The sequence below is a fragment of the Aquarana catesbeiana genome, unplaced genomic scaffold (assembly GCF_042186555.1).
Source record: "Aquarana catesbeiana isolate 2022-GZ unplaced genomic scaffold, ASM4218655v1 unanchor224, whole genome shotgun sequence".
Taxonomy (NCBI): Eukaryota; Metazoa; Chordata; class Amphibia; order Anura; family Ranidae; genus Aquarana; species Aquarana catesbeiana.
Genome location: NW_027362651.1, coordinates 1,946,687 through 2,090,865, shown reverse-complemented (window position 1 = coordinate 2,090,865; position 144,179 = coordinate 1,946,687). Strand labels below are relative to the sequence as shown.

The window sequence follows — 144,179 nt, the reverse complement described above, 5'->3', positions numbered from 1 at the left end:
TCTTTCAACAGAAGGTCCAGATACCTACCAATTCGTTCAAAAGGGCCCTGACAGGCCGAAACGATCGGTCTTCCTGGTGGATCCCTTAAATTCTTGTGCAATTTTGGAATTATGTAAAAGGTAGGTGTATTGAACTCTTGAACTGAAAGATATTGAAATTCACGCATGGTCAGTAGTCCCTCATCTCTGGCAAGGGTGAGTTTCCTGTTTAATTCCTGGGTCACTGCAGGGAAGGGATTATAGTCAAGTTTACGATAGGTGGTCATGTCAGAAAGTAGTTTTTTGGCTATTTTCTCATAGTGTGTGTCATCTAGGACTACGACATTGCTCCCCTTGTCACTATTTTTTATTACAATATTTTTTCTTTTTTTGAGATCCTCAAGGGCATTTCTCTCACCTTCAGTTAGATTATCAGTGTCTCGTTTATACCATTTCACCTTCTCGAGATCGGACTGTACCATCTCAAGAAAGAGACATAGCCATCTGTTTTTGGACAAGGGGGGCATTTTTTGTGATCTAATTTTTAGGTCGACTGGTCGTTTGATTGATGTGTAAGGTTCTTCACTATGTCCTAGGTTCTCATCCAATAATGAATTCAATATGTCCAAAGCATTTTGGTCATCTGGGTCAATAATGGTATTAGCTGTTGATACCTCGTCTTTCCCGTTATATAGAGATTGCAAGAAAACTTTTCTCAAAAATAACGTAATGTCTTTATACACAGTGAATTCATCCATAACAGATGCCGGTGAAAAGGACATACCTTTGGCGAGGAGACTAATATGATCTGGACTCAGGCATTGGCTGGATAAATTCACTACTTTCAAGTCATTGGACCCATATTGATCATTTTGGGGAGGTAAACTGGTCAGTGTCTTTTTTGGCTTCTCGTGAATGTTCGATCGCCTGATGTTTTTGTCTGCTTCTGTTTTTGAGATCCTGTTTTCATTTTTGTGAAGGGGCGGGACTTAGTTACATAGTTACATAGTAGGTGAGGTTGAAAAAAGACACAAGTCCATCAAGTCCAACCTATGTGTGTGATTATGTGTCAGTATTACATTACATATCCCTGTATATTGCGGTCATTCAGGTGATTATCTAATAGTTTCTTGAAGCTATCAATGCTCCCCGCTGAGACCACCGCTTGTGGAAGGGAATTCCACATCCTTGCCGCTCTTACAGTAAAGAACCCTCTACGTAGTTTAAGGTTAAACCTCTTTTCTTCTAATTGTAATGAGTGGCCACGAGTCTTATTAAACTCTCTTCTGCGAAAAAGTTTTATCCCTATTGTGAGGTCACCAGTACAGTATTTGTAAATTGAAATCATATCCCCTCTCAAGCGTCTCTTCTCCAGAGAGAATAAGTTCAGTGCTCGCAACCTTTCCTCATAACTAAGATCCTCCAGACCCTTTATTAGCTTTGTTGCCCTTCTTTGTACTCGCTCCATTTCCAGTACGTCCCTCCTGAGGACTGGTGCCCAGAACTGGACAGCATACTCCAGGTGCGGGCGGACCAGAGTCTTGTAGAGCGGGAGAATTATCGTTTTATCTCTGCAGTTGATCCCCCTTTTAATGCATGCCAATATTCTGTTTGCTTTATTAGCAGCAGCTTGGCATTGCATGCCATTGCTGAGCCTATCATCCACTAGGACCCCCAAGTCCTTTTCCATCCTAGATTCCCCCAGAGGTTCTCCCCCCAGTGTATAGATTGCATTCATATTTTTGACACCCAAGTGCATTATTTTACATTTTTCTACATTGAACCTCATTTGCCATGTAGTCGCCCACCCCATTAATTTGTTCAGGTCTTTTTGCAAGATTTCCGCATCCTGCGGAGAAGTTATTGCCCTGCTTAGCTTAGTATCGTCTGCAAATACAGAGATGGAACTGTTTATCCCATCCTCCAGGTCGTTTATGAACAAATTAAATAGGATTGGTCCCAGCACAGAACCCTGGGGGACCCCACTACCCACCCCTGACCATTCTGAGTACTCCCCATTTATCACCACCCTCTGAACACGCCCTTGTAGCCAGTTTTCAATCCATGTACTCACCCTATGGTCCATGCCAACGCACCTTATTTTGTACAGTAAACGTTTATGGGGAACTGTGTCAAATGCTTTCGCAAAATCCAGATACACCACGTCTACGGGCCTTCCTTTATCTAGATGGCAACTCACCTCCTCATAGAAGGTTAATAGATTGGTTTGGCAAGAACGATTCTTCATGAATCCATGCTGATTACTGCTAATGATATCATTCTTATTACTAAAATCTTGTATATAGTCCCTTATCATCCCCTCCAAGAGTTTACATACTATTGATGTTAGGCTAACTGGTCTGTAATTCCCAGGGATGTTTTTTGGGCCCTTTTTAAATATTGGTGCTACATTGGCTTTTCTCCAATCAGCTGGTACCATTCCAGTCAATAGACTGTCTGTAAAAATTAGGAACAACGGTCTGGCAATCACCTGACTGAGTTCCCTAAGTACCCTCGGATGCAAGCCATCTGGTCCCGGTGATTTATTAATGTTAAGTTTCTCAAGTCTAATTTTAATTCCGTCCTCTGTTAACCATGTAGGTGCTTCCTGTGTTGTGTCATGAGGATAAACACTGCAGTTTTGGTTACTGAAGCCCCCCGATTCACTCGTGAAGACTGAGGAGAAGAATAAATTCAATACCTCTGCCATCTCCCCATTCTTTGTAACCAGATGTCCTTCCTCATTCTTTATGGGGCCAATATGGTCTGTCCTCCCTTTTTTACTGTTTACACACTTAAAGAATTTCTTGGGATTTTTTTTGCTGTCCTCCGCTATGTGAAGTCTTTTGCTCCGCTCCCTTGTTCTAAAAAAGTGACTGTCCTTACTATTTCATCGTCAGAATCGCTATGCGATTTCTCTCGACGTTGTTTGAATTGTTGATGTTGACCCCTCCCTCGTGATCGACTTCAGCCACGCCGGACGGTTAAATCAAATACCTCATCCTTTTCAAAATCTGCAATGTCCCGTTTGAATTTACTCTGTTTAGTTATTTTGAGGTTTAATTGCATCTTTTCTATTTCTTTTTTAAGCATGTCCTTCTGTTTACTAAGTTCCTCTAAGTGTTTGAATGCCTCCAAGCCACGAGCACTTTCCTCTATTTGAGTCTGTATATCAATCAATTGAGCCTTTTCCTCCTCAACAATAAGTCCCATCATGGCTAAGCCGTGATTTATACATAGTTCCTTCCATTTGGGTAAAAAACTTTCAGTATGTAAGTGTTTCGCTGGTATTGTCACATCACGTAGTCCTCTAGGGACGATTTTGTGTGCTATATATATTTCTAATGAAGTCACATCCCATTTTCTGTTAAGGTGCCTAATTAATAGTTTTTTGTGTTCTTTAAATGTATTTCTAATCTCATCCTCTTGTTTGGTAACTTGGGGGGTGTCACTCTGAAATGCTGTTTTAATCTCGAGGTCTATGTCTTCTCCTAACATGAATGCCATTTCCTCTAAAGGTTGTTGAGTTTGCAAAATATTCTTGATTTGGTATACTTATGTCAATAGCAAGAATAGAAAAAATGGTGTTTCTTTCTGGAAGTGACCATAAGAGGGGTCACAATTCTAATAAAATAAACGAAACCTCCATGCTGACACAATCCTCCTCCTTCTCCTCGTCCTCTTCCTGTGTGATCGGCGGGCACGCAGGAACACTGTCTGGATAAAGGGGGCCTTGAGAGCTAAGGAAGTCCTCCTCTTCCTGCCTCTGTTCTGCCTCAAGTGCCCTGTCCATTATTCCACGCAGCGTGTGCTCCAACAGGTGGACAAGGGGGACAGTGTCACTGGTGCATGAACTGTCACTTCTCACCATCCTCGTGGCCTCCTCAAATGGTGACAGGACAGTGCATGCATCCCTGATCATGGCCCACTGGAGTGGGAAAAAAAACAAGCTCCCCTGACCCTGTCCTGGTGTCATAGTCACACAGGTACTCATTGATGGCCCTCTGCTGCGTGTGCAGCCGCTTCAGCATGGCCAACATTGAGTTCCACCTGGTGGGCATGTCACAGATTAGGCGGTTCTTGGGCAGGTTAAATTCCTTTTGGAGGTCAGTCAGCCGAGCACTGGCATTATATGACCGGCGGAAATGCACACAGACTTTCCTGGCCTGCCTCAGGACATCCTGTAAGCCCAGGTACCTGCCCAAGAACCACTGCACCACCAAGTTAAGGACATGAGCCAAACAGGGCACATGGGTCAGTTGTCCCTGTCGGAGGGCAGAGAGAAGGTTGGTGCCATTGTCGCAAACCACCATTCCTGGCTTTAGCTGGTGTGGCGTCAACCACCTCTGAACCTGCCCCTGCAGAGCTGACAGAATCTCTGCCCCAGTGTGGCTCCTGTCCCCCAAGCACACCAGCTCAAGCACCGCATGGCATCTTTTGGCCTGCGTACTTGCGTAGCCCCTTGAACACCTACGGATCACCACTGGTTCCAAAGACAAAGCACAGGAAGAGGCCATGAAGTAAGAAGAGGAGGGGGTGGAGGAGAGAGGTGTGTCAGAATCACCAGCAGTAGTATTTTGGAGGCGTGGTGGCAGAACAACCTCCAACACTACTGCGCCTTGTCCTGCATCCTTCCCAGCTGCCAGCAGAGTCACCCAATGCGCCGTGAAACTTAGGTAACATCCCTGTCCATGCCTGCTGGACCATGAGTCAGTGGTAATATGTACCTTACCGCTGACTGCCCTGTCCAGCGAGGCCAAGACATTGCCTTCCACATGCCGATAGAGAGCCAGAATCGCCTTCCATGAGAAAAAGTGGCATTTGGGAACCTGCCACTGAGGAACAGCACATTCCACAAACTCACGGAAGGGGGCAGAGTCTACCAACTGAAAAGGCAGCAGTTGAAGTGCTAGCAATTTAGCCAAGCTAGCATTCAACCGCTGGGCATGTGGATGGCTGGGAGCGAACTTCTTTTGGCGGTGCAGCAGCTGGGGCAGGGAAATTTGCCTGGTAAAATCTGACGTTGGTGTACCGATAGCAGATTGCCCACAAGTACTTGGCTGTGACACACCTAATTCTACACCTTCATTCCTCTCAGTGCAGGTCTCAGAGAGGACTGAAGGTATAGTGGGGTTGAAGATCCCAGCTGATGAGGAGCAAGTAGAGGTCCTTTTTGTTCTTTGGTGTGGGTCTTTAGGTACGCTTGCCAAGGAACTGCATGGCAGGTCAACATAAGTCTGGTCAAGCATGTGGTGCCCAAGTGGGTGATGTTTTGGCCACGTGAGATACGCTTGAGACATATGTTGCAAATAGCAGTGGTGCGATCTGATGCACTCGTCTTAAAAAAGGCCCACACCAAAGAACTTTTGAAATAACGCGCAGAGACAGCAGTGCCCTGCACATGCGGAGCTCTGCGGTGTGATGTAGTCAGTGTGCTGCCCTTAGGCTGGCCCCTGGAGGGCATCCTGCCTCGTTGGTGATGTGCCTCCTCCTCCTCCTCCCCTCTCCTATCAGGCACCCACGTAGAGTCAGTGACCTCATCATCCCCTCCCTCCTCATCACTGGAGCAAACCTGGCAGTATGCTGCAGCATGGGGAACATGACTGCCAGATTGCTGTCCTTCTTGGGCACCCCCTCTGTCTGGGCTCAGGTTATTGCCTTCCTCTAGCTGAGTACCATCATCGGAGCCTTCAAAACGCTGGGCATCCTCCTGGAGCATGTACCCAACACTGTGGTCGAACAGTTTGGGGGACTCCTCAGGAGGACATGGTGGGGCTAGGGAAGGAGTGATTGATGCCACTGAGCCGAGGGAAGAGGCCGCGTCGGCAGCTGCTTTGCCAGACAAAGTACCCTGAGCCTGGGTGAGAGAGGATGAGGAGGATGAGGACGGCTTGGTCATCCACTCAACCAAGTCTTTCGCATGTTGTGGCTCAACAATGCCAGCTGCCGAGAAAAAGGCCAAGCATGTCCCAGGGCCATGTGCTGATGAGGATGCACCGTGTCCATGACCAGCACTGTTGCCTCTAGACACAGAGCCTGCTTGCCCTCTTTTATTGGCTTGTGACTGTCTGCCTCTCCTTGTTGGCCTTCCAGACATACTAATGGCCTGCACGGAGATGTAGCTGCACAAAACTGAGATGTATGTATATACTGATTATACTGCAGCTAGCAGAATGCCTGGCTGTGATATTAATAGGATCAGAAGAAGAACACCAGCACTTGTCTTCAGGTAGCTATAGGTGCAATTGTGCAGGGGTACACAGTACACTAACTGTAAATACTTCAAGCTGCCTGCCTGTGCTATTAATAGGATCAGAAGAACAACAACAACAGCACTTGTCTTCAGGTAGCTATAGGTGCAACTGTTCAGGGTACACAGTATACTAACTGTAAATACTTCAACCTGCCTGGCTGTGATATTAATAGGATCAGAAGAAGAACACCAGCACTTGTCTTCAGGTAGCTATAGGTGCAATTGTGCAGGGGTACACAGTACACTAACTGTAAATACTTCAAGCTGCCTGCCTGTGCTATTAATAGGATCAGAAGAACAACAACAACAGCACTTGTCTTCAGGTAGCTATGGGTGCAACTGAGCAGGGTACACAGTACACTAACTGTAAATACTTCAAGCTGCGTGGCTGTGGTATTAATAGGATCAGAAGAAGAACAACAGCACTTGTCTTCAGGTAGCTATAGGTGCAACTGTGCAGGGTCCACAGTACACTAACTGAAAATACTGTAAAAACACCTGCCTGCCTGTCAGTATATTAGAAAGAGAAAAACAGGAACGGATTTAGCTAAACTGAATACAGTATATATATATATATATATATATATATATATATACACACATACACACACACACACATACATACACACACACACAACACCTGGGATGCATATATATATATATATATATATATATATATATACACACACACACACACAATACACTGTAAGTGCAGCTAACGGACTCGCCTGCCTACTCTATCTAACTTAAATCAAATGACACTGTCTCTCTCTCTGTCTAATTCTCTCCGCCGCCGCAACACACTACACAAGGCCGCTACGCAGGTGGCCTTATATAGTGTGAGGCGTGTACTAAACCCCCTGAGCCATAATTGGCCAAAGCCACCCTGTGATGTGATTGGCTAAGCATGCGGGTCATAGTGCATGCTTGGCCAATAATTAGCCAGCAATGCACTGCGATGCCGCAGTGAATTATCCCCCCATGACCAGGAATGCGGACTATCCATAACCTGTCTACAGACTTCCTTTTGGACTGAGTCGGTGACCTGACTACTGCCATACTAAGTTTTGCCCCAGTTGAAGACCCCTTAGTCTCGAAACCGGTCGGGCCAGCATTTCTTGTATCCCACATTGCTCTTATCTTATTTTATTACTTCTTTTTGGGATCACTTTTATTACCTTGGAGTCTACCATTTGACTTTTTTAATAAACCCAATTGGTTTTTGACCTGCACCATTGGAGTCCTTCTCCTTTCCTCTGTTTTATATGAATACTTCCTGGAGTCTTCACAGAACAGTTTCAGAGACAGCTATCAGGCTGGGGAGCACTTGGAGTCTGCACGGTTCAGGAGCCGAGGATATTACCTAGAACCAGGTCTCATTCATCTGTGTCCAGCACCCAAGCAACCTCCGATGAATACAGCACAAGATCCCAAGCTTGTTTGACCCCTCTGTCGTACATTCGGGGTCCATCACAGCTGGTAAGAGTACCCACTTATTTTTCGAGTTTCGTTGTTATTGACTACAGACAAGCCTTACACCATTTTTCCAAGATTGGGACTACCTCCGTCAGAGGGACATACCATTCAACACTCTTGTGGACTTTTTTCACCTACTTACTGGGCTATATTTAGTCTAGCCAATATGTTTTGGTTTTACATTTAGTTTTTTATTCATACTTTTTAATAGCGCTACACTGTCACTGCATTATCTAATTTGAACTTTGTATGTTTGAGTGTTAGCAGCTTTTTCTCACTTACCCCATTATAGCGCAGTCCTTTCCTTCACCTCCACTGCCATACTAATGGCAACTCACTTCACCTGAGTACTCCCCAGGATTACTTCAAGGATCCTTTCAGGTTCAACTGTCACCCCCCCCCCCTTTTTTTTTTAATCACTTTTCAGGGATTCGTGATCATTCCCACAATGCCCTAGCAGGGCTTAGACTGCAAAATTTATATACCGCCACAGGTTTGCTAAGAGGCAGAGTTGACCGGAGTGGTCGTAGTGCGCCTCTCTCTGGCTCCGATAGTTGAACTCTAGTTCTTTCACCTATCGGACGCAGACTCTCTCGACCCTAGGGTCGCAGTGCACTTCATTTGGGTACCGGTCCAGGCAGGGATGGGTCCCTCCCTGGTCTGCGGGGGTTGTGGTTACTACTGTATGATGCACTAATGACTTGTCTTTTCGCTCCTCTCTCTATCTCTCTATTTTTGCTCTTTTCCACTCTCTTCTCCCCTTTCCTCCCCACCCCCTCCCTCCCTCCTTTTCGGATACAGGATCTTGCTGGATCTCCTTTTTGCCGTAACACAGATCGAAGCCACGATGCTACTGGGGTCGCCACCTACCTGCCAGGGACAGCAACGAGGTCAGGTAAGACTCACACGCACATAGTACTACACCTATTATTACTCCATGACTAACGCCACACTGACGACCGGTACACTCAAGATATTCTCCCACAACGTACAGGGCCTTAATTCCCCTGTGAAGAGACGCAAAATACTGCAACAGCTACACACACTGAAGGCAGATGTAGTACTGCTCCAGGAGACTCATTTCCCTGCTACCTATCATCCCAAGTTTCTTCACAAAAACTTCACGCATTTCCACCTAGCTAATGCTGACAACAAAACGAGAGGAGTGGCGGTCTGCTTCTCAAACAGAACTCATTTTTTTCCCACTCGAAAATCATCATCGAAAATCATCACAGACCCGAGGGTTACAGTAACTGGAACGATTAACGGAGAGGCTTACACGTTTGTCTCTTATTATACACCGAACACACATCAAGACCTTTTCTTTGATGCTACCCTAAAGATCTTAAAACCTAATTTCGTGGGCACAGTAATAGCGGGTGGGGAGACTCCAACACCCCATTTGACTTCTCCTCGGACAAATCTGACCCCCTGAAGCCCAAAACCAAACGGCCCCCTAAACGCAGCCTTCGAGTAGCGCAGATCGTCCAATCGTTTGGCCTGATTGATATCTGGAGGGAAATGAATCCCCAAACTATAGACTGCACGCACTTTTCTGTTCCCCACCATACTTTTTCTAGAATAGACCACATCTTTGTCCCACCAAATGTAATCCCGAGGGTAGTAGTCTCCAAAATATATGACACGCCACTGTCTGATCACTCTATAATGACACTGACGCTAAGGGGTGGGTCGAGTGCGAAGGGACCCTTTAGATGGCACCTCAACTAAACTCTCTTGAGTAATCCAACTCATTGCAAAATCCTAGAAAAAGCTTTAACTGATTACTTTGGTGAGAACGACACAGAATTGACTTCGCCGGCCTGTCTGTGGGCAGAGCACAAGGCGGTGATGAGGGGCAGGCTCTTACAACTCTCCTCTCAACTCAAGAGGGAGAGCAAGGCAGAAGTCTCACGACTCAGCGGATTTCCGCCTGTTGAGTAAGAGACAAACAAAATCCCACTCCGGACAGCCTGGCCAAACTTGACTCTGCTCGAGTAAAACTTAATCTCTCTCTCACCACCTCAGCTGAGAAACATTTGAGGTGGTCAGGTGCACGCTTCTATTACCAAACAGATAGGATAGGCTCCAAGTTAGCAGCCAAACTAAAACCAAGGGCTCGCACCTCAGTATTTTCAAAAATTCATACCCCGACAGGCAATTTAACACATAATCCAACGGGCATTATGGAATCATTCCAAAATTTCTACTCACACCTTTATGAGAAATTACCCCACACTCTTCACAAAGCCAGAGGGATGTTCCTCCAGGACATTAACCTACCTCACCTGAAGCAAACAAATCGAGAGCTTCTTGACGCACCCTTCTCATCAGATCAAATCAAATCCTTGAAATCGAACTCGGCTCCGGGCTCGGACGGTTTCTCAGTTTGTTATTATAAGAAGTTCGGCCCACAATTGGCCCCTTACATGGCCCGGTTCTTCAACTCCCTCCGGGATAGAGCCCCTCTCCCAAGCGATTTGAACTCAGCTTTTAGATCAGTTATACCCAAACAGGGTGAAGACCGATGCGAGGTTGGTAGCTACCGCCCTATCTCGTTAATTAATAACGATCTCAAAATAATGACAAAAATCCTAGCTAATAGGATGTCTAACTTCATAGCAAGTTACATACACAGGGACCAAGTGGACTTCATCCCGGGAGACAGGGCCCGGACCAAGTTCGCAGAGCTATTGATTTGATTTTCCTTCTGTAGACCCAGTGGGACGGCGGCCCTACTCAAGAGGGTTTCCTGTTGTCACTGGATCTGCAGAAGGCCTTTGACTCCGTGTTGACTCCGTGTCGTGGCCCTAACTTTTCGATATTCTAGAATGCTGGGGGTTCGGTAATGGTTTTCTTACAATAATACACACACTGTACTCATCCCCCACAGCTCAGGTACGCTTAATGGGTCACTACTCCAAGTCCTTTGACATTCGTAGGGGAACCAGACAGGGCTGCCCTCTTTCCCCCTTGATTTTCGCTATTGCGATCGAGACACTGGCTATAGCCATAAAAACAAATGAGAACATCAAGGGGGTGAAATGCGGACTTGAGGTACACAAGTGTGCCCTCTTTGCTGATGACATGTTATTATTCTTGACAGTCCCTCTTATATCCACCCCAAATGTCTTCCGCCTTCTCAGGGACTTCAGTGCCATTTCAGGGCTTCAGGTGAACGTAACCAAATCTATGGCCCTCAACGTTTCGGTCCAGGCACCACTAATCGACCAACTCAAACAACATTTTCCCTTCACGTGGGCAGGAGACTCAATCCCCTATCTAGGTATCAAGCTAACTAAAAGCATTGGAGAATTATACGCCACCAACTACCCCTCCCCCATGTTCCGCTTACTAGAGCTGGACCTACAGAAATGGTCAAAGGAGGGCCTGTCCTGGCTGGGTAGATTCAACGCAGTCAAAATGAATCTCTTACCCCGTCTTTTATACTTGTTCCACTCCCTCCCTATCCCAATTAAAAAATCTATCCTGTCCAAATTTCAATCCAGGGTGGTTAGATTTATCTGGGGAGACCAGGGTCACCGCTTTGCAAGGGATATCCTGTTCCGACTTAAGACTCAAGGTGGCCTAGGTCTACCGAATTTATGGCTTTACTACCAGGCAGCACAGCTGGCTCAGTTTTCTGCCATATATGCAAAAAACCATAGACCTGATTGGATCTCCCTTGAGAGGCAGGCCATTCCACATTTTACACTCGACTTTTTACCATGGAGACTTTCGAAACATAGACCGGCCATATTAGCCCCTACCTTATCTCACTCCTTGGCCCTCTGTAATCAATTACATAAAAATGTTAACTTGATATCCCCTTTAAGGCCTCTCACGCACCTATTTCATAACCCCGACTTCCCCCCAGGGATGAATATATATGCGTTTCATTGGTGGCTGAACAAAGGCCTCTTCAGGATAGGCCATTTCTTTACACCTAATGGCCCTATTTCTTTAGGCCATTGCCTGAGTACACTAGAAATGCCTACCTCGGAAAAATTCAGACTGCCGCAAATCAGGCACTTCCTGCGCACATTCTGGACTGACAAACTGAGCAACCCTAAGGCCACGATGTACGAGCTATGATGCTCTACTATAGGTCCTCAAAAAGGCGGGATCTCCATTATTTACGCTTCCCTGGCAGATAGGACAGACGCCCCGGCATACGCTCGATCCTGGAAGTCGGATCTGGACATCCAGTGGATCCTGACATGTGGTTCCAGTCCTTCAGCAGATCATCTAAAGGTATCTTAAATATTGCTTTGATAGAGGCTAACATTAAGGTCTTCACTAAATGGTACTATGTCCCAGCCAGGCTCTCCAAGATATTCCCAGATTCCTCCCCTCTATGTTACAGAGGATGTGGTCATATGGGCACGATGCATCATATTTGGTGGACGTGCCCCAGAATACGGAGCTACTGGAACAAATTTCTCCATCTTCTACGGAGGGTCTCTTGGATAGATGTACCACAGGATCCCACATACATCCTACTAAACTGCAGAGTACACAACACGCCTAAAGCCACGCAACAATTCATTTTCTTAATGTGTTTGGGAGCCAAGGTCACATTAGCGAAAGCCTGGAAAACTCCCACGGTGTCCATTATGGCCGCCAAACAGAAAATTTTGTGGATCATGTCACAGGAACAAATAGTGGCGAAACTGCGGGACACGGTCCAGCGCTTTGAAGGGATCTGGGAACCTTGGGCCACATATGTCAGGATCCCACTTTACCAAGGCCACCTACTGATGTAGGGGGGAGTCCAGCGAGACCACACTCCATCACCACATACACCACCCCACCTCCTTCCCTCTCCTCCCCACTTGCTTCCTTCTTTATACTCTGTCACTTCCCTTCTTTCTTCACACTCTCTAGCATCAGTTACTGGATTTACAGGGTGTATACAATTCTAGGGGCTCCACATGGATCGTCCTCAGATGTTTGTTTGGTTGCCCAGCACAGGGGACAGCCAATCACTTTTGATCATCTAATCAAGAAAATGGTACCGTTTGCTCCATCCGGGGGGTTGCAAAGCCTGGGGAACTTCCCGGCGGGAGTGTCCTCTGGGGGGAGCCAATGGGTGATAGGAGGGTGTCCCACCCGGGAGTGGTCCTGGAGCTATCTCACTCCACAGTGTGTTCCCATTGGGGTGGGGTGATGATCCCGGGGACCCACTTGGGGGGGGCATCCCTGCCGAAATCCCTCTCAGGCTGACCATTGTCTATGGTAGAATGCTTGGGTGACCGGCCAAACTGAGCGACAGGCGCGGGGGGACAGATCGTCACGCCCCCCCCCCTGCCTGGTGACTCATTAACATCTGAGGCAGCCCTCTTTAGGTTTCTTATCAAGCAATATACATTATAATGGCTGTACTTGGGGACCCGTTATACCCTGAGATTTACTCTTCTCCCTAGTTCAAATTTTTATCACCTCTAGGGTTTTTGGTGTTTTTCTTTCCTTTTCTCGCTAGTTCGGGCTTCCCAGTTACAAAAGCGGGAGGTTCCCAGTTAGAAATACAGTGTTACGTCTGTAAATGTACCAGTGCCTTATTATTGTGTTACCCTTGTAAGAGATATTTTGTTAATCCAATGTATTTACCTCTTTTGGCTGTCTTAATCAGTGAGGAGTATTTTTATGTCTGATATGTCATTGTTACTTCTACATTGCAAAAAATTTCAATAAAAACATTGAACCAGAAGAGAGTGGTTTGAACAGCACAGAAAATTGTAGGGTGTGAACTTGTTTCTCTTGAAGAAATATATAAGACTCGTTGCCTTTGTAGAGCAGGGAAAATAGTGAGAGACCAGACTCATCCTGGTTGTCATTTCTTTGGATTATTGCCATCTGGGAGACATTTTAGGGTGATTAAAACAAGGACAAGTACAGGTGAAACTCGAAAAATTAGAATATCATGACAAAAGTTTATTTATTTCATGAATGCAACTTAAAAGGTGAAACTAATATTTGAGATAGACTCATTACATGCAAAGCAAGATAGTTCAAGCCGTGATTTGTCATAATTGTGATGATTATGGCTTACAGCTCATGAAAACCCCAAATCCACAATCTCAGAAAATTAGAATATTACATGCAATTAATAAAACAGGGATTGTACATAGAACAATATCGGACCTCTGAAAAGTATAAGCATGCATATGTACTCAGTACTTGGTTTGGGCCTCTTTTGCAGCAATTACTGCTTCAATGCGGTGTGGCATGGAAGCTATCAGCCTGTGGCACTGCTGAGGTGTTATGGAAGACCAGGATGCTTCAATAGCGGCCTTCAGCTCTTCTGCATTGTTCGGTCTCATGTCTCTCACCTTTCTTTTGGCAATGCCCCATAGATTCTCTATGGGGTTCAGGTCAGGCAAGTTTGCTGGCCAATCAAGCACAGTAATCCCACGGTCATTGAACCAGGTTTTAGTGCTGTTGGCAGTGTGGGCAGGTGCCAAGTCCTGCTGGAAAAAGTCAGCATCCCCATAGAGCTTGTCTGCGGAAGGAAGCATGAAGAGCTCCAAAATCCCCTGTTAGATGGCAGCGTTGACCCTTGACTTAATGAAGCACAGTGGACCAACACCAGCAGATGACACGGCTCCCCAAATCAACACAGACTGTGGAAACTTCACACTGGACTTTAAGCATCTTGCAGTGTGTGCCTCTCCATTCTTCCTCCATACTCTGGGTTTTTGGTTTCCAAATGAGATGCAAAATTTGCTCTCTTTAGAAAAGAGGACTTTGGACCACTGAGCAACAGACCAGGTCTGTTTTTCTTTAGCCCAGGTAAGACGCTTCTGACGTTGTTTGTTGTTCATGAGTGTGTGGTGGCTCTTGATTAGGGATGAGCCCAATGTTCGAGTTGGGTGTTCGCCTAATAGCGAACAATTTGGGGTGTTTGCGGCAAATTTGAAAGCCGCGGAACACCCTTTAAAAGTCTATGGGAGAAATCAAAAGTGCTAATTTTAAAAGTGAAATATTCCTTTAAATTTCGTGCCTGGGGGGTGTCTATATTATCCCTGTAAAGTGGCACATTTTTCCTGTGTTTAGAACAGTCCCTGCACAAAATGACATTTCTAAAGGAAAAAAAGTAATTTAAAACTACTCACGGCTATAATGAATCGTCAGGTCCCGGCAATACAGATAAAAGTCATTGAAAAAAATGGCATGGTTTCCCCACCAGTTCATTACCAGGCCCTTTAGGTCTGGTATAAATATTAAGGGGAACCCCGAACCAAAATTAAAAAAAAAAATGAGTGGGGGTCCCCCCAAATTCCATACCAGGCCCTTCAGGTCTGGTATGGATATTAAGTGGAACCCTGCATCAATTTTTTTTTAAATGGCGAAGGGGTCCCCCTCAAAATCCATACCAGACCTAAAGGGTCTGGTATGGATTTTAAGGGGAACCCTGTGCCAAAATGTAAAAAAAATGGCATGGGGGTCCCCCGAAAAATCCATACCAGACCCTTATCCGAGCATGCAACCTGGCAGGCCGCAGGAAAAGAGGGGGGGACGAGAGAGCACCCCCCTCCTGAACTGTACCACGCCACATCCCCTTAACGTGGGGAGGATGTCCCCATGTTGATGGGGACAAGGGCCTCATCCCCAAAAAAGTGTAGAAAATGGTAAAAAACACAAGAGACAGCTTGGGACAAGTCCTTTATTTAAAAAAAAAAAAAGAAAAAAAATCCAGTTATGTACATCCATTCTTGAGTGGAGGATATGGAGAAGAAAAAACGCCGTCACGTCCTGCCCCCATGGGTGGTTCCCATCGAATGACACTACACCCGCCGTGACAGCTCTTAAATAGCTGAGGGCAGGGCCACCCGTCACATGCATGGGTGACCCCACCACCCTCTGATGCCGTGGGGAAACGTTGCAGGGTTACCCAGTGACATGTACGGGTGACCCCGCCCCCTCTGACAAAATCTGTCTCTCAACGCCGGAACACACACTACACAGGGCCGCTGTGCAGGCAGCCTTATATAGTGTGGGGCGTGTACTAAACCCCCTGAGCCATAATTGGCCAAAGCCACCCTTGGCTTTCATTTAAAACTGCTTGCGGGTTTAATGTAATGTCGGGTCCTGGCAATATGGATAAAAATCAGTGAGACAAACGGCATGGGTACCCCCCAGTCCATTACCAGGCCCTTTGGGTCTTGTATAGGTATTAAGGGGAACCCCGCACCCAAATTAAAATAAGGAAAGGTGTGGGGCAACCAGGCCCTATATACTCTGAACAGCAGTATACAGGCGGTGCAAACAAGACAGGGACTGTAGGTTTGTTGTTAAGTAGAATCTGTTTGTAATTTTGAACGGGTACATTTTTAACGTGTTTAGCTCCAGCCAAAAAATCTTTTTTAAGCTTTTTGGAAAACATAGGGAAGGGTTATCACCCCTCTGACATTTGTTTTGCTGTCTGTCCTCCTCTTCAGAACGTTTCACCTCACTTTTTGTCCCAATGACAAATGTTTTTTGAAAATTTGGGTTTTTTTGTGGAACAAGGATTGGAAAGCATCAGTGGAAAGGAGAAATGTTTTTCCCATATTAACTCTTATGCCCCGTACACACGGTCGGATTTTCCAATGGAGCGTGTTGTCGGAAATTTCGACCGTGTGTGGGCTCCATCGGACATTTTCCATCGGATTTTCCGACACACAAAGTTGGAGAGCAGGAGATAAAATTTTCCGACAACAAAATCCGATCTCGTCAATTCCGACCGTGTGTGGCCTGTTCCGACGCACAAAGTGCCACGCATGCTCAGAAGAAATTCCAAGACGGAACAGCTCGTTCTGGTAAACTTAGTGTTCGCAATGGATACAGCACTTTCGTCACGCTGCAATGTTAAAAATGGTTTAATACAGCGCACTCTCTTCTTCTTTATAATGTGACAAGAATATATTAGTTTTGCTGCTCATTAGGGATGAGCCGAACACCCCCCTGTTCGGTTCGCACCAGAACATGCGAACAGGAAAAAAGTTTGTTCGAACACGCGAACACCGTTAAAGTCTATGGGACACGAACATGAATAATCAAAAGTGCTAATTTTAAAGGCTAATATGCAAGTTATTGTCATAAAAAGTGTTTGGGGACCTGGGTCCTGCCCCAGGGGACATGGATCAATGCAAAAAAAAGTTTTAAAAACGGCTGTTTTTTCAGGAGCAGTGATTTTAATAATGCTTAAAGTCAAACAATAAAAGTGTAATATCCCTTTAAATTTCGTAGCTGGGGGGTGTATATAGTATGCCTGTAAAGGGGAGCATGTTTCCTGTGTTTAGAACAGTCTGACAGCAAAATGACATTTTGAAGGAAAAAACTCATTTAAAACTACCCGCGGCTATTGCATTGCCGACAATACACATAGAAGTTCATTGATAAAAACGGCATGGGAATTCCCCAAAGGGGAACCCCGAACCAAAATGAAAAAAAAAAATGACGTGGGAGTCCCCCTAAATTCCATACCAGGCCCTTCAGGTCTGGTATGGATATTAAGGGGAACCCCGGCCAAAATTTAAAAAAAAAAAATGACAACCCTGGCCGGTGGTTGTGGGGGTCTGCGGGCGTGGGAATCTGGAAGCCCCCTTTAACAAGGGGACACCCAGAACCCGGCCCCCCCCCTGTGTGAAATGGTAAGGGGGTACCCCTACCATTTCACTAAAAAACTGTCAAAAATGTTAAAAATGACAAGAGACAGTTTTTTTTTTTTTTTGGCGCGGGGTTCCCCTTAAAATCCATACCAGACCTGACACAGATGACATCTGTGTCCCCAGGCTGTGGTCATACGAGAGACTGCAGCTTCTGTCAGACCAGACTGAACCCAGGGCAATCACTCTCTGGTCTTCCTTCCACGCTTCCTTACACGCGGTGGCTCTGGTTGTGGAGTTGTGGCAGCAGGAAGAGGAGGAGGAGGATGGTCCAACTCAACCACGTCGGTCTAGGGTGTTAGTTCCCCACTCACCCCCTTACGTAGCACTTTATAAAGCAGGTCCTCACAGAGCCTGCGTTGACCCTCCTGCATGCCCTGCAATTTGGTGGCAGCCATGCAGGCAAAGGCCTCTTCAGGAGTGGGTAAGGCTTGTAGGGACGCCGAAGCCTCCTGGATCAGCCTGAATGCTGAATCCTGCACGGGACTCGGAGTCGTCTTCCTGGCTCTTTTATATGGTGGGAAGGAACCTGAGACTCAGTCAGGCTGCGACTGGTCCCTGGCTTCTCCTGGCTGACACTTAGCCCCGCCTCCTCCTGGCTGACACTAATCCCCGCCTCCTCCTGACTGCCACATTCCACAGCCTCCTCCTGGCTGAGGTCTTCCTGTGTATGAAAAAGGGACATAGTTTTAGTTTTTTAGTCATCAATCACACACAATTTTCACCTCCTGACTGTTGCAAATTGAATGTTAACAAATAGAACAGACTATCCTTCTGAGCCCAGCATTTTTCATTCTTGTCCAAATTTTGGGTGCCCACTACTGTCTATTGATATGTAAAACACTTTCAAGCAGCAATTAGTGATCAATACTAACATCTAGTAAACATCATTTCTTTATTGACCAGAAATCAGTAGAACAATGCTATACCTGACTCCAGCTGGGCTCCTCCACTTCTTCCTGGCTGGAAAGGCCAGGTTGGATGTCAGAAGCCTCAGCTGGTATGGAAGGAAGCGTGGAAGGAAGAGTAGAGAGGGATTCCCTGACTTCAGTGTGGTCTGACAGAAATCGCAGTCTCTCATAGTACCAGAGCCTGGGGACATAAACGTCATCTGCTGCAGCTCCGGACCTCTGGGAATCTGTGATCTTCTTGCGCTCCCTAAGATATGTGCTCCTCAGGCCACCAATTTTGGCTTTTAAATAGGGGATGGTTGCTGTGGGGACCACCGGCGTCACCAACTCCAGCAGTTTCTCCAGCGCTGCCTGCCTCTTCTGTTTGTGATTATAGTGGGGGTGTCTCACCTGCCACAGACAGGGCAGCTCCCTGTATTTGTCAATGAACAGGGGGAGGAAATTGTGGTCGTTGAACCCATCCATTTTCTCTGCAAGACACAACACAAGACAAACCCTAATGTCAGGCCAAACTCCCCTAATCTTGTTACAATATAGGCTCCAATTCGAAGCAGTATAGGCCCAAGTTTAGAACCTACCTTCGTTATCACGATCGGCGCCTCCGATGCTCCTTCCTCCGCTCACAGATCGTACGTAAGATGCACGCGTGTTACGCTTTATACACACTGCGCATGCGTGTAACTCCGCCCGCCCTTGACGTTCTTTCTAGTTTATTCCCCGCCCCTTTTCGTTCGGCGTAGTGGGGGAAGAGCACATGGCGGATACACAGCAGGTGCATGCTAATTGTAGCAACGAGGAGGAGGAGGAGGAGGACAGGCCGGATCCGGACACGTCCCGATCCAGAAGGAGATTTAAGGACTCAAATATGTCCTTTGGGGAGATGTTGGAGATGGTCGACATCCTGAAGAAGGCCTATGATGGAAAGTATGGGCCTTACCCCAACCCCAATGTCAGAAAGGCCATGATCATGGCGAAAGTGGTCAGGAGTCTGCACCGGAATTTTGGGGTACGACGATCGAAAGATCAGCTCAGGAACCGGTGGTCGGACCTCAAATTACGAGAACATGAGCAGTACAGAAAGATCCGGAGAGTGCTGCAAAAAAGTAAGTAGTTGTCCTGTGTTCCTGTTCTTTATGTTTATTACGTTCGTGCTGCTCCATGTGCTTTTAGGAACGGTTGTACAGTTTAAAATGGCAACTTTCATGTTCATGGGCACATTATTCTCAAACATTTTGCTTTGGGACTCTAAAATACCATTGTTTAGGCCATATGCATTTGGCCACCATTTTGACGCCCTATACTTGTCTTAAAATAATTTGGTTGTGTAGATGGGTTTGTTTCTAGAATGAAATGCAAACTATATTCTGTGTAAGGAGAGGACACTCAGCAGCTGTTTTCACATCTGGACATTGGAGCACTAGTGTGGGACACAAGAACCCAATTTTTCTTAGGGGACCCACACAGGTGCTCCAGTGTATACTATAGGGGGGTCTCCATCTGTGAAGCTTGTACTAAACAGGTAAAGTATTGCAGCTTGACAAAGGACACTGAAAATGCTACATCTTGGAACTCTGCTAAAATTGACAATTGTACCACACTTCCAAGCAATGTTTTCTATTTCTAGTTCTGCCATCAAATATCTGTGTGCTAATTATACCATTTTTGTTTTACATAGGTGATAAAAGACTCGGAGGACACCCCTCATCCGAGGAGACCAGAGCCCACCCCCCTCTGGAAGAAGGGGAAATCCCCCCAACACAAGCTGAGCAGGAGGAAGAAGATGTGGTGGAACTAGTCACCACAACAGGTGAGTGTCTGCGACCACAGGCTCAGATAAGAGATGGATGGCGGCATTTTTTTTAGACCTAATTTATTTTGGGGTTCCTCTCTTTTTAGGTGATCGTGAGGTTGTGGATCCAGATCCTTTCACATCCGAAAGTGCCCAGATCCTGATCGGGGAGATCATGGGGTGTAATTTACAATTGGAAATCATCAAGAAAAACATCAATGATGTTATTCCAAAAAATAAAAACATCATTGATGTTTTGGGGCGAGTTTAAAGCCCCTCCAAATCACTTTCTTCTTTTGTGTGCTACAATGTGCTAAATGTTTTTGTGATTTTTCCCAAAGCCAAATTTGGAGGATGCACACAGTGTGTCAACATGTGCTATCTGCCATCATGGGAGATCAATGGACGCGTTTTGGGGGTGCAACCCCTTCCTCAATATTAAAGTAGCAGTGAGGAAGGGCTTGCTCCCCCAAAACACGTCCCTTGACCCCCCTGATGGCAGATAGCACATGTTGACATTGTTAAATTCGTGTGCATCTTCCAAATTTGGCTTTTCCTGGGGTGACTTCACCCCATCTGAACGCTATATCAAACACAGTTCCTAAATACTCATGTGTATTGCCTTCAAATTCTACCAAATGTGACATTTGTAAGTTCAAGATTTGTGTCTTTCTTGTTGGTTTTACACGGGCCTGTTTTATCTAAAATGGAAATTTTGAGTTTTGATAATGCCACCCCAAAAATTGTTATACAACAAACAGGTTGGTTTGTTTGAAAAACCTTTGGTAAATGCACATGTGATTGTGCAGGTATTAAAAAGATTGTTAATCAAGAATGTGTGGATTATTGTCTCAACACTACAACACTTTTGGGGTGATGTCATTGTTGTTTTGTGAGAAAATGGGGGTTATTTTCTAAGGGCAAATCCTCTTGGCACTACAAGTGCAATTTCAGTGCAGTTGCAACTGCATTTTTAGTGAAATGTGTTTTTGCATTTTAGTAAATAACAGCCAACAGTGCTTTGTATAATAAGGTTACACAATCACAACATTTTCTGGACTCAACACATTTCTGTCAGGGTCAGCTAAAACAAACACAAGCAGTAAATGTCCACAAAGAATTTCTTTTTTTGTTTTATTATAAAAAGGCTTCACAGATTGTCTGGCATATTGATAGCACCCCTACCCGCAAAGAACTGCAGGTAGCGTAACCGTACATCACAGGCACTCAGGGAGGGCAAGCCAGGATGGCCGCTTTCAAGCGCCGTCAGTGTGGTTTGATGTATCATTCCGGCCTCAGGCCCAACTGAGCCAGCATAGTTGGCCGAATGTTTTCTTAAAAAGTTATGGAGAACACAGCACGCAAGTATAATATGGTTCAGTTTATACTCCGCCATATGGATGGGTGTCATAAATAGGCGGAACCGGCTGGCCAGGATTCCAAATGTGTTCTCCACCACTCTTCGGGCTCTGGCCAGCTGGTAATTAAAAACCCTCTGTTCTGGGGTGAGGGTCCTCATTGGCAATGGCCGCATCAGGTGGTCCCCCAGCGCAAACGCTTCATCAGAAACGAACACAAATGGGAGTCCTTCAACATTGTCCTCTGGAGCTGGCAAGTCCAAGCTGCCATTCTGGAGATGCCTGTAAAACTCAGTCTGGGCGATGACTCCACCATCAGACATCCGGCCACTCTTCCCCATGTCCACATACAGGAAGTCGTAATTAGCCGACACCACCGCCAACATCACAATACTATTGAACCCCTTGTAATTATAATAGTATGACCCCGAGTTGGGTGGTGGGATGATGTGGACGTGTTTCCCATCAATTGCCCCTCCGCAGTTAGGAAAGTCCCACCGCTGGGCAAAGTGGGAGGCCACATTCTGCCATTCCTGTGGCATGGAAGGAAACTGTTGAGGCAAAAAACAATAAACATTACTATTTTTTCTCAGAAACATGGCAAGCAGATTAGACACAAACATTATGGGGCAACCTCCAGCTAGCATTTATTAAGGGGAATTTAACAATGCCAAAGTATAAGGTACACCTATCATATTCCCCCTCCCCCCCTCTCATGGGCCATTTCTAACATTATAGGGGGTGTGTGGAAATCTTGCACAGGTAACCCTCTTCACTTCATTAAGAGATGAATGCCTAAATAATGGGTATTACTTGGAACAGCCCCTCCTTAGTTACACTATTGGCAGACCACTGGACAGGTAAGAAGTGTCATAATACAAAGATATAAATACACACTGTACACATTTGAGGACATTTGGACATTCTGCTATTACCTATCAAGATAATAATAGGATCCAAAAACTTTAAACAGTACCATTTAAAGTATACAGGCAGGCCCTTGCACTACATGCTTTGGGGAATTCATCCATAAATCTGACCACAAAAGAGATGGGTTTGGCAAAGTCAGCAGATAGATGATTGAGGATAGAGAATTGGGATCAGCTGACTTAGCAGTTGGGGGTTGGGAGGGTTACTAAAAATTATTTGGGGACACCACAAAAAAAGCCTCTGGCAAAAATAACATTTCTAAATATTTTAGGGGGTGTTTGGGGTAAAGCACTACTATGGAGCAGAAAAAATACATTGTTAAGTGACTACATGAGGTGAATATAGGGCCAGGAGACACCATGCTGGGGAGGTTATTGAAGGGCAAATATGTATGAAGGACCTAAAATAATAATTACATAAAAATCCAGCATGCATGAGAACAAAGGGGACATTCACAGCATTATTCCAATCATGGTAATTAGGGAATGAGGAAAGAAATACAATATATTATCAAACATTCAATACACCAAAATGTGATATTAAAGGATAAAAATCTTACCTTCATATACTCCTTCTGCAGGACCTGGATGATGGCAGAACAGGTCTCTGGGATAATGATCCCCAGAGCCTGGGGAGAGATGCCTGTCGAGAACTTTAAGTCCTGCAGACTTCTCCCTGTCGCCAAATACCACAGGGTAGCGACCAACCTCTGCTCCGGAGTGATGGCTTGCCTCATGCAGGTATCCTGCCTGCTGATATAGGGGGTCAGCGAAGCCAATAAAGGGTGAAACACGGGGTCCGTCATCCTGAGAAAGTTCCTGAAATCATCAGGATTATTCTCACGGATCTCATGGAGCAAAGGCATATGACAGAACTGGTCACGCTGAAACAACCAATTCTTGGTCCATGAACTCCTCCCCACCCTGTTCATGGACTGGACTTGTGTCAAGGTCAGGACCCCAACACCAAGCCCCCACACAGCACGAACTCTATGAGGAGTACACATACGCAACATGGCTAGAAAACGGTCAGATGCTCAGAACGAAGTAACAGAACGCACTGAAGAACAGCAAGGCCTGTGAAGAGCGACCTGAAAAACAGCAACGAGCGGACAAGATCGCACAGAAAACTCCAATACGAACTTACTGCACGCACTGAAGAGCAGATACAAACCCACAAGCACAAACTGAACAGCAGAAAACGATCTGAAAGCCACGAGTCTGAAAAAGTGCAAATCGTCTCTCACCAAACTTTTACTAACACGAGATTAGCAAAAGGAGCCCAAAGGGTGCCGCGCTTGGTTCTGAACCGGCCTTTTCTAGTCTCGTTGTACGTGGTGTACGTGACCGCGTGGTTGGTGATCGGAAATTCCGACAACTTTGTGCGACCGTGTGTAGACAAAACAAGTTTGAGCCAACATCCATCGGAAAAAATACTAGGATTTTGTTGTCGGAATGTCCAAACAAAGTCCGACCGTGTGTACGCCCTATTACAGGAGTGAATTTCCCTTCCTAGGGGTAGATTTCATCTCACTTCCTGTTGCCTCCTTCCGTTTGCAAGTAGGAGTCGTTTGTAAGTTAGATGTTTGAAAGTAGGGGTCTGCCCTATATACTCAGCAGAAATTTGGGCCTTAGGTGTTGTTGTGGCCACAACACTGTAAGACCTCACAGGGCCCTGCTGTGAAATATTAGATCAAGAATTGTAATTACATGCCCCTGTTGAACAAGGGCAGAAAAATTGGGCCTTTGGTGGTGGTGGTGGTGGTGCTGGTGCCACAACACTGTAAGTCCTCACTCGCTCTTGGTGGGTGTAGAAATGGGCCCTGCTGTGAAATATTAGATCAAGAATTGTAATTACATGCCCCTGTTGAACAGGGGCAGAAAAATTGGGCCTTTGGTGGTGGTGGTGCTGGTGCCACAACACTGTAAGTCCTCACTCGCTCTTGGTGGGTGCAGAAATGGGCCCTGCTGTGAAATATTAGATCAAGAATTGTAATTACATGCCCCTGTTGAACAGGGGCAGAAAAATTGGGCCTTTGGTGGTGGTGGTGCTGGTGCCACAACATTGTAAGTCCTCACTCGCTCTTGGTGGGTGCAGAAATGGGCCCTGCTGTGAAATATTAGATCAAGAATTGTAATTACATGCCCCTGTTGAACAAGGGCAGAAAAATTGGGCCTTTGGTGGTGGTGGTGGTGCTGGTGCCACAACACTGTAAGTCCTCATTCGCTCTTGGTGGGTGCAGAAATGGGCCCTGCCGTGAAATATTAGATCAAGAATTGTAATTACATGCCCCTGTTGAACAAGGGCAGAAAAATTGGGCCTTTGGTGGTGGTGCCGGTGCCACAACACTGTAAGTCCTCACTCGCTCTTGGTGGGTGCAGAAATGGGCCCTGCCGTGAAATATTAGATCAAGAATTGTAATTACATGCCCCTGTTGAACAAGGGCAGAAAAATTGGGCCTTTGGTGGTGGTGGTGGTGGTGGTGCCGGTGCCACAACACTGTAAGTCCTCACTCGCTCTTGGTGGGTGCAGAAATGGGCCTAGCTGTGAAATATTAGATCAAAAATTTTAATCACATGCCCCTGTTGAACAGGGGCTGAAAAATTGGGCCTTAGGCACTGGTGCTGGTGCCACAACACTGCAACCCCTCACAGATACTCTAGTTGGAACGCAAAGTATTGCATCAAAAATTGTAATTACACGCCCCTGTTAAACAAGGGCTGAAAAATTGGGCCTTAGGCACTGGTGGTGGCGCCCAGAACCAAAAATGTTCTTACAAGCTATCAGCGTGATCATTGAGGAGGAAGAGGATAATTACTCAGGGATAGTCACTCAGCATCAGCATAGGCAGTCTTTGAAGGGATCTGAGATTTCAAAAAAAAATATTCGGTTACATCAGCATCAGGTGCTTGGTAGCTGGTGGTGATCCAAGACTGATTCATTTTTATGAAGGTCAATTGATCGACCGAGTCGGTGGACAGACGCACCCTGTGATCGGTTGCAAAGCCTCCAGCAGCACTGAATGTGCGTTCCGAAAGAACGCTGGATGCAGGACAGGCCAGTAGCTCAATGCCATGCTGTGCAAGCTCTGGCCAGTGATCCATCCTTAAGACCCAGTAACCCAGAGGATTATCGGTGGGAAAGGTGTCCAAGTCAAATCTTGCCCCTAGATATTCCTGCACCATGTAAAACAGACGCTGGCGATGGTTGCTGGAACCGATCATACCTTGGGGCTGCGGACCAAAAAATTGTCTGAATGCATCGGTCAGACAGCCACCTTCTCCACCGCTCCTTCTTTGACTGACCGAAGCCTCAGCAACACATTGTCCAGAAACAGGAGTTTGTAACCTCCCAGTCTCTGGGAATGCATTGCACAGACCTTTCTGCAAGGCCTCCCGAAGATGTTTCATCCTCTGCTCCCTCTGCGATGGCAAGATAAGGTCCGCAACCTTACCCTTGTAACGTGGATCAAGGAGGGTTGCCAGCCAGTACTGGTCCTTCTCCTTGATACCACGAATACGAGGATCCTTACGCAGGCTTTGCAGGATCAGGGAGGCCATGCAGCGTAGGTTTGCTGAGGCATTCGGTCCGGAGTCCTCTGAGCCACTATGGACGACATGGTCCGCAGCCACCTCCTCCCAGCCACGTACAAGCCCATGTGTTTCTTGGGACTGATCCCTTAAAGACTGCTGCTGATGATGAGTGCCAGGCTCCACCTCCATACTGACACAATCTTCCTCCTCCTCCTCCTCGTCCTCTTTCCTGTGTGATCGGCGGGCACGCAGGAACACTGTCTGGATAAAGGGGGCCTTGAGAGCTAAGGAAGTCCTCCTCTTCCTGCCTCTGTTCTGCCTCAAGTGCCCTGTCCATTATTCCATGCAGCGTGTGCTCCAACAGGTGGACAAGGGGGACAGTGTCACTGATGCATGCACTGTCACTGCTCACCATCCTCGTGGCCTCCTCAAATGGTGACAGGACAGTGCATGCATCCCTGATCATGGCCCACTGGCATGGGGAAAAAAAACAAGCCCCCCTGACCCTGTCCTGGTGCCATAGTCGCACAGGTACTCATTGATGGCCCTCTGCTGCATGTGCAGCCGCTGCAGCATGGCCAACGTTGAGTTCCACCTGGTGGGCATGTCACAGATTAGGCGGTTCTTGGGCAGGTTAAACTCCTTTTGGAGGCCTGCCAGCTGAGCACTGGCATTATATGACCAGCGGAAATGCACACAGACTTTCCTGGCCTGCCTCAGGACATCCTGTAAGCCCGGGTACCTGCCCAAGAACTGCTGCACCACCAAGTTAAGGACGTGAGCCAAACAGGGCACATGGGTCATTTGTCCCTATCGGAGGGCAGAGAGGAGGTTGGTGCCATTGTCGCAAACCACCATTCCTGCCTTAAGTTGGCGTGGCATCAACCACCTCTGAACCTGCCCCTGCAGAGCTGACAGAACCTCTGCCCCAGTGTGGCTCCTGTCCCCCAAGCACACCAGCTCAAGCACCGCATGGCATCTTTTGGCCTGCGTACTTGCGTAGCCCCTTGAACAGCTACGGAGCACCGCTGGTTCCGAGGACAAAGCACAGGCTGAAGCTATGGAGGAAGAAGTAGAGGAGGGGGTGGAGGAGAGAGGTGTGTCACAATCATTAGCATTTTGGAGGCGTGGTGGCGGAACAACCTCCAACACTACTGCACCTTGTCCTGCATCCTTCCCAGCTGCCAGCAGAGTCACCCAATGCCCCGTGAAACTTAGGTAACGTCCCTGTCCATGCCTGCTGGACCATGAGTCAGCGGTAATATGCACCTTACCGCTGACCGCCCTGTCCAGCGAGGCATGGACATTGCCTTCCACATGCCGGTAGAGAGCCGGAATCACCTTCCGTGAGAAAAAGTGGCGTTTGGGTACCTACCACTGAGGAACCGCACATTCCACAAACTCACGGAAGGGGGCAGAGTCTACCAACTGAAAAGGCAGCAGTTGAAGTGCTAGCAATTTTGCCAAGCTAGCATTCAACCGCTGGACATGTGGATGGCTGGGAGCAAACTTCTTTCGGCGGTGCAGCAGCTGGGGCAGGGAAATTTGCCTGGTACAATCTGATGTCGGTGTACCAAAAGCAGATTGCCCACAAGTACTTGGCTGTGACACACCTAATTCTACACCTTCATTCCTCTCAGTGCAGGTTCCAGAGAGGACTGAAGGTATAGTGGGGTTGGAGATCTCAGCTGATGAGGAGCAAGGAGAGGTCCTCTTTGTTCTTTGGTGTGGGTCTTTTAGATAAGCTTGCCAACGAACTGCATGGCAGGTCAACATATGTCTGGTCAAGCATGTGGTATCCAAGCGGGAGATGTTTTGGCCACGCGAGATACGCTTGAGACATATGTTGCAAATAGCAGCGGTGCGATCTGATGCACTCGTCTCAAAAAAGGCCCACACCAAAGAACTTTTTGAATAACGCGCAGAGACTGCAGCGCCCTGCACATGTGGAGCTTTGGGGTGTGATGCAGTCAATGTGCTGCCCTTAGGCTGGCCCCTGGAGGGCATCCTGCCTCGTTGATGATGTGCCGCCTCCTCCTCCTCCTCCTCTCTCCTATCAGGTACCCACGTTGAGTCAGTGACCTCATCATCCCCTCCCTCCTCATCACTGGAGCAAACCTGGCAGTATGCTGCAGCAGGGGGAGAATGACTGCCAGATTGCTGTCCTTCTTGGGCACCCCCTCTGTCCGTGCTCACGTTACTGCCTTCATCGAGCTCAGTATCATCATCAGAGCCTTCCAAACGCTCGGCATCCTCCTGGAGCATGTACCCAACACTGTGGTCAAACAGTTCGAGGGACTCCTCAGGAGGACATGGTGGGGCTAGGGAAGGAGTCACTGATGACATTGAGCCAAGGGAAGAAGCCGCTGCTTTGCCAGACAAAGTACCCTGGGCATGGGTGAGAGAGGATGAGGAGGATGAGGATGAGGATGGCTTGGTCATCAACTCGACCAAGTCTTCCGCATGTTGCAGCTCAACATGGCCAGCTGCCGAAAAAAAGGCCAAGCGTGTCCCACGGCCACGTGCTGATGAGGATGCACCATCTCCATGACCAGCACTAGACACAGAGCCTGCTTGCCCTCTCTTATTGGCTTGTGACTGTCTGCCTCTCCTTCTTGGCCTTCCAGACATACTAATGGCCTGTATATATATATATATATATATATATATATATATATATATATATATATATATATCCCAGCTGCACACTGTGAGCAGGATGCACCCCACTAACTTGTAGTTTTAGCTGAACACTGTGAGCAGGACGCACCCCACTAACTTGTAGGTTTAGATGAACACTGTGAGCAGGACGCACCCCACTAACTTGTAGTTTTTAGCTGAACACTGTAGGCAGGACGCACAGCACTAACTTGTAGTTTTAGCTGAACACTGTGAGCAGGATGCACCGCACTAACTTGTAGGTTTAGCTGAACACTGTGAGGTGGACGCACAGCACTAACTTGTAGTTTTAGCTGAACACTGTGAGCAGGATGCACAGCACTAACTTGTAGTTTTAGCTGAACACTGTGAGCAGGACGCACCGCACTAACTTGTAGTTTTTAGCTGAACACTGTGAGCAGGACACACTGCACTAACTTGTAGCTTTATATGAACACTGTGAGCAGGACGCACCGCACTAACTTGTAGGTTTAGCTGAACACTGAGGTGGACGCACCGCACTAACTTGTAGGTTTAGCTGAACACTGTGAGGTGGATGGACCGCACTAACTTGTAGTTTTAGCTGAACACTGTGAGCAGGACACACAGCACTAACTTGTAGTTTTAGCTGAACACTGTGAGCAGGACGCACCGCACTAACTTGTAGTTTTAGCTGAACACTGTAAGCAGGACGCACAGCACTAACTTGTAGTTTTAGCTGAATACTGTGAGCAGGACACACTGCACAAACTGTAAATAGTCTAGCTGCCTGACTGTGGTACTAATAGGATCAAAAGAACACCAGCAATTTTCTTCAGGTAGCTTTATATACTGTAACAAGACAAGCCTGCCTGTCAGTAAGAAGATAACAGGAACGGATCTAGCTAAACTGAATACAGTGTATATATATATATATATATATATATATATATATATATATATATGCAACACCTGGGATGCATATATATACACAATACACTGTAAGTGCAGCTAACTGACTGACTGTTCTGCCTAATCTATCTAACTCAAATCAAATGACACTGTCTGTCACTCTCTCTCTATCTATGAGCGCCGGAACACACACTACACAGGGCCACCGTGCAGGCGGCCTTATATAGTGTGGGGCGTGTACTAAATCCCCTGAGCCATAATTGGCCAAAGCCTCCTTGGCTTTGGCCAATTAAGGCTCTCTGTTCAGACGGCGCTGTGATTGGCCAAGCATGCGGGTCATAGTGCATGCTTGGTCAATCATCAGCCAGCAATGCACTGCGATGCCGCAGTGAATTATGGGCCGTAATGCGCCATACGAATTTGGCGCGAACGGCCCATATCGTTCGCAATTCGGCGAACGGGCGAACAGACGATGTTCGAGTCGAACATGGGTTCGACTCGAAGACAAAGCTCATCCCTAGCCAAGGCATTTGACAGCCTGGAATGGGGGTATCTCTGGTGGGTGCTGGAGAGGTTTGAGTTTGGCCCAAAATTCATTAAGTGGGTGAAAACCCTATACTTCCACCCAAGAGCTAGACTAAAGACCAACAACGAATATACGGAGTGGTTATTTCTTGAGAGAGGGACGAGGCAGGGGTGCCCACTCGCACCACTGTTATTCGCTTTAGCAATGGAGCCACTGGCAGAGGCAATAAGAAGTTTGCCCAGAATACAGGGATTTGGAGGGAGGAATAGGCTGGAAAGAGTGGCACTATACGCCGATGATGTGCTACTCTTTTTGGGGGATATGGGGCCATCCCTTGAAAAAGCAATACAGCTAGTGAAGAAGTTTGGGTGATCATCGGGCTTAATAGTCAACTGGGAAAAGTCAACATTGCTCCCGATAGACTCAACATGCAGCATTCATAGGGGTGTATCGAGTTTGAGGGTAACAGAGAAGATGCGCTACCTGGGTATAGTCATCTCAAATGATCCTGCTCAATATATCGGAGACAATTTAGTCCCCCTGCTGGAAAAATTTCAAAGGAAAAGTGCTTTTTGGGGCCAACTCCCGCTATCCCTGGCAGGCAGAGTTAACTTGATCAAGATGGTATGGATGCCATAACTATTGTATGTGCTCCATAACTCCCCAGTCTGGATCGGGAAGAACTGGTTTTTAAAAATAAACACCTTATTTAGAGAATTAATATGGAAGAGAGGGCTGGCAAGGATCAGATTACAAACGCTACAGAGACCTGTCAGGGAAGGGGGAATGGCAATACCTCATCCATATAGTTATTACTTGGCGGCTCAATTACAACACTTAGGAGGCTGTGAATCCCAAGGTATGTTGAATACTAACGGGAAACTTATGTTGCAGGATAACCCACATAATTCTCTGGCGGAAGAGCTAGAGGCCGGGTCATTTCAGGACGGGCCCCCAACATATAAATTAGTTACTAAAGTTTGGCAGTCTGCTAAGAGGATCATGGGTTATGGGGGACTGACCGAATTCTCGCCCATATGGCATAATAAAGGCTTGAACGAGCTGCTAACATTGGAAAAAAACTTGATATGGGTGCGTCATGGAATATGCAGGCTGGCACAGCTATATGAAGCCAACGCTTTGAAATCTTTTGTTGAGTTGAGGCGAGAATACGGTATCCCAAATAAAACGCATTCTACACTTATCTGCAGATCAGGCACGCCCTTGATACTCAATTCAGAAATCGCCCATTGGAATGGTGCAATGCACCACTCCTTAATAAAATCACTAGAACAAATACCACCAAGGGTTTGATAGCATTGTCATACGGACAAATCTCTGAAAGGCTGTTGGCTCTACAAACGACTCTGCGTGCCAGGGAGAGATGGGAGGAGGACGTGGGGGAGATCACTGATAGCCAGTGGAAAAGAATTTTAGAGGCTGGTCCGCTGGTGTCTGTCTCTGTCGCAGCAGGCCTCGCATCTCTTTCTGATACACAGAGTCTATTACACCCCTAAGAGACTATTTAGGTTCGGCCGTAGAAGGGACGACAAATGCCCTAGATACCTGGAGACAGGAGATCTAATACACATGGTGTGGAGATACCCAAAATTGGCAAGATACTGGTCAGGGATAGTTAAGACTATAGAAACTAGGTTTAACATTAAATTGAAACAGGAGGTCAGGGTTTGTATCCTCGGTCTGATAGGTGAAAACACGGGGTGTAATAATATGAAAATTGCCATAGCGAGGTGCCTTTACCAAGCTAGGAAACTAATAGCACAATCCTGGCTTTCTACCTCGCCTCCAACTTTGGAAGAAAGGCTTAGGACAATGGACAAACTGGTGTGGACAGAAAAGACAGTCTACACCAGGAGGAGTAGCTATGGTAAATTCATAAAGATCTGGAGACCCTGGTTACACTGGCTGGGCATAGCCCCCTGACTTAAATTTAATCCGAAAAGGGCTTAAGGCATCAGATTATCCGGTAGCATAGTGGGGAAGTGAAACTGTACCAGGGAAGATAGGCCAAGCAGCTGGCATGAGGATAACACAGTGATTCGATCATGCACCCTTTTGCTAAAGATCATTACTAGGGATAGGTGGGAGGGGGTTGCTCCAGGGGGTGGGGGGGGAAAGAGGGTTCTAAAAGCATGGGGTAGTATCTACTGTTTAATGCCTTAATATCTGCTGATTGTAAAGCATCTTTGTGTAATTGGATCCATCATTGTCTGTAATTTGGTGTGTAAATACATGCTTTTATAAAGAAGAGAAAATTAATAAATAATAATAAAGCAAAAAAAGAAATATTGTATAAATGGACAATTTTGTGTTAAAAAAAACAATGCGTTTTAACCACTTCCCGCCCGCCGGCCGTCTTATGACGTCCTTGACTTTGTGCGGGGATACAGGCATCATTCAGATATCAGCTTTTTCAGCTGGCGATTCCCTACACCATAAGAATGATCATAGCAGCTGTTCCACTGCTTGATCGTTCTTACGGGAGGCGAGAGGGGACTCCCCCCTCCCGCCGCCATCTTTTTTTTATTTCAGGCTTCCCAGCCTAGAGGTGAGATGTGGGGTCTTATTGACCTAGAGGACCTGTTGTAAGGATGTTAGAGTGCTGCTTTAAGATATGTTATACAAGAAGAAATGTACTGATTTGTGGATCCATTGTGGGCTCTGGTCAGTCAGGACTGCTGTTCTTGCAACTTTCAATACTTCAAAAGATCCTTGGAAGATCGGGCCTGTGTGTCTTCTTGCTGCTAGTTGCTTGACCAACACCCTGTCTCTATCTCTGGGTATAAAAGGATGTGTTGGTTCTGTGGAGAGAGGAGGAAAGGTGACAGCTACCTTGTCATAATTTTCTGTAAAGCTACTTACCAGGTTTTTCACGTACTCTTCCTGTAAAGAATATAGATTAGGTTCCTCTCCTATTTCTATCTATTTCCTCTGTGTTGGTTTTCCCATTAATACCTCATAAGGGGATAAGCCGTTTCTGGAATGGGGTGTGGTACGGATTTGGAAAAGTATTGCGGGAAGAAAAGCTAACCAGTTTCTCAAAGTTCCTCCTGTCTCTTTCTTTAGTTTATCTTTAATATTTCTGTTCATTCTTTCTACTACTCCTGCACTTTGGGGATGATGAGGGATGTGTAGTTTCCATTGAATACCTTTTGCTATTTCTGTTTTATCATATGAGTGCCCGCGAACCTTAATTACATTAATGTGGCGAAGAAGAAGGAGCGCTTTCAATAAAGCGTCCACATGCTATCTGTATAAACATTCACATCCTGTCCTTCAAAGAGATGACATGCTCTAGTAAGAGCAATTAGTTCTGCTTGTTGCACTGAAGTTACTTGCAGTGGTTTACTTCTTAAGATAATGTCTGGGAGCATGACAACTGAGTAACCAGTCTTGTATGTGTGATCGTCAGGATGTGTACAGCTACCGTCTACAAACACATGTAGGTAATCAGGGTTGGGGGTGTCTTTTAAATCAGAACGTGGTGAAGTAGATTACAGTCATGTTGAGGAATAGGATCAGTTTCTGAAAGATACAAGAGAGAGTGCAGAAACCTGACTTGTGGTGTTGTCTCTGAGCATGATTTGATTTCAAGGTTCTGTATGTTAAAGAGTATAACTTCATAACCACTTGTATGTTGTGCTGTCATATGCTGAGTACTCATGTTCTGCATAAGGTGAACTACTGAATGTGTTGTGTATAATGTTGTCTGCCCTCCCGATGTTAATTTGGATGCCTCCATTACAGCCATTGCACAAGATGCGAGAGCTTGAAGGCAAGAGGGCATCCCCTGAACCTGCACGAGTAATTTTTTTTTGACAGATATGCAACTGGTCTCAAAACCCCACCATGTCGTTGTGCTAGAATGCCTGCAAACGCTGGACCTGAGACTACACAATATAAAAAGAATAGTTTATTATGGTCAGGTAGACCTTGAGAGGGATGCAGTGAGGGTGGCAAATGCTTGTAGCATTTCCTCAGTCCAATTAATCATTTTTGGAGAGCCCAACAACGTAGCTGCTCTAAGGATCGAATCCCAGTGTGAGCAATCAGGTATCCATTGTCTGCAGTAGACAATCGAGCCGAGTAAGGAGAGAATCGTGGCTTTCTCCTTCGGGGGACTGAGGCATGTAAGTACTTTGACCCGAGCCGGTGACACCAAACGTTCCCCTTGTTTAATTATACACCCCAAATACTCAACCTGCGACCTGCATCACTGGATCTTTTTGCAAGACACCTAGTGACCTTCTGAGGCGAGGCGATACTCAGAGTTGGACTCACAGCGTCCCTGGCTCTCACTACACAGCAGTAGGTCATCTACATATTGAAGCAGTATGGAACCCTGAGGAGGTGTCCAGTCGTCAAGGGATCATTTCAATACCATACAGAAGGCTGCTGGGCTGCCAAACAAAACCAAAGATCCTTTGTGCGTCCTCCCCAACCGGTACACTAAAAAAAATGTGTTCCATGGACTAACTATTTCCTTTAGTATGCCTTCCTTTTTGTATTCTTCAATCAATGGTGAAATGTCCTGCAGTTTTTCTTCTGTAAGGGGATATTGTTTTTGGAAGTGTGATATTGTGTTGGGTTTGAAAGTAGGAGAGTAAGGTGTACAATTAAGATGTCCTACAGAGGTTTTGTCCTTAGCCCAAATTGGGTGATTTTCTAGCGGTCCAGGTAGAAGCATCCACCTTCTTGGTCAAATCTTATATTGATTCTTAAAGCAGACATTAAGTCTCTTCCCATTTAGGGAAAGGTCAGTCAGTCAAAACAGCAAAACACATAGTTGTAAGAGGTTCGTCCTGTAATGTACTAACTTGTAATGGAGGAGTCACTTTATGTTGGACGTCAGTTCCATTAATACCCATTGAGCAAACCTCTGTACATTCTGGAGTGATAAACCTACAATCAGTGAGTGATATATTTTATGTAGACAAACCAAAAATTAGTAAAAATCTTCCCCAGGATTTTGTTTGCAAGACAACATAGTGTGTACACTTGTGTCCACTTTGTATGCTTTCTGCCAAGCTAGTCCTAGTTGGCCCCAAAAAATATCTCACCCTTCAGGTTTGTCATAGGGATCTGCCGTGATAAAAGCTGCCGCTACATCAAATTCAACCGTGGTTTCAGGGTCTACTGCTTGAATAATGATTTGGAAATCTTCTGCACTCATCCTAGCTCCTGTACAATACCTTTTTAGAAAAGCTGCAGCAGCTCTGGGATCCTTTCTAGGTTTAAGGCAGGTGTCCCTTATATCTTTAATTAGCCGACGGGGAGGGGGATCTGAACCTGAGTATTACCTATCATGATCAAAGGAAGGGCCTTAGAGGGCTCCTTCTCTTTGTTTGCAGAACTAAAGATTATCTGACCCGCAGACTCTACTTTATGTAATGCTATAGCTAGTTCTTCTGATTTTTTTCTTCTCTTTGCTTCCCTCACTTCTTTCTCCCTGTCTTTCCCTTAGTACATTTTACAACATTTAATCATACATTTACAATCCTAGTCACCCGGGGGGTAATTGTGTCGATTATGCGTCCCACAAATTTTCATTACCTCCTCCCAATCTTCCGGGGAACACGTTCCCAATGACTCCAAGCCTGAAAGATACAACTGATGTGCACGAGTTTGTACATTTTCCCAAAAAAGGATCAACACAATTCGCCCCACAAGTGCCTTTTACAAAATCATAGGGGGAAGGTTGGTCCCACTCACCTTCGGGAACTTCCTTCCCTAACTTATTTCCCATAATTATTTCACAATATCCTTAATGTCACAATATATCAAAAACCTGGGACAGAAATGATAGGAGTCTCCCCTTTTAGTAATAATACTTATTACTTCTTTTACTGTTAAACCTTCTTCAAATACAAAATTATTTTGTATATTGAATCTCAACATTTGAACCCTTGGGGTACCTTCTCTTAATAAAGGTCCCTTTCTCAGTTTAAGATGGTAATACACTCAGAACACCTTTGTGACATTTGTTTAACACACAACAAACACAATAGCACAGATATAACTCTATAACTCTATGTATATCACTTATCAAGATCAAACCAAATAGTAAATCAACTCCCTTATGTCGAAGTAAATAATCACATATGCATATGATCACAACAAAATACAGAGCAATATATTCATGAAGAAACAACATTAAATTGTGTGCACACAATTTCCCCTTTTTTTTTTTTTTTTTTAGAGCTCCATACACCCGTCCTGTATTTTAAGAAAGCATCAAATGCTCTCCATAATCCTATAAGTCTGGCCAGCCTAGCAGGACATCATTTAACCATTAAAACTATGCAACTTCTTTATCCCAGGAGAGCCAACCTAGCAATCCTCGAGATTATAAAATTAAAAAAAAAACCAATAGGGGTCAATCGTGCCAGGATTTTGGCCCTAGACCTCCTCTGTAATGATTAAAGAGACCAAAGCATTCCCCTAGAGCGGGACTTTTAAGGCACTACCATCAATGATACAATGTAAGTAAAAAAATATAATTTTATTACAAAAATCAGAAAAATGACAAAAAATAAGCAAAATATACAAATCAAATACAAACAATATGTACAATGGAATACATCAAAAGCAAAAACATGTAATTTGGACACAACTGCATCACAATAAAAAGAAAACCAGAGGTGGTAATGTAATAAGTCTCACTGAACCGACGTGTTTCGGAGAATCCTTCATCAGGGTTCACTGAGTGAGAGTTACCATCTAAGAAATTACAGAATTAAAAAGAACAATTAACATCACACACAAAAGACAGATAACATTCCCCCCACACCCAGTGAGGGTATATGTGAGAATCATACTCACTTCCAAAATACATGTGCTATAGAAGTATTCAAGGCATAAAATCAGCTTCACAACGGTCTCCCAGGCCATGTGCATGCAAAGAAAGCCAAATTGTGGACCATATAGAGTAATGTTGTAACGTCTGGTGCATAGAATGAGATCCCAATTGGTGCTGAAACCGCCGCGCCTAAAATTTGGCGCGGCGTTTGTGCGCGGGCTGGGGTCCAAAAATCTTGAGGGCTTGGACACTGAGTTCAAAAGCGCTTGGGAAAAAATCCTACGCACATGCTCCAAAGACATGATGGAACTTCTTATTACTGAATACCAAAAGCGATCGAACGCTTTGGATGGCGACATACGGGCCATCTGTTCGAAACTTCAACCGCTACAGACTCATAAAACATATATGGATAGGGAGTCTAAACTTAAGAAACATCTGGAGGATTTTAATAAGGATATCCTTATCAAAAAGGAAAGCAAGCTCAGTAAGGACTGTTGTGCCTTTGAAGAAAACAGGGCTTATAAATGGAATCAATCACAGCAAAAAAACTTTAATAGGTTTAGAAATCGGAGGGACCACTATTCTGTTATATCCAATTCTTCCTCAAGTGTCTCTTCTGTTTCCTCACAGGTCTCCTCTAAGATTAAAAAAGCACCTCGTCCCAACAGACAACAGATCCAAGGGAACAAGGACCCATAATACGAATGCAACAGATGGTCCATACAATATGCCCTCGGCTACAGGTAGGGCACCAGGACGGGCAAGCGGCTGTTCTGCCTCTGCCCCTTTAATACCTTTTGGTGGGCAATACAAATTCACCCCCGGTTACGAGGTCTAAAACCACTCATCAGGGAGGTGACAGACAGGAAATGGTCCCTTTAGCAGAGACACTTTTAAACAAACTTACGAATAGAATATAGACTGTGATAGGGAGGCGTATCGACCTGACGATGTTGATCGAGCTATCGGGGCTTTTAGCATTGTCAACCTCTCCTCCCATATTCTCACAGACAGGGAAGCAGGTATACTTTAGAGAGGACTTGGATTCTGCCCAAATGAAAACATGGACAGGTTTGAGGTCGTTAAAGATCTCGAGATGTTCGCAGGCAAACTCTTGCTCAAAAATATGTATCAAAAACCCCTGGGGTCCATAGATCTAACACCCCAAGAAAATCAGACCATTGATCAGCTGATGTCGCTCCTGGATTAGAGCGACACGGCCAATCTCATTGACCGCATTGACTTGCGCACAGTGCTATCTCTTCCTTTGGACAACAAGGAGGGGACGGCTCAGGAGCTCAAACAAGGGTCCAAACTCAAGAAAAAAATCAGTCCAGTTTCCACCCCCTAGCTCTAATCCAAACATCTCCATATTTCTCAAACTAGTATATAGAGAGATTGATAGGTTACACATCCGTACCACCAAAGTGATTAAAACCAATACGGCTGATAGACAGGCACTTAAGGAACTTAGTGACAACAAGTCAATAGTTATTAAACCCTCTGATAAGGGGGGCAACATTGTCCTGATGGACAATGCTCAATATGTTTTGATGTGCCAGAGAATCCTAATGAATAAGAATTGGTACAAGAAAATCACTAGAGACCTGGTAAATAGGTTCCACCAAGAATACTATACCTTGGTGGACACAGCATACAACAATAAAGTCATCAACAAAACCACCTGGGACTATATCAGAGTTAAATTTCCGGTTGTACCAACTTTTTATTCATTACCTAAGATTCATAAAGACAGCCACAATCCAACTGGGAGACCGATCATCTCCGGCAGAGGGTCCATCAGTGAAAACGCAAGTTGTTTAATTGATGAACATCTCAAACCCCACGTCATAAGCTTACGATCTTTTGTGAAAGATACCATACATTTTCTTAAAATTATTGAAAACCTTACAAAACCAGAAAATGCATATCTGGTAACAATTGACGTTGAGGCCTTGTACAGCTCCATTCCCCATGCTGGGGGGCTTAGAGCTGTCAAGAAGGCTATATACCAGAGACGGGATGGAGACTGGACCTACAATGAGTTTATCTTACAGTTGCTGGAATATATCCTGTACCATAATATCTTTACTTTTGATGGCTCCCACTTCCTCCAGGTACAGGGAGTGGCGATGGGGACTTGTTGTGCCCCATCCTACGCGAACCTGTACCTGGGGGAGTGGGAAACCACATTTCTCAGTGATGAGAACTCGTCGATGTATACAAACCACTTTCTTTTGTGGTTCAGATACATCAACGACATTTTCACCATCTGGGACGGCCCCATAGAGCTCTTGCAGTCATGCCTAGAGAGCATGAACAAGAATTGCTTCAATTTGTAAGTCCCGCCCACATATAAAACGGTGTTCAAACCACACATGTGAGGTATCACTGTGAATGTTAGAGCGAGAGCAATAATTTTGGCCCTGGACCTCCTCTGTAACTCAAAACATGTAACCAGTAAAAAATTTTAAAGCGTCAACTATGGAGATTTTAAAGTAGCGAAGTTTGGCACTATTCCACGAGCGTGTGCAATTTTGAAGGGTGACATGTTATGTATCTATTTACTCAGCGTAACTTTATCTTTCACATTATGCAAAAACATTGGGCTAACTTTACTATTTTGTTTTTTTTTAAGCAGAAAACTGTTTTCTTTCCAAAAACAACGCGTTCGAAAAATTGCTGCACAAATACCGTGCGAGATAAAAAGTTGCAACAACCGCCATTGTATTCTCTAGGGTCTTTGCTAAAAAAAATATATATATATATATATATAATGTTTTGGGGTTCTATGTAATTTTCTAGCAAATAAAAAGGGGTCATTTGGGGGGTAATTGTACTTTTCTGGCATGTTAGGGTCTCAAGAAATTAGATAGGCCGTCAGTACTTCAGGTGTGATCAATTTTCAGATATTGGCACCATAGCTTTTGGACTCTCTAACATTCGCAAAGACCAAATAATATACACCAAGTTGTACTTATTTTTACCAAAGATATGTAGCAGTATAAATTTTGGCCAAAATTTACGAATAAAAATTACTAATTTGCTAAATTTTATAACACAAAAAATAAAAAACCCAACGGTGATTAAATACCACCAAAAGAAAGCTCTATTTGTGTGAAAAAAAGGACAAAAATTTCATATGGTACAGTGTTGTATGACTGAGCACTGAAAGCTGAAAATTGGTCTGGTTAGGAAGGGGGTTTAAGTGCCGAGTGGTCAAGTGGTTAAAGTGGATGTAAACCCGATTTTTTTTTTTTTTTATCATACTGTTGAATATAAGATTTCCTATCATTTGAGCCCAGTCTTGCCACACAGAATTAATCCATCTCTGAGCAATCCTCTTTTATTGTTTAGTGAGAGGAATCTTGACAAACTGACAAAAACTTTGTCAAATACTCCCCCTTGCTGTGAGTGACAGCCTAAGACACAGGCATTGTTTTTTAATTCCCTCCCCCACTCCTTTCTTCAGCAGCTCTGCAAGGATTGGCTGTTCCACACCTCAGCATGATTTGGCAGGCTGAAGTTATGTGGTTACTTTCCTGTGTTTTCACTGGATGTTAGAGATCATAGCAGAAGTTCAGTTAGAAATACACAGGAGAAAATGCATATTGACAAGGGGAGTGTAGAGGTGGACGGGGAGTCTACTGACATCACGACTCCACCCACCAAGCTCCAGACAACAGACCCACCCACAGAATATGCAGTTTTTCGGCTCTCATAACAGACAGAGGGGAGACATTTGACAGGTAAAGATACATGCAGGAGGCATGTATATCCTTATAGATAACTCCTATGGCAGTAGTTTAGAAAGGATGACATTGGGTTTACATCCACTTTAATGATAAGGTGAAACAGGCCGTCAGAGGGAAAGAGGTCCCGGACCTTCTGGAGTTTCCTAAGGCCCATTGTTTTGCAGTTGATGCTATTAAGGATACCATCCATCAGATGTCACGTCTCGCTCTTCTGCTGGTACATATGTGAAGAGTGCTATGGCTTAAGCATTGGTCAGCAGAGTTGCCTTGTAAAAAACTGTGTTTTCTTTTCATGGAGACCGTTTATTTGGGGATGACTTGGATAAGTACATCCAGAAGATCTCGGGTGGAAAGAGTACCCTTCTTCCTGTAAAGAGAACGTTCTGCCTCTCCGTCGCCTGGAGCATCAGCCTCCAGGCAGTGATGATGGCCTCCGCCGTCAGCCCCAAGAGGAAGGCAAAAAATGGGGGGGTAAAAGGTCCTAGAATCCACACTAACCAAAGTTGCTATCAGCAAATAGAGTACCAGCCGATTCATCAATATGTGACGAGATACCTGCCCTATGAGCAATGGCACTATATCAAAAACAGAAAGAGGGGACAAGGGAGTCCCCAGAAAGCAAAAAAGGGAATGGTCAACAATGGCTTGAATTACAAAAATGCAAAAAAGGCTTTATTAAGGGGGGGGGGGGGTATTTACATATACAAAAAAATCCAAATATATGTAAGATAAACAATGTATCTAAATAACACAGTCCGTTTCACTACACTAAACCAAAATTAAAAACCATGCTGCAGCATTGATGAATAAAATTGCAGAGCGTGCCTGCAGGCCAAAAACACATGCAATGTCCATTGAATCCAAATAAAAAAAGTATAGCACCATACATTACTTGGGGTATGCTACTGATGGGATATCGAGTCTTAAGTGGTCTAGTATTGACTGTGAATCAGATTGAGCAGTACTGAAAAGAAACTACATATATCCACATAGACAAGACCTTACATAGCTGAATTAGGTGGGGTTTTTTAACCCTCTGTTAGAAAGAAATCCTCCTTTTTTTCAAACAGAGGGTAAAAACCCCACCTAATTCAGCTATGTAAGGTCTTGTCTATGTGGATATATGTAGTATCTTTTCAGTACTGCTCAATCTGATGCACAGTCAATACTAGACCACATAAGACTCAATATCCCATCAGTAGCATACCCCAAGCAATGTATGGTGCTATACTTTTTTCTTTGGATCCAATGGACATTGCATGCGTTTTTGGCCTGCAGGCACGCTCTGCAGTTTTATTCATCAATGTTGCACCATGGTTTTTAATTTTGGTTTAGTGTAGTGAGATGGACTGTGTTATTTAGATACATTGTTTATCTTAAATATATTTGGAATTTTTTGTATATGTAAATACCCCCCCACCCTTAATAAAGCCTTTTTTTGCATTTTTGTACCATAAGCCATTGTTGACCATTCCCTTTTTTTGCTTTCTGGGGACTCCCTTGTCCCCTCTTTCTGTTTTTGATATAGTGCCAAGAGGAAGGCCCCAAAGCCAAGCTCAAAAGTCCTGCGGACAAAAATCTGCAAAGCAGAGTCCCAAAGGCCTCCTTAAGAAGGGGCACCCCCACTCACGCGAGTGGGGGGGAAGATTCCTGCAGTTTGAAGGAGCCTGGCAGAACGAGATCCCAGACAGATGGGTCATCTCCATAGTCTCTCTAGGTTACAAGCTAAAGTTTAGGGAATTTCCAAGGATCCGGTAAAAGGGCTTCATTGTTTCAAGCACTAGACCGGTTGCTGTCTCAAGGGGTGATCATACAGACCCCCTTAAGAGAAAAAAGAATGGGATTTTACTCAAATCTCTTTACAGTACTGAAACCAAACGGGGATGTCAAACCTATTTTGGATCTTAAGGGTCTAAACATCCGCTCCTTTCGCATGGAATCAATTCGGTCAGTTGTGTCCTCCCTTCGGGAAGGGGAGTTCTTAGCATCAATAGACATCAAGGATGCATATCTCCATGTTCCAATTTTCCCTGCTCACCAGAAGTTCCTGGGATTCACGGTAGAGCAGCGACACTTTCAGTTTGTGGCCTTGCCCTTTGGGTTGGCCACCACACCACGAGTGTTTACAAAGGTCCTGGCTGTGTTGTTAGCAAGACTAAGAGCCCAGGGTATAGTGGTAAAGGCATACCTAGATGACCTATTACTGATCGATCAGTCCATAAAGGGTCTGGATATGAGTGTAACCAGCACGGTCAGGTATCTGGAGCGTCTGGGTTGGATTATCAACCTAGAAAAATCATCCTTACGGCCAGTGAATAGACTGGAGTACTTGGGTCTGGTGGTAGACACAGCCCAGAAGAAGGTGTTCTTACCCCAGACAAAAGTCTGCGCCATAAGAAATCTGGTGCACACAGTCAGGACAATGGAAGAGCCTCCCATCTGTCTCTGTATGAGACTGTTAGGGAATAGGGATGAGCCGAACACCCCCCTGTTCGGTTCGCACCAGAACATGTGAACAGGCAAAACATTTGTTCGAACACGCGAACACCATTAAAGTATATGGGACACGAACATGAATAATCAAAAGTGCTAATTTTAAAGGCTTCTATGCAAGTTATTGTCAGAAAAAGTCTTTGGGAACCCGGGTCCTGCCCCAGGGGACATGGATCAATGCAAAAAAAAGTTTTAAAAACGTCCGTTTTTTCGGGAGCATTGATTTTAATAATGCTTAAAATGAAACAAAGTGTAATATTCCTTTAAATTTTGTACCTGGGGGGTGTCTATAGTATGCCTGTAAAGAGGCGCATGTTTCCTGTGTTTAGAACAGTCTGACAGCAAAATGACATTTCAAAGGAAAAAAAGTCATTTAAAACTACTTGCGGCTATTAATGAATTGCCGGTCCGACAATACACATAACATGTTCATTAAAGCGTTTGTAAAGGTGTTTTTTTTTTTTTTTTAAAATAACAAACATGTTATACTTACCTTCACTGTGCAGCTCGTTCTGCACAGAGTGGCCCCGAACCTCGTCTTCTGGGGTCCCTCGGCGGCTGTTTCAGCTCCTCCCCGCAAGCATTCACCACCTTAATGCGAGCTCCCTCGCACGGTGGTGAGTGCTTGCGGGCGCGCTCCCGTGATACAGCCGGCGGCTATAGCCGCTCGCTGTATCACTCGGCCCCGCCCCCCGGCGCGCCGCGTCATCGGATGTGATTGACAGCAGCGCGAGCCAATGGCTGCGCTGCTTTCAATCCATCCACTGCAGCCAATCAGCGGCCAGGGTGAGCGGAGGAACAGATGTCGGGAACGCGAAGCTGACTTTCGAGGCGTCAGGTAAGTAAAACGGGGGGCCTGGGGGCGGCGGTTCTGTCAGAAGTTTTTTCACCTTAATGCATAGAATGCATTAAGGTGAAAAAATTTTTACCTTTACAACCCCTTTGATAAAAACGGCATGGGAATTCCCCACAGGGGATTCCCGAACCAAAATAGAAAAAAAAAAAATTACGTGGGGTCCCCCTCTGGTCCCCCTTTGAGCCCGCCCCCCTCTGAAATCACGGGGAATGCCACAGGGAAGTCCCCATCAAGTCCCCGTGCGTCAGAGGGGGTCAGGGTTACCGGTGGCCCCGCCCTCCATTATTTAAGCACCGTCAGAAGAGGAGAAGCGTCACACAGCGGGAGCCTCCCATCCAATCATGGATGTGGAGCGGCCAGAGAAAAGAAGATGAAGAGAAGAAGGCGCCGCTGAGGAAGATGCCGGACGAGAACACCGGAGGAAGAACCGGAAGAACCAGAAGAACCAGAAGAAGAAGAAGATGGAGGAAGAAACCGAAGGAAGATAGAAGAAAGAAGAATCATTTAAATAAAGGAATTGTCAAAAACTGTCTCTTGTCATTTTTAACATTTTCGACAGTTTTTTTGTGAAATGGTATGGGTACCCTTACCATTTCACACAGGGGGGAGGGCCGGGATCTGGGGGTCCCCTTGTTAAAGGGGGCTTCCAGATTCCGATAAGCCCCCCGCCCGCAGACCCCCACAACCACCGGGCAAGGGTTGTGGGGATGAGGCAATTGTCCCCATCAACATGGGGACAAGGTGTTTTGGGGGGCTACCCCAAAGCACCCTCCCAATGTTGAGGGCATGTGGCCTGGTATGGTTCAGGAGGGGGGGCGCTCTCTCATCCCCCCCTCTTTTCCTGCGGCCTGCCAGGTTGCGTGCTCGGATAAGGGTCTGGTATGGATTTTTGGGGGTACCCCACGCCATTTTTTTTAATTTTGGCGCTGGGTTCCCCTTAAAATCCATACCAGACCTGAAGGGCCTGGTATGGAATTTAGGGGGACCCCCACATCATTTTTTTTTTTAATTTTGGTTTGGGGTTCCACTGTGGGGAATTCCCATGCCGTTTTTATCAATAAACTGTTATGTGTATTGTCGGACCGGCAATTCATTAATAGCCGAGAGTAGTTTTAAATTACTTTTTTTCCTTTGAAATGTCATTTTGCTGTCAGAATGTTCTAAACACGGGAAACATGTGCCCCTTTACAGGCATACTATAGACACCCCCAGGTATGAAATTTAAAGGAATATTACACTTTTATTGTTTGACTTTAAGCATTATTAACCACTTCAGCCCCGGATCATTATGCTGCATAAGGACCAGAGGACTTTTTACAATTTGGCACTGCGTCGCTTTAACTGCTAATTGCGCGGTCATGCAATGCTGTACCCAAACAAAATTTGCGTCCTTTTCTTCCCACAAATAGAGCTTTCTTTTGATGGTATTTGATCACCTCTGCCATTTTTATTTTTTGCGCTATAAACGGAAAAAGACTGAAAATTTTGAAAAAAATGATATTTTCTACTTTTTGTTATAAAAAAAATCCAATAAACTCAATTTTAGTCATACATTTAGGCCAAAATGTATTCGGCCACATGTCTTTGGTAAAAAAAATGTCAATAAGCGTATATTTATTGGTTTGCGCAAAAGTTATAGCGTCTACAAACTAGGGTATATTTTCTGGAATTTACATAGCTTTTAGTTTATGACTGCCTATGTCATTCCTTGAGGTGCTAAAATGGCAGGGCAGTACAAACCCCCCCCAAATGACCCCATTTTGAAAAGTAGACACCCCAAGGAAATTGCTGAGAGGCATGTTATTTTTTTGTCTCAAGTGATTGAATAATGACAAAAAAAAAATATTTACAAAAAGTTGTCACTAAATGATATATTGCTCACACAGGCCATGGGCCTATGTGGAATTGCACCCCAAAATACATTCTGCTGCTTCTCCTGAGTACGGGGATACCACATGTGTGGGACTTTTTGGGAGCCTAGCCGCGTACGGGGCCCCAAAAACCAAGCACCGCCTTCAGGATTTCTAAGGGCATACATTTTTTATTTCACTCCTCACTACCTATCACAGTTTTGAAGGCCATAAATGCCAAGATGGCACAAACCCCCCCAAATGACCCCATTTTGGAAAGTAGACACCCCAAGCTATTTGCTGAGAGGCATGTTGAGTCCATGGAATATTTTATTTTTTGACACAAGTTGCGGGAAAGTGACAATTTTTTTTTTTTGCACAAAGTTGTCACTAAATGATATATTGCTCACACAGGCCATGGGCATATGTGGAATTGCACTCCAAAATACATTTAGCTGCTTCTCCTGAGTATGGGGATACCACATGTGTGAGACTTTTTGGGAGCCTAGCCGCATACGGGGCCCCGAAAACCAAGCACCGCCTTCAGGATTTCTAAGGGCGTAAAGTTGTGATTTCACTCCTCACTACCTATCACAGTTTTGAAGGCCATAAAATGCCCAGATGGCACAAACCCCCCCAAATGACCCCATTTTGGAAAGTAGACACCCCAAGCTATTTGCTGAGAGGCATGTTGAATCCATGGAATATTTTATATTTTGACACAAGTTGCGGGAAAGTGACAATTTTTTTTTTGCACAAAGTTGTCACTAAATGATATATTGCTCAAACATGCCATGGGCATATGTGGAATTACACCCCAAAATATATTCTGCTGCTTCTCCTGAGTACGGGGATACCACATGTGTGGGACTTTTTGGGAGTCTAGCTTCATACGGGGCCCCGAAATCCAATCACCGCCTTCAGGATTTCTAAGGGCGTAAATTTTTGATTTCACTCCTCACTACCTATCACAGTTTCGAAGGCCATAAAATGCCAAGATAGCACAAACCCCCAAAAATGACCCCATTTTGGAAAGTAGACACCCCAAGCTATTTGCTGAGAGGCATGGTGAGTATTTTGCAGCTCTCATTTGTTTTTGAAAATGAAGAAAGACAAGAAAAATGATTTTTTTTCTTTTTTCAATTTATAAAACTTTGTGACAAAAAGTGAGGTCTGCAAAATACTCACTATACCTCTCAGCAAGTAGCTTGGGGTGTCTATTTTCCAAAATGGGGTCATTTGGGGGGGTTGTGCCATCTGGGCATTCCATGGCCTCCGAAACTGTGATAGGCAGTGAAGAGTGAAATCAAAAATTTACGCCCTTAGAAAGCCTGAAGGCGGTGCTTGGTTTTCGGGGTCCCGTACGCGGCTAGACTCCCAAAAAGTCTCACACATGTGGTATCCCCGTACTCAGGAGAAGCAACAGAATTTATTTTGGGGTGTAATTTCACATATCCCCATGGCATGTTTGAGCAATATATCATTTAGTGACAACTTTGTGCTTAAAAAAAAATGTCTTTTTCCCGCAACTTTTGTCACAATATAATATATTCCATGGACTGCACATGCCTCCCAGCAAATAGCTTGGGGTGTCTACTTTCCAAAATGGGGTCATTTGGGGGGGGAGGTTGAACTGTCCTGGCATTTTATGCACAACATTTAGAAGCTTATGTCACACATCACCCACTCTTCTAACCACTTGAAGACAAAGCCCTTTCTGACACTTTTTGTTTACATGAAAAAATTATTTTTTTTGCAAGAAAATTACTTTGAACCCCCAAACATTATATATTTTTTTTAAAGCAAATGCCCTACAGATTAAAATGGTGGGTATTTCATTTTTTTTTCACACAGTATTTGTGCAGCGATTTTTCAAACGCATTTTTTTTGGAAAAAACACACTTTTTTAAATTTTAATGCACTAAAACACATTATATTGCCCAAATGTTTGATGAAATAAAAAAGATGATCTTAGGCCGAGTACATGGATACCAAACATGACATGCTTTAAAATTGCGCACAAACATGCAGTGGCGACAAACTAAATACATTTTTAAAAGCCTTTAAAAGCCTTTACAGGTTACCACTTTAGATTTACAGAGGAGGTCTACTGCTAAAATTACTGCCATTAATCTGACCTTCGTGGTGACACCTCACATGCATGGTGCAATTGCTGTTTACATTTGACGCCAGACCGACAGGGGTGCAGGGGTGCTTTTTTTTTTTTTTTCTTTATTATTTTTTTGATTTTTGTATCTTATTTTTAAACTGTTCCTTTCATTTTTATGTTTTTTAATCATTTTTATTGTTATCTCAGGGAATGTAAATATCCCCTATGATAGCAATAGGTAGTGACAGGTACTCTTTTTTTAAAAAATTGGGGTCCATTAGACCCTAGATCTCTTCTCTGCCCTCAAAGCATCTGACCACACCAAGATCGGTGTGATAAAATGCTTTCCCAATTTCCCAATGGCGCTGTTTACATCCGGCGAAATCTAAGTCATAAAATGCTCGTAGCTTCCGGTTTCTTAGGCCATAGAGATGTTTGGAGCCATTCTGGTCTCTGTTCAGCTCTATGGTCAGCTGGCTGAATCACCGGCTGCATTTTCAGGTTCCCTGTTGGGACAGGAGAGCCAGAGAAAAATATGGAAGACAGTGGGGGGGCATTCCCTCCCACTGCTTGTAAAAGCAGTCTAGAGGCTAATTAGCCACTAGGATTGCTTTTACATGAAAGTCGACCGCTGGCTGAAAAGAATGATACCTAAACCTGCAGGCATCATTCTGGTATAACCACTCAAAGTCCAGCAACATACCAGTACGTTGCTGGTCCTTGTTGGGCATATATTGTAAACTTTTTTTTCATGCAGCCTGTGGGCTGCATGAAAAAAAGATATTGATCGGTGGGTATGCCCACCATTAGAATACCTCCCTTCATCCACCCACTTCTAATGATGGGCATACATGCACCATTTATATATGCCGAAGCATGGGGGCATCCTCCCGCAAAAGGCAGGAGAAAATCGCTCCTCCACCCACTGCTGCCCCCACGCTTCGGCATATATGCTGAAGTATGTAACTGTGGTGGTGAAATCACCTCCGACAGCGCTGGAGTCACGGCTTTTTATATCATGGGAGCAAACGCTATTGCTGTCAAGATAAATAAATCCGCGCTGCAACTGAATGGCGTACCTGCTAAGCAAATGATGGTTAACAATAAAACAAAGTAACATTACAGTATAACAGTAAGACTTACCATACCTGCAAAGCAAATACAAAAAAAAACATAGTAAAAAATAAAACATTTAACGCAACCTGTGCCTAAAATATATATATGCCGAAGCATGGGGGCATCCTCCAGCAAAAGGCAGGAGCAAATCGCTCCTCCACCCACTGCTGCCCCCACGCTTCGGCATATATGGTGAAGTATGTAACTGTGGTGGTGAAATCACCTCCGACAGCGCTGGAGTCACGGCTTTATGTATCGTGGGAGCAAACGCTGTTGCTGTCAAGATAAATAAATCAGCTCTGCAGCTGAATGGCGTACCTGAAAACAAAAAAGTGGTTAACAAAAAAAAAACAAAGTATAAAAAAATTGCATACCTATAAAGCAAACATGATAAAAACATAACAATAAAACATTGCAGTATAGAATACAATAAACAAGAGCAGAGCAATAGAGAGAGAATAGAGAGAGAACAATAAAACAACAACTATTTTTTTATAGTTTTTTTATTTTATATTTTTTTTGAGTTTTTTCTTTTTTTTACTTTTTTTTGTTTTTTTTACACTTTTTTTTGTAACTTTAACTTTTTTAACTGGTACCAGTCTTGGGTCTCTTAAAATGCGATGGCATCTTGGGAGACCCTGTGAAAGTGTGTCCTAGTCTGTGCAGTGCTGTACCCTACGCTAATACTCCACTAGTGTATGGTAGCGTTCAAAACATTCACCCATGCAAAGACCAGGATTGTCAGGACAGGAGGGACAATAATACCGGGTGTCACGCCTAAATCCGCGCTTGCTGCAGACACGACATCTTTTTTGGGGGGCTCGTTGGGTAGGGGTACTCGGGAGGACATATTGAAAATGCCTCTCATGCAGCCGTCTTACTGCATTTGGTTGGGGAAGGTGAGGTGGAGCCCCGTCTGGATACAGAAGGGCTCTGACGATCTCTTCCTGGAATTTAAGGAAGGATCCAGTCTGTTCTGAAGCTCTGTATAGCACATGAGCGTTCAGCAAAGCCAATTGAAATAAATAAACAGACAATTTTATGTACCAGCGTCTGGCGTCTTATGGGCAACTAGGTACGGCGCCAACAACTGGTCGTTGAGGTCCACCCCTCCCATATTTTGGTTATATTCGTGGACACAGAGGGGTTTCTCCACAACACCAGTCACCGTAGGAATTTGGACCGTCGTGTCTGCATGAAGGGAGGTAAGAACGAAAACATTCTTATTGTCCCTCCACTTCATAGCAAGCAAGTTATTACACTTCAAGCAGGCTCTCTCCCCCAGCCTAAGACGGGAATCTACAAGCCGCTGGGGAAAGCCCCGATGATTAGATCGCACGGTGCCACATGCTCCAATCTGTTGATCAAAAAGGTGACTAAAAAGTGGCACGCTCGTGTAATAATTGTCCACGTACAAGTGGTACCCCTTTCCGAATAAGCGTGACACCAAGTCCCACACTATCTTGCCAGCGCTTCCTATGTAGTCAGGGCAGTTTGTCGGCTCTACGTGATTATCTTTGCCCTCGTAAACCATAAATCTACATGTATGGCCTGTGGCCCTGTCACAGAGCTTATACATCTTGACCCCATATCTGGCACGCTTGCTGGGAAGGTACTGTTTGAATGACAAGCGGCCAGAAAATTTAATCAGGGACTCATCAACGCAGACAACTTGATGGGGAGCAAACAAGTCTGCAAAACGTTGGTTGAAGTGGTTTACGAGGGTCCGAATTTTGTAGAGCCGATCGTATTCAGGGTCTCCATGAGGACGACAGAGTTCATTGTCGTTGAAGTGCATGAACCGCAAAATCTGCTCATATCGTGCCCTGGCCATGGAGGCAGAGAACACGGGCGCATGGTAATTTGGGTCAGTGGACCAATATGACTGCAACTTACTCTTTTTATTCAAGCCCATGTTGAGGAAAAGGCCCAGAAAGATCTTAAATTCGGAGATCATAATTGGTCTCCAATCTCTGGCAAGGGAGGACTGGGGATTAGCGGCGATGTGTTGACCAGCGTATAAATTGCTTTGGTCCACAATAGATCTATAGAGATCTTCGGTGAAAAACAGCAAAGAAAAATCCAGTGGCATAAAATCAACTGTTTCCACCTGAATTCCGGGTTGGCCAGTGAATGGGGGAAGTACGAGTGCTGCAGAAGTGGTGGGTTCCCAATTCGGATTGGCAAATGCAGCATGAAGGGCACTATGGGCACGATGGGCCTGTCTTTGTCTTCTTGGTGGCAGCAGGACACTACTAGTGCTTGCCACCTCGCCAGCTTCAACTGCACTTATGGGACCCGCCACGTCACCACGTGATACTGCAGTGCTGGATATACGACCAGGGTTTACTAGGCTGCTGGTGCTTGCCAGTTCACCAGAAGGAAAAGCGGCACTAGTACTTCTCTGCTCCATACGAGGGACCTGCGGTTCTTGCACTTCAAGGACAGAAGAAGAAGTTTGGGGTCTGGTACACCTGACCTTAGCAGGGACCACAACTCCATCGTCAGAGCTATCGGTCATGGAGCCGCTGTCCTCTACAGGATCGTATTCTGAGCCTGAATCTGACAGATGAGTGACTTCCTCTTCACTATCTGTCATGCTCAGAAACGTGTAGGCCTCTTCACTAGTGTACCTTCGATTTGCCATTTTGGGCTCTAAATTTAGGGGTACACTAGTGAGACTCACAGGCAAAAAAGCTCCTGACTGTTAGCGACTGATTCAAAACGCTACCAAAAAACTGTTAGTGATCGCAGGGATCAGGCCTGACTCTGCGAACGCTGCAGTTGTGTGCTTAGTGTTTTGTAAGTGTCAGTGATCGATCGATACTGCACTTGGGTGGGCTGGGCTGGTCTGGGCCGAGGGGCAAAACGCAGGTGCTAGCAGGTATCTGGGCTGATCCTGCTAACACTGCATTTTTGGGAACACTAAACTGCTGGGGACGCTAGTATAGATCTGATCAGATCAGATATTGATCCGTTCAGATACTATAGCACTAAGGGAGGTGTATGCTGCGTGTGTGGGTGTTAGCGGTACTGGCGCTAATCTGACACTGCCTGGGGCAATGCAGACCTTATCTGATCCTAAAAACGTAACTTATATCACCGCCAGGCAATTAGGGGGTTAAACCTTTATAAGGTAATAAATGGCGGGTGCCCTAAAACTATAATAAACTACAAAAAACAAACTAACTAACCAGCGACACCCGTAACACTTATACGGTGATCGCTGGTGAAAGGGTTAACTAGGGGGCAATCAGGGGGTTAAAACCTTTAGTTGGTGGTATATGGGGGTCCCTGTCGCTATAAAACACTGACAGCGAACCTATATACTTACCTCCCTAACTAGCGTCACCTGTGTCACTAATACAGCAATCAGAAAAACGATTGCTTAGTGACACTGGCGATGGGGGGGTGATCACAGGGTTAACCTTTATTAGGGGGGGTTAGGGGGGGTACCCTGGATCTAAAGGGGGGTATCCTAGACCTAAAGGGGGCTAACCTAACTGCCCTAACACTTATAACTGTCACAAACTGACACCAATGCAAAAAAAAACCTGCTATTGGTGTCAGTGTGACAGGGGGTACAGGGGGGTGATCGGGGGGTGATCGGGGGTTGAAGGGGGGTGACAAGTGTGCCTGGTGTGTTCTACTGTTAGTGTAGTGTTGTGCAGACTTACTTGATGTCTTCTCTCCTCGGCGCCGGATCGAAAAGACCAGCTTGAGGAGGGATGACATCACTTCCTGTGCCTCTGTTTACATTACAGAGGCACAGGAAGGATTTTCATTCGCCGGGAGCGATCGGGAGGGGGTGGCCACGAATGGATGGCCTCCCCCTCACCTCTCATCGCCCGGGAAGAAATGACGACTGCCTCTGGCACCGGGGGGGTTCCAGTCGGACCCCCCGCCCGTGGGAAGGCAATCACGTACCAGGTACGTGATTTTGCCTGCCCGTGCCATTCTGCTGACGTACATCAGCGTGAGGCGGTCGTCAAGTGGTTAAAATCACTGCTCCTGAAAAAACGGCCGTTTTTAAAACTTTGCATTGATCCATGTCCCCTGGGGCAGGACCCGGGTCCCCAAACACTTTTTATGACAATACCGTGCGTATAATCCTTAAAATTAGCACTTTTGATTTCTCCCATAGACTTTTAAAGGGTGTTCCGCGGCTTTAGAATTTGCCGCAAACACCCCAAATTGTTCGCTGATCAGCAAACTGGCGAACAGCCAATGTTCAAGTCGAACATGAGTCCAACTCAAACTCGAAGCTCATCCCTATTAGGGAAGATGGTAGCTTTGTTCGAAGCAGTCCCTTATGCTCTGTTCCATTCAAGACTGTTGCAAAACAATATCCTTTCTGCCTGGAGCAGGAGAAGCCAGGATTTGGATTGTCCAATGCGTTTGACTCCAAGCGTACGCCAGAGTCTCAACTGGTGGCTACTAACCGAGAATTTGCAGACAGGGAAAACCTTCATGCCAATCACTTGGAAAATAGTGACGACCGATGTCAGCCTTGTAGGCTGGGGAGCAGTACTAGAAAGGAATGCTGTTCAGGGGTAATAGTCAGAGTCCTAAAAGACTTTGCCCATCAACATTTTAGAAATTCGGGCAGTACGCCTGGCCTTAAGGGCCTGGTCGGGCAGACTGCGGGGATACCCTGTCAGGATTCAGTCCGATAATGCCACGGCAGTGGCCTATATCAATCACCAGGGTGGCACCAAGAGTCGGGCGGCCTAGAAAGAGGTAGACTATATTCCGGTTTGGGCAGAGGAACATGTTCCTTGCCTATCTGCGGTGTTCATCCCAGGGGTAGAAAATTGGCAGGCAGATTTCTTAAGCCACCAACCATTGCTCCCAGGGCAGTGGTCCCTACATCCAGATGTCTTTCTGGCCATTTGCTGGAGATGGGGAACCCCGGACGTGGATCTTTTTGCGTCCAGGTTCAACACAAAACTAAACAAGTTTGTGTCCCGAACAAGAGACCTGCTCGCTTGCAGGACAGATGCATTGGTAACCCCTTGGGATCAGTTTTCTCTGATTTATGAGTTTCCTCCAGTTCAGTTGCTCCCGTGTCTGCTGCGCAGGATCAAAGGGGAATAGAAACGAGTGATCCTAGTGGCCCCGGCCTGGCCCAGGAGGTTCTGGTTTACGGAGATTGTAAAGATGGCAGTGACAGATCCTTGGGTTCTATCAGCCCGCCAGGATCTGCTGTCACAAGGGCCGGTATTCCACCCTGCCTTACAAATGCTAAATTTGATGGTTTGGCTGTTGAGGCCCTCATTCTAAAAGATCAGGGGCTTTCAGGCTCGGTGGTAACCACCCTGATTAATGCTAGGAAGCCGGCTTCTAGAGCTATCTACTATAGGGTCTGGAAGGCCTATGTTTCTTGGTGTGAAAACAAGGGATGGCATCCTTGCAAGTATAACATAAGCAGGATTCTAGACTTTCTACAGTTGGGGGTAGAAATGAAGCTAACCTTGAGTACTATTAAAGGTCAAGTCTTGGCCTTGTCAGGGTTTTTTCCAAAAACCTCTTGCTTCTCACGCCCTAGTACAGGCCTTTATGTAAGATGTAACACACATGAATCCACCGATTAGGTCACCGATGTGCCCATGGGATCTGAATCTGGTCTTGTCAGTCCTTCAGGGGCCTACCTTTGAGCCGATGTGTGATGCCCCATTGGCCATGGTCACAAGGAAGCTAGTATTTTTGGTTACGGTAACTTCCGCAAGAAGAGTCTCAGAGCTGGCAGTGTTATCTTGCAGAGAACCATTGGTGGTGGTCCCAGTCTCTGAGGATAATCAGGAGTATGAGGTCAGTCAAATTTTGGTTTCCCAGCTCTGTAAATGCATTCTTCAGTACCTCATGTATTGGAAAGGGATCTGGTCCTGTGGAGAGGTCTTGGATCACTGCATCTGATGTCTTTGCACCTCATCTTTTGAGGAGGTTTCCTCTGAGGTTTTCCTCAAGCCCTGGCCCAAGCAGGGGAGGGGGAGGCCTCGTAAGAGGGGTTACTTTCATGAATCTGCAGTAATGTTCATGTCTGTCTGTCTGTCTGCTTACCTCTCTGTTGTGTTCAGCTTATAGACCGATCTATGTTAACCTGTGTGCTTAAGTAATCTTCCCTCACGCATTGCTACACCCAAGTCTCTAACAGGAAATGCTATTTAACCCTTTGCACTGCAAGCCAAGCCTTGCTGATCAATATTGTGTGTTTGGCTTCCTGTGTGGTTCTTGCCATGTGCGCTACATCTTATTATGTTTACTGACCTTGGCTTGTTCTTTGACAATCCCTGTCTGCTTAATACCCTAACCTTTGGCGTGTTCTCCTGTCTATCCCCTTCTGTTCATTGCCCCCACCCTTGTCTTATTGTCCTGACTATCTCTTGTTGTCCTGGACTGCTGCTTCCTCTTCATCCAGCAGTAGCCTACCATGAGCGTGAGCTGGGAGACCCTGGGGGGCCGTGACCTGGAGCCAGTTACAGCGAAGGCCATCCTCACCATCAGAGGCCCTGGTGAACACCTGCTGACTCTTATGCCCCGTACACACGGTCGTATTTTCCGAACGAAAATATGCGATCGGAGCGTGTTGTCGGACATTCTGACCGTGTGTGGGCTCCATCGGACATTTTCCATCGGATTTTCCGACACACAAAGTTTGAGAGCAGGCTATAAAATTTTCCGACAACAAAATCCGATCGCGTCAATTCCGACTGTGTGTGGCCAGTTCTGACGCACAAAGTGCCACGCACGTTCAGAAGAAATTCCGAGACGGAACAGCTCGGTCTGGTAAAATGAGCATTCGGAATGGATACAGCCCTTTCGTCACGCTGCAATGTTTTAAATAGTTTAATACAGCGCACTCTCTTCTTCTTTATAATGTGAGAAGAATGAAGTAGTTTTGCTGCTCATATTCACACAGACTTCTCACAAACTTCTTTCTTTATTCTTTATCGGGATTTTCTCAATATATTTTGATTTGTAACATCTGACCAAATTTCTTTTTGGTTGTTTTTAATTTTTTTTTTTTAAGGCTGTTTTTGTCTTTTTTTGGGTTTGTATTTTTTGCAAGGCTGTGTTTTTTTTTGGGGGGGGGGGTTTGTATTCTTTGCAAGGCTGTGTTTTTTTTTGTTTTTTGGGTTTGTATTTTTTGCACGGCTGTGTTTTTTTTTTGTTTTTTGGGTTTGTATTTTTTGCAAGGCTGTGTTTTTTTTTTTTTTTTTGGGTTTGTATTTTTTGCAAGGCTGTGTTTTTTTTTGTTTTTTGGGTTTGTATTTTTTGCAAGGCTGTGTTTTTATGGATTTGTTTTGTGTTTTACTACATAATATTTTTGTGTGTGTTTTGTGTGTCAAGTTACCACAACACCATTGTTATCTTGTATTATTTAATCTCAATGAGATTGTTTGGTGTTGGTGTCTCTTGTTAATTTCACATTGTATTTTTGAAATGTACCTGCCTCCTCACAAACAAACTGTCCTTTTTGAAGGAAAACACACATAGGCAAGTATAATTGAAACAAAAAATCCTTTATTAAGGGCTCAGAACCAAACAAAGAGGGAGGCAACGCTGTAGAAACAGCTGAAATTGGCAAAGCCTTTGACCCCCAGCGCAGACATCAATTCTTTTCCAGCAAAATTGGTGGCCTAAGGAGTCCTTATCTAAGGGAGTGCAGTCTGGTCCAGAAGTCCCAGAGATCCGGAAAGCAGCAGATGACATGTATTGTCCCCAGGCTGTGGTACTACAAGAGGCTGCATATTTGGCCAGACCAGACTGAACCCAGGGTCATCACTCTCCACTCTTCCTTCCACACTTCCTTCCCCCCGGCTGAGGCTTCTGACGCCCAACCTGGGCCTTCCAGGCAGCAACATGTGGAGGAGTCTGACCTGCCAGAAAATGCAGCCTGTCATAGTACCACAGCCTGGGGAAATAGATGTGATCTGCAGCTCTGGATGTCTGGGAATCCTGGACCTTCTTGCGCTCCCTTAGATAAGTGCTCCTCAGGCCACCAATTAGAACCTTCAAATAGGTGATGTCTGCCGTGGGGATCAGCTGCTTCACAAATTCCAACAAATTCTCCAGCGCTGCCTTCCTCTTTGTTTGGTTCTTATATTCAGGGTGGCTTATCTGCCACAGACAGGGCAGCTCCCTGAACATATCAATGAAGATTGAAATAAAGTCCCCATCTTTCAAGATATCCATTTTCACTGCAAGACACAACACAAGACAAACCCTAATGTCAGCCTATAGTCTTCTAAACTTTTGTAAATACAGGCCTCAATCTAGAAGCAGTATAGGCTCAATGTTAAATCTTACCTTTGCTATCATGATCGGCGCCTCCGTTACTCCTTCCTCCGCTCACAGATCGTACGTACTACTCACGCGTGTTACGCTTTATAGACACTGCGTATGCGTGAAACTCCGCCCGCCCCTGAGTTCTTTCTTGTCTATTCCACGCCCCTTCTCGTTCATCGCAGTGGGGAAGAGCACATGGCGGAGACACAGCAGGTGTCAGATAATTACACCAACGAGGAGGAGGAGGAGGAGGAGGAAAGCCCGGAGCCAGAAACGTCCCGATCCAGAAGGAGACAATATAAGGCATCAAATATGTCCTTTGGGGAGATGTTGGAGATGGGCAACATAATGAAGAGGGCTGACTATGATGGAAAGTATGGACCTTACCCCAACCCCAATGTCAGAAAGGCCAAGATCATGGCGAAAGTGGTCCAGAGTCTGCACCGGAATTTCGGGGTACGACGATCGAAAGATCAGCTCAGTAAGCGGTGGTCGGACCTGAAATTAAGAGAGCATGAGCAGTACAGAAAGATCTGGAGAGTGCTGCAAAAAAGTAAGTAGTTGTGCTGTGTTCCGATTCTTTTCATGTTTATAACATTATAACATTCGTGCTGCTCCATGTGCCTTTCTTAACTGTTATCCCTTTCTAAATGTCAACTTTCATGTTCATGGGCACATTATTTAGGGCCCACTTGTCACACACAATCACGCCATTTTCAGGACTCACCACATTTCTGTCAGGGTCAGCTAAAACAAACACAGGCAGTAAATGTCACCAAAGATTTGCTTTTTCTTTTATTTGAAAAAGGTTTTACACATTGTCTGGCATATTGATAGCCCCCCTACCCGCAAAGAATTCAAGGTATCTTAGCCGGACATCACGGGCACTCAGGGGGGGGCAAGCCAGGACGGACACTTTCAAGCGCCGTCAGGGTTGGTTCATTTGGAATTGCAGCCTCAGGCCCAACCGAGCCAGCATAGTTGGCAGAATGTTTGCGTAAAAAGTTGTGTAGAACACAGCATGCCAGGATAATGTGATTCAGTTTGTACTCCGCCATATGTATGGGTGTAAGAAATAGGCGGAACCGGCTGGCCATGATTCCAAACGTGTTCTCCACCACTCTTATGGCTCTGGCCAGCCGGTAATTAAAAACCCTCTGGTCTGGGGTGAGGGTCCTCAACGGGAATGGCCGCATAAGATGGTCCCCCAGCGCAAATGCTTCATCCGCAACGAAGACGAATGGGAGTCCTTCCACATTGTCTTCTGGAGGTGGCAAGTCCAAGCTGCCGTTCTGGAGACACCTGTAGAACTCCGTCTGGGCTATGACTCCACCATCGGACATCCGGCCATTCTTCCCCACGTCCACATACAGAAATTCATAAGTAGCCGACATCACTGCCAACATCACAATACTATTGAACCCCTTATAATTATAATAGTATGACCCCGAGTTGGGTGGTAGGATGATGTGGACGTGTTTCCCATCAATTGCCCCTCCGCAGTTAGGAAAGTCTCACCGCTGGGAAAAGTGGTAGGCCACAGTCTGCCATTCCTGTGGCGTGGAAGGAAACTGTGGAGTAAAACAAAAAAAAGGAGTCTTTTTGCACATAAACATGGAAAGCAGATTAGACACAAACATTCTTGGCCAACATCAAGATATCATTTATTTATGGGAAGTTTTAAAGACCAAAGTATAAGGTACACCTATCAGATTCACCCTCCCCCCTCTCATGGGCCATTTCTAACATTATAGGGGGGGACTCTTGGACAGTTAACCCTCTCCACTTCATTGACAGATGAATGCCTATATAATGTGTATTACTTTGGATAGACCCTCCTTAGTTACACATTTGACAGCCCACTTGACAGGTAAGAAGTGTCATAATACAAAGATATAAATACACACTGTACACATTTTAGCACATTTGGACATTCTGCTATTACCTATCAAGATAATAATAGAATACAAAAACTTTAAACAGTACCATTTGAAAGTATACAGGCAGGCCCTTGCACTACATGCTTTTGGAAATTCATCCATAAATCTGAGCACAGAAGAGATGGGTATAGTGTGTATGGGTTTGGCAACCTGTTAGACAGGTTAATTGTTTGTCTGCAAGCTGGTGGTAAGTAGGCTTGGAGTTTTTTCCTGGGCATTCCCCAGGTTTTGTTTTTATCTGTTTGTGACCTTCCAATGCCTCTTACTGCGATAGCCAGCTATAAGTGAGGCTGGTGGCAATGTTTTTGTAATCACGTTGGGGTGTGTATTGGTCCAGCAACACACCAGCACCTTTGCAGCCATTGTGCTATTTGCTGGGTGTCTGGAGTTTCCTGTACCTTTAAGAAGGGGTGGGCTCCCTTCAGTCCACCTGCCCTCACTTAACCATAAAGAACGCATGTGCCTCCACTGTGGGGACACCCACATTTTTAGTGTTACGACCACAGATTACAGGGTGCCGTGACATGGCTCTGTGGCTTACGCATGCGTTTGTAAATGCGTGCGGATTAAACCCCTGCTTTTAACGCGTACTGTTAGACAGGTTAATTGGTTGTCTGCGAGCTGGTGGTAAGTAGGCTTGGAGTTTTTTCCTGGGCATTGCCCAGGTTTTGTTGTTATCAGCAGATAGATGATTGAGGATAGATAGAGAATTGGTATCAGCTGACTTAGCAGTTGGGGGAGGGAGGGTTCAAAATGATTTGGGGACCCACAAAAAAAGCCGCAGGCCTGAATTTCAAGCACCAATCACATTTCAAAACATTTTAGGGGGTGTTTGGGGTAAAGCACTACTATGGAGCTAATAAATTACATAGTTAAGTGACTACTTGAGGTGAATATAGGGCCAGGAGACAATGCTGGGGAGGTAAGTGAAGGCAAATATGTATGAAGGACAAAAAATAATAATTACATAAAAATCCAGCATGCATGAGGACAAAGGGGACATTCACAGCATATTACAATCATGGTAATTAGGGAATGAGGAAAGAAATACAATATATTATCAAACATTAAATACACTAAAATTTGATATTAAAGGATAAAAATCTTACCTTAATATACACCTTCTGCAGGACCTGGATGATGGCAGAACAGGTCTCTGGGATAATGATCCCCAGAGCCTGGGGGGAGATGCCTGTTGAGAACTTCAAGTCCTGCATGCTTCTCCCCGTCATCAAATACCGCAAGGTAGCGACGAGCCTCTGCTCCGGAGTGATGGCTTGCCTCATGCAGGTATCCTGCCTGCTAATATAAGGGGTCAGCAAAGCCAACAAACGGTGAAATACGGGGTCCGTCATCCGGAGAAAGTTCCTGAAATCATCAGGATTATTCTCACGGATCTCACGGAGCAAAGGCATGTGACAGAACTGGTCACGCTGGAGTAACCAGTTCTTATACAGATACAAACCCACAAGCACAAACTGAACAGCAGAAAACGATCTGAAAACCACGAGTCTGAAAAAGCGCGAATCGTCTCTCACCAAACTTTTACTAACACGAGATTAGCAAAAGGAGCCCAAAGGGTGCCGTGCTTGGTTCTGAAATGGCCTTTTCTAGTCTCGTTGTACATGGTGTATGTCACCACGTTCTTGGCGAGCGGAAATTCCGACAACTTTGTGCGACCGTGTGTATGCAAAACAAGTTTGAGCCAACATCCGTCTGAAAAAATCCATGGATTTTGTTGTCGGAATGTCCGATCAATGTCCGACTGTGTGTACGGGGCATAAGACTCTGCACCCTGGGGAATCTCATGCTCTAGCTCCCAGTGTGATCTGTGTCTGTGCTCCAGTGGACCTGCTTTACTGAACCACGAAGAGCTCCATCCGCAGCAGTCAACCGCAGGGTCCACTAGCTTAGCGGTGCACTCCTGACCCCAATGGTATGCATCTGTCACCTGGCCTCAGGTGACCTGACAAACAGATCCCTTTGTACCCAGATTGGGGAACTCTACAATTGTGCTAGTTACACAGATGATAATGTATCTCATGTGTCCAGACACTTTAAACATATTACATTTGAGTTTGCAGATGTGGAAAAAAGTTAATGGGTTTTGAGCGGGAGATATGGGGGATTTTTACCTTAGGTACTAGAAGCCCTGGCAGTTTGAACTCTATGTGTGATTTAGATCTGTTCTTAAAACAATAATTTAGTTTGATGAATTTATACAGATTATTTCAATATGAATTTTCCAATCTGTTTCATGATAAGACCTAACTGCAGTCTCTATATTCTGGTGATTTTATTGTCATCTTTACCCGTCATCTTTACCTGTCATCTTTTCTTTTTATTCATGTAGGTTCGTTGTCACCGATCCTAACACCCAAAAAAAAACATTTGTGCCTGATGTTTTAAAAATGCTGCAAAACTTTTCTTTATATTTTTTGCGACATCTACCTACTAATCATTACAGATTTAAAATGTACCACTGATTATTTCCCTGTCATATCTGATTTTAATTGTGTAATTGTATTGTGTACTCTCATTATATGCCATCCCCCTTTTTGGGTGGGGCTAAATTGTATACTTGTATATATATTCTGTCCTTTTCATTTAGCAATATGCTGTGAACAAGGCCACGTGACGAAAAGAGTTAACTTGCTTTTTAAAGTCACTGTCATGCCATAAATATAGTCTTCCTAAGGATTTTGGTGTTGCCAGCTCTCTCTACTAATACTGGGTAGCAGCAGTATGACACTGGTTTGCAGCAATCCACAATGGTTGCTATGGGCAACGGTACTTAAATAATACAGCAACAGTCACAGTTTTAGCAGTACAACACTTTCCTGTTTGACCCCTGTGGCAACTTTGCAGCAAAGTACTCGATCATTGCCGGTTGCTAGGGGCAATGGCCATAAAAGTTGGTATAGGCAAATCCCAGAGGAGCCCCTAAATTTAACACTACCCCCAAAGGGGCTGCAGATGACTGGTTTCCCCACTCCTGCACAGCCAAGCAACAAGCATTTTCCACTCTTCATCCAGACATAAGGAACAGTCTTTGAGCTTGTTTTTGTTCTTTTATTAGGGGGTAATGACGGGTATGAGGAATAGGAATTATTGGATGCCTGGCTTGACTTAAATAATACCCAGGGGCAACTTCCTCCCTATATACATGATCTTGAAGTGTCCTCCTTCCTAGACTGCAAGTCTCTGAAGATGAAATAAAAAAGCCCCTTAAAGACTAGGAACTCTCAGTCCTTTAGAAAGTAGCAACACTGTGTAATGAGCAGGATACAGAAGTATCTCCCACTCCAATGTAGACACTGATCTGAGCTCTACTGACTGCAGGGCTACCAGCCCACCTGGCTGCTTCTCCACGATCCCACCCGGATGCTCCGAAGATTTCCCAGGGCAAGGGACAGGAAGGATTAAATACAATGCTGTCCTCCAGAAAGGCTTGCTACATGTGGCAGTCTCTCCCCTTGTGAATCCCTCGGTGTGATGATGTACTCACACTGTCCTCCTTGCTCCCTGCTGTTCCTTAGGCAAGATTCTTTTCAAACCAAACTGGTGTCAGAAACCCCCCTAAGCCAGCCCGAGCTCCATCCTGGAGAGAGAGACCCCCATGACTTAGGGGTTTCCTCCTAGGTCACCGTCAGTCTCCTCTGCACTCCACCTTCCACCCGACTCCCCTGCTGGCATGACTCATCCATATTTTAGGGCTGGCTCAGTTACCCTGCCAGGAACCTCTCTGTGGGGATTGGCCAAGTTCCCCTTAATATGCAGATCAACCCTCCTGGCTGTGCATCGTAAGCAATCAGCTTCAATTTTTCATTTTCAGAACTTTACTGAACAAACTGAAGACAGAAGCTGCTTGATTGCCATACACGACTGCTCCAGATTCTGTCTGATCCAGTTTTAATAAATCCCCCTACAGGGGACCCTTGTCTGCATATTTTACATAAAAAAGGTGAACTTAGTCTTCAAAAACTTATCTGTCCTAGATACAGTCAGGATTGACAAAGGGGATCCAACCCATAAACTTGTTTCCCAGAAAAGCAGGAAGTGTGCGGTACACTAACCGGCTGGGGTTGTAGGTACTGTGTGGAGGAGTCCTGACAGAGGAGACATTGACATGCGGCATACTTTGCCTGGTCTGACAGCAGGAGATGGAGGAGGTGAAGGACTGTGCCAATATCTTGGAACATTGGACCCCAGTGTTTGCCTCTACTCATAGACATGGAGGCCACATGCAAATCATCTCACTATTTGGTCACATCTGAGTGCATACTGAGCTTGAATGTTTTTTATTACTAATAAAGTCTTTTAAACTAGATCTATGAACTTCATCTCTTCCAGTTTTGTTTTGTGGCTCTATGAAACCAAATTAAATACAATATATATCAAGGAGGGGGGGTAATTGTTTTACAGCAGCCATATAGTGAGGAGTTGTTGTGGATAAATTAAGTGATGGATGTGAGGGTGGAGAAGGTAAGTAGGCATTGTGTGCTGTCATATACTTAGATGTCTATGATTACAATTCTGACATTATTACTTTTTTTATTAGAATAGAAAAAGATAAATGTGATCAAGAGACCTTTGTGTGCCTTTTATTTGTTCCATTTCTCATATTTTTATTGTTTTATTCATAATGTTCCATTAAAATATTTCCCAACATATTATCCAGATCAATCATCAAGTCACTGACCCTCGCCTGAGTGATGGAAAAATGTATCCAACTTTATTCCGTATGATGCCAGAAGAACGGGTCTATTTTGTCGCTATTATAAAACTTTTGCAGCATTTTGGGTGGAACTGGGTTGGAATAATAACATCATGGGATGGCAGCGGTGATGAGGAGGCCCGAGAACTGAGTAAGATGATGAGAGAACATGGGATCTGTACAGATTATATCATTCCACTCACTGTACATAATATAAGGGATATTCGGATATTGGGGATTATTAGTAAATCAGCAGCTAGGGTTATCATAACGTGTGGAACTACCATGGTAAACTTTATTTGTTTGTGTGATTATATAACTTCTGTTATAGAAAACTTCACATTTATTTACCCACCTTCATGGAGTAAAATAAATCATCTATATTATACGAGCTTTAAAGCCATCAACTACAGCTTCATATTTCAGTGGCCAGGGAACGTAAACATAGACATCAATATTTATCCCCGAGGTTTCAACTTCTTCAACTGCTTATATGACCCAATAATGGAAGATTATTGGATTGATCGGTTTCACTGCCTTTCCCCAAATCCATTCAAAAATTATGTTTTTCAGAAGTACTGTAAGTTTTCTCTAAAAAATTGTACAGATACAAAAGATCTTTCACTGGTATTTTCTACTATCACATCTCTGAAAACCTATGTATACAGGGCTGTATATTTTCTGGCCCATGCCCTACATGAAATGTACAAGAAGAAAAATACATCTGAACAACATGGATTCCAGCACAGAGTAAGTTGGATAATAAATCTTATATTACTATGATCCCATCCTATATTATATAATAATTATGTGAATGGACAGGTATCTCTGCCCTCTTTCTCACTGTCTGGCCAATCAGGAGAACAGCAATCACCCAAATGTTTGGTTTCTCTGTACAGCTTTTAAATATAACTAACCACTTGCTGACCGGCTAACGCCGATATACGTCGGCAGAATGGCACGGCTGCGCAAAGCAACGTACCTGTACGTTGCTTTGAATCAGCCGCCGTTGGGGGCGCACACCCGCTGCGTGCTCCGTGACTGTGCCCGTGGGACCCGCGGACTTGATGTCCACCGGTGTCCCACGATCGTGTCACAGAGCTGCTAAACGGGGAGGTGCCTATGTAAACAAGGCATTTCCTTGTTCTGCCTAGTGATAAGACAGAGATCTACTGCTCTCTGTCATCGGGAGCAGTGATCACTGTCATCTCACTTGTAGCCCATCCCCCCACAGTTAGAATTACTCCCTAGGACACACCTAATCCCTTCATCTCCCCCTAGTGTTTAATCTCTTTCCTGCCAGTGTCATTTACACAGTAATCAGTGCATTTTTATAGCACTAATCGCTGTATAAATGACAACGGTCCCAAAATAGTGTCTAAAGTGTCCGATGTGTCCACCATAATGTAGCAGTCATGATAAAAATCGCTGATTACTAATAAAAAAAATTAATAATAAAAAATCCATAAAACTATCCCCTATTTTGTAGACGCTATAACTTTTGCGCAAACCAATCAATAAACGCTTATTGCTATTTTTTTTACCAAAAATATGTAGAAGAATACGTATCGGCCTAAACTGAGGAAAAAAATATTTTTTTTATATATTTTTTGTAGCAAAAAAATATTGCTTTTTTTTCAAAATTGTAGCTCTTTTTTTGTTTATAGCGCAAAAAATAAAAACTGTGATCAAATACCACCAAAAGAAAGCTCTCTTGGGATAAAAATGACATCAATTTTGTTTGGGTGCAACGTTGTGCTCTGGTCAGGAAGGGGGTAAAATCTTCCGGGGCTGAAGTGGTTAAATAAATGTTGTTTTTTTTTGTTTGCCTAAATAAAGAGGGGGAATGATGGGATTTTTGGTCATTTATTAATGGTATGGTACTAATTGCTTTGTATATGCCATGTTAAGGAACACATTCAAATACTCCAGATTTAAATATATATATGTAGCGCCCACCTACTTAGGTGGGTGCTAAAATGAGATAGTTAGGTTTAAAGTTAGGCCAAATTACCAGTGTTTTACCCTGTGGTGTAAGCTGGTGGGTATGTTTGGGAGGTTGGTTAGAGTAGAGGAAGGTGTGGCCACCTACACTCTGCCTGTGGAATTTCCTTCATTTTCTGTGACTTGGTCTGGAAAGTGGGAGGAATAAAGGAATAGAGTGGCAAGTAGTTTCTGGATGACCCCTCTGGACCAATCATTGTTTTGCTTAGGGAGAGGCGGGACTTCTATAAAAGACAAGTCACATGTTTTCAGTTGTTTTTTTTTTCTTTTTTTTTTGAAGATCCAGAGAGGAAGGATGTAAAAGCTGGTGCAGCTTGGGTGCGCTCCCCTTGGGGGGAGGGGGAATATGCATGTGGAGAGGAGACTTCAGGAGACTTTATAAGAAGGTTGCTACTACTGACAAATACAAGGACTGGGAGAGGATCCTCTGTGGCATCATGGATGATCGCTCGGTAACACATGTGAGTGTAACCCAGGGGATCAGTGCTTCTGAGAGACTTTAAAGGGGTTAGAGTGCGGGTCCAGGAGGAAAAGGTATAGAAGTGGGCCTTAAAGAACTAACACCTTGGAGGAATCCAAAAAGTCATCTCTTTGGACTTTATTCAGAGTATCGTCCTTTGAGTTTAACTTGGAAGTGCTGTGCAGTCAGGAAATAGAAACTAACAGGAGGAAGGAAAGATGCATTACATATCTGGAACCAGTGTAAGATGGAAGTTCTTCACAAAGGCTTTACATATTCTGGATTGAGTGTTGTGTTCTCATTGCTTAAATCTTTGGGAGTTATTCAGAGTGGCTCTTCAATGCAATACCGCAACGAATACCAGAAACGAAATTAAGTTTTAAAGTTTAAATGTTTAATGGACTGTCTGCCGTGTCAATCTGTGAGGGAAAGGGGGTAACAGGAACATACTTCAGGAAAGAACGAACTACCCAGCAGCTCCTACGGGGGTAGTGCGCTTTTTATATATATATATATATATATATATATATATATATATATATATATATATATATATATATATATATATATATATATATATATATATATATATATAATATATTGTACAGGATGTCAAGGTTGGGTCCTGGATGGGTGCTATGTGGCACCAGTGTTTGGGGTATGGTCCCTTTAAGAGAAGTGTGGGTACTCAGGGGTCTCACCTGTGATGGGTGAGAAATTCTGAGGTAGCCATGTATGATGGGTGAGAAATTTCCGGGGTAGCCATGTAAAGGAGAGGACTGACTCACAGTCCTCTCTGTATTACTAGAGAAGGTATTTGGGACTTGGAATTTCAGAGGGATTCTAGTCCCCAAAGGGTTAAGAGCCTCCAGGAAGCATCACTTGAAACAGGAAGCAGTATTATTTAGAGACAGGAAAAGTTAGATGGCCGCACTCCGATGCATACACCTTTATTGGAAAAGATTAAAATCCATGCAGTCACAGAGGTACAGGAACAATGACAGCTGACACGTTTCACATAGCTATGATTAAGCACTAGGGATGAGCTTTGAGTTCGAGTCGAACTCATGTTCGACTCGAACATTGGCTGTTCGCAAGTTCGCCGAACAGCGAACAATTTGGGGTGTTCGCGGCAAATTCGAATGCCGCGGAACACCCTTTAAAAGTCTATGGGAGAAATCAAAAGTGCTAATTTTAAAGGCTAATATGCAAGTTATTGTCATAAAAAGTGTTTGGGGACCTGGGTCCTGCCCCAGGGGACATGGATCAATGCAAAAAAAAGTTTTAAAAACGGCCGTTTTTTCAGGAGCAGTGATTTTAATAATGCTTAAAGTCAAACAATAAAAGTGTAATATCCCTTTAAATTTCGTAGCTGGGGGTTGTCTATAGTATGCCTGTAAAGGGGCGCATGTTTCCTGTGTTTAGAACAGTCTGACAGCAAAATGACATTTTGAAGGAAAAAACTCATTTAAAACTACCCGCGGCTATTGCATTGCCGACAATACACATAGAAGTTCATTGATAAAAACGGCATGGGAATTCCCCAAAGGGGAACCCCGAACCAAAATTTAAAAAAAAAAATGACGTGTGAGTCCCCCTAAATTCCATACCAGGCCCTTCAGGTCTGGTATGGATATTAAGGGGAACCCCGGCCAAAATTTAAAAAAAAAAATGACGTGGGATTCCCCCTAAATTCCATACCAGACCCTTCAGGTCTGGTATGGATTTTAAGGGGAACCCCGCGCCAAAAAAAAAAAAAAAAAAACGGCGTGGGGTCCCCCCAAAAATCCATACCAGACCCTTATCCGAGCACGCAACCTGGCAGGCCGCAGGAAAAGAGGGGGGGACGAGAGTGCGGCCCCCCCCTCCTGAACCGTACCAGGCCACATGCCCTCAACATTGGGAGGGTGCTTTGGGGTAGCCCCCCAAAACACCTTGTCCCCATGTTGATGAGGACAAGGGCCTCATCCCCACAACCCTGGCCGGTGGTTGTGGGGGTCTGCGGGCGGGGGGCTTATCGGAATCTGGAAGCCCCCTTTAACAAGGGGACCCCCAGATCCCGGCCCCCCCCTGTGTGAAATGGTAAGGGGGTACAAAAGTACCCCTACCATTTCACTAAAAAACTGTCAAAAATGTTAAAAATGACAAGAGACAGTTTTTGACAATTCCTTTATTTAAATACTTCTTCTTTCTTCTATCTTCCTTCATCTTCTGGTTCTTCTGGTTCTTCTGGCTCTTCTGGTTCTTCCTCCGGCGTTCTCGTCCAGCATCTCCTCCGCGGCGTCTTCTATCTTCTTCTCCTCGGGCTGCTCCGCACCCATGGCATGGGGGAAGGCTCCCGCTCTTCTCTTCTTCTTCATCTTCTTCTCTTCTTCTTTTCTTCTCTTCTTCTTCTCTGGGCTGCTCCTCACACATGCTAGCATGGAGGGAGGCTCCCGCTGTGTGACGGCGCTCCTCGTCTGACAGTTCTTAAATAACGGGGGGCGGGGCCACCCGGTGACCCCGCCCCCCTCTGACGCACGGTGACTTGACGGGACTTCCCTGTGACGTCCCTGTGCGGAGCGGCCCGGAGAAGAAGAGAAGAAGAGAAGAAGAGAAGAAGAGAAGAAGAGAAGAAGAGAAGAAGAGAAGAAGAGAAGAAGAAGAGAAGAGCGGGAGCCTCCCCCCATGCCATGGGTGCGGAGCGGCCCGAGGAGAAGAAGATAGAAGACGCCGCGGAGGAGATGCTGGACGAGAACACCGGAGGAAGAACCAGAAGAGCCAGAAGAACCAGAAGATGAAGGAAGATAGAAGAAAGAAGAAGTATTTAAATAAAGGAATTGTCAAAAACTGTCTCGTCATTTTTAACATTTTTGACAGTTTTTTAGTGAAATGGTAGGGGTACTTTTGTACCCCCTTACCATTTCACACAGGGGGGGGCCGGGATCTGGGGGTCCCCTTGTTAAAGGGGGCTTCCAGATTCCGATAAGCCCCCCGCCCGCAGACCCCCACAACCACCGGCCAGGGTTGTGGGGATGAGGCCCTTGTCCTCATCAACATGGGGACAAGGTGTTTTGGGGGGCTACCCCAAAGCACCCTCCCAATGTTGAGGGCATGTGGCCTGGTACGGTTCAGGAGGGGGCCGCACTCTCGTCCCCCCCTCTTTTCCTGCGGCCTGCCAGGTTGCGTGCTCGGATAAGGGTCTGGTATGGATTCTTGGGGGGACCCCACGCCGTTTTTTTTTTTTTTTTGGCGCGGGGTTCCCCTTAAAATCCATACCAGACCTGAAGGGTCTGGTATGGAATTTAGGGGGAACCCCACGTCTTTTTTTTTTTTTTAAATTTTGGCCGGGGTTCCCCTTAATATCCATACCAGACCTGAAGGGCCTGGTATGGAATTTAGGGGGACTCCCACGTCATTTTTTTTTTTTAATTTTGGTTCGGGGTTCCCCTTTGGGGAATTCCCATGCCGTTTTTATCAATTAACTTCTATGTGTATTGTCGGCAATGCAATAGCCGCGGGTAGTTTTAAATGAGTTTTTTCCTTCAAAATGTCATTTTGCTGTCAGACTGTTCTAAACACAGGAAACATGCGCCCCTTTACAGGCATACTATAGACACCCCCAGCTACGAAATTTAAAGGGATATTACACTTTTATTGTTTGACTTTAAGCATTATTAAAATCACTGCTCCTGAAAAAACGGACGTTTTTAAAACTTTTTTTTGCATTGATCCATGTCCCCTGGGGCAGGACCCGGGTCCCCAAACACTTTTTATGACAATAACTTGCATATTAGCCTTTAAAATTAGCACTTTTGATTATTCATGTTCGTGTCCCATAGACTTTAACGGTGTTCGCGTGTTCGAAAGAACTTTTTTCCTGTTCGCATGTTCTGGTGCGAACCGAACAGGGGGGTGTTCGGCTCATCCCTATTAAGCACCAATAATGGTGTGAAACACATCAGCTGTCATTGTTGCTGTACCTCTGACTGCATGGATTTTAATCTTTTCAAATAAAGGTGTATGCATCGGAGTGCGGCCGTCCAGCTTTTCTAGTCTCTAAGGCTGGATTCACACCAGTTCAGTGCAAATTCCAGCTCGGTTTTCTCGGTGAAGAGAAAAAACAGCTGTACGGCGGTTCCTCTCCGGTGTAGGTGAGGATCAGCTGAGCAGGGAGAGGGGGGAAGGTGTAGTGAGGAGGGGGAGAGAATGCCTGTTCACAACGGAATGCATCTGCGAATCAGATGCGTTCTCATAGAAGAATATGTGCCTTCAATTCGCACCGCACTGCCTAGAAAACGCACACGTTTCTTGGGCAATGCGGAGTGTGAATGCAACGAACATACTGTATGTGAACCAGATGCATTAAAGCTAATAGATTTTAAAATGTTATGCAAATTGGATGCGGTGTAAGCCGCATCCAATTCACATAGTTGTGTACCCAGCCTAAGCCCAGGTTCACACTGGGCTGCGGGAGTGAAGACAACTCGCACAATTTCACTCCCGCTTGTCAGTCCCGATTTCGGCCGCGATTACAGAGACACATCTGTGCAGTTTCTGCACAGATGTCAATGTAATTTGCAGGCCGAAATCGCAAAAAGTAGTACAGAAACTACTCTTTGAAATCGGTGCAGCGCCGCAGATTAGGATGGTGCCATTGCCGGCAATTGCCACCAATTTGACATGCAATTTGACATGTCAAATTGCACCAGTGTGAACCAGGACTGAATCATGTCTGCAGTTATGAAAGGAACCCTCAAAAGGTGAGAGGGAACACTTGTACCCCCCCGGTACTTGGGACTTTAAAGGCGAACAGTCGAAGATTATAAAAACATATTGTTTATTTAGAAAAAAATCTTTTAAAAAAGGAGGAAATAATCAATAAAAACATGGTAACAATCTGTACATAACAGTCGTATATATATCACAGTTTGCATATAATCAATATTCTATGAATTCCAAACTGAATCCAGATTTCTCCATAAGCCTAACATGTTTCAGGACGATGTCTCTTCTTCAGAGGCATTTTTATAGGAGAGAGAAATAGGTATATTCTGAAAGACAGGCAAAAACAACTTTAAAGCGGGAGTCCCGCAAATTTTTTTTTTTAAAGTCAGCAGCTACAAATACTGCAGCTGCTGACTTTTAAAATAAGGGCACTCACCTGTCCCGGGGTCCAGCGATGTTGGCACCCGAGACCGAACCGTCCCTCGGTCGCTGCCGCCGCCATTCTCAGTGAGGGAATCAGGAAGTGAAGCGTTGCAGCTTCACTTCCCGGTTCCCTACTGTGCATGCGTGAGTCACGCTGCGCGTTCTCAATGGTCCCCACTATCTCCTGGGACCTGTGTTTTTCCCAGGAGACAGCGGGGGAGTGCGGGAGGGGACGTGACTCCTGCGGGAGTCTATTCCCGCAAGTGGGTGCAGATACCTGTATTATACAGGTATCTGCACCCCCCTCCCCACTGAAAGGTGCCAACTGTGGCACCGGAGGGGGGGAGGAATCCGATGAGCGGAAGTTCCACTTTTGGGTGGAGCTCCACTTTTTTTGAATTAAAATAAAGGTTATTTTTTTGTAAAAACCAATATATACATGTACAGGGTCCATACATTGTTACATACAAACATGACTTTCGACATAGTTGATATAAGAGATCTAATACTGTATGCTAAAGCCTTAGCATATTATTTTCCCCTTAATTAAAGTTTCCAGTACTGATTATCAGCGCAGTATAAATCATGTAATACATTAAACAATGACTCTGTACTTTAAATGTTTGGTGTCCTTTTCCTTTCTTCTCTTATAAACAAAGGTGCTTGTCTGGCGACAACATCACATTCCAGTTATGAATATAAAAGAGACCTAGTATACACTAGGCAAAACGTATAAAATATGAAACATTACTCTCTTAACTTACTATTGTTAGTGTAGTAATTCTTAACCAATTTAAACAACACTTATTCACCATGGTTTCAGCATATCCGAATAGGGTAAAAGTTATGTATAGAGCTAAATATCCAACTTCCTGTCTCCATCTCACATTTGCAGTAGTCTATCTCTTACCAACTGTGTTGGGGCTAGCACTGGGGTATCCAGCCATGGTTGCCACATTAAATTGAATTTTTTTGGAACATTTCTATGCTGATACGTGATTTTCTCACAAATCAGCATGTTATTTACCAGTTCGACCCATCCTTTAGCCATTGGTATTCTTGGAGTTATCCAGAGCCTCGTTATGGCTTTACGTGCCATATATAAAAGTCTGATGACAGCAATGTGACCGTTCGGTGAGAGTGTGGGTATCTCCAAGGCCTCAAGCAGACAATCAACTGGGTCATGCAGAACCAGAATTTGAAATACTTGAGAAATAGTGTTAAGAACATATTTCCAATACCAAAAGAGTTTTGGGCATTTCCACATCATGTGTAACAAATCGCCATTGTCCCGATTACATTTTGGGCAGAGTGGTGTGTTTCTGAGTCCCCATTTGTGTAATCTGACCAGTGTTCTGTATACCCTGTGAAGCAAGAACAGGTGTGAGAGTCTATGTGAAGTAGAGACCGACACCTGAGGGGCTGAGGTTAAACATAGTTCCCATTTCTCCCCATCAATGGGCCCCAGGTCTTTTTCCCAACCTCGTCTACTTGGGAGTTTAGATGCATCGTGAATAGAGTGAAGTAGCCTGGAATATATTCTCGAGATCATTCCTTTCCTCCCTTCTGCCTTCAGCACATCTGACATCAGGGGATGTGTCACCGCCCCAAGAGGGGACACCCTTCTCTCACTTTGAATGGCATGTCTTAGTTGCAGGTATTGAACAAACTGTGTTCTGGGTATCAGAAACTCCCTTAGTATATCTAAGAAGGATTTAAACACATTAACATTGAACAGTTGAAAAATAAAATGTATATCCTTAGCTTCCCAAGAGCAAAAATCTTTGAGTTTAAGAAGCTCTTTATAGTATTTGTTCCTCCATATAGGTGTGAACTCACATGGACCTGTAATTTTCAGAATAGACCTGGTATATTTCCACAGGGTGTTCAGTAGGTTTATTGTAGGGAGTGTGTGTGACATGTGCACAAGACCTGCCTCTAGATGGGATATTGCTGACAATGGGGATCCAACTGGTATCAATAAAGATCTGATGGGGTCTTCCACACCTATATCACTCCAGTTACCCAGTTGTTGTAGTTGGGATGCTACAGAGTAGAATCTGGCATGTGGTACAGCCAGACCCCCTTGTTCTTTAGGGAGCTGTAGTGTATGTAGGCTAATCCGCAGTGTTTTAGTACCCCATATTAAGTCTCTAAATTGGGTATCTATTTGAGTGAACCATTTGTTTCGAAACCAAATAGGAGCATTATGAAAAATATATAAACTTCTGCCAGTAGCCCATCCGCACCAGGCGCTTTTCCATTTTGGGCGTGGGCTAGTGCCTCTAGAAGCTCCTCCTCTGTCAGTGGGGCGTTCAACAGCTCTGCATCTGTTGCAGATATGCAGGGAAGAGGGTATTTGTCTAGAAAAGAGCAAATATCTTCTTGTGATGGGTGAACTTTAGTTGTATAGACCCCTTGAAAGAAGTCCTTGAATGTGTCTATAATAGCCTGTGTGGAGTAACAGTGTGCCCTGTGTGTTTGCTACAGCCACAATATGGGATGATGCTTGTTGCGACTTAGCTAATAAAGCCAACATATGACCTGTGTTTTCCCCCTCTTAAAAGTGTTTCTGCTGCAAAAAAAAACTTTTATTTTCTGATAATTGAAGGGATAATTGTTTGAGCATGGACTGAGATGCCAACCATGTTCTTCTCGTATCATCAGTTGGGTTTGCTATAAAAAGAGTTTCTGAATTCTGTGCGTCTGTTATTAATTGATTCTCCCATTTCTTTGTGTTGGTTTTAATGTACGAAATTCCTTTAATGACTTGCCCGCGTAGGAATGCTTTGGCTGCCTCCCATACAGTGTCAATACTTGTGGATCCCACATTCTGCTTAAAGAAGGATATTAAAGCTATTGGGAGTGGGTCAGGATCTGGTAAAAGTGTGAGCCAAAACGGGTTAAGTTTCCAAAGATTATTCCCTCTTGTGGCCCCCATTCGCACATCAATTGTGAGTGGGGAGTGGTCTGAGATTTGTCTAGCATGATATTGAGATGAATCAATCATGGGGAGAATACAATCGTTACCCAGACCCAGGTCTATCCGTGAAAGGCCCCCTACTGAGGCTGATAGGCATGAGAATACCCTAGCATCAGGGTTATGCATTCTCCAAATGTCCGTGAGGCCCAGCTCCGTCAGTAGACGGGCGAATGGGGAAAGCCTGTCACTTCTCTGCGGATCACTCTGCCGTCCACTTAGTTTGTCTTTCCCCGGGTCACATAGTTATTAAAATCTCCCATAGCCAGAATTGGTATAATATATACAAAATAATTCTGCGCTGCCAGAGGAGAAACAAGCAGCTAACACAACCAACAAGATGTAAACAATAACAACAAACAAAATAAGTGTAGCGCTATGAAATATAAAAAAGTCCAATGTAAAACATTAAACCGAAGAAGGGACATATATGTTTTATTCGTTTTTCGGGTCTTACATTTATTGCCACAAGTTTGACGCTGTTATTGCACTTTATCTATGTACTTGTCCCCAATACTCTTTTTTTGCATATATACTTGTTTTTTTCCCCAATTGGGGTCACTACATGCACATCCGTGTCACTGGTTATTTTTCCGGGCTGTATGTTTTATTGGGCCGGGCTGCCATAGGTTTGATCTCCCATCATTTGCCTGCCTTTGTGGGAGGATCGTATCCTCCCCTTATGCACGTATTAGCTGTGGTTCCGCCCCTTCACTACAGTCACCCAGCCGTCATATGTCTGACCCCCTGGCATTTGCCTGCCTCCGTGGGAGGATCGCATTATGCACGTACTGGACCCGTCACTCTGTTCGGCTGGAGGATGTCGTTATCACCTCCGTAGCCGCTGTTCCGCCCCTTCACTGTCTCACTACGCACGCGCCTCACGCACATGCGCTGTACATTCCTTCTCACTCGGATGCGCGCGCACATTGTTGCATCGTGCACAGTCCTAATAAAATTTTATATTATTCAATCTGTTTACACGTTGCACCTTCTGGACATTTATGCAATTACAATGATCAACTAGGTTGCCCTTTTGGGCTATTTATGTTATATTTTGCTTTTCTCACTTCCGATGCTCATCAATGTGAGGCGTGGAATGCACACCGGTCGGCCATCTTGCCTCGACACCAGAGGTGACGTTTTTTAACATCCGTGGAGCTGTTTCTTATGATTTCTGATGTACCCCCTATATATGCTTTGGTGGCTACAGTGGGGGGAACCCCCAGATGACGTCTATGCAGATGAAACGCGTCGGGTAGGACCCCAACTGTCGCCACTTTTCTACAGCACTGTCTTTTATGCTTCTACATGTGAGTGTATACTATTTTTAAATAAATTCCAATTTTATATGGATTTACACTATGTGGCCATTCCTTCTCTTCTTCCATCCGCTACTGCCATCCTTTGGTTTATTAACACAGTTCTGAGGGATATATTCAACGTGCCGTTTGTTCCATACTCCTCGGTTCTGGTATCGTTTTGAGGAACACAGCAACGTGTGAGCCATTCCATCAACATTGCCCGTCCGGGCCACCTGTAGCCCATCACCACCTTAGCCTGTCTGACCCTACTCGGCGTATGCCCCATTGGGTCCACCGATTCTGGTAAGCCTCTTCACTTTTGGTGGTGTTGTGCATGTCTCTACTCCAGATGGTTTATATATTTGAAGTGTTCAGTTCCTGAAGATTCCTCATCTCTTTCCCAAAGATGTCCCTTCTTTGGCAACTATATTTTGAACTGCCGGTTTAATGTTTTTTACATTGGACTTTTTTATATTTCATAGCGCTACACTTATTTTGTTTTCAGAATTGGTATACCCGGGTAACGGGAAATTAAGTTTGCTAAATTCGTGAGGAGACTGGGTGAGAACGGAGGAGGAATGTATAACCCTGCCAACACACATTTAGTACCATATAAAGAGCAGAGTAGAAATACATAACGACCATCCGGATCAATTTTAACCTCCAGAGGGGAAAATTGCACACCCCTCTTAACCAGGACACTCGCTCCCCTCGAGTACACTGAATATGTAGCATGATATTGATGACAAAACGGCCTTTGTGCATATTGTGGTGTAGAAGTCAAGGAAAAGTGAGTCTCCTGTAAACATATCACATCAGCATTCAATCGCTTGATCGTGCGTAGCACGGCCAAGCGCTTGACCGGGTTGTTCAAGCCACGAACATTCCAAGACATCAATCTAGTAAGCTTAGCCATAGTATTAACTTATCAATAAAAGCAGAATCATACTGTATTAGCGTACTATGAATATATAATAGTATCCCTTGCCTTCTGGCACAATCAGAGTATGACCTTGTAGAGGAGCCAACAGCATTAAATGGGGTCATTTTACATATGAGTATTCTATTCATATATGCAATAGTAAATTGGGAAGTTATGATCATCATTATAAACAAAAAGCAATAAGGAAACCATGGTGAAAAAAAAAAGGAGATAAAAAGAAAAAACGTTGCTCATAGTGTTAGCCAACCGGGCTTTACTCCTTTGCCAACGGGAATTTAGGTGTCTGTAATAGACCATCCTAAGGGGCATAGGCGTGCGCACAGGGTGTGCCTGGGCACACCCTAATCGCCTTGTGTGGTGCATATTCCCCCCTGTTTAGACCACTGATATTTCATCCCAAAAAAAAATGTTACAAAATAAAATACTTTAAAAAGAATAAAAATAAAACTACTGACACTGTCCACTGCCCTACTGACACCATCTGTACATATACATATACATATGTATTTGAGTTTTGGGGTGCACACCCTAATTCAAGAGGCTGCGCACACCTATGCTAAGGGGGCAACAGTGGAAGCGCACTACTGTGTCTTATAGCTTCTCAGCAGTGAAAACAGAAGCTTTAGGCTCAAACGATCTTCTATGAAGAAAGAAAAAAAAACAAAACAAACTGTTTGTTTTTTTTTTTTTTTTTGTTAAACATTTTTATTGGTTTTTAAACAAAAGTAACAAGGAGAGAAAAAAAAAGGGAGAACACAGCATAAGGGCAATTTAAATACATTAAAGTATGCACTTGCGGACGCAGCCGCTAATATTGTGAGGGAAAAAGTAAAGTTATTATATATAAACTGTAATAGTAGATTATATAGTTAGGGTAAATATTCTGTTAAGCAGTAAAAGAATTAATACGTTAGAGATTTTGTTACTGAGTCATAATAATCCAGCTTTACATTTTATCAAGGATAATGGTTGATATAGGGTGGGTGGGGGTGAGAATTATCTAGTCATGAGTTTCATCTGGTAGAGCTTGTTTTAAGCTTGGTTCGGGTGGTTATAAATGTAGATAGGTGTTGGTAGAAGGGATTTGTAGGGGATAAATTGGAAGAGTATTAGTGTGTGGGCTGTTGTGAGTTCTGTCAGCAGAAGGTATAACTTTTGTGAGTGTCATCTTGGGTTTGGGGGCTTTAGGATTCATCAGAAGTGGAGAGGGAAAGGAAAGGAACAGTGTATATCCAGGGTAAGGTAAATATACGTTATCATAGGCATCGTCACAGCATCCATACTGCTTTCATTTGAAGTATTTTTTGTATTCATCAGTGGTAGTAAAGTGTATCCAGCATGTCCATGTTTTGGTGAACTTAGGTTGTGTTTCTTTGGCCTGATATATGAGGTCCTCCATGACCATTGTTTTTTGTATGCGTGTAAACCATTCTGCTATGGATGGCTGGTCCATTGAGCGCCATTTGAGGGGGATACATAGCTTGGCAGCGTTCACCATGTGCATGGCCAGAGATCGGAAGTAAGTCGACATTGGTGATGTGGAGTGATGGAGTAGGAATAATGCAGGGTTGAAGTCTAGCGTGTATGTAGTTATTTGGCTGATCAATTTGTGTACTTCTTTCCAGAAGGGTTGGATTTTTGTACATGACCACCAGACATGTAAGAACGACCCAATCTCTGTTTTACATCTCCAACAGGTTTGGGTAATTGACGAGTCAATATGATGCAGCGTCAGTGGTGTTCTGTACCATCTTGACAGTATTTTAAAGGTGTTTTCCTGTACTTGCACATTGATCCTTTGTGGGTCTAGGTATATATTTTCTCCCATTCTACATCGGTAAGGTTTATCGAGAGATCTTGTTCCCATTGTCTGGTGGTCCAGTGTTTCGTTGGTGTGCGGGCTGTGAATAGGAGTGCATATGTCTGGGATATCAGGTGTTTTTGGGGTTCTCCACTGGAGCATAGGTTTTCAAATGTGGTGGTCTGTCTGGACCAGTCTGGTTTGGGTTTAGGTTTGCTAAAAAAGTGTCTCAGTTGGACATATGTCCAGAATGGGAAGGATCCTATGTTCATTTTTGACGCAAGCGCTGGTTGGGATAAGAAATGATTTCCTTCGAAAAAGTGCTCTGCTCTTACAGTAGGGTGGGGCCAATGGTCTGCTTAGAAGGTGGAATGCATTCCTGGTAAAAAATCTGGGTTCATCAGTATTGGGGTCATTGGGCCATTAGGTGGAGAGATTTTGTGAAGGTTACAGGTTGTGTGGAAGGAAGCCAATGTTGGATTGATTAGTGGGTGATGTTTGGATTCAGGGGGGATATTAGATTTAGTGATCCAGGGGAGATGAGACAGTGGGAGGTCTGAGAATGATTGCTCTATGTGGATCCAGTCTTTATGTACAGAGTAGGGATGAGCTTCGTGTTCGAGTCGAACCCATGTTCGACTCGAACATTGGCTGTTTGATCGTTCGCCGAATTGCGAACGATATGGGCCGTTCGCGTCAAATTCGTGTGGCGCGTCACGGCCCATAATTCACTGCGGCATCGCAGTGCATTGCTTGCTGATGATTGGCCAAGCATGCACTATGACCCGCATGCTTGGCCAATCACAGCGCCGCCTTAACAGAGAGCCATAATTGGCCAAAGCCAAGGAGGCTTTGGCCAATTATGGCTCAGGGGATTTAGTACACGCCCTACACTATATAAGGCCGCCTGCACAGCGGCCCTGTGCAGTGTGTTCCGGTGTGCTTAGAGAGAGAGAGACAGTGTCATTTCATTTGAGTTAGCTAGATTAGGCAGGACAGTCAGTCAGTTAGCTGGACTATTTACATTTAGTGCAGTGCGTCCTGCTCACAGTGTTCAGCTAGATCCGTTCCTGTTATATTCCTACTGACAGGCAGGCTTGTCTTGTTACAGTATTTTGAAGAAAATTACTGGTGTTCTTTTGATCCTATTAGTGCCACAGTCAGGCAGCTAGACTATTTACATTTAGTGCAGTGCGTCCTGCTCACAGTGTTCAGCTAGATCCGTTCCTGTTATCTTCTTACTGACAGGCAGGCTTGTCTTGTTACAGTATTTTAAAGAAAATTACTAGTGTTCTTTTGATCCTATTAGTACCACAGTCAGGCAGCTAGACTATTTACAGTTAGTGCAGTGCGTCCTGCTCACAGTGTTCTGCTAAACCTACAAGTTAGTGGGTTGCGTCCTGCTCACAGTGTTCTGCTAAACCTACAAGTAAGTGGGGTGCGTCCTGCTCACAGTGTTCTGCTAAACCTACAAGTAAGTGGGGTGCGTCCTGCTCACATTGTTCAGCTAAACCTACAAGTTAGTGGGGTGCATCCACCTCAGTGTTCAGCTAAACCTACAAGCTAGTGGGGTGCGTCCTGCTCACAGTGTTCAGCTAGATCCATTTCTGTTATCTTCTTACTGACAGGCAGGCTTGTCTTGTTACAGTAAATACAGCTACCTGAAGAAAATTGCTGGTGTTCTTTTGATCCTATTAGTACCACAGTCAGGCAGCTAGACTATTTACAGTTAGTGCAGTGCGTCCTGCTCACAGTGTTCTGCTAAACCTACAAGTTAGTGGGGTGCGTGCTGCTCACAGTGTTCAGCAAAACCTACAAGTTAGTGGGGTGCGTCCACCTCACAGTGTTCAGCTAAACCTACAAGCTAGTGGGGTGCGTCCTGCTCACAGTGTTCAGCTAGATCCGTTCCTGTTATCTTCTTACTGACAGGCAGGCTTGTCTTGTTACAGTATTTTAAAGAAAATTGCTGGTGTTCTTTTGATCCTATTAGTACCACAGTCAGGCAGCTAGACTATTTACAGTTAGTGCAGTGCGTCCTGCTCACAGTGTTCAGCTAAACCTACAAGTTAGTGGGGTGCATCCACCTCACAGTGTTCAGCTAAACCTACAAGCTAGTGGGGTGCGTCCTGCTCACAGTGTTCAGCTAGATCCGTTTCTGTTATCTTCTTACTGACAGGCAGGCTTGTCTTGTTACAGTAAATACAGCTACCTGAAGAAAATTGCTGGTGTTCTTTTGATCCTATTAGTACCACAGTCAGGCAGCTAGACTATTTACAGTTAGTGCAGTGCGTCCTGCTCACAGTGTTCTGCTAAACCTACAAGTTAGTGGGTTGCGTCCTGCTCACAGTGTTCAGCTAAACCTACAAGTTAGTGGGGTGCGTCCACCTCACAGTGTTCAGCTAAACCTACAAGCTAGTGGGGTGCGTCCTGCTCACAGTGTTCAGCTAGATCCGTTCCTGTTATCTTCTTACTGACAGGCAGGCTTGTCTTGTTACAGTATTTTAAAGAAAATTGCTGGTGTTCTTTTGATCCTATTAGTACCACAGTCAGGCAGCTAGACTATTTACAGTTAGTGCAGTGCGTCTTGCTCACAGTGATCTGCTAAACCTACAAGTTAGTGGGGTGCGTCCACCTCACAGTGTTCAGCTAAAGCTACCTGTAGAAGGTTGGTGGTGTTCTCATACTACAGGCAGGCAGTTGATTAGCTGCAGTATCAGTACATATATATATATATATATCCCAGCTTAGTGCAGCTACAGGCCATTAGTATGTCTGGAAGGCCAAGAAGGAGAGGCAGACAGTCACAAGCCAATAAGAGAGGGCAAGCAGGCTCTGTGTCTAGTGCTGGTCGTGGAGACGGTGCATCCTCATCAGCACGTGGCCATGGGACACGCTTGGCCTTTTTTTCGGCAGCTGGCCATGTTGAGCCGCAGCATGTGGAAGACTTGGTCGAGTGGATGACCAAGCCGTCCTCATCCTCCTCATCCTCTCTCACCCTTGCCCAGGGTACTTTGTCTGGCAAAGCAGCGGCCTCTTCCCTCGGCTCAATGTCATCAGTGACTCCTTCCCTAGCCCCACCATGTCCTCCTGAGGAGTCCCTCGAACTGTTTGACCACAGTGTTGGGTACATGCTCCAGGAGGATGCCCAGCGTTTGGAAGGCTCTGATGATGATACTGAGCTCGATGAAGGCAGTAACACGAGCACGGACAGAGGGGGTGCCCAAGAAGGACAGCAATCTGGCAGTCATGCTCCCCCTGCTGCAGCATACTGCCAGGTTTGCTCCAGTGATGAGGAGGGAGGGGATGATGAGGTCACTGACTCAACGTGGGTGCCTGATAGGAGAGAGGAGGAGGAGGAGGCGGCACATCACCAACGAGGCAGGATGCCCTCCAGGGGCCAGCCTAAGGGCAGCACATTGACTGCATCACACCCCAAAGCTCCACATGTGCAGGGCGCTGCAGTCTCTGCGCGTTATTCAAAAAGTTCTTTGGTGTGGGCCTTTTTTGAGACGAGTGCATCAGATCGCACCGCTGCTATTTGCAACATATGTCTCAAGCGTATCTCGCGTGGCCAAAACATCTCCCACTTGGGTACCACATGCTTGACCAGACATATGTTGACCTGCCATGCAGTTCGTTGGCAAGCGTATCTAAAAGACCCACACCAAAGAACAAAGAGGACCTCTGCTTGCTCCTCATCAGCTGAGATTTCCAACCCCACTAGACCTTCAGTCCTCTCTGAGACCTGCACTGAGAGGAATGAAGGTGTAGAATTAGGTGTGTCACAGCCACGTACTTGTGGGCAATCTGATTTTGGTACACCGACGTCAGATTGTACCAGGCAAATTTCCCTGCCCCAGCTGCTGCACCGCCGAAAGAAGTTTGCTCCCAGCCATCCACATGCCCAGCGGTTGAATGCTAGCTTGGCAAAATTGCTAGCACTTCAACTGCTGCCTTTTCAGTTGGTAGACTCTGCCCCCTTCCGTGAGTTTGTGGAATGTGCAGTTCCTCAGTGGCAGGTACCCAAACGCCACTTTTTCTCACGGAAGGCAATTCCGGCTCTCTACCAGCATGTGGAAGGCAATGTCCATGCCTCGCTGGACAGGGCGGTCAGCGGTAAGGTGCATATTACCGCTGACTCATGGTCCAGCAGGCATGGACAGGGATGTTACCTAAGTTTCACGGCGCATTGGGTGACTCTGCTGGCAGCTGGGAAGGATGCAGGACAAGGTGCAGTAGTGTTGGAGGTTGTTCCGCCACCACACCTCCAAAATGCTAATGATTGTGACACACCTCTCTCCTCCACCACCTCCTCTTCTTCTTCCTCCATGGCCTCTTCCTCGGAACCAGCGGTGCTCCGTAGTCGTTCAAGGGGCTACGCAAGTACGCAGGCCAAAAGATGCCATGCGGTGCTTGAGCTGGTGTGCTTGGGGGACAGGAGCCACACTGGGGCAGAGGTTCTGTCAGCTCTGCAGGGGCAGGTTCAGAGGTGGTTGACGCCACGCCAACTTAAGGCAGGAATGGTGGTTTGCGACAATGGCACCAACCTCCTCTCTGCCCTCCGACAGGGACAAATGACCCATGTGCCCTGTTTGGCTCACGTCCTTAACTTGGTGGTGCAGCGGTTCTTGGGCAGGTACCCGGGCTTACAGGATGTCCTGAGGCAGGCCAGGAAAGTCTGTGTGCATTTCCGACGGTCATATAATGCCAGTGCTCGGCTGACGGACCTCCAAAAGGAGTTTAACCTGCCCAAGAACCGCCTAATCTGTGACATGCCCACCAGGTGGAACTCAACGTTGGCCATGCTGCAGCGGCTGCACACGCAGCAGAGGGCCATCAATGAGTACCTGTGCGACTATGGCACCAGGACAGGGTCAGGGGAGCTTGTTTTTTTTTCCCCACGCCAGTGGGCCATGATCAGGGATGCATGCACTGTCCTGTCACCATTTGAGGAGGCCACGAGGATGGTGAGCAGTGACAGTGCATGCATCAGTGACACTGTCCCCCTTGTCCACCTGTTGGAGCACACGCTGCGTGGAATAATGGACAGGGCACTTGAGGCAGAACAGAGGCAGGAAGAGGAGGACTTCCTTAGCTCTCAAGGCCCCCTTTATCCAGACAGTGTTCCTGCGTGCCCGCCGAACACACAGGAAGAGGACGAGGAGGAAGAGGAGGAGGAGGAGGAGGAAGATTGTGTCAGTATGGAGGTGGAGCCTGGCACTCAGCATCAGCAGCAGTCTTTAAGGGATCAGTCCCAAGAAACACATGGACTTGTACGTGGCTGGGAGGAGGTGGCTGCGGACAATGTCGTCCTTAGTGACCCAGAGGACTCCGGACCGAATGCCTCAGCAAACCTACGCTGCATGGCCTCCCTGATCCTGCAAAGCCTGCGTAAGGATCCTCGTATTCGTGGTATCAAGGAGAAGGACCAATACTGGCTGGCAACCCTCCTTGATCCACGTTACAAGGGTAAGGTTGCGGACCTTATCTTGCCATCGCAGAGGGAGCAGAGGATGAAACATCTTCGGGAGGCCTTGCAGAAAGGTCTGTGCAACGCGTTCCCAGAGACTGGGAGGTTACAAACTCCTGTTTCTGGACAACGTGTTGCTGAGGCTTCGGTCAGTCAAAGAAGGAGCGGTGGAGAAGGTGGCCGTCTGACCGATGCGTTCAGACAATTTTTTGGTCCGCAGCCCCAAGGTATGATCGGTTCCAGCAACCATCGCCAGCGTCTGTTTTACATGGTGCAGGAATACCTAGGGGCAAGATCAGACTTGGACACCTTTCCCACCGAAAATCCTCTGGGTTACTGGGTCTTGAGGATGGATCACTGGCCAGAGCTTGCACAGTATGCAATTGAGCTACTGGCCTGTCCTGCATCCAGCGTTCTTTCGGAACGCACATTCAGTGCTGCTGGAGGCGTGGTAACTGATCACAGGGTGCGTCTGTCCACTGACTCGGTCGATCGACTGACCTTCATAAAAATGAATGAGTCTTGGATCACCACCAGCTACCAAGCACCTGATGCTGATGTAACTGAATAATTTTTTTTGAAATCTCAGATCCCTTCAAAGACTGCCTATGCTGATGCTGAGTGACTATTCCTGAGTAATTATCCTCTTCCTCCTCAATCATCACGCTGATAGCTTGTAAGAGCATTTTTGGTTCTGGGCGCCACCACCAGTGCCTAAGGCACAATTTTTCAGCCCCTGTTTAACAGGGGCGTGTAATTACGATTTTTGATGTAATACTTTGCAGCAGGGCTCGTTCCTGCATTCCAACTAGAGTGTCTGTGAGGGGTTGCAGTGTTGTGGCACCAGCACCAGTGCCTAAGGCCCAATTTTTCAGCCCTTGTTTAACAGGGGCGTGTAATTACAATTTTTGATGCAATACTTTGCAGCAGGGCTCGTTCCTGCATTCCAACTAGAGTGTCTGTGAGGGATTGCAGTGTTGTGGCACCAGCACCAGTGCCTAAGGCCTAATTTTTCAGCTCCTGTTCAACAGGGGCATGTAATTACAATTCTTGATCTAATATTTCACAGCAGAGCCCTGTGAGGGCTTACAGTGTTGTGGCCACAGCAACACCTAAGGCCCAAATTTCTGCTGAGTATATAGGGCAGGACCCTACTTTCAAACAACTAACTTACAAACGACTCCTACTTGCAAACGGAAGGAGACAACAGGAAGTGAGAATAAATCTACCCCTAGGAAGGGAAATTCTCTCCTGTAAGAGTTAATATGGGAAAAACATTTCTCCTTTCCACTGATGCTTTCCAATCCATTGGGACAAAAAGTGAGGTGAAATCTTCTGAAGAGGAGGAAAGACAGCAAAACAAATGTCACAGGGGTGATAACCCTTCCCTATGTTTTCCAAAAAGCTTAAAAAAGATTTTTTGGCTGGAGCTAAACACGTTAAAAATGTACCCGTTCAAAATGACAAACAGATTCTACTTAACAACAAACCTACAGTCCCTGTCTTGTTTGCACCGCCTGTATACTGCTGTTCAGAGTATATAGGGCCTGGTGGCCCCACACCTTTCCTTATTTTAATTTGGGTGCGGGGTTCCCCTTAATATCCATACAAGACCCAAAGGGCCTGGTAATGGACTGGGGGGTACCCATGCCGTTTGTCTCAATGATTTTCATCCATATTGCCAGGACCCGACATTACATTAAACCCGCAAGCAGTTTTAAATGAGATTTTTTCCTTTAAAAATGACATTTGGTGCAGGGACTGTTCTAAACATGGGAAACATGCGTCACTTTACAGGCATACTATAGACACCCCTCAGGTACGATATTTAAAGGAATATTTCACTTTTTTTTTTTTTTACTTTAAGCATCATTAAAATCACTGCTCCCGAAAAAACGGCCGTTTTTAAAAGTTTTTTTTGCATTGATACATGTCCCCTGGGGTAGCACCCGGGTCCCTAAACCCTTTTTAGGACAATACCATGCAAATTAGCCTTTAAAATGAGCACTTTTGATTTCGAACGTTCGAGTCCCATAGACGTCAATGGGGTTCTAACGTTCGTGCGAACTTTCGGTCCGTTCGCAGGTTCTGGTGCGAACCGAACCGGGGGGTGTTCTTCTCATCCCTAGTACAGAGTGTATGTTCCAATCTATAATTCTTGTAAGATGGCACGCTTGTTGGTATTTGCATAGATGAGGAAGACCTATGCCCCCTAAGAGTTTAGGGGTGGTCAGTCTCAGGAAGCTCAGTCTCGGGCGTAGTTTGGCCCATATGAATGATGTACAGGCTTTTTGATAAGTTAAGAAGAATGTTTTCGGGAGTTTAATGGGGATAGTTTGCAAAATATATAAGATTCTGGGCAGGATATTCATTTTGACTATCGCGGCTCTACCGAACCAAGAAAAAAGTCCTGTGGACAAATTTTTAAGTCTAATTGTATTTTCTGTAAAATTGCAGCATGGTTTAGGGTGTATAAGTCTTTTAAGGAGGTCGGTAAGAAAATACCTAGATATGGGATTGCTCTAGCGTTCCACGAAAAAACAAACTCTGTTAGCCGTCTCCGCCTTAGTAAGTGGCTTGTGAGAAGGGTTGAAGAAGGTGACTTTTCCGCTCATCCTTATGGCTATAACCCCGTCAAGATGGTGGCAATCGCCTGTTGCGAGTCGCACGGAGTGATTGTTCCTCGCAGTCCAGCCATTGTGCTGCTGCCACTGGTGAATCAAAAAATTGCACTGAACCCATCACCTCCACCCGTAGGCGGGCTTAGTATAACATGGCATATTTAAGATCCAATTCTCGTTAAGCGTCGCCTCCTTCATTAAATTTCGCCCTTTGTTTTTGCAGATCGGCGGAAAAATCTGGAAATAGGGAAATTCTGGTGTTGTCTATCTTCAAAGCATCTGGCTTTGTTCTGGCATTATATAGGATTGCATCTCTGTCTTCATAGTTGAGGAGTTTAAACAGGAATGGACGCGGAGGAGCTCCTGGCACGCTTCACAGTAAACATGGGGGAGAATGCTTCTCTGCCAAAAGCTTTAGTTAGGAAGCTTTCAATAAACTCTACAGGATTCTTCCCTTCCGTTCTTTTCGGTAATCCTATGGCTCTGACATTATTCCTCCTCATCCTGTTCTCAAGGTCCTCTAAGCAGGAGGTATGTTGTGAGACCAGATGATTATTATATGTTAGGTCCCTCCGCATGGGCTCCATGTCATCTTCCACAGAGCTTACTCTTCCCTCCAGGGCTGAGGTTCTTTCCCTGAGTTTCTGAGTGTCCTGACGTAGGAAAGATATTTCTGCTTTCACCCCTTTTATCTCAGTGGAAAGGGCTACAATGGAAATATTACAGGATGTCACCCCGTGAAGATATCTCTTAATGTGGGTTCTCCCTCAGCAGGGGGGCTAGTGTAGCCATGAGGCCTAGTCAGTGTATTTGGTGGCGTACTCACTGTGTCCCATGCCAGTTCAGAATTGTTCACATCCTCCAGCGGCACTGTGTCATCAGCATCTGAGGTCCCTCCAAACGAATCCTCCCGGGCACCAAGAGATGCTGTTGGATCAGTGCAGAGCGGCATGGAGAATAACTTTTCCGCCGTCTCTCTATGTAGCTCCTTTGCCGTGCGTTGTATCTGGGCGCCATTTTGTCCCATGAGGTCCGCCGGGCCTGTTCTGATTTTGTCTTTTTGTCGTGGCCATCTGCGATCTTTTAGGTGGATGACTGTTCCTGCAGGGTCAGGGGACTTTCCGGTGTCCGGTAAGTCGTTGGGTGAGTGGAATATGTCAGTTTTTCAGGATAAAAGCTCGGATATTCGGCGGAGGGAGCTGAAAAAGCATCTGGCTACATCCTCTGCCTGGCCACGCCCCTGGAGCTCTACTTTAACATAGAAATTTCATTCAGCATGACCATTGCAGCATACCCAGAATGTCCAAATACATACCAGTATTCATGTAAAGAAATGTATATATGAATGTATGCAAAAAATATTTTCCTTGAAGATTTTAAAAGGATCTCCGCTACCAACTGTCCATCAAAAAGGTGACGGTCCCCGCCTGTGCCCAGCAGAGCCCACACAAAGGTCCCATAGAAGGAGGAACATAAAACTATTGGGACTAGGGGAGTTCTTGCTCATGTGTGGGTAGCTTCCCCCCCCCCCTTTTTTTTATATGTAGTCCCATGTCATTCAACCTATCTTAAATCTATGTTACTTTACTATCCTCCTAGGATCCCTTACGGGTATGCTGTGGTGGCCGTCCTTCTACGGGACCTTTGTGTGGGCTCTTCTGGGCACAGGCGGGGACCATCACCTTTTTGATGGACAGTTGGTAGCGGAGATCCTTTTAAAATCTTCAAGGAAAATATTTTTTTGCATACATTCATATATACATTTCTTTACATGAATACTGGTATGTATTTGGACATTCTGTGTATGCTGCAGTGGTCATGCTGAATGAAATTTCTATGTTAAATTTGTTTTTGCCTGTCTTTCAGAATATACCTATTTCTCTCTCCTATAAAAACGCCTCTGAAGAAGAGACATCGTCCTGAAACATGTTAGGCTTATGGAGAAATCTGGATTCAGTTTGGAATTCATAGAATATTGATTATATGCAAACTGTGATATATATACGACTGTTATGTACAGATTGTTACCATGTTTTTATTGATTATTTTCCCCTTTTTTTTAAAAAGAATTTCTAAATAAACAATATGTTTTTATAATCTTCGACTGTTCGCCTTTAAAGTCCCAAGTACCGGGGGGGTACAAGTGTTCCCTCTCACCTTTTGAGGGTTCCTTTCATAAATACAATTTGGGATGTTGGCAACAACCTGGAGAATTTAATATTTTCTCCTTGTGGTTCATTACTTTATTCAGAATCATGTCTGCAGAGCCAGCACCCTTTCTCCTACAAGCAGTGAAGGTGTAATCATGGAATCAATGCCTGGAGCGGTACACACCTGTTTCTTTATTGCCTGGAGGAAGCAGGATTAAGTGTGTTTGTGTGATAAGGAGTTGGAGAGAGACACCTGTTTGGAGTGCTGTATGTTTGCTGGAAGCTGCCATATAGCCAGACTGGGACTGTGCTAACCCTGGGGAAAAGTCCCATATATGAAGTGTGTTTTCCTTATATTTTGTTTATACTGTTTTGCGTTGAAGACAAGCTGATTTTTGCATTGCATTTTCTTGTTTTGCTGCTGGAAGTGTTTCTTTTGTGTTTGCTTCAGGAAAAATAAACATCTCTTTGTTTAAAGTTAAATGGCTTTGCACTTGGTCCCATGGAGCTAAAACCCCCAAACTTTACAAACAAAAGCCATTTAAACCTGCAACTGACATTTAAAGAGACAGTGCCTATTGCATGCCTTGGGTGAAATCAGTTTAGGCACTGCAAGCAGCAGGAAAAGACATGGAGGTGGTAATTAAGACACTTATGCAAGCCAGAGTGACCCCCACCCATCTTGAACTGGCTGCAGGTCGGTTTGAGTGTGAAGGGTGGGTGAACCACCTTCCTGCCAAGGCTCTACTGGACTCCGGCAGCATGGTGACACTGGTACATGCCAGGGTGATTGGAAGACTGGGCCTGGTAGGTAAGACTCTACGGGTAAAATGTATTCATGGGGACACCAGAGAGTACCCCCTGGTCCAGGTTTCCATTGTTTATGGCCATACCTCCATGACACAAGAAGTTGGGGTGGGGAAACAGGCATCTATCACCTGCAGACAAATGGCCTCGTTACCTGCCATCCCTGACAGATGACCTGCAGCACTGGGTAAGTCATGGAGACCCTGCAACTGTGGGCCAGCTGGTGGAGTTGGTCAAAAGATACACCATGGTGGAGGACCTGCTTAGTCCTGGCAAGCATCGGGAACCCACACCAAGGGCAGCCAAGCTAGCTGCAGCACCTAGGAGGGAAGCCCAGACAGACCCTAGAAACTGCATCCTGGCCTCAACGGCTCAAAGCCCTCGGAGGTCAGTCCTTGTCACAAGAATAGGGGGCATATAGTGTTGTTGGTGCGGGTCCTGGGGACATACCTGTGCATCCTGCCCTACTCTTCAGTTAACTGCCCTGGTGTCACACTACAGAACCCCCGATTCCTTTGCCCATAATTGAGGTGCCATTTGAATGAATTGCTATGGATCCGTTGGGGCCATTATTAAAATCGGCAAGGGGACACCAATATATATTAGTAGTCCTGGATTATGCAACTAGGTATCCAGAAGCAGTCCCTTTAAGAAAAAACTTCCTCTAAGTCCATTGCCCATGAGTTGTTTCAAATGTTTTCATGAACTGTGTTCCCCAAAGAGATACTGATGAACCAGGCACCCCTTTTATGTCAAAGGTGATGGTGGACTTATGCAAACTGTTTTAGATCAAGCAGTTGTGGACACGCGTCTATCACCTGCAGACAGATGGCCTCGTTGAGAGGTTTATAGGACCCTAAAGTCTATCTTAAAAAGAGTGGTCCAGAAGGACGGGAAATGTTGGGACATGTTGCTCCCTGCCCAGTTATTTGCCATCTGGGAGGTTCCACAGGCATTCACAGTTTCTCACCATTTGAACTGGTATACGAGCGGAGACCCCTAGCAAAGGAAACATGGAAATGGAGGGACCCCTAGGGAGTGTGACTTTTTAGGCACTACCACAACAGTATATATATAAAAAATGTATAAAGTTTATTGTACACATGAAAAACACATAATAAACACATATGAATAGGATGCATAGTATGGTACAAACGTTTAGCAAAATGACATGGTACACAATCCTGAACCCAACGAAATTTCAGAGATGAACTGTAGTCTCCTTCATCAGGGATTTTCACAGGAAGTACAGTGTCTATGAGATTGAAATACATGAATGAATGAATGACTTTTATAGCGCTGCAAATGCGAACTGAATCGCCTCAAGGCAAATACATAGTAATCAGCCAACAGGTCCTAACATATAATGCTACATAATTATTGAATAAAACAGACATGGCAATACTTACATCATAATTGCTAAAAAAAGTACATTTACGCATCCAAAAAAATCTTAAAAAGTGAGGAATACAAAGGCATGGAGCTTCCCGCAGATCCCGTCCACCAAATGATGGTCAATAGGAAAAAGAAAGGAGGCCATGAAATGGAGGGGGATAAATGTCCCCTTCCTCACACCCGACAGCCCCACTGGGTTCCGAGTGATCAGACCAACAGTGGGCTGGCATATGCACTGGGGCTCAAAAAGAATGAAGAGTCCGGAAGAAAAGCAGGGGGAAAAATAAGAAAAAAAAGGGAAACAAAAGTATAAGTAGCGATGTATCTAAAAAAAGTGGATGTTAAAATTAGGAGGGGGAAGCAATGTTGCCCCTCCAAACAGTAAGGGCATCCAAAAATAGTAAAGACCTACCTAGGTTAGAAGATGGTAACACTCACAGACTGGTGGAAAATGGGGGAAGATGGCTGGGAGGTCTGGGGAATCAAAAGCTGAGGGAACCGCTGTTTGATGGGAATGCTGTTAAAAAATAAAAAGCCCCCAACAGGGTATATATACAAGACAGGAGACATATGACTGTGCAAATTGGTGTATCAAAAAGGATGACCATTGGTGTAAGAAAGAAAAAAGTATGGTATACCCAGATAGCTGTAGTTCCAATCACAGACTCCTCCAAAAAGCGTCCTGCCCCTGGCCCTATCTGACCTGCAGTGACTGAATGCTATAAATAGGAACCCAAACACACAGCTGATCCGCAGGATGCCGATCAGCTGAGTGCTGTCTGTCCTCGACCAAACCTACATGGGCGGGCCCCCTGAGTCATCACTGCGCCGCAACTCCACACAGCGCAGGCGCAGAGGACGCTGAGCGCATGCGCCACATGGGCATCGATCAGGCCAAATGGCGCACGCACGCCAGCGTCATGTGGAAGCGCCGCGGAGGGGCAGGAAGCAATGAAGTCCCACTTGTGCGGCAAGATTATCTCATGACGGGAGTCGCCATGGATACCAAGAGGAGGGGGTGTCCGCAATGGTGTGGTGGAACCCACATCTCTGGAGGCCTCAAAGGAGGCTATCTTGCCGCCCCAGGTGCACATGAAACGGGCTGTATAGCATAACAAGGCCTAATAAAAGAAAAACAATGGTACTTCAGAGTCAAAGAATAGATATGGGGAAAAAAAATAAAAATAAGAAAATGAAAAAGTCCCACATATCAAGCGGCCGATTAGGCATAATAAGTAGTACATAGTACAAAGTGGAGGGGATTAGCAGGAGACTCCACGCCATGGTCCTCACAATATTTGAGCACAAAAACATCAAAGAAAAAGGGGAATAAAAACCGAAAGGGATAGGCCAGATGGTAAAGGCTGGTAATACACAAGCATCGCAAGACTAAGATGTATAAACAGATAAAATGAAGATGGACATCACCACGCAATTGCCATCTTCATTTTATCTGTTTATACAGCTTATGCCCTGTACACACGGTCGGACTTTCCGACAGAAAATGTGCGATCGGAGCTTGTTGTCAGAAATTCCGACCGTGTGTGGGCTCCATCGGACTTTTTCCATCGGAATTTCTGACACACAAGTTTGAGAGCAGGCTATAAAATCTTCCGACAACAAAATCCGTTTGCATAAATTCCGACCGTGTGTAGACAATTCCGATGCGCGAAATGCCACGCGTGTTCAGAATAAATTCCGAGACGGAAGTGCTCGGTCTGGCAAAATTAGCTTTCGTAATGGATAGAGCACTTTCGTCACGCTGCAATGTTTTAAATTGTTTAATGCAGCGCACTCTTCTTCTTTATAATGCTAGAAGAATGAAGTTGTTTTGCTGCTCATATTCACACAGAGTTCTCACAAACTTTTTTCTTCATTATTTCTCGTGATTTCATGATTATAATATTTTTATTCGTTAGATCTACCAAATAATTTTTTGGGTTTTATGTTTTTATATTTTTTATTTGTTTGTTTTTTTAATCCAGATCTCCTGTTTTTTTATTTTTTATTTTTTTTGTGATCTCCATAATTTTTTTGGGTGTGTTTTGTGTGTCAACTTACCACAACACCATTATTATCTGGTATTTTTTAACCTCAAGGAGGTTGTTTGGTGTTGTGTCCCTTGTTAATTTCACATTGTATTTTGGAAATGTACCTGCCTCCTCACAAACAAACTGTCCTTTTTGAAGGAAAACACATATAAGAAATTATTAGTTAAAAAAAAAAAAAACCTTTATTAGGGGTCATAACCAAATAAAGAGGGAGGCACTGCTGAAATTGGCAAAGCCTTTGGCCCCCAGGGCAAACATTAACTATTTTAAGGCAAAATTGGTGGCCTGAGGAGTACTTTTATAAGGGAGTACAATCTGGTCCAGAAGTCCAAGAGATCATGAACAGCAGCAGATGACCTGTATGTCCCCAGGCTGTAGTCATTCAAGAGCCTGCATCTTTTGTCAGACCAGACTGAACCCAGGACATCACTTTCTTGTCTTCCTTCCACTCTTCCTTCCAGGCTGTGGCTGTGGTGTTGGAGGTGTGGCAGGAGGAGGAGGAGAAGGAGGAGGATGCAACTCACACAGGTGGGTATTGGGTGTGTGCATCCAAAAATAGTAAAGACCTACCTAGGTTAGAAGATGGTAACACTCACAGACCGGTGGACAATGTGATTTGGCCCCTCAACCCCTTATTTAATGTTTTATAAATGATTTCCTCAAATATGAGGCATTGGCCCTCCTGCATGTTCTGCAGTTTGGTGGCAGCCATCGAGACAAAGGCCTCTTCACGAGTGGGGGTGGTTCTGAGGGCTGCAGAAGCCTCCCCAATCAGCCTGAGCGCTTACTCCTCCACGTTCCTCCCCTTCCTAGGTCTTTTGGTTGGAAGGTGGAGGAGAGGGACCTGGGATTCTGTGAGGCTTCTACTGGGCCTGGCCACCTCCTGGCTGCCACATTCCACAGCCTCCTCCTGGCTGAGGTCTTCCTGTGTATGAAAAAGGGACATCGTTTTAGTTTTTGGTTCATCAATCACACACAATTTTGAGCTCATGACTGTTGCAAATTGAATGTTAATAAATAGAAAAGATTATCATTCTGACACCAGCATTTTTCATTCTTGTCCCAATCATTTTTGGCCACTACTGTCTATTGATATGTAAATGCCTTTATTAAATCAGCAATTAGTGATCAATAATAACATCTAGTAAACATTATTTATTTTTTGACCAGAAATATGTAGAACAATGCTATACCTGGCTTAAGCTGGGCTCCTCCACTTCTTCCTGGCTGGAAGTCCCAGGTTGGACATTGGAAGCCTCAGCTGGGGTATAAGATAGGGTGGAAGAAAGAGTAGAGAGGGATTCCCTGACTTCAGTGTGGTCTGACAGAAATCGCAGTCTCTCATAGTACCACAGTCTGGGGACATAAACGTCATCTGCTGCAGCTCCTGATCTCTGAGAATCCTGGACCTTCTTGCGCTCCCTAAGGTAAGTGCTCCTCAGGCCACCAATTTTGGCTTTTAAATAGGGGATGGTGGCCGTGGGGACCTGCGTCTTCACCAACTCCAGCAATTTCTCCAGCGCTGCCTGCCTCTTTTGTTTATGATTATAATGTGGGTGTTTGACCTGCCACAGACAGGGCAGCTCCCTGTATTTATCTAGGAATATTGGGAGAAAGCTGTGGTCTTTGAACCCATCCATTTTATCTGCAAGACACAACACAAGACAAACCCTAATATCAGGCTAAACTCTCCTAATCTTGTCCCAATATAGGCCTCAATCTTTAAGCAGTGTAGGCCCAAGTTAAAACTGTACCTTCGTCATCACGATCGGCGCTTCCGCTACTCCTTCCTCCGCTCACAGATTGTACGTACGACACACGCGTGTTACGCTTTATATACACTACGCATGCGTGAAACTCTGCCCGCCCCTGACGTTCTTTCTAGTCTATTCCCCGCCCCTTCTCTTTAGGTGCAGTGGGGAGAGCACATGGCAGAGACAGAGCAGGTGCATGATAATAGCAGCAATGAGGAGGTGGAGGAAAGCCCAGAGCCAGAAATGTCACGATCCCGCAGGAGATTTAAGGCATCAAATATGGCCTTTGTAGAGATGGTGGAGATGGTGGACATTTTGAAGAAGGTTGACTATGATGGGAAGTATGGACTGTACCCAAACCCAAATGTGAGAAAGGCCAAGATCATGGCTAAAGTTGTGAAGAGTCTGCACAGGAATTTTGGGGTACGACGATCCAAGGATCAACTGAGGAAACGCTGGTCAGACCTGAAATTGAGGGAGCACGATCAGTGTAGAAGGATCAGGAGAGTGCTGCAAAAAAGTAAGTAGTTGTCCTGTGTTCCTATTCTTTATTTTTATTACATTCGTGCTGCTCCATGTGCTTTTCTTTACTGTTGTACAGTTTAAAATGGCAACTTTCATGAACATGGGCACATTAATCGTTCGTAGGAAACATTGTTCGTTCGGTCACTAAAATACAATGTTTTGGGCACATGCAGTTCAATACATTTTTTCTGGCCTACTTCTACTAAAAAAAGTTTGTTGTCTAGATGGGTTTGTAACTAGAATGAAATGCAAACTAGATTCTGTGTAAGGAGAGGACACTCAGCAGCTGTTTACACATCTGGACGCTGGAGCACTAGTGTGGGACAAAAGAACACACTTTTTATTAGGGGGCCCACACAGGTGCTCCAGTGAATACTATAGGGGTGTCTCCATCTGTGAAACTTCCACAAAACAGGTAAGTATTCCAGCTTTAGAAAGGGAAAACAATAATATTTTCAGCTTTGAACTCTGTCAAAACTGACAATTGTACCCCACTTCCAAACAATGTTTCATATTCCTATTTCTGCCATCAAATATCTGTGTGCTAAGTGTAAGGATATTTTAGCTTCCTGTCCACCATTTTAAAAGACTGTATCCATTTTAGAATAATATGTATATGTGACGTTTATGAGAAGTTAAGTTTCAATTTTAAATGGTTTGATTTCCCCAAAATGATGTACGAAGCCTTTTCCTTTAGGTAGTTTCTATATGAGTTATTAATATTCTATTTAGCTAGATGAAACATCTTGTATGTTTGTATTTTTACCATAAATTAATGAAGGGGTTGGACTTTTGTTGTGATGTCATTTTGGTTATATAAGTGGAAACACAGAAATAAAAAGACCAGATCATTCTGAGAGCTACATGTCTTGTATGCGTGTCATAATTTCCATCGGAATGATCTCCAGATCTGATTGGGTTTGAAGAAACACTCTAGTCAGGATATCATACGAGGGTTCACTTACTTTTAGAAAATACTTACACCCCATCAGCTTTGGTGTCAGAATGTGGGGCGGTCATCATTCATGGGACGGTCATCATCCAAGTTTCTAAGTCCGGTGAGTCTGATTTAATTATTATTATTTCTCTTACCGTGACTTTTAATTTAAAAGACCGTTTACCTGTATGGGATTAACAGAAGGTGTAGTGTTAAAAATATTTATGTAAATGTATGAACCTCGGTAGAAGTCCGTTCGGGTGACGGAAGTGTAAGGAACTCTGAGATAGTTCCAAAGAAAGGACTCTGAGATAGTTCCAAGGGGTTCTGAGAAGTCCAAAGTAATATAATATAATAATAATATAAGTTTGATAAAGATATCTGATAGAGTGTGCCAGAAAAACCCCAAACCTCTTTGCTTTCCTTTCTGTCGCTTAGAAGTAAATAAGGAGATAAAATAAGTAGATCAAATAAGGTAATCTGTTTGTCTGTGTGGAATTTGTCGGGTGTCTTAAGGTAAGATGACCCCTCTCCATTGCATTGTATTATAATGAAATGTAGAGTGATGATACAATATTTGGTGCTGACTTTTAATGATTTACATATGAATGCTTTGACTTTAATGTAGAAGATATAACTTGTATCGTATTGTAGTCGGCAGGATGATTCCGGCATTGATGTAGTGAGTAGAAATATTTTCTCTTCCTTGCTGTAATCAGACTTCAGTGTCATCTTAGGAAAAAAAAAAATGTCTGAAAAGTGTCCTGATTGTATTTCTGGTTTACACAAATTTGTGTTTCAAGAAGGATTGACAGTGCAGGGAGTAATGTCACTTATTGGAGGAGCAGAGGAGACTCATCAAGTCTGTCCCGGGTCTGTGAAGTGTTGTGACATTAAGGGACGTTTTTACCATATAAAATATAAGTAGAGCGTTAATAACACTTTTTTAAGATAATACATAAATTGGTGAGGATAACTTTTGATTAAAACATGCTATTTGAATAATTCTTTTTGCTACTGACATCTCTTGCAAAGCGGAAGTCAGGTGCAAAATTTGGACATTTGGCTTTTTGCCAACAGGGTTCAAGTACTAATATCTCACTGACCGTAATAGATAGTGGGGAATTGTTTGTGGCATCAGTACTACCGCAATTGAAGGCACTGTTTGAACCTGTCGGCACACACCAAAAAAAGAAAAAAGAGACTCAGTATCTAATTAGAATGTTTAGGAGAAAAAATAAATATGTATGTTGTGGAGATCGGCTGGACCGAGGCTCCCTATAGTATCCTAGCCCATACGTTGTTCGTGATGGGTTTAGCAGAGTCATGGGGTGGTAAATTTAAGGGTTAAATCCTAAAGCTGCAGAGGCTGCACACGCTGTAGAGGGTCAGAGTACAAAACACGCAGTTTTAAAACAAGCAGCAGACACAGAGGAAAAAAAGGAAGTAACTACGCAGTTAGTTATACAAAGTTTTCCTTTCATGACACAAGACGCCGGATTTAACACTTGAGATGAAATGCAGTCTTTTAATACGGACTTATCTCAGTGACCTTGTCCCTAAATATGCACTTACTATGAGACAGCAGATGTCAGACTGGGCTACAAAGAGTATGACTGACTTTCAAAAAAAAACGTTGACTGAAAAAGACGCAGCGGGATGTTTTGACATTCCAAAACAAACACCAGTACCAACACATTATCAAAATGATTTCTCAGGAAATCAAAGGAGAAACTTTTATAAAAAGAGGGAGGGGCAAGGACAAAGAGGGAGTTACATGTAGAGAAAAAGAGGATTTCTTAAAGAAAGGAATCTTAAGGGAAATTGTCTCGCCTTACAATACTTGCATTTAACCTGGTAAAGAAGGCAAATGGTGACTATAGGTTTGTACAAGACCTAAGGGACATCAATAGCCTAGTGGTACCGATTGCCCCAGTAGTGCCTGATGTGCCATCAATACTTCCCGCCATACCATACGATGTAGAGTACTTTACTGTGATTGATTTAAAGAATGTTTTTTTTCATCCCTGTAGACGAGGAGACACGGCCACTGTACTCCAAGTCACCCTCGGGCCCTGGACTGCCCCTCATGGTTCTGTACTGTTGCAGTATGTTGATGATTTTTTGATTTGTAGTTCTTCACAGGAGGACTACCGAGCTGATAGCCTATCTTTATTGAAATGGTTACATGTATGTGGTCACAAAATGTCTAAGAAAAAGTTACAATGTTGTCAAAAAAAAAAGTTGAATATTTGTGCTCACAAAAAAAGAAAGAAGAGTCAGTCACAAAAGAGTTGTGGCTCTGAATGGGTCTGCCCCGCCCACTTAACAGGAAGGACATGCTCACCTTCCTAGGTATGATTGGTTACTGCCGCCAATGGATACCTGACTGCTCTTTCAATGACAATATATTGAGACAAACAACTCTCTCTGAAATGTTTGATACTGTAAAATGGTCTGATGAAATGTTAAATGCTTTTGTCATGTTGAAATGTGCAATGGTTAAAAGCCCAAGCCTCATCCTCCTTGAATATGGCAAAATGTTTCACTTGTTTGCCAGGGAAAATTTCAGAACCATGGCAGGAGTACTGGCCCAGGAACATAGTGGGAGACTGTGCCCTGTAGTTTTTTTCTCAGAGATGGTCCCGGTGGGCTCTAGCGTCCTGTGCCATGGTGGTTGAGATGGCCACTTCTTTCACTCTGGGACACGACACCACACTTCACATCACCCACAATGTGTCAATCTTATTGAAAAATCCACATACACAGCACATGTCTGCTCAGAGGTTGGTCCAATCCAAAATTGCACATCAAATATGCTTCTCCCACTGCAGGCCCAGCACCCATTTTAAATGTCCTTTTAGGATTAAAAAGGAAAACAGGATGAGGTTGTGCCACAACATGACTGCATAAACCTCATTCATCCAGACACATCACCCAGGACTGATTTACCTTCCACAGCACTACCAAACACACAGAATGTTTTTGTGGATGGTTCTTGCTCTAGACTATAGTACACTGCAGAGCACACACAGGCCAAGAGACAGAGATAGCCAGGGGAAATGAGCAGGTCTGGCTGACCTTGCTTCTAAACAAGCTGCTATCTCACAGACAGCAGACATCCAAATTGCTACGCTGATACCTGACCTATCCCCATTTGAATAGTCACGTGCAGATCTCCAGGATTATGCATCAAATTATGAGTTAAGGGACTGGAATGGAAAGGGTGTGCAGAGAGACAGTATTATCTTTTGATAATTGTGGACATGTTCTGCCAGGACTTGGTAAAAACTCTTAAGATAGAATGGAAGTTTCACATTCCCTACCACCCTCCAAGTTTAGGAATAGTAGAAAGAATGAATAGAACAATAAAAGACAAGCTAAGAAAGGCCATAGGATGAACCTTTGCCAACTGGAGAAAGGTCATCCCAGCAGTCCTGGCAGAAATAAGTTTTTTGAAGGTTTGATGGGTAGATCTTTCCCAACCCCATAGGCTAGAGCACCTTTAATGGTAGAAAAGGGAGATTTAGACTTACTACAGGAAGAATATGTAAGAAAACTGGTTGAAACATTGGATACAGTCAAAGAAATGTTGCTCGCACCTCTCCTTTTTCTTCACAGGAAGCTACTCACCTCTTCAAGGAGGGAGACACTGTGGTGGTCCAACAGCTGAATAGAAATAAGAAGCAAGAGTATCTCTTTGAACCTCCTACCACAGCAGTTGCAGTGACCAGAACAGCTATCCTGGTGGAAAACTGCCAGTCCTGGATCCATGTCAGCTGAGTGAAAAAGGTTGCCCAAAGCCCCAAGAGCAGGAAGGAGATCCTAAACACAGGAGGCCCTCAAGCAGAAGTCCAAGCAGATGAAGGAGGAGTTCTTGGAAAAGCAGGTCCGGCCAGAGAAGATGACCTCGCTTATTTCACCACAGACTTCTGGCAAAGCATTTTGCTTCCTGTTCCTGATCACCCTGATAGTGTTCCTGCCCACTTGGATCATCACTAACTGTATTTACCACCCTGAAGACTTGGTTTCCATTAAAAGTATTTGTGGGAACACACATACACGGGAGAACATTACAGTGATACAAGTTAGAAACAAGAGAGACATTGAGGATAATTTTGCTGATAAAATGCTTTTGCTAAAATTTTAATATGCTTATGCTCAGAAATCAGGATTTCAGAAATGTTGGATTTGTAGTAAATTGCACCCTAGCACTGTTAGGATACCATTAATGGCCATGCTTTTGAATATCACCCCCCTTTTTAAAGGAAAGGCTCTCCTTGATCTCATAAATATCAGTAGAAGAACAAATAATACCATTACCTTTCACATCATTAGTAGAAGCCATAATCCTACTTGGTGTTTTAACTTAGGAAATTCCACTAGAAATGCTCACACTTGTAGTATGTATTACCAGAAACTGACTGATTGCACCATCGTGACAAGGAAGTGAGATCATACAAATATGATCTAAGAGGGGATTGTAAGGATATTTTAGCTTGCTGTCCACCATTTTAAAAGACTGTATCCATTTTAGAATAATATGTATATGTGACGTTTATGAGAAGTTAAGTTTCAATTTCTTATAAATGGTTTGATTTCCCTGAAATGATGTACGAAGCCTTTTCCTGTTGTTAGTTTCTATATGAGTTATTAATATTCTATTTTGCTAGATGAAACATCCTGTATCTTTACCATATAATAATGAAAGGGTTGGACTTTTGTTGTGATGTCATCCTCATTATATAAGTGGAAACAGGGAAATAAAAAGAACAGATCAAGAGCTGCATGTCTTGTATGCGTGTCATCATTTCCATCGGAATGATCTCCAGATCTGAATGGTTTTGAAGGAACACTCTAGGCAGGATATCATACGAGGGTTCACTTGCTTTTAGAACATACTTACACCCCATCACTAAGTATACCTTTTTTTATCACATAGGGGAGAAAAGACTCAGGATATCAGAGACCAGGGACTCCACACCTCCGGAAGAAGGGGAAATCCCCCAAACCCAACCAGAGGAGGAGGAGGGAGACGTCTTTGAAATTGGCAAAATTGTCACTGCGAGTGTGTGCGACCACAGCTTCAGGTAATAGATGGATGCCTGCATATTTCTAAAACATGGTGTGTTTTGTGTTTATTTTTAGGTGATGGGGATGTTGTGGAAGAAGAATGTCATTTCACCAGTGAAAGTGCCCAGATCCTCATCGGGGAGATAATGGGGTGCAATCGCGATTTAGAACAGCTAAAGGAAAACATCAATGATGTTCAAAAAAAATGAAGAACATCATTGATGTTTTAGGGAGAATCTAAAACACTCAGAAATCCCTAACTTTTTTCTATTTTTTTTTGTTTTTATGACTAATTTTTTATATATTTAAAAAAGCCAAATTTTGAAGATGCACACAGTGTGTCAACATGTGCTATCTGCCATCACGGAAGATCAATGTACGCGTTTTGTGGGTGCAACCCCTTCCTCGCTACTAAAGTAGCTGAGAGGAAGGGGTTGCACCCCCAAAACACGTCCATTGATCCCCCATGATGGGAGCTAGCACATGTTGACATTAGGCATGGGATCAGGAGGGAAATCATCATTTTGAATCCCAATTTGTGTGCATCTTCAATATTTGACTTTTACAGGGGTGACATCACCCCATCTGATGAAGGCAATATCAACCCAGTTTCGACATGTCTGATATTGCCTTCACTTTATAAAAGTTGAACTTTGTAAGTTCCAGAGTTGTGTATTATTTTATGGTTTTAAAAATGCCTGTTTTACCTACAAAAGGCCATTTATCATTAATGTGACCTAAAAAAATGTTATTATACAACAAACATGTTGGTTTGTTCAAAAACCCTTTTATAAATGCACATGTGATTGTGCTTTGAGTAAAAAGTTTGATAATCAACAATGTGTGGCTTCTTCTTTCAATGCTCAAAAGCAGTTTTGGAAGTAAAGTTGTTTTTTTCAGTTGCACTGGGGGTTATTTACTAAAGGCAAATCCACTTTGCACTACAAGTGCAGTTTCAGTACAGTCTCAAATGCACTTGTAGTGCAAAGTGGATTTGCCTTTAGTAAATAACACCCACAGTGCGTTATAATTTTACACAATTTTACACATTCACGCCATTTTCAGGACTCCCCAAATTTCAGGCATGGTGCTGAAAATTATGAATATTTTTGTCAGTAATGCATTACATACATTTAAAAACAAAAACAAGGTGTGTGTGTAGCAGACCCACAACATAATAATAATAATAATAATAGTTAGCTGAAGAAGAGACCTCACCTCATGTCTCAAGGAAATTTCATTTGCACTGTTGAAGAAAAAGGCCAAAAAAATAATACCATTAAAAGAAAACCGAGGAGACAGCTTAAAGAAAGTCAAGCAGTAAATCAAATTTAAATTTAAAAAATTTTAAAAATGTCTCAGACCTTGTCTGGCATATCAATGGACCCCCTCCCCGCAAAGTATTCACGGTATCTTAAACGGACCTTGCGGGCACTCTGGGGGGGGCAAGCCAGGATGGCCAGTTTCAAGCGCCGTCAGGGTTGGTTCATTATGAATTCCAGCCTTAGGCCCAACTGAGGCAGCATAGTTCACAGAATTTCTCCTTTAAAAAGTTGTGGAGAACACAGCAAGACAGGATGATGTGATTCAGTTTGTATTCTGCCATGTGTATAGGTGTAAGAAATAGGCAGAACCGGCTGGCCATTATTCCAAACGTGTTTTCCACCACTCTTCTGGCTCTGGCCAGCTGGTAGTTAAAAACCCTCTGGTCTGGGGTAAGGGTCCTAATAGGGAATGGCCGCATAAGATGGTCCCCCAGTGCAAACGCTTCATCCGCAACGAAGATGAATGGGAGTCCTTCCACATTGTTTTCTGGAGGTGGCAAGCCCAAGCTGCCATTCTGGAGATGCCTGTAAAACTCGGTCTTTGTGATGACTCCACCATCCGACATCCGGTCATTCTTCCCCATGTCCACATACAGGAACTCGTAAGTGGCCGACACCACCGTCAACATCACAGTACGATTGAACCCCTTGTAGTTGTAATAGTATGACCCCGAGTTGGGGGGTGGCACGATGTGGACATATTTCCCATCAATTGCACCTCCACAGTTGGGAAAGTCCCACCGCTGGGCAAATTGGGCAAATTGGGAGGCCACAGTCTGCCATTCCTGTGCATGGAAGAAAACTGTGGAGTCAAACAAGAAAAAAAAATAGTAATTTTGCACATAAACATTGAAAGCAGATTAGACACAAACATTCTTGGCCAAAAACAGTCCCTCCTTACTTACACTATTGGCAGCCCACTGGACAGGTAAGAAGTGTCATAATAGAAATATATAAATACACACTGTACAAATTGGAGCAAAATTTTAACATTCTGCAATTACCTATCAAGATAATAATAGGAGAAAAAACTTTAAACAGTACCATTTGAAAGTATTCAGGCAGGCCCTTGCACTACATGCTTTGGGGAATTCATCCATAAATATGACCACAAAAGAGGTAGGTATAGTGTGTATGGGTTTGGCAAAGTCAGCAGATAGAGGATTGGTATCGGCTGACTTAGAGGTTGGGGGGAGGGAGGGTTCCGAATGATTTTTGGAACCCAAAAAAAAGCCTCTGGCACTCTGCATGAATTTAAGGACACAAATAACATTTGTACACATTTTACGGGGTGTTTATGGTAAAGCACTACAATGTAGCTGACAAAATACATTGTTAAGTGACTAGACTAGGTGGATATGGGCCCAGGAGAGCATGCTGGGGAGGTTAGTGAAGGCAAATATGCATGAAGGACAAAAAACAAACTTTAAAAAATTCCAGCATGCATGAGGATAAAGTGGACATTCACAGCATATTACAATCATGGTAATAAGGGAATAATGAAAGAAATACAATACATTAGCAAACATTAAATATATAGAATGTGATGTTAAAGGAGAAAACTTACCTTAATATAGTCCTTCTGCAGGACCTGAATGATGGCAGAACAGGTTTCTGGGATAATGATCCCCAGAGCCTGGGGGGAGATGCCTGTCGAGAACTTGAGGTCCTGCAGGCTTCTCCCTGTCACCAAGTACCGCAACGTGGCAACTAGCCTCTGCTCCGGAGTGATGGCTTGCTGCATGCAGGTATCCTGCCTGCTGATATAAGGGGTTTAGCAAAGCCAACAAATGGTGAAAAACAGGGTCTGTCATCCTGAGAAAGTTCCTGAAATCGTCTGGATTACTCTCACGGATCTCACAGAGAAAAGGCATGTGAGAGAATTGGTCACGCTGGAGCAACCAATTCTTCGTCCATGAACTCCCCCCCACCCTGTTCATGGATTGGGCTTGTGTCAAAGCTAGAAGCCCAACACCAAGCCCCTGCACAGCACGAACTATATGACGAGTACGTACACGCAACATGGCTTCAAAACAGTTGGCTGGTCAGAACGAAGTAACAGAATGCACTGAAAAACAGCAAGGCCTGTGAAGAGCGACCTGAAAATCATCAACAAGCATACAAGAACGCACTGATAATCAAATACAAACTCACTGCATGCACTGAAAAGCAGATACAAACCCACAAGCACAAACTGAACACCAGGAAAACGATCTGAAAACCACGAGTCTGAAAAGCGCAAATCGTCTCTCACCAAACTTTTACTAACACGAGATTAGCAAAAAGGAGCCCAAAGGGTGGCACGCTTGGTATTGAACTGCCCTTTTATAGTCCTGTCATACGTGTTGTACGTCACCGCGTTCCTGACGTTCGCAAATTCCGATAACTTTGTGCGACCGTGTGTATGCAAGACAAGTTTGGGCCAACATCTATCGGAAAAAATCCGATGGATTTTGTTGTCGGAATGTGCAATCGTGTGTACAGGGCATTAGTTTTGCGATGCTTGTGTATTACCAGCCTTTACCATCTGGCCTGTCCCTTTCGGTTTTTATTCCCCTTTTTCTTTGTTGTTTTTGTGCTCAAATATTGTGAGGACCATGGCGTGGAGTCTCCTGCTAATCCCCTCCACTTTGTACTATGTATTACTTATTATGCCTAATTGACTGCTTGATATGTGGGACTTTTTCATTTTCTTATTTTTATTTTTTTTCCCCATATCTATTCTTTGACTCTGAAGTACCATTGTTTTTCTTTTATTAGGCCTTGTTATGCTATACCACCAGTTTCATGTGCACCCGGCGCGGCAAGATAGCCTCCTTTGAGGCCTCCAGAGATGTGGGTTCTGCCACACCATTGCGGACACCCCCTCCTCTTGGTATCCATGGCAACTCCCGTCATGAGATAATCTTGCCGCGCCGGTGGAACGTCATTGGGTCGTGCCCCTCTACGGCGCTTCCGCATGACGTTGGCACGCGGGAACTGTTTGGGCTGCTCGCTGCCTGTGCGGCACATGCTCGTGGCGTCCTCTGCGCCTGTGCTGTGTGGAGTTGCGGCGCAGTGATGACTCAGGGGGCCTGCCCATGTAGGTTTGGTCAAGGGCAGACAACACTCAGCTGATCGGCATCCAGCGGATCAGCTGTGTGTTTGGGTTTCTATTTATACCATTCAGTCACTGCAGGTCAGGTAGGGCCAAGGGTAGGACGCTCTTTGGAGGAGTCTGTGATTGGAACTACAGCTATCTGGGTATACCATACTTTTTTCTTTCTTACACCAATGGTCATCCTTTTTTGATACACCAATTTGCACAGTCATATGTCTCCTGTCTAGTATATATACCCTGTTGGGGGCTTTTTATTTTTTAACAGCATTCCCATCAGACAGCGGTTCCCTCAGCTTTTGATTCCCCAGACCTCCCAGCCATCTTCCCCCATTTTCCACCAGTCTGTGAGTGTTACCATCTTCTAACCTAGATAGGTCTTTACTATTTTTGGATGCCCTTACTGTTTGGAGGGGCAACATTGTTTCCCCCTACTAATTTTCACATCCACTTTTTTTAGATACATCACTACTTATACCTTTGTTTCCCTTTTGTTCTTATTTTTCCCCCTGCTTTTCTTCCAGACTCTTCATTCTTTTTGGGCCCCAGTGCATATGCCAGCCCGCTGTTGGTCTGATCACTCAGAACCCAGTGGGGCTGTCGGGTGTGAGGAAGGGGACATTTATTCCCCTCCATTTTATGGCCTTCTTTCTTTTTCCTATTGACCATCATTTGGTTGACGGGATCTGCGGGAAGCTCCGTGCCTTTGTATTCCTCACTTTTTAAGATTTGTTTGGATGCGTAAATGTACTTTTTTAGCAATTATGATGTAAGTATTGCCATGTCTGTTTTATTCAATAATTATGTAGCATTATATGTTAGGACCTGTTGGCTGATTACTATGTATTTAAATCTCATAGACACTGTACTTCCTGTGAAATTCCCTGATGAAGGAGACTACAGTTCATCTCTGAAACGTCGTTGGGTTCAGGATTGTGTACCATGTCATTTTGCTAAACGTTTGTACCATACTATGCATCCTTTTCATATGTGTTCACTATGTGTTTTTCATGGGGTTCAGGATTGTGTACCATGTCATTTTGCTAAACACACTGTACTTCCTGTGAAAACCCCTGATGAAGAAGACTACAGTTAATCTCTGAAACGTCATTGGGTTCAGGATTGTGTACCATGTCATTTTTCTAAACGTTTGTACCATACTATGAATCCTTTTCATATGTGTTTATTATGTGTTTTTCATGTGTACAATAAACTTTATACATTTTATATATATATATATATATATATATATATATATATATATATATATATATATATATATATATATATATATATATATATATATCTCTCTCTATATATATATATATATATATATACTGTTACGGTAGTGCCTAAAAAGTCCCACCCCTAGGGGTCCCTCCATTTCCATATTTATTTGGGATGTGGCACACCTTTGTTTAAGCAGTTCTTTTCGGATATACCCTTTTAGTAAAGGAAACATGGGCAAGCGAGTCCTCACCGCATAAAACCATGGTAGAACATATCTCCAAAATGAGAGAGAGGGTGGCTAGAGTGATGCCGTTAGCGAGGGAACATGTCCAGAAGGCTAAGGATGCCCATAGGAGGGTGTACAAATGGTCAGCTAAAGTCATACAGTTTCAAGTAGGAGACCTGGTGGCTGTTCTGATACCCAAGTTTGAGAGCAAGTTCTTGGCCAAGTGGCAGGTGGGTGAGATGAACTGCAAGGTACACCAGCCAGAGAAAAGAAATCCATACCAGATCTATAACGTAAACTTGTTAAAACTCTGGATACACAGAGAACAGGTATCTGCGGTGGTAGATGTCCAGTCAAGGGACCCTGCAGGAGTTGACCTGGTGCAGGTTGCTGCCACCCTGGCTAAGCCACAAACCCAACAATAAAGAGTTTCTGCAAAGAAATAGGGACATGTTTTCAGGATTGCCTGATCTCACCAACATCATTGAGCATGACATTGTAACAGAGCCCAATGTAAAAATCTGGTTAAAGCCTTATTGTACCCCAGAAGCACATAGAGTGGCAGTGTCTGAAGAGATGAAAAGAATGCTTGAGCTTGAGGTCATTGAAAAGTCACAGTGAGTGGTCGAGTCCAGTCGTGTTGGTACCAAAACCCAACGGCACTTTTCTCTTCTGCAATGACTTTAGGAAACTTAATGAAGTCTTCAAGTTTGATGTCTATCCCATGCCCCAAGTAGACAAGTTCATTGAAGGGTTGGGTCCTTGCAGGTATATCGCCACACTGGATCTCACAATAGGGTACTTTCAGATTCCCCTAACAAAGGTAGCTAAAGAAAAAAAACAGCCTTCTCCACCCTAGAAGGCCACTTCCAGTATAAAAGGATGCCATTTGGCCTTCACTCTGCACTCTCTCCCACCACATTTCAACGAGTCATGGATAAAAGATTGCATTCACATTGTCAATATGCATTTGTCTACCCGGAAGACATAGTCATTTTCAGTACTGATTGAGAGTCCCATCTTCCCCAGGTTCAGGCAGTCATAGACTCCTTGAAAAAAACAGGGTTCACAATTAATCCCGAGAAGTGTGCAATTGGGATAGAGGAAGCCAAGTACCTAGAGTACACTGTGGGTAGAGAGCTGGTGAAGCCTCAAATGAGTAAGGTGGAAGCCATGCAGAACTGGCCTCGTCCCCTAACCAATAATCAGGTCAGGGCATTTTTGGGCATAGTTGGCTACTACCGGAGGTTTGTCCCCAACTTTGCCACTATTGACGGAATTAATCAAAGGCAGAAAGTCAGTGATGATAAAGTGGAATGCAGATGCCAAAGAAGCTTAAGACGGCATTGTCCATTGTGGAACTCATAGCTCCAGATTTTTCTAAAGAGTTTGTGAAGCAGACAAATGCTTCAAGCCAAGAATTAGGAGCGGTCTTGTCTCAAGTGGTCAATGGGGAAGAGCACCCCTTTGTTTTTCACAATAGAAAGCTGACAACAGCAGAGAAAACCTATGCTGTGGTGGAGCGGGAGTATCTCGCCATCAAAATGGGCTCTGGACTCGCTGCAGTAGTTTCTGCTAGGTAGGAGGTTCTGCCTGGTGTCTAGGGATGGTCCCGATGTTCGAGTCAAACGTAAGTTCGACTCGAACATCAGGTGTTCGCCTGTTCACCGAATAGCGAACAATTTGGGGTTAAAAAAGTGGGAAACGAATGCGCAAACCACAGGGGACCAAACAAATACTCTAAGACATAACGCAGTAGCTGCCAACATAAGAGTGTTTTTAGACCGGATAAAAAGCAAATAAAAAAGTATAAGTGGCGCTTACTAAAAATAACCATAACAAATTAATGTAATGATGCAAACATTTGTGGAGATTCCAAAAGGATAAATCCAGAGGGATATTGTGTCCTACAATTAATCTCTCATTAAATTGTATAGCCAGAGATTAGAAAAAACAATGCTATAGCAATAAATGAATAAACAACACACATCTGAAACAAATGAATGGCTTGGTAAGCCCCTCCTGAAAAAATGACTAAATTACTGCAAGATAAACAAAATCCTAAATCATGATGAGATAAACAATCAAATAGAGAATAATAGATTCCAAAAATAAATCACAAATTAATTAAAAATATGGATTCCTGAATAATTAATGCAACACAATAAATATAAAATAAATGAATATCTCCAATGTGAATATAACCATCTAAACAAATTACAAGAAAATGTGCACAAATCGCAAAGGTGCAAAATATTGGTGCATGCAAGGAATGTGCAAAATACGCAATCTGTGCACAAGAAGCTGAAAAAATATTAGCAAAAACGAATGCCATAAAATGAGTAGCTGACTGTGCAAAACAGCAAAAAATGTGCAAAAAAAGTGCAAAACTTGTGTAAAAACTTACAATGAAGTGTAAAAATAGTTCAAGATAGTCCAAACAAAGTGCTTAATGCTTAAATAATGAAATCATCAAATGATGAAATAAACACAAAAAAAGGAAAATTAAGGTGAAAAAAGGTCCCATACACAGTGCAATCTGATTGTGACAATCTCCTTCAATGTGAATAGCAGTTCATCAAAGAAATTCCAGTGACACCGTTCAACCAATCTCCAGTGTGTGTGGAAAATAGTTCCCCCAGCCTCTCACCTCATAACAGAGCAAAGTAAGCCCTGCTGACAGTTTCACACTAGCCAATCCGCTCCACAGCCCCCTCAGTGGCACCACTCCTATGGATCTCCAGTAACTCCACCAGATCCGTTCCCAGGGAGCCCCAGAATCTCAGCCAGATGTCATTAGACCGATAAAGAGAAGGAAAGGGAGGACTCCATAGTGCAGTATTTAAAACAGACTAATTTATTAATGGTAATACACTTACAGTTGAATGTGAAAAACAAGCTTTTCAATTGTAATGGTTCCCGATCCTGGCCGTGATCGGAAACAGAATGTCAACCGACTCTCTTCACTGACGCGTTGTGTCACTGTTCACGTGACTTTTTCAAAAGGTATAGAGTCGAGTGCACGGCGGTGACTAATATAGCAGGGCGGTTGCCATAGTAACCCTCCTGTTCATGTTATAAATCCTATTAATGCAATAACAACATTTCACTTGCTCATTTACAAAGACATGCCATAAAAAATACTAAATAAATAAAATAAATGAAGTTTTAAAACCAAATACATAATGTCAAACCGAGATAATAGATGCACAGCACCATCTAGTGGACAATTTAATAATAATTTTTCAAAGCTAAAAACAACTACATAAAATCCATTGCATAAAAAACTGCTCATGACGTAGACCTGCCATCCAGTGGGTATCTTGAAAGAAGCAGCCTAATAACTAACAGACAGTAAGAGAGGCAGCCCTTTTAGAAAAGCAGCGAAAAAACACTCTAAATAGTTTAGAGATCATAGGATAAAAATATATAAGTGACAAATCATCATGATTGACTAAAGTGGAAGTAAATAAATAACTTTGACAACCAGAGAACGAGTGAAGTGGAACTAATGCATCAAAGGGAGATAATTTAAAATTACAAAGCAATTAAAATCAATAATTGGAGATAAAACAATTCAAGTCGAATTCAACATTGTGTCCCAATGGAGCTAATGTACAGAGCTCATGTATCCAGCGAGATTCTGACTGACTCAGTTTTATCACTTTATTATCACCCTTCCAGTGGGGTTTGTATTTTTCTATCCCCCATACCATAAACGAGGAGGGGCCTCTATTGTGGACCTGGTCATAGTGTCTAGATAGACTATGTTTTGGGAAGCCATTCTTTATATTTTGAGTATGTTCCCTTAGTCTCTTCCAGAGTTCCCTTTTGGTTCGTCCAACGTACTGGATCCGACAAGGACATTCCAAAAGATAAACCACCCGTTCTGTTCTGCATGATATAAAGTCTTTTATCTGGTATTCTCTATCAGTAACAGATGATTTAAAACTAGATTTTTTTTTTTAATTTAATTTGTATGCCTACAGGTGTAGCATGTTTTACAAGGGTAAAACCCCTTACCATCAAAGAAGGAAAACTTTTTTTGAGCAGGGGGGTCCAACATGTTCTTTGCAATAAGGTCTCTCAGGGTCGGAGCTCTCCGATAAGTAAATTTCGGCTTTTCTGGTAGTATTGTTCCTAGATGTCAATCAGCTTTCACAATGTTCCAGTATTTTTTGTAAATTTTCTCTATTTGTTTATGCTGGATACTGTAATCCATAACAAGGGGTACAACACTCGTATGTTCTTTATTTCTAGTTGAATCTTCAATACGTTTTTTTCTATCCAGAGCCCCTACATCCTTTATTTTTTCTTTAATAAAGCTGTGTTGGTATCCCTTTTGAATGAATCTCTCACCGATAAATTCTGCTTGTTTCATAAACACTTCCTTTTTAGTACAATTTCTTCTTAGCCTAATGAATTGACCTTTTAGCTATGTTCTCCAACCAAGGGGTATGGTGACAGCTATCCAATGGAAGGTAACTATTCCTATCAACCTGTTTAAAGTGTGTTTGTGTTATCAATTTTCCATCTTCTTTTGAAATTTCCAGATCTAAAAATTGTATCTTCTCATCACTTATCTCCCATGTCAATCTAATGTTCTTATTGTTTGAGTTCAAATTAAAACCAAAGTCCATCAAGCTTTCTCTATCGTCAGCCCAGATAACAATAATGTCATTGATGAATCTCTTAAATAGGAGGAGTTGCTGCGGCTTCCTGTTATAAAAAGCATCCTCCTCCCATTCAGCCATGTAGAGATTAGCTACACTGGGCGCATATTTAGCGCCCATCGCTATTCCACAGGTCTGTTTGTAATACTTACTTTTATCCCAGAAGTAATTGTGGTCCAGGCTATATCTTAAACAGTCCACAAGAAACTTCCTCTGTACGGCCTTCAGTCCGCTAAATTCCTTCAAGGCCCATTTGGTCGCTTGTATTGCTTCCTCATGATTAATTATAGTATATAGTGGTGCCACATCCGCTGTTGCAAGGTACACTGATCTATCATCAAGTGTGAATGTATCAAGTAATTGTATTAAATGTTTAGTATCTCTTAGATACGACTTTGTTTTCCTCACTAATGGCCAGTCTATATACTCTCCTATTCTTGCTCCAACCAAATTTATTCCATTGACTATCGGCCTTCCCGGTGGTTTTTCCTTGTTTTTATGGATCTTAGGCAGAGTATATATTACTGGAATACGACACCCAAGAGGCTGCAGGTATTTTGCTTCTTTTTTATTTAGTAAGCCTTTCGACTTCCTTTTTTATATTAGATCAGCTAGGTCATCTTTATATCCTACTATTGGATTGCCGGACAATTTCTGATAAGTGTCTCTATCCCTTAGTTGTCGATTCAATTCTTCTTGATAATCTTTCTTCGATTGAATCACTATGGCTCCTCCTTTGTCGGCTTGTCTTACCACAACATCTTTCCTCTCCAAGTTTTTTAATGCCGTTCTTTATATCACCAGGGTCATTTATCTTTTTGACCTTCAGATCTTGGAGATCCTTTAGGACCATTCTTCGAAACACGTCAATGTGTCCTTCTGTTCCAATTTGGGGATTAAACAAAGATTTATTTATTCTTTAAATCACTAAACTTGTTCTCATTTTCCACAACAATATTTCTTAATATATTTTCTCCTGGTTTATTTAATATGTATTTCGTGATGTGTAGGCTCCTAGCAAATTTGTTGATATCTACATAGGCATTCAATTTATTCAGATTCTTTTTTGGTGCAAATTTAAGGCCTTTATCCAATACTTTCGACTCCACTAATGTTTATTATTCCTTCTCCTATTACTCTCTTCTTCTTCTGTTTTTTTGTTCCTGCTCTACATCCACACCTTGTTTTGTGTTTCTTCCAGATGGGTTTTCTGACCTTCTCGGAGATCTTCTTGATCTCTCTTCCTGATCTTTGTCTTTCTGATGATCTTGATTTCTTTCTTCCCTCCTTGTTTCTTTCCTCATTGTATGATCTGGGCTCCGCCTGACTGATCTCCGAGGTCCATTCTCCAACTGATGACGCCTGGGAGAATCTCGGCGTCTCATCTGTAAAAAACGCCCCGGAGTTCTATCTCGTCTTTCATACTGATGTTTAGGTGTTCTCCCTCTTTCATATTGGCCTCTAGGGATTCGTCCTCCCTCATCAATCATCTCAAAAAAAAGTTTTCCTTCTTTGATGGTAAGAGGTTTTACCCTTGTAAAACATGCTACACCTGTAGGCATACAAATGAAATTAAAAAGAAATAATCTAGTTTTAAATCATCTGTTACTGATAGAGAATACCAGATAAAAGACTTTATATCATGCAGAACAGAAGGGGTGGTTTATCTTCTGGAATGTCCTTGTCGGATCCAGTACGTTGGATGAACCAAAAGGGAACTCTGGAAGAGACTAAGGGAAAATACTCAAAATATAAAGAATGGCTTCACAAAACATAGTCTATCTAGACACTAAGACCAGGTCCGCAATAGAGACCACTCCTCGTTTATGGTATGGGGGATAGAAAAATACAAACCCCACTGGAGGGGTGATAATGAAGTGATAAAACTGAGTCAGTCAGAATCTCGCTGGATACATGAGCTCCGTACATTAGCGCCATTGGGACACAATGTGGAATTCGACTTGAATTGTTTTATGCATTAGTTCCACTTCACTCATTCTCTGGTTGTCAAAGTTATTTATTTATTTCCACTTTAGTCAATCATGATGATTTGTCACTTTATATATTTTTATCCTATGATCTCTAAATTATTCAGAGTGTTTATTCGCTGCTTTTCTAATAGAGCTGCCTCTCTTAATTTCTGTTATTTATTGGGCTGCTTCTTTCGAAATACCCACTAGATGGCAGGTCTGCGTCATGAGCAGTTTTTTATGCAATGGATTTTATGTAGTTGTTTTTAGCTTAGAAGAATTTTTATTAAATTGTCCACTAGATGGTGCTGTGCATCTATTATCTCGGTTGGAGATTAAGTTTTTTTTTTTTTAAACTTCATTTATTTTATTTAATATTTTTTTTATGGCATATCTTTGTAAATGAGCAAGTGAAATGTTGTTATTGCATTAATAGAATTTATAACATGAACAGGAGGGTTACTGTGGCAACCGTCCTGCTATAGTAGTCACCGCCGTGCACCCGACTCTATACCCTTTAAAAAAGTCACGTGAACAGTGACGCAACGCGTCAGTGAAGAGAGTCGGGTGACGTTCTGTTTCCAATCACGGCCGGGATCGGGAACCATTACAATTGAAATGCTAGTTTTTCACATTCAACTGTAAGTGTATTACCATTAATAAATTAGTCTGTTTTAAATACTGCACTATGGAGTCCTCCCTTCCTTTCTCTTTAATGGTCTAATGACATCTGGCTGAGATTCTGGGGCGCCCTGGGAACGGATCTGGTGGAGTTACTGGAGATTGGCTAGTGTGAAACTGTCAGCAGGGCTTACTTTGCTCTGTTATGGAGGTGAGAGGCTGGGGGAACTATTTTCCACACACACTGGAGATTGGTTGAACGGTGTTACTGGAATTTCTTTGATGAACTGCTATTCACATTGAAGGAGATTGTCACAATCAGATTGCACTGTGTGTGGGAACTTTTTTTCACATTAACTTTTTTTGTGTTTATTTCACCATTTGATTATTTCATTTGTTTGGACTATCTTGAACTATTTTTACACTTCATTGTAAGTTTTTACACAAGTTTTGCACTTTTTTTGCATTTTTGCACATTTTTTGTAGTTTAGCTACTCATTTTATGGCATTAATTTTTGCTAATCTTTTTTTTCGGCTTCTTTTGCACAGATTGCGTATTTTGCACATTCCTTGCATGCACCAATATTTTGTACCTTTGCGATTTGCTCACATTTTCTTGTGATTTGTTTAGATGTTTGTATTCACATTGGAGATATTCATTTATTTTATATTTATTTTGTTGCATTAATTATTCAGGAATCCATATTTTTAATTAATTTGTGATTTATTTTTGGAATCTATTATTCTCTATTTGATTGTTTATCTCATCATGATTTAGGATTTTGTTCATCTTGCAGTAATTTAGTAATTTTTTCAGGAGGGGCTTACCAAGCCATTCATTTATTTCCGGTTTGTGTTGTTTATTCATTTATTGCTACAGCATTGGTTTTGCTAATCTCTGGCTATACAACTTAATGAGAGATTAGTTGTAGGACACAATATCCCTCTGGATTTATCCTTTTGGAATCTCCAAAGATGTTTGTATCATTACATTAATTTGTTATGGTTATTTTTAGTAAGCGCCACTTATACTTTTTTGTTATGAACAATTTGGGGTGTTCGCGGCAAATTCGAAAGCCGTGGAACACCCTTTAAAAGTCTATGGTAGAAATCAAAAGTGCTAATTTTAAAGGTTAATATGCAAGTTATTGTCATAAAAAGTGTTTGAGGACCTGGGTCCTGCCCCAGGGGACATGTATCAAGGCAAAAAAAGTTTTAAAAACGGCTGTTTTTTCAGGAGCAGTGATTTTAATAATGCTTAAAGTGGAACAATAAAAGTGTAATATTCCTTTAAATTTTGTACCTGGGGGGCGTCTATAGTATGCTTGTAAAGGGGCGCATGTTTCCCGTGTTTAGAACAGTCTGACAGCAAAATGACATTTCTAAAGGGAAAAAAAGTCATTTAAAAGTGCTAGAGCTTGTGCCGGCTATAATGAATTGTCGGTCCGGCAATGCACATAAAAGTTCATTGATAAAAATGGCATGGAATTTCCCCACAGAGGAACCCCGAACCAATTTTTTTTTTTTTTAAATGCATGGGGGCCCCCTAAATTCCATTCCAGGCCCTTCAGATCCATATTAGACCCTTCAGGTCTGGTATGGATTTTAATGGGAACCCAGTGCCAAAGTTAAAGAAAAAATGGTATGGGGTCCCCTCAAAAATCCATACCAGATCCTTATCCAAGCATGCAACCTGGCAGGCCACAGGAAAAGAGGGGGGGATGAGAGAGGGTCGTCCCCCCCTCCTGAACCGTACCAGGCCACATGCCCTCAACATTGGGAGGGTGCTTTGGGGTAGAGGCCCCCCCCAAAGCACCTTGTCCCCATGTTGATGGGGGGAACGGCCTCATCCCCACAACCCTTGCCTGGTGGTTGTGTGGGTCTGTGGGCGGGGTGCTTATCAGAATCTGGAAGCCACCTTTAACAAGGGGACCCCCAGATCCCCCCCCCTGTGTGAAATGGTAACGGGGTACAAATATACTCCTACCATTTCACAAAAAATGTGTGAAAATGATAAAAAAAGACACTACATGCCTTGGGAAAAGTATTTATTAAAAAAAATACAACTGTCCCACGGAGTCTTCTTCTTCTTCTCGCGCTCCGGCGGACCGAAAAAGAAAAAAAAAAAGAAAAGCCGCAAGCCACCTATGATCTGCCTCCATGGGAGGCACCCGGCATAATGACGGGCCTCTCAGGTGACAGATCTTTTATAAGTGAGGACGGAGCCACACAATGTCTTCGCCGGGTGACCCCCTCTGACATAAGGGGATATCCCTATGGCTTTCCAGTAGCGTCAGAGGGGTACGTAACTGAGTACTTATAAAAGATCTGTCATCTGAGAGGCCCGTCATTACGGCGGGTGCCTCCCATTGAGGCAGATCGTAGGCGGCTTGCAGATTTTTTTTTTTTTAGGTCCTTTGGAGCGCGAGAAGAAGAAGAAGACTCCAAGGGACAGTTTTATTTTTTTAATTTTTTTATAAAGGACTTGTCCCAAGGCGTGTAGTGTCTTTTTTTTTTTACCATTTTCACACATTTTTTGTGAAATGGTAGGGGTTCATTTGTATCCCATTACCATTTCACACAGGGGGACAGGATCTAGGGGGTCCCCTTGTTAAAGGGGGCTTCCAGATTCCGATAAGCCCCCTGCCCGAAGACCCCCACAACCATCGGGCAAGGGTTGTGGGGATATGGCCCTTCTCCCCATCAACATGGGGACAAGGTGCTTTGGGGGGGCTGCTACCCCAAAGCACCCTCCCAATGTTGAGGGCATGTGGCCTGGTACGGTTCAGGAGGGGGGCGCTCTCTTGTCCCCCCTCTTTTCCTGTGGCCTGCCAGGTTGAGTGCTTAGATAAGGGTCTGGTATGGATTTTTGGGGGGACCCCACGCCATTTTAAAAAAAAATCTTGGCGCTGAGTTCCCCTTAAAATCCATACCAGACCTGAAGGGTCTGATATGGATTTTGGGGGGGACCCCCACACCATTTTGTTTTTTAAATTTTGGCACGGGGTTCCCCTTAATATCCATACCAGACGTAAAGGGCCTGGTATGGAATTTAGGGGGCCCCCCAGGCATTTTTTTTTATTTTGGTTCAGGGTTCCCCTGTGGGGAAATTCCATGCCATTTTTATCAATGAACTTTTATGTGTATTGCCGGACCGACAATTCATTATAGCCGGCACTATCCCTAGCACTTTTTAAATGACTTTTTTCCCTTTAGAAATGTCATTTTGCTCTCGGACTGTTCTAAACATGGGAAACATGCACCCCTTTACAGGCATACTATAGACACCCCCCAGGTACGAAATTTAAAGGAATATTACACTTTTATTGTTTCACATTAAGCATTAATAAAATCACTGCTCCCGAAAAAACTGCCATTTTTTAAACTTTTTTTTGCATTGATACATGTCCCCTGGGGCAGGATCCAGGTCCCCAAACACTTTTTATGACAATAACATTCATATAAGCCTTTAAAATTAGCACTTTTGATTTCTCCCATAGACTTTTAAAGGGTATTCCGCTGCTTTCGAATTTGCCGCGAACACCCCAAATTGTTGGCTGTTCGGCAAACGGGCAAACAGCCAATGTTCGAGTCGAACTCATGTTCGACCTGAACATAAAGCCCATCCCTAGTCTCCACGATGATATTGCATCTGATATGGCTCTTTAAAAGGTGTTTAAGGAGTCTCCAGCTAATACTAGATGGTGGTCCCTTTTAAGGTTAAGTCTCCCACTGTCACTCCATATGTTTAGGATAAAGAAAGTATTCCTCCATAGTGTAGTAGATAAAGGTAGTAATGGTTTATTGAAAATAGCAACTCTTACTGTTAGATATAGATACAGTGACTTGCCAGTCTCTTGCATTAGTTCCGGCCTGGACTGCCCTACGCGTTACGTCATGGAACTTCAAAATGGGGACTTTAGATTTTTCCTGTTTGGCTCCCATAGACTTCAATGGGGTTCGCCGTTCGGGTCAAAACTTTTCTGATGTGAACCAAACAGGGGGGTGTTTGGCCCATCTTAACCACAATGTGTCCTCCTTTGTCTGAGGGTTTTATAGCTAAAATGGCTTCCAGATTCTGATAAGCCCCCTGCCTGCAGACCCCCACAACCACTGGCCAGGTTTGTGGGGATGAGGCCCTTGTCCCCATCAACATGGGGACAAGGTGTTTTGGGGTGGGGTGGCAGAGCCCCCCACCCCAAAGCACACACCCCCCATGTTGAGGGCATGTAGCCTGGTGTGGTTCAGGAGGGGGGAGCTTGCTCTTTCTCCCCCTTTCCTGGCCTTCTAAGCTGAATGGCCAGATAAGGGTCTGGTATGGATTTTGGGGGCAATCCATTTTTTTAATTTTGGCATGGGAATTACCCTTAAAATCCATATCAGACTCAGAGGGCCTGGTATAGACTGGGGGGGGGGGGCACGCTGTTTTATCTTTTTTTTAACCAGCATTTTTTTTCTTGTAAAGCTGTCATCAGGGAAACCCATTGACAGCTGATGACTCATTTGTAAAGGATGGCGCAGCCAGTTTCCTGGCCCTGGTCCCTAACAACAAACTTATACTGCACATTTATTGGGCAAAGCTTCGCCCAATCAGCAGTGCACAGTGCATTGCAGGGTGTTCAGCGGGTCGATCATCCGCCAAACACCCTGCAAATTTGAGTGTTGGACGAACAGGCCGAGCAACCAATGTCCAGCCTGAATTCATGCTCGGACTGAACCGTTTGCCCAACTCTAATTGTGGTAGCGAGTAATGAACAATAAATAAGGATGGGTATGAAAATTCTTCAATCTCTCCATATGGAGTTTTCTCTGTCCTCTGCTTATCTCTCTTAGGCCGAGTACACACTCTCGGACATTCCAACAACAAAATCCTGGATTTTTTTCTGACGGATGTTGGCTCAAACTTGTTTTGCATACACACGTTCGAACAAATGTTGTCGTAAATTCTGAACGTCAAGAACACGGTGACATAAAAGACATTCGACGAGCCGAGAAAAATGAAGTTCAATAGCCAGTGCGGCTCTTCTGCTTGATTCAGAGCATGCGTGGAATTTTGTGCATCAGGGTTGTGTACACACGCTCGGAATTTCCGACAACAAGTTTTGTTGTCAGAAAATTTGAGAACCAACTCCCAATTCCGGCAGCATCGACGGACCCTACACATGGTCAGAATTTCCGACAACAAGCTCCCATCGAACATTTGTTGTCGGAAATTCCGAGCGTGTGTATGCGGCATTAGAGTAATATCCTGAGTGTAATACAGGAAAAGTTCAGTTTTTTTACTCTCCTGAACATATACATACAGATCTGTCCAATCGGAAAATAAAATGAATGATTGATGATTTTCTGAATTATTATTATTATTCTTTCCATATCAGAGAGATGTACATTGAGACATTGCAGGGGAATCAAAAAGTGAAGAATAAGAGATAATCCAGATTCATTCATTCCTATTCACATTTATAGGAAGGTTTCCTAGTAACCTGAATCTAAGCACTTTGTATTTTTCTAAGCAGACTTTAATTCCAGAACTCATATCTGTATATAGTAATGTGTGTATTTCTGTCTTCTGTGAAAAGCTCCTAAAATATGTGAGAAATCTTTATTACATGGACAAAAAAGCTGGCGAGATCGACTTTAATAAGAGAAGAGAAGCTCTCTCCAATCTTGTGTTATACAGATGGATTATATTTAACAGTTCACATTATTATAATATCCCGATATCCATTATTAAAAGCCCAGACTTTGTGCCTGAAACATTTGCCGATATGAGTGATCCTTTCTTCTGGAAAAGCGGCAAAGTAAGAAATCATTTGATTGTTTTCTGTTTATATCATTCACTGAGGTGGTTCCTCATTAGGATTTATAGGGATATTTTATTTGGATTTTGAAATAATCTGGGTGAAAGGTGAATTGGAGGGAAGTAGAGAGGACACATTGCTGGAAATGGCAACAATGGAGCTCTGTCTACAGAAACACGTAGAAATATCACAGCCTGTACCAGAGTGGAGCAGAGAGGGAGGATACAGATGAGGTGTATATGAAAGGGAAAGTCCATTGCACCATCCCTGGATGGCTTACATACTCAATCACCCCTGAAGTTTGGGATAAATCGTGTTTAGGCCTATTGCATGGGTCCATGTAACAGGTACGGGTCCATCTTACATTCACTGCATGGTGGTGCACTGGAGTTTAATTTGGTTTTGCAGCACTGAGATTAGGGATTCAATTACTAACAGTATTTCACAAAAAATTTTCTGTGGTGAAGGACATAACTGCTTGGAAGAACTTACTGCCTATTTTCTCTGTGCGGACTATATTATTGGCATTTAAGGAGTTGTTTGCAGCATTAGTTATTTATTTTACACCACCCGATTTTATTGGTGGAGCACTGGGATTATAATATATTGCCATATAGCAATACCAAGCAATATTCTGGGAAGGATTTTCCATTTATGTGTAATTGTATGTTTATCACAAAGACCTAATTACTGCACTATTACCATATTTGTTATTCTCTTCATTGTCAATGTTCACATTTAGTTGTAGTATTTATTCACAGCAGTGCAACACATTGCCAGGTTATATAGCTAATATAACCCATAAATCTCGTGCACACCGCTCTCTTAAATTAATATCAAGCTGTAGTACCCTAAGATCTATAAAACGTTGTGACAAATGATATGGATTAGCCGTACTCCCACTACTAAGGACCAGTGCTCTGCCCTCTGTGTTACGTCATCGACTTCATCCGTCTTCATAGTGTTGAGGGAAGAGACGTTCCAGTAGCAGTGGTTCTGATTAGGATCCCTTCACACTGCCTTTCTATTGACTTACAATGGAAAGTGCTTTTAAAAAACTGCATCAGTGCAGCATGTAGGACTTTTTAAAATGCAGCACACCTGCAGTGAGAAGAGTTCCAAAAAATTTAAAGGGATACATTATTCATGCATTTTTCTTCTGCCTTTTTAATCCCCAAAAATTGATCAGTCTGAAAGAGACGGTCAGCATGATTCCACCTGGAGCGAGGAGCCCATGTGGAGTGTCTCTGCCTCTGGCACTTCATTGTGCAGTTCATTGTATTTCTTTTTATGTGAGAGAGATTTTAACCCCTTAGTGACTAAGGGTAAAACACACGTTCATTTCTGAGCACAATTTTGCAGACTGAACATGTGTTAGTAAAACTGTACATATCATCACAGGTACTTTGTGCATTCAGGTGGATTATATATGTTTTATTATCAAAGGAAATGGCCCAAAATAGGAAAACATTTTTTTTTATTTAGCTATATATTTTTTGCTGCTACCTTAACCTACCACCAAGGAACAACCCAAAATAAATTATTATGTTTCAGATGATCACAGTGATACCACATATATGTATGTTAGTTGTTGTAGGTACCTGTAGTACAGTTCAGAAAAAATTGTGCACTTTTTTTATCCTACCTAAAATACAATGACACTAACTTAAACTTTTTTTAATCATGCTCAAAATATACAGACCATGACCTTTGACCCCAACCTGTGACCTTTACTTGACCCAAACACTAACCCTGGCACTGATCTAGATCATACATTGATCCAGACATTTTTTTCCTTAATTTTTTTCATACCTTTGTAATTCACTTCTTTCTCTCTGCATGGAAAGAAAGGTACAATGTATCTCTCCCTCCATTCAGAGAGAAAGAAAACACAGGGGCAGGCTGCACAGTGACTGATCACTGTGATAGCCAATCAGAGGCTATAACAGCAATCCAGTGACCTGGAACTGGGAGTCCTGGGTCTTAATAGTTTTTATGGGACCCGGAGCTCCTGGTGAGAACCCGGTCTCTGGACTGGGAGAGTAACGGGACATATTGGAGAAGTTTTATCATACAGCCAGCTGGACATTGAAGTAAATGGTGTGTAAGATCATTAGAAAGGGAAGTTGGAATTTAAATAAAAAAGTGAATGTATTCTTTAAAGGAAAAACAAAGGATCTTTACTGAAGCAGTTAAGGGCAACACAGGAACAAATTACATCTTCACACATTCCTGTACAGAGTTTTCTAAATGCCCTTGAGGTAGACATACCTGATTTAGCTGCAAAGTTCATAAAAGTAATCCTTTCAAGGCAACTTAAGCAGTAAATCCACAGAGGTATCAAGTAATCCCTTAAAGTCCACGATTTGGCAATAAACCACAAAAGGCAGTGAGTCCATGATTGGTAGATTAAAGTCTATGTGAGTCCTCAGGTTCCCAAACCCCATAGAGTACCTTGACCAGGCCCCAAAATTGGGGAACAGACCAACAGAGAAATGGCTACATCTTGGCAGTTTTTCCCCAACCGACCTCTCTGGAGAACTGATGAGCCCCTATTTACAGTGCCTTGAAAAAGTATCCATGCCCTTTGAAATTGTCCACATTTTGTCATGTAATATTTTTTTTCTCTTTCAATCAATTTTTATTGATTAAGGTAGAAGTCATATAAAAACTGAATGCAGTTACATCATACATGGGTGATTGCTCGCAGTATAAGAGCAAAAAGTGAACAGTATGTATAAGTGTGAATGGGTACATGGGGTATTAATTTATAAAAAAAAAGTGGTAGTATGAAGATAAACCTTTAACAGGGTGTAATGCTGGGTCAGGGGGTTGGAATAAGAGTTTAGAAGTAGTTTTTGACCTTGTTCATTGGAGGAGATCTAGAGCCCAGGGAGCAGTCCCATGGAGCCGAATAAAGAAACCGGTGGAATAGAGAGGATGACGTGCTATAGCTCACAGGTTATGTTTGAGACAACTTGGTTATGCTGTCGGTGTGGCTCCTGCCTTTATTTGTGACTTCCCTAATCTCTAGCCCATAGAGTTAAGGTTCCAGACCCAGCATGACCTGTAATTAAATAACATTTATTAAGATACATTGATTAGATGGATACAACTAGGACATAGTAATAGTGGGTGTGAGAGTGTAGGAAATGTTAAGAGTACTGAGAACACTCCTGTTTGGTGCTGCGCCCAATCATACTAGAAGGGACTAGGTATATCCTCGAACAGTGGATCTCTTAATGTGCGTTGTGCACCCATTCTTCATGGGGCATCTTATACCCAAAACTAAAGCCCTAAGGCAACAACATTGTAGAGAGAGTGTGGAAAGAAAGAGAGAAGAAAGGAGAATAGGATGAGAGGGATAGAAAATAAAAGTTTTAGATGTCCTGTCGGGTCTCCAGGGTGGGCTCAAGAGTCCTGTTTAGGATTCAAGTGGACGTGTATATAGTTGGCCCACGGTTCCTGAGTGGCCTCAAACCTCTGTACCGTGTTCTGTAGTATACTGACCATTTTCTCATGGGCCATGATCCACAAGATTTTCTTTTTTGTCATGTCAAAGGAGACAAAGGGTCGCTTTCAAGCCTTAGCTATCGTCAGTTTAGCACCTAGAAAAATTAAATGAATCAGTCGCTTTGCGTTCTTAGATGCCTTCTCTATCAGGAAGTTTCATAAAGCAATATGCAGAGATTTGGTGACTTGGACACCTGTAACCTTGCGCACCATAGAAAATATTTTGTTCCAAAAGCTTCTTATTTTGGGGCATTCCCACCAGATATGAAGCATCAAGCCTGTGTATGAGCAGTCATTGAAGCAGAGGGGGGAGGCTGAAGGATAACATTTTGCCAACCCTGAGGGAACCAAATACCACCGTGTTATGACTTTGAGGTCTGCCTTAATCAATGTGACATTTAGGATATCTCAATAGGCCCTTAAAACCGTGCCATGCCATTCCTCCAGGTCCCACTCTTGGGAAAGGTACCTCTCCCAATCCATCATTTAGCTAGGTTTAGAGCTGGCCCTAGACAGTGACTCGTAGATCACCAAGATCCAAGATTCCTCCTGTCTGCTTCATGGCCTGACCACACCAGTGTTCATAGATGTTAGGTGGGGAGTATTTAGTTACCCACAAGGAATGTAAGAAATCTGAAGAAATTTGAATCTCTCTAAAGTGGGCATTTTGAGTTTGCTAACGCAATAAGCCAGGGTAAGTGGGCCCGAGAAGTTGAAAAAGTGACCAATCCTCAGGCCCGGATTTACACCCTTTGCCGCCCCAAGGCCGGGTCCTTCAATGCTGCCCCCCCCAACCCCACACACACACACACACCATCATTCTCGTCCTTTATCGATGACTGCTACAATATATCATTTAAAAACATATCTCCACTATATACTGCCCCCTCTATCATCTCTATATACTCCCCCCATCATCTCTATATACTCCCCTCTATTGTCTCTATATACACCCCTCTATCGTCTCTATATACATCATTCTATCATCTCTATATACACCCATCTATCATCTCTACATACACCCCCCTCTATATACAGGTATACAGGCAAGCCAGGACAATATACAGGCAGGCTAGGATGGTATACAGGCAGGCTAGGACGGTATACAGGCAGGCCAGGACAATATACAGGCAGGCTAGGACGGTATACAGGCAGGCCAGGATGATATACAGGCAGGCTAGGACGATATACAGGCAGGCTAGGACGATATACAGGCAGGCTAGGACGGTATACAGGCAGGCTAGGACGGTATACAGGCAGGCTAGGACGATACACAGGCAGGCTAGGACGGTATACAGGCAGGCTAGGACGGTATACAGGCAGGCTAGGACGGTATACAGGCAGGCTATGACGGTATACAGGCATGCCAGGACAATACACAGGCAGGCTAGGACGGTATACAGGCAGGCCAGGACAATACACAGGCAGGCCAGGACAATACACAGGCAGGCTAGGACGGTATACAGGTAGGCTAGGACGGTATACAGGTAGGCTAGGACGGTATACAGGCAGGCTAGGACGGTATACAGGCAGGCTAGGACGGTATACAGGCAGGCTAGGACGGTATACAGGCAGGCTAGGACGATATACAGACAGGCTAGGACGGTATACAGGCAGGCTAGGATGTATACAGGCAGGCTAGGACGGTATACAGGCAGGCTAGGCTCTAGCCTAGGGGAGAGAGAGAGAGAAGGTGATGATCATGAGGAAGAGAGGGGGGAGAAGAAGGTGCATAGCACAAAGGAGTGGGAACAGAGAGGGGGGTTATTCTGGGGGTCTCACTTGCCAATTATGCTCTCCCATTCAGGCTGGTCTCCCCCAGGGCTGTGGCAGCTATTGTTTGAAAACAGAACTCCTCTCACAGCACAGTACAGTGCATTGCATGCATGTGGCTGGAGTGTGGGTGGGCACAAATGGGAGGCGGAGTACTGGATTGGACAAGCACTGCAGTGAGGGAGGGGTTAGGAAGACAGTGGAGACCGAACACAGCCCGACTCCTGCACAAGCTAGCTGGCTTTCCACGCTCTCACTGTGTCACTGTGACAGGATGCCAGAGGCTGTTGAGCGCCGGAGTTAGAGGGGAATAGCTATCCTTGATCTCCACTCCATACAAGTCTTGCTGCCTGGGGGAGAAGACGCTCCTCCCGCAGCTGCCTACAGACTCCGCCCCCTGCTCTCCTTTCTAGTCAGAACAACTTGTTTATCCTCATCCCCGCCCTGCTCATACATAGCTCTGAATGATGTTAGTGCAGGGGGGCGGCCGCAAAAGCTGAGATGTCGCCACAGGAGTGGTGCCGCCCCTGCACTACTGCCGCCCTGAGGCCTGGCCTCGGTGGCCTTGTGGGAAATCCGGCCCTGACAATCCTTTAAACCCCTTTGTCCAACCACCCCTGAAATGCCTAAATGTTCATACCTGGGGGAATTGTGGATTGTAAAAAGAGGAGGGCAAGTGGGCGGATGTGGGAGATTAACTCTGTGTGGCCTTTCATTCTCTACCACAAGGAGTATGAGTGAGGAAGTGGAGGAATATTAAAAGTTGAGCTGAAAATCCCTAAATAGCATCAAATGTCCAAACTGTACTAAAACAGTCCAAGGCACAAAAAGGAAAATATAAAGAACAAAACAATGTGAAGTTTTAAATCAAGTGCTTGTATGTAGACAATCCAAATCAATCCTCCACCATGTGACGTCACCAACATTAAGGTTAGTATCTGCCATTACTGCAACAGGTGGACACTCTATTATGGAAGGTGAGAAATGCAATGGGAAGTATCAGCTGCAGTGTGTCCCGGGAACCTGTAGTGCAGATGATGTCCCTCTCTCCTGCCATCCGTCCCACACTTGGTATAAACAAATGGTAATAGTTGGTGGTTAAAAAAAGATAAAAAGCTGCAGCACAATAATAAAAGACTTGCGGTGACTACTCAGTGCATCCTCGCCCGACCGGTTTCGTCACAATTGGACTTTTTCCGGGGGGTGCAGCGCATCAATCAGCGGTGTGTCACTCTGACACACTGCATCATCGATCTTGGTAAAGAGCCTATGTGACCAATCACAGCTGTTTAGAGCAGTAACCAGAAAGTGCTAGTAATCGGCTTTCCTTAGTTCACGCTGACAAGGCATGGGTAGAGGAGAACTGACCAGCGGCTCTCCTAATAGGGGGGTCTGCGCTGCTAATCAGCTCATTGATTATCAGTGCAGCTACCATCAGAGGTGCCTATCGCAGATAGAAATAAGTGCCCATCAGATGTCAATCAGTCCCCATCAAAAATGCCCCTCATTGCCGATTAAAAGTGCTAATCAGTGCCCATCACATATGCCAATCAGTGCCCATCAGTAATGCCTGTCAGTGCCTCCTTATCAGTGCTGTCTATCAGTGCCATCAGTACCACTTTTTTTTAATAATTATATTTTTTATTGAAGTTGTAGATATAACAAACAATGAAAAGAAAAGGATTTAACATCCTAGAAAAAAAGATATCACAGTACAACTTACAATTGTGTTTTGTAGGTGATACAACATAGACACCTAGTGCAATTCAAAACAGATCTAAGAAAGTTAAAACAAAATTATGTATAATAGAAACTAAGAAAAACTTATTTTTTTTTTTAAAATGTTGTTTTTTTAAATTTGTTTATCAAAAAATAAAAAACCCAGTGGTGATTAAATAACACCAAAATAAAGCTTTTATATATATAAAAATGTAATTTGAGCACAGTATTGTCATTCAAAATGTGACAGCGCTGAAAGCTGGAAATTGGCCTGGGCAGGAAGGGAATGAAAGTGCCTGGTATTGAAGTGGTTAAAGAGAAGCCTTGCACTGAAAAAAAAAGAGATATGGCGGACCTTCACATAATAATAATAATATTATCTGATTTCAGGTTACGGTATCTCGGTGCTCAGATCCCTGTTTACCTGGCAGCAGAAAAAAGTTTGGCTCTTCAATTCATAAATGCTGCTATGAGTGCGTCTCATGTCCTGAAGGAGAGATCTCCAACATTTCCGGTAGAGTTTGTATTTGTTAGTAAGTTATTGTTGGACTGGACAGAAGTTACTTCTGTTTTTAAAGTGTATGCCAGATAAAAACACATATACAGTATAGTACATCCCTATAACGTGTGCAGATTTTCCCATGCTTTATCCTTTCAAAGACCAGGGGCAGATCCAGGGGGGGTCAATGGGGCAATTGCCACCACCGAGAAATTTGTTGCGGCCGGGCTGCCGGGTCAGTGTGTGGGCGGCTCGGTGTGAGCGCGCAGCTGGCCAATCAGCTAGCTGGGTGGCGGGGGAGCAGAGAGATGAGATCATCTCTCACCGCCCTGCATCCCTGCAGTTACTTCCGCCCTCACTGTGCAGGCAGCGTGGGCAACAAAGAGATTACATTATCTCTCTGCTGCCTGACTCTGGGAGTCAGCAAGAAACAAGCAAAACACCACCTTAGCAGGCAGGTGACAATCTGCAAGGTGTGGCAGGTGATCTGGCAAGTGACAATACGCAAGGTGTGGCAGTTGATGTGGCAAGTGACAATCCGCAACATATGGCAGGTGACGTGGCAAGTGAAAGCTCGCAAGTTGTGGCAGGTGACGTGGCAAGTGACAATCCACAAGCTGTGGCAGGTGACGTGGCAAGTGACAATCCGCAAGGTGTGGCAGGTGACATGGCAAGTGACAATCCGCAACATCTGGCAGGTGACGTGGCAGGTGGCAATCTGCATCTGGTGGCAGGCAAGTGACAATTCGCAATGTGTGGCAGGTGACGGTGGTAAGTGACACACTTGGGGCTCCCACTGATTCTGCATTATGGTGAGTTGAACCGTTTCATTTTATATTACAATGTAATAATAGAAATAATGCGCTTCAATCATCCTGACACCATAACAACCATGGTGCCATGATGATTGAAGCAACAAAATCAGCCATTTCCCTGATAAATTGCCCACAAAAAAACGTATTTCTGGCAGTGCCCCTCCCGAGACAAGACTCTGGATATGCCCCTGGCAAAGACCCTGCAAATACATAAAGATACCTGTTGATCCTACCAGAAATGCACTCAGCTCCTAAATCCTGTTGTGGGCTGACAGCAAACAGGAGTTTGTGGACTGAAATAACAAGAAATGGTGTCAGCCCTGCCCACTTGTATTTTGCTATTGCTACTACTATTACCACTACCAAAAAGTCATTTTTTTGCACGATATAAATAATGTTGGCCTGTCATAGCCTTACACGACTGAATGAATATGCCTGATATTTGACAATGCACAGCATTGCTGACCCCAGCTATTACATAAAAAAAAAATTACTCTCTGCCACCTCCCTGACCCTTCCCACCCTACCCCTCCTAACCACCACATCTAGACTACCTTCTCTACTTGTCTTGCCCACTTTTGTTCCCATCACCCTCTCCTCTAAATGCAGAATTCTCCTCTTCCTCCTCCTCCCCCAATACTTCATCATCTCTGACCTCTTCTATCCCTATCTCACCCCACCCCTTTCCTACAAATCTCTGTAATTACATACATCCCATTCTAAATACAACAACCCAATATATCTTACCCCCTCATCCCTGACACCTCCAACAGATAGTGGAGGACTAGAAGATGAATGAACCCTGTCCACCATTTACTCCTCCCCATGATTAGACCTATCCAGAGAGAGTGTTGTATTCTCCAATGGTCTGTACTTTGTATGGATTCAATGCATGGATTAAGATTTATTTTCTTATATGTCTCATCTGGTTGTACTTCATCTCCATTAAATAAAGATTAGAATAAAACAAAATGAAAACAAACATTGTAAAATTCCCTTTATTCATTTTATGTATTAATCACATCCATCTGATGTCCGGTCTATATCTGTCCTTTTTTAAGCATCCCCCTACCTTACTAGCATTGTTACTGTGATACAGATGACCTATGTGTGATCTACTAGGTGTGATTACTAACAGGGAAAGATAATTCACACGACCTTGTCCACTCTATTCAGCAGGAGATCTATGAGCAGACCTCTACTGAATCAGAGCTGAGCAGGACTAATGCCACTTTTGTGACATCCATGGCAGTTCAAACCATTCCCCTATCCTTATTTCTACATCATAGAGACTAATCGCTTTGTAGTCTCAAGACAAGAACTAGGTGGGCTAATTAGACGGAGTTGAGATAACACAGGAAGTGTGCACAGGACAGCTCTGAATTTCTGACATCATCAACAGGTATTTTTTTTTATAAAATTTTTCAACATACATACAACAGCAGGCCACAGATGTGGCTAGCAACCACCAGCTATAACACAGTTACCGGTGGACAGTTACAAACAAAGAAAACATAAGAAAACAAAAAAACATAAAGACAATACTGAAATTAAATCCCCCCTCGTCCCCCCTATGCAGCAGAACTTTGGCTAGACATAAACAGTCAATGCTGGGCCTCCAACTGAAGGTAGGCACCTGATGGCTTAGTGCCTGAACTTTCTGATGCCCTGGGCCATGATACCGGATAAAGTCAGGAGTATGGTCCAGCACCTCCTCCCCCCCAATCACAGTCATGAGAATTGTTAGGAAGAAAACAATTCCCCCTCCCAGAGTGATCAGCTCCCCCATTATGAGATAACTGATAGATCTCCGGTACTTCAATTATATTCACCTCCCTTTATAGTTTATCATACCAAAGATAGTTTACCTGGCGTTAGTCCAATACCGTATCCACAGAAGCCATCCAGCCACCCCCCAAACCTTGTCAAAATTGGTCAGCGCCCCTCTGCTCAAATAGGTAGCTTTATAAAAATGGTACAGCCTTGTTAACCAATGCTTTCCAGGATTCCAAGGTTGGAGCTGAGGAGCTTTTCCATGAAAGGATAATCAGCTTTTTAGCATAGAACAGAAAGAGGGTAAGAAGAGTCCTAATAGCCCTGGTGGTAGCCAAGGGCTCCACCAGATGCAGCAGACACACCTCAACAGTCATGGGGATCGAGATAGAAGTGACTGACCTGATACAACATGCAACAGCTTGCCAGTATGGTTTGACCTGTAGACAGTCCCAAAATATATTCATAAAGTTTGCTAAGGGTGCAGAGCACCTCCAGCATAAGGATTGTTGGTTCCCAAACATTTTAGCAAGTCTGGCTGGAGTCAGGTTAATCCTGTGCAGGAATTTATAGTGTATTTGTCTGTCTCTGGTAGAGACTAGGTTCTGAAATGCAGTTTCCAAGACATCATCCCAGTCGTCTCTGTCCAACCCCAGGGTTACAGCTTCCCAGGCCCGTCCGCAAGGTTACAACAATTTGGTAGTTTCCTGGAAGACATCTTTATATAAGCTGGAGACCAGTTTGGATAATGAGTCGCTGCGTGTCAGTAATTCTAGGTCACTGAGCTCATGAAGGGTGTCAAATGGTAAGAGGCCCTTAGTCCCCTATAGACCAGGTGAAACAGCGTCTTGTATGAGCCCACACAAGCAGCCTCCAGTGACACCGCAGCATCGTCTGGAGGAGTAGTCAACCAACGGTGCGCCACCGTCAATTGGCCAGCTAGAAAATATTTGTGGAAGTTTGGTATTGCAAGGCCCCCCTCTCCCCACGGCTGCTGAAGGATGGCTAATTTAAGGCGGGGGTTCCTCCCTGCCACAAAAAGGAGGAGATCATACTGTCTATGGACTTGAAGATTGACCGTGGGATCCACACTGGAGAGTTCCTAAGGGTATATAGTAGTAAGGGTAGAATCTTCATTTTAATTAGGTTTATTCTCCCAATGAGAGACAAGGGAAGATTTTTCCAGGAATGAAATTTCTTAGCTATAGTGACCAGTAATGGGGACACATTGAGACTAATGAACTCCGTCACTGAGTTTGTAATTTGAAGTCCTAGGTACTTAATTTGCGTTACCAATTGCAGGGAATTACTGGGGTCTGCCTGGCTAGGCGCTGCATGGTCATGCAGTGGAAGTATTTTGGACTGGCTAATTTAAGGCAGGGGGTTCCTTCCTGCCACAAAAAGGAGGAGATCATACTGTCTATGGACTCGAAGATCGACCGCGGGATCCACACTGCAGAGTTCCTAGGGGTATATAGTAGTAAGGGTATAATCTTCATTTTAATTAGGTTATTCTCCCAATGAGAGACAAGGGAAGATTTTTCCAGGAATGAAATTTCTTAGCTATAGTAACCAGTAATGGGGACACATTGAGACTAATGAACTCCGTCACTGAGTTTGTAATTTGAAGTCCTGGGTACTTCATTTGCGTTACCCATTGCAGGGGATTACCGGGGTCTGCCTAGCTAGACGCTGTATGGTCACGCAGTGGAAGTTTTTTGGACTTAGTCCAACTGACCTTGAGACCAGAAACCTCTGCGAATCGACCCAGTAGTGACAGTGCAGCATGTAGAGAGGGTCCAGTGTCCCTAATGAATAGAACTAGGTCGTCCGCATAAAGGGTTGTGGTTTCGGAATGCCCACCCTGATTTTCTGGATTTGAGATGAGGAGCACAGTGCAATTGCCAGGGGCTCCATGAAGAGCGCAAATAAGCCTGGTGATAAGGAGCACCCCTGTCTGGTACCTCAGGATACTGGAAAAGTGCCAGACACCCCGCCCTTAAGGTGGAGTGCCGCTACCGGATGGTCGTATAGCATTGATATCCATTTGAGGAATATAGGACCAAACCCCATGCGTTGCAGTAGCCCCTTCAGAGGATGTCTCCCCCATCTATTTGCGTATTGGTGTACACCCTATGGATATTAATATTGGTAGCTTTTTTGGGCTTGAACCCTGTCTGGTCAGGTGATATTAAGTGATCTAGGATTTTCATCAGCCTATTAGCCACCATTTTAGTAAGTATTTTAAGATCCATGTTTAACAATGCTATGGGCCTGTAAGAGGAGCGGTAGAGAGGGTCTTTATCTGGTTTGGGGAGTAACACCACATGGGCTTCATAAAACGAGGGGAGCAAGCTCCCTGCTTCAAAACATTCCCCATAAAGTTGCAAAAGTCTGGGAGACAACATGTCCAAGTAGGCTTTGTACCACTCTGCAGGGATCCTGTCAGGGCCTGGCGATTTACCATTGGGGAAGGAGGCAATGGCCGATGCCAATTCTTTAGCAGTGAAGGGTGCCTCAAGGTCTGCCGCCACTTCCCCAGGCAACTCTGGTATCTGGAGGGAGCCCAACAGGTCTGTCAGCACCTGACTGTCATACCTTGGGATAGCTGCAAATAGATCTGAATAGTAAGACACAAAAGCCTGCATAATACTTTCTCCATCTCTCACAAGGGTACCCCCAGATGAATAGATGCAGGGGACGGCTGTATGCATTCGAGCATTCGCCGCCAAGTAGGCCAACAATTTTCCATTCTTGTCACCCTTCTCAAATAGCTCCTCTGCTCTGCACTTAAATGTACAGTGCGTAATGTTTTGAAAATGGCCCAATAAGGCCCTTCTGGCCATCTGTAGCTCTGTTAGGGTGGAGGGGAGGGAGCGTCAGCCTGGGTCTGTGCACATTGCAGTTCATGAGCATGAAGCGCCTCCGATTCTGAGTTTTCTCAGCTCTAGGGGCTTTGATGGCCGATATATACACCCTACGAGTAGATGCCTTAAACACATCCCAGACCATGGGCCCATCTGCTGAGCCCCCATTGATGTCCCAGTATTCATTCAAATGCGGGAAGACCAATGCCTCAACGGAGGCCTCATTTACCCAACCCGAGTGCAGCATCCAGAGTCCACGACTGCCGCACGTGGTGTGACTCAGCATTACCTGTAGGGGGTATGATCAGAGAGCCCCCCAGCCAGGTAACCGGCCTCCGCAATTTGTGGCAACAGAGCTGGGTTAGTAAAGTCTAGTTCAATACAAGAGGAAGAGGTACTGACATGGGAAAGATAAGAATAACCTCTCTCGCCAGGATGTTTCCACCGTCATACCTCTTCCAAGGCCGCCGTGTCCGTCCAGTGCCCAAGCTCCAGATTCTGCTCCCAGTGCGGGTTAGAGGTGTCTAGCCCATAATCTAGGATGTTGTTAAAACCCCCAGCCACAAGCAGTTTCAGTGGGCCAAAGGTGGCAATCTTCTCCAGAAACTGGTACAATACCTCATTTTTGAAGGGGGGTGGAACATATACGTTCACTATTGCCAGTAACTGCGATTCTGTGGATTAAAATGGCCACTCCCCTGGCATAGGAGGAGTGAGTGGAGTGTATGGCTCTCTGTATCCAGTTTCTGTTCAGGGACAGAATTTTGCTACCCATAAGGTGAGTCTCTTGTAAGAGGATAATATAGGGGTTCAGGGATTTAAGGTACTGGAGGACCAATGAACATTTGAGTTTGGAGTTTAATCCATGGACATTTCATGAAATTAGTTTAAGATCACCCATTAGGAGGGGTAGTGCATGGCATAGTGACATGAGACAATCTATAAATTGAGGAGGAACGGGGGAAGAGACCTGAGCACAGAGAGCCACAGAGCATCACATCACAGCAATTGAACAGCATATATCTTTTTAGGAAATTAACAAACCCTTGTGCTCGAGTCTGTAAGACAAACCACAGAGGGAGGAAAAAAAATTCCCCAGAACAGAAAAAAAAATTGAAAAACAAAATGAAAAAAAAAGAAAAAGAGAAAAAAAGTCATAGAAGGTAACATTCGAAAGACCCAACGCCCTGTTTGCTCCAGGTGAACCGAACCAAGAAAATAGAAAAAACGCCGGAGAAACTTTTAGTCCCAACAACATAGGAAACGTTAGTGGATTGTTCCGACCTAATTATGTATTTAACATCAAATAAAAAGGGTTCATTATCAATATTCTTCCCATTATCACTTTTTTCTGCCTATAACACATTTCTTGTGCTCATTGTGTTTGTATTGTTCTTCCTGCAGACAGTGAAAACTGCATGAAATGTCCTGATGATGAATGGCCAAATGAGAAGAAGGATCGGTGTGTTCCAAGAGTGGTGGAATTTCTCTCCTACACTGATGATCCCATTGTTGCAGTATTTTCAGCTGTCTCCATCCTCTGTTGTCTTCTGACTGGTTTAATATTGGGGATATTTATACAGTACCAGGACACCCCCATTGTTAAAGCTAATAACCCTAACCTGAGCTATCTTCTCCTGGTCTCCATCATGCTTAGCTTCCTCTGTGTCTTCTTGTTCCTTGGCCATCCAGTAGATGTGACCTGCATGCTGCGTGTAACCTCTTTTGGTGTCATCTTCTCAGTTGCCATCTCTTCTCTACTTGCCAAAAGTATCATGGTGTGTATTGCTTTTAAAGTCACCAAACCTGGGAGTCCCTGGAGGAAATGGATGGGAGCCAAACTGCCCAATTTTATCATTTGTATCTTCTCACTGGTTCAAGTCATAATCTGTGTCACTTGGTTGTCTATTTCTCCCCCCTTCCAGGATGGGGACACTCACTCTTATCAGGGAAAGATCATCATTCAGTGTAATGAGGGTTCAGTTATCGGCTTCTACTCTGTCCTGGGATATATGGGGCTTCTGGCAGCTGTGAGTTTCATTATCGCTTTTTTAGCCAGGACATTACCGAGCAGTTTTAATGAGGCCAAGTACATCACCTTCAGCATGCTGGTGTTCTGCAGTGTCTGGATTGCCATGATCCCGGCCTATCTGAGCACCAGAGGAAAATACATGGTGGCTGTGGAGGTTTTTGCTCTAATGGCTTCAAGTTCTGGACTTCTTGGCTGTATATTTTTCCCAAAATGTTACATAATTCTGTTCAGACCTGACCTGAATATAAAAGCAGCTATCCACTAATATGTGTGGAGGAACACTGGGTTACCAGTAGTCATAGCATTATCTCTATTATTGTTCATTTTGGTATTTACCTAGTATATATATAAAATGTTCATTCTCAATAAACACTTTAATACTTACCTGTTTGGTGGACAGTGAGTCTAATTTTTGCTCTGGACACCACTGGTATCAAAAACTTGTGTTTGTTGTAAACCGTGTCCCCCGCAGAGCATAGTAGTTCCTCCCACCAGCCGTTACATCATAGGCTGATCTGCTCAGAGTGTGACACTGTCTTGTAATGTAACTGTGTGCAGGGAGAGAGAGGAGCTGTCGGAATTCAGCGTTGATGTCGGGGGGGGGGGGGCGATCAGCTATCGAACATCAGCCAATAGGATGGGGAATGGGTGGGCCGCTACGTGTATGTGGGTCCGCCCCTTTCTTAAGCAGCCCAATAATTGGCTGGTGTTCAATAGCTGCTCAGTCCTACCTGTTGGGGTGTAAGTATGTTCTAAAAGCAAGTGAACCCTCTTATGATATCCTGCCCAGAATGTTCCTTCAAACCCATTCAGATCTGGAGACCATTCCGACAAGAAATTAATGACACACATACAAGGCATTAAGTTCAGAATGATCTGGGCTTTTACTTCCGTGTTTTCACTTATATAACCAAAATGACATCACAACAAAAGTCCAACCCCTTTTATTAATATATGGTAAGGTTACAGACATACAGGATGTTTAAATGGAATATTATTAACTCATATAGAAACTAACAACAGGAAAAGGCTAACAGGAAAGGACTTACAGGTCATTAAACATAAGTCAGGCCATTTACAAGAAATTGAAACTTACTTCTCATAAATGTCACATATACATATTATTCTAAAATGGATACACATTTCTATAGCTAAAATTGTGAACAGCAAGCTAAAATATCCCTACAATCCCCTTTGATCATAAATGTATGATCTCGCTTCCTTATCATGGTGGTATTCTCAGCCTGCTTCTGATGATACATACTGAGATACGTTTTATTGGGAGATGAGGGATCTGAAATGCGAGTGGCTCTATTAATAAGGCACATAATAAGATTATACACAAGATAAAGGAAGAAGGAAAAAGAACACAATCATGATCAAAATTATGGCAATATCCCTTATCCAAGAGAATATCCTTCCAAATCCAAAACCAACATTTCCAAAGGGACTCCAGGTCTGGGCTATGTTGCGAGCCTCTGGTTGCAGCTTGGCCACCTCTTTTCTATGCTGAGCTATCACATCATAATAGTCTGGTACCTCTATACTGGTATTGTGTACCCAAGTACAACATTCATAATCCTCAGTCATTTCACATAATCCTGTAAGGGCTGAACTTATGATTTCAATGGCTAAGTCATGCAATTCTAGTTGTTTTCTAATAGTCCTAGTTTCAACATTACGTTTAGAAATGTCATCAGAGTTCTTTTCCATCATCTCATCAATAATTCCTGAGTAATTATTTAACCTTTTCATCAAATCTATTCCCCATCCTGCCCAGGAAGGGAACCATGCCTAGGCCATATCCTTTTCAAGGAATAACTCTCTCCTATTACAATGTTTTAATGGATACCTTGGGTGTATGCTAGCTTCAAGTAAATGACTCCCATCACTATCACCTACCACCCCCATTATGGGCACCAGTGAGGCCAGATAACACCAGCCTTGGGCCTCTTGTGGAATCCAGGGATAACAAGTCTTTCCACAACAAACATAAGTGTGGTTACCAAACGAGAAGGGCGTATTCACAGCAGTCTTTTGATCTACTGCTGTAACTATTGCCAGAACCTGAAACAAATGCTGTACAGATTTACTACTAACATTTTCAGAGGCAAGAATCTTTTTTAAAATCAGCCCGTACTCTGACCTTATCATGGTGTGTTTGATATAAAGAACAAGACTTCCCACTAGGGGCATAGCAATTAGAAATGTTCAAAACCGATTGGCTACAGGTATGAGCATTTCTAGTAGAATTCCCTAAATTAAAACACCAGGTAGGATTATGACTTCTATTGATGATGTGAAAGGAAATGGTGTCATTAGTTCTTCTGCTGACATTCAAAAGGTCAAGGGGTATCTTTCCTCTCAAAAGGGGAGTAATATTTAAAGGTATAGCCATTAGGGGTATCCTAACAGTGCTAAGGTGCAATTTGCCACAAATCCAACATTTCTGAAATCCTGATTTCTGAGCATAAGCATATTTAAATTTTAGCAAAAGCATTCAGCAAAATTATCCTCAATGTCTCTCTTGTTTCTAACTTGTATCACTGTAATGTTCTCCTGTGTATGTGTGTTTCCATAAATACTTTTAATGGCAGCCAAGTCTTCAGGGTGGTAAATACAGTTAGTGATGATCCAAGTGGGTGGAAATACTATCAGGGTGATCAAGAACAGGAGGCAAAATGCTTTGCCAGAAGTCTGCGGTGAAATAAGCGAGGTCATCTTCTCTGGCCGGACCTGCTTTTTTCAGGAACTCCTCCTTCATCTGCTTGGACTTCTGCTTGACGGCCTACTGTATTAAGGATCTCCTTCCTGCTCTTGGGGCTTTGGGCAACCTTTTTCACTCAGCTGGCATGGATACAATTTTCCACCAGGATAGCCGTTCTGGTCACTGCAATCGCTGTGGTAGGAGGTCCAAAGAAATACTCTTGCTTCTTATTTCTGTTAAGCTGTTGGACCTCCACGGTGTCACCCTCTTCGAAGAGGTGAGTAGCTTCCTATGAAGAAAAAGGAGAGGTACGAGCAACATTTCTTTTACTGTATCCAATATTTCAACCAGTTTTCTTAAATATTCTTCCTGTATTAAGTCTAAATCTCCCTTTCTACCATTAAATCGAAAGACAGGGTTTGGGATTTTGAATGAGAAATACATGAAAGGACCCAGGGATAAGACAATGTAGTACGGATGTGTTTATTAGTATAAAACACCCAGCAGAGCGTGAATTTGAACATACATACATAATAGTAGGCATACATCATAATAGACATATATAACAAAGCATGATGCAGGAGACATGCCTCCCTCATGATACGCCAGCGTGACGCTAGTTGGGCTTGCTGGACAAGCACTAGGCATAGCTACCTCGGCCATCCTTCTTAGTCCACTCTCACCTCGTTGACACACCCTTATTGCTGGGTTTTTGTGTCTCTTTGGGGCTATCCAGGTACATATACATTTTTTTGTTCATGTGCTATTGGGGTTGGGGGTTGTTGGTCCACCCCCATTCAACCCACTTTGTCACTCATGACTCCCATTATTCATCTAGATTGGAGCCCCTGCATTTTTCACCTGTTAGGTGGACATCTGCACACTTACAAATACGTCGATGGTTGCTGCTCTCCATTGGCCCCACTTCAGCTCCCGGTCTGCTGACCGTTTGTTGGTTCATGTGCTCTGACTCGCGCGCACATTCAAGCACTCTACAATTGAGTAAGTTGACTTGAGCTGGATTAATTTTCATCTCTATTTTTATTTATTTTATTTATTGTTTATTTTTCCCTAGTTATTGGGTGATATGACTATAATTACACAATATATTTATGTCCTTTTGCAGATTTTACTCAATCATGCATCCGCCCCTGAAGATTGGCTGGTATGCCATGAAACGTGTTGGGCACACACAGATGCAACATGATTTTATTCTAGGACTCACCTTGGTTTTAATGTCTTCACTAATGAAAGGATTGTATAGCAATGCGATTGAGTAACCGCTCTACTGTGTTTTATGGTCTCCTGCATCATGCTTTGTTATATATGTCTATTATGATGTATGCCTACTATTATGTATGTATGTTCAAATGCACGCTCTGCTGGGTGTTTTATACTAATAAACACATCCGTACTACATTGTCTTATCCCTGGGTCCTTTAATGCATTTCTCATTCAAAGTCCCAAACCCTGTCTTTCGATTTAAATAATAGGGATGGAGATTATGCTCTCATAAATCTCATTTAAAGTCCCGCAACCCTTTTCAATGTCTCTCTTTCTACCATTAAAGGTGCTCTGGCCTATGGGGTGGGGAAAGGTCTACCCATCAAAACTTCAAAAAAACTTATTTCTGCCAGTACTGCTGGGAGGACCTTTCTCCAGTTGGCAAAGGTTCCTCCTGTGGCCTTTCTTATCTTGTCTTTTATTGTTCTGTTCATCCTTTCTACTATTCCTGAACTTGGAGGGTGGAGGGGAATGTGAAACTTCCATTCTATCTTGATAGTTTTTACCAAGTCCTGGCAGACCCTGGCTATAAAAGCTGGACCATTTGAGAACATGTCCACAATTATCAAAAGATATTCCTGTCTTTTGCCTAGTTTGGGCATGTGTGTGAGATCAGCCGTGACTTGTATACCTGCGTGGCCTATTACGTGGCACTATAAATGCACTTGCTGTTGGTATACATGGTTTCCCATCTTTGCAGAGGAGTCTAGACCTTGGATCTCTCTACACACCCTTTCCATTCCAGTCCCTTAACTCATAATTTGATGCATAATCCTGGAGATCTGCAAGTGACCCCTCAAATGGGGATAGGTCAGGTATCAGCATAACAATTTGGATGTCTGCTGTCTGTGAGATAGCAGCTTATTTAGCAGCAAGGTCAGCCAGACCTGTTCATTTCCCCGGCTATCTCTGTCTGTTGGCCTGTGTGTGCTCTGCAGTGTACTATAGTCTAGAGCAAGAACCATCCACAAAAACATTCTGTGTGTCTGGTAGTGCTGTGGAATGATAAATCAGACCTGGGTGATGTGTCTTGATGAATGAGGTTTATGCAGTCATGTTATGGCACAACCTCATCCCGTTCTCCTTTTTAGGGATGAGCTTCGAGTTCGAGTCGAACTCATGTTCGACTCGAACATTGGCTGTTCGCAAGTTCGCCGAACAGCGAACAATTTGGGGTGTTCGCGGCAAATTCGAATGCCGCGGAACACCCTTTAAAAGTCTATGGGAGAAATCAAAAGTGCTAATTTTAAAGGCTAATATGCAAGTTATTGTCATAAAAAGTGTTTGGGGACCCGGGTCCTGCCCCAGGGGACATGGATCAATGCAAAAAAAAGTTTTAAAAACGGCCGTTTTTTCAGGAGCAGTGATTTTAATAATGCTTAAAGTCAAACAATAAAAGTGTAATATCCCTTTAAATTTCGTACCTGGGGGGTGTCTATAGTATGCCTGTAAAGGGGCGCATGTTTCCTGTGTTTAGGACAGTCTGACAGCCAAATGACATTTTGAAGGAAAAAACTCTTTTAAAACTACCCGCGGCTATTGCATTGCCGACAATACACATAGAAGTTCATTGATAAAAACGGCATGGGAATTCCCCAAAGGGGAACCCCGAACCACGATAAAAAAAAAAATGACGTGGGAGTCCCCCTAAATTCCATACCAGGCCCTTCAGGTCTGGTATGGATATTAAGGGGAACCCCGGCCAAAATTTAAAAAAAAAAATGACGTGGGGTTCCCTCTAAATTCCATACCAGACAAAAGTACCCCTACCATTTCACTAAAAAACTGTCAAAAATGTTAAAAATGACAAGAGACAGTTTTTGACAATTCCTTTATTTAAATACTTCTTCTTTCTTCTATCTTCCTTCATCTTCTGGGTCTTCTGGTTCTTCTGGCTCTTCTGGTTCTTCCTCCGGCGTTCTCGTCCAGCATCTCCTCCGCGGCGTCTTCTATCTTCTTCTCCTCGGGCCGCTCCGCACCCATGGCATGGGGGGAGGCTCCCGCTCTTCTCTTCTTCTTCATCTTCTTCTCTTCTTCTTTTCTTCTCTTCTTCATTTTCTTCTCCGGGCCGCTCCTCACACATGCTAGCATGGCGGGAGGCTCCCGCTGTGTGACGGCGCTCCTCGTCTGACAGTTCTTAAATAACGGGGGGCGGGGCCACCCGGTGACCCCGCCCCCTCTGACGCACGGTGACTTGACGGGACTTCCCTGTGACATCACGGGGAATGCCACAGGGAAGTCCCGTCATGTCCCGTGCGTCAGAGGGGGGCGGGGGTCACCGGGTGGCCCCGCCCCCCATTATTTAAGAACTGTCAGATGAGGAGCGCCGTCACACAGCGGGAGCCTCCCTTCATGCCAGCATGGATGCGGAGCGGCCCGGAGAAGAAAATGAAGAAGGGAAGAAGAGAAAAAGAGAAGAAGATGAAGAAGAAGAGAAGAGCGGGAGCCTCCCCCCATGCCATGGGTGCGGAGCGGCCCGAGGAGAAGAAGATAGAAGACGCCGCGGAGGAGATGCTGGATGAGAACGCCGGAGGAAGAACCAGAAGAGCCAGAAGAACCAGAAGAACCAGAAGATGAAGGAAGATAGAAGAAAGAAGAAGTATTTAAATAAAGGAATTGTCAAAAACTGTCTCTTGTCATTTTTAACAGTTTTTTAGTGAAATGGTAGGGGTACTTTTGTACCCCCTTACCATTTCACACAGGAGGGTAAGGGGGTACAAAAGGAGGGGAGCCGGGATCTGGGGGTCCCCTTGTTAAAGGGGGCTTCCAGATTCCGATAAGCCCCCCGCCCACAGACCCCCACAACCACCGGCCAGGGTTGTGGGGATGAGGCCCTTGTCCTCATCAACATGGGGACAAGGTGTTTTGGGGGGCTACCCCAAAGCACCCTCCCAATGTTGAGGGCATGTGGCCTGGTACGGTTCAGGAGGGGGGGGGCCGCACTCTCGTCCCCCCCTCTTTTCCTGCTGCCTGCCAGGTTGCGTGCTCGGATAAGGGTCTGGTATGGATTATTGGGGGGACCCCACGCCGTTTTTTTTTTTTTTTTTGGCGCGGGGTTCCCCTTAAAATCCATACCAGACCTGAAGGGTCTGGTATGGAATTTAGGGGGAACCCCACGTCATTTTTTTTTTTTAAATTTTGGCCGGGGTTCCCCTTAATATCCATACCAGACCTGAAGGGCCTGGTATGGAATTTAGGGGGACTCCCACGTCATTTTTTTTTTTTAATTGTGGTTCGGGGTTCCCCTTTGGGGAATTCCCATCAATGAACTTCTATGTGTATTGTCGGCAATGCAATAGCCGCGGGTAGTTTTAAATGAGTTTTTTCCTTCAAAATGTCATTTTGCTGTCAGACTGTTCTAAGCACAGGAAACATGCGCCCCTTTACAGGCATACTATAGACACCCCCAAGGTACGAAATTTAAAGGGATATTACACTTTTATTGTTTGACTTTAAGCATTATTAAAATCACTGCTCCTAAAAAAAACGGCCGTTTTTAAAACTTTTTTTTGCATTGATCCATGTCCCCTGGGGCAGGACCCGGGTCCCCAAACACTTTTTATGACAATAACTTGCATATTAGCCTTTAAAATTAGCACTTTTGATTATTCATGTTCGTGTCCCATAGACTTTAACGGTGTTCGTGTGTTCGAACGAACTTTTTTCCTGTTCGCATGTTCTGGTGCGAACCGAACAGGGGGGTGTTCGGCTCATCCCTACTCCTTTTTAATCCTAAAAGGGTGTTTAAAATGGGTGCTGGGCCTGCAGTGAGAGAAGCATATTTGTTGTGCAATTTTGGATTGGACAGCAAAATCACCTCATATCCGCTCAACCTCTGAGCAGACATGTGCTGTGTATGTACATTTTTCAACAAGATTGACACATTGTGGGTGATGTGAAGTGTGGTGTCGTGTCCCAGAGTGAAAGAAGTGGCCATCTCATCCACCATCGCACAGGACGCTAGAGCGCACTGGGACCATCTTTGAGAAAAAAACTACAGGGCACAGTCTCCCACTATGTTCCTGGGCCAGTACTCCCGCCATGGTTCTGCAATTTTCCCTGGCAAACAAGAGAAACATTTTGCCATATTCAAGGAGTCCAAGGCTCGGGCTGGTAACCATTATACATTTCAACATGGCAAAACATGGCAACATGGCAAAACATGGCAACATTTCATCAGACCATTTTACAGTATCAGACATTTCAGAGACATTGCTTCAAAGACATTGCTTGTCTCAATATATTGTCATTGAAAGAGCAGTCAGGTATCCATTGGCGGCAGTAACCAATCATACCTAGGGAGGTGAACATGTCCTTCCTGTTAAGTGGGCGGGGCAGACCCATTCAGAGCCGCAGCTCTTTTGTGACTGACTCTTCTTTCTCTTTTTGTGAGCACAAATGCTCAACTGTGTTTTTTTTGTTTTTTTTTTTTTCTTTTGTTTTTTTTCTTTTGACAACATTGTAACTTTTTCTTAGACATTTTGTAACCACATACATGTAACCATTTCAATAAAGATAGGCTATCAGCTCGGCAGTCCAAAAAATCATCAACATACTGCAACAGTACAGAACCATGAGGGGCAGTCCAGGGCCCGAGGGTGACTTGGAGTACAGTGGCCGTGTCTCCTCATCTACAGGGATGAAAAATGGCACATCAGGCACTACTGGGGCAATCGGTACCACTAGGCTATTGATGTCCCTTAGGTCTTGTACAAACCTATAGTCACCATTTGCCTTCTTTGTTGGGTTAATGGGAATATTGTAAGGTGAGACAATTTCCCTTAATATTCCTTTCTTTAAGAAATCCTCTTTTTCTATATGTAACTCCCTCTTTGTCCTTACCCCCTCCCTCTTTTTTATAAAAGTTTCCCCTTTGATTTCCTAAGAAATCATTTTGATAATGTGTTGATATTGGTGTTTGTTTTGGGATGTCAAAACATCCCGCT

The 144,179-nt window shown here is 44.1% G+C and overlaps 1 protein-coding gene across 1 annotated transcript; it reads left to right on the top strand.

Moving 5' to 3' along the window:
* Positions 1-63,909: 63,909 nt before the first annotated feature.
* On the top strand, positions 63,910-135,507 carry LOC141121534 (vomeronasal type-2 receptor 116-like). The gene is made up of 4 exons (XM_073611154.1): positions 63,910-64,653; positions 120,030-120,251; positions 127,647-127,770; positions 134,615-135,507. The coding sequence occupies exons 1-4, from the start codon at positions 63,910-63,912 to the stop codon at positions 135,505-135,507; spliced, it is 1,983 nt and encodes a 660-aa protein (XP_073467255.1).
* Positions 135,508-144,179: the final 8,672 nt, after the last annotated feature.

Coding starts and splice junctions, on each gene's coding strand:
- LOC141121534 (XM_073611154.1), top strand. CDS start 63,910: ATGTATCCAACTTTATTCCGTATGATGCCAGAAGAACGGGTCTATTTT. Junction 64,654..120,029: donor AACATGGATTCCAGCACAGA/GTAAGTTGGATA, acceptor TTCTGTGAAAAG/CTCCTAAAATATGTGAGAAA. Junction 127,771..134,614: donor AGAGATCTCCAACATTTCCG/GTAGAGTTTGTA, acceptor TTCTTCCTGCAG/ACAGTGAAAACTGCATGAAA.